General features: G+C 36.6%; 1 long non-coding RNA gene across 1 annotated transcript; it reads right to left on the bottom strand.

Annotated features, from left to right (window-relative positions):
• Positions 1–14,852: 14,852 nt before the first annotated feature.
• Positions 14,853–72,708, bottom strand: LOC123571752 (uncharacterized). The gene is made up of 3 exons (XR_006695958.3): positions 72,562–72,708; positions 19,543–19,745; positions 14,853–18,336 (listed from the first exon to the last, which is right to left on the bottom strand). It is a non-coding gene; the product is annotated as an uncharacterized lncRNA (long non-coding RNA).
• Between the last annotated feature and the right edge of the window lie 71,471 nt (positions 72,709–144,179).

Genomic DNA, 144,179 nt, shown 5'->3' on the forward strand with positions numbered 1-144,179 from the left:
TGTTCCATTGCTGGCGAGGAGCTGCGTTCCTTTGGAGGGGGAGAGGTTCTGTATTTTTTCAAAAGCTTTCCAAGAATTCTGTAAAGGCTTCAAACAATTGCTTTAGATGAGGGTTCAGCAAACTTGTTCTATAAAGGGTCAAACAGTAAATATTTTAGGCTTTATAGGTCATATGGCATCTCTCACAACAGCTGAACTCCACTGTTATAACCTGGGTATGTAGAGACAATAGATAAATGAATGGTAGTAGTTGTGTACCAATAAAACATTACTTGTAATAACATGCAGGGGACCAGATTGGACACACAGGTCATAGTTTGTCAACCTCTGAATTGGATAATTCTGTAACTTCTTCCAAACTAAATGACTTTATTTATGTTGTTTTATTTTCCATTTTCTTATGAAAGAACACTGTTTCACTAAAACAGTTAATTTGCCAAAAATAAGACTTACTAGAATTTGACAGAAAACTTTCAGAATGTGATTCAGAACTGTCATAGAGAATGTTCCATGCAGATAATTTATATAATTAAATATATATATAACTTATGTATAATTCATGTATGTTCTATTTGTGTGTACATATACATATAATTTATGAAAATATGTTAAGTTGCCATGAATTTTCATAATTTCTTTTTCTCAAAGCAACCAAACACTCTATTTAGTTACAACAAGTATTGATTGGGAAGTAATATTAAAAGGAATACCCATGTTCTCCCCTTTATTTATGTATTCCAAAGGACAACAGTAAAACATAGCTGTTGCTGGGGTGGAGATAGCAATGAAAGCTCAAGCAGAACTGAAACAGCCCATTACCTGTAGAATCATGTCCACAAAGCCGTCTCAGAAGACTGATTGCAGCAACACCAATGGACTGTAAACTACATTGTTGTATTACAGCCCAGGTTCATAAAGTTTTATAATGCAGATGAAGAAAAACATGAAATAATGCTGAAGATCAGATATACAGAAATTCTATTCCCCTAAAAGTTGTTACTGCCTATAGAAAAGAAATTTGAAATAAGTATCTAGGACTGAGATTTAAATGATTTAAACTGCTAAAGATTTGTACAGATATCAAAGAGGTTAATCCAAGTCAACCATGATGTGAAACCACTTTGTAAAATTATTTCGATAATAACCAGTTTTCAACTTTTGAAAAGTTTACAGTAACACACAATAAGGTCAGATTTTATCTCATTTCTTTCTGGAAGGATGAAAACAAAATTTACTCCACTATCATTAATCAGGCCTGAAACCAATTCGATATAAATATTTTGTGAAAGCAAGTGACCACTAACAGCTTTAAGAGAAGCAACCTTAAGACAATGTGTACCCAAAGTGTGGACTATGACAACTGGAGTACTTCTTAAGAATGCTTATTTCTGCATTTGACCCCACTTCTGAGAGATTATCTAGTGGTTTCTAATGAATATTATGCATCAGATTTGAGATTCACAGCTTTAGAGACAGCATACTATCGTGCAAAGAAAATCATAAGCCCAAAAACCTGAATTCTAAGTCGTTTTCTGCTATTAACTGCCTGAGGGAACTTGGACAAGTCACTTAAACTTCTAGGTCCCTTACAACTTTAAAGCTTGATTAATTCTATCCTGCAATCATACAAGAAATAAATAGACCTGGAATTATAGCACAGATAAATTGTTTTAACTAAGATCTATGAATGGCAAAAGGGAAAACGAAGAAAGAATGATAGTTAACTTATTTGTGGCTACCATTACTATTTTATTTTTCAATTAAAGAGGTAATAAAGCATTTTGCTTACACTTTTCTTTCTCTTAAAACACTGAATATATGCAAACTGGCAAGTGTAATCTTACAAAATACCTAGGCTGGTATTTGCAAAGGTGTACCACCTAAAGTTAAGCTCCTTTGTGACCCAATCACAGCATGAAGTTCTATTCAGAAAACATCAATAACAAAGCTATAATAATTCAAAACAATTTAAAAGCAATTAGAATATGTATTGGTCTCTAAAATTAATACATGTAATGTTTCATGATATCCTTATTCTTCTATCTATATCAAGTGATACTTAGCACCTGCCATGCCTATCCTCTCAACTGCAAGGTCTCTTCAATGTCTCTGTTTTGAATAACTTATTTATTCAAAACAGTTACAGCAGCAAATATAACAAGAAATGAATACTTCTTCCTTAAAAGGAGGGGAACATGAGAAGAAACATTAATAATTTGATAACTTTTTCAGCCATAATCGAGAATGTCATAATCGAGTTCTTACATTGGATGATTGCTAATTATTAAATCAGTTTTGAAGTAGATTACATTTGTAATTTTAGGACATAAGCAAACCATTATTTCTGTAATTACTAGACTAAAATATTGCTCATTTATTATTTGCTAGTTTCAAAAGTAGGTATACACCAGTTTCAAAAGTAATTATTAAACTTCTCATAACTTATTGATTTTTGTTGATTATTTCCACATGATCAATGTTTATAAACTTGCATTCAGTTCTTTAACCGTAATTTTCATTTTTACTTAGCCTAAGTTGTTCTATTTAAACAAGCTCAGTGCCGAGCATCAGTCCATCACCCCTGAACTCCTGACTATGATTCATCTCTGGATTTCATTGTCAAACATATCGGGTATATTCTTTTGATCAATATAGATCTTTCTTGAATTGTGCAGTCCTGGTGATATAAAACAATAGAAAAGAGAGAAACCTAAAGACACTTTATTGAACTATGAAAAGTGCCCCATAAATAGATATGATTTGTCACTTAAAAATAAAATATATTTATTAAACTTCCTGAAGAGAGCCAACGGCAGGTAATAAATTTGCATCTAACCAGAAAGTTCCCTGCTTTTCTACCCCTGCAACTGCTACCAATGTCGTGGAGGTGGGCAGGAGGTTGGAGAAGGCTCGTGAGTGAAGTAACTCAATGGGTTATAGGGAAGATTCCAAATTTCTAAGAGTGGAGGAAAAAAAAATGACATGATGAATTGAATAAAAGTAAGGATGACATTTGATTACTTAAGAGCAATATTGGAGGTTAAAAGAAAGTTAGGCCATGCATCCAAAATTGGGGGAAAAATGATTTTCAATTCAGAATATTCTCTCTAGCCAAACTACAAATCAAGAATTCCAGGAAAATAAAAACATTTTCACATGAACAAAGAGTTCTGATACTGGCCAAATGCTACAGTAACTTACAAGACAGCAAAGCATTAGTCAGACCCTTGAATGCTGACATGACCCCTCCTGCCAAGCTAATAGACTAAAAAGCAGCAAGCATGCAGTTGGCAGTACTTAGGATCTTGAGGTTTGTGTACTATGTGTAGGCTGCATTGATCACAAAACTTTGAGTAGAGTCTGGGCTGTATACACTTACACATTTATATTCCATATGTAAATCCCATATATTTTCTAACATTGTCTTCTAGTTTGGTATAAATCAAAGTAAAAGTAATTTGAGCCAAATCTGAGTGGTCTTTCTCTCCAACTTTGAACCTAGATGAGCCCTATAAACTGGCCTCGTTCAACGGGCCTCAAAATATTGAACTTTTTAAGAAAGCTAAAGAATGTGTGCCAGCAAAATGAAAATGCAAACCAAGAAAATGGAAGAAATGATTCACGAAAAAGGGTGTCTAACAGAGGAGAGAAACTAAGAATAAATGCCAGGATAACATTTATGCATTAGTACTAGAGATTAAATATTCCAGATTAGAGCAAATGGATAGAGATATGGGAGAGGAGATTTCTAATAAAATGAAATAAAACTGAAATATTATTTAATATTGGAGTGCTTGGAAATAGGATTATTGTATTTAGTAGACTGTGTTAGAAAAAGTTGGGGAAAAATGATTTCAGATAAGTGTAAAACAGCAAATTGAAAAATAAGGCAATTATTAATCAAAGGAAAAGCAAATAGGTGAACGGGATGAGCAGAAGGAATAAGCCTAATCACTGTAAAGGTGATAATCCATCAGCTATCTATAAAGTAGTAAAGAGATACTCCCTAAACTTGATATTTTTTGAAACTTCATACACATATAAAAAGGATACTTAAGTAAATGAAAGTTACTGTTCAAAAGTTGAAAAATAGCCCCTCTGGGTATTGAATTGGCAGAGCAGGGAGGCAGTAGGGCAGGAGATTGCTGTTTCTCTATGTAAGAACTTTAAACAATCTAATAGTTCAACTATGTTCATGATATCATTTTGATTTTTAAATATCTTAATTTTAAAATGATATATGTAAGATGATGTTTGTGGAAGTGTTTCTTAAACTTCAAAACACTTGTCTTGGCCAAATCCTCTGGAAAACAGGGCCTGAAGCCAAGGTAAAGGGGAAAATGCTTAAAGTGGGAGCATGGAAGCAAGAACAGGAGGTGAGGGAAAGAAGTTAAAGCAACAACATGTGTGACCAATGTGATGTAATACGATTCCGTACTAGCTACCATTCATCATGAGCTACAAGGAGACAGAAGGGCACCTGCCCTCAGAACATGGAATATCCAAAGGACCACAAGGAGGAAATTTGAAAGTATAAGCTTGTACTGGCTTTTCCTCTTTCCTTCCCTGTTTCACTCGCTGTATCTCTTGCTCCTGCTGCCAAACATCGTGCTTTCAATTAGACTACTTGGACTTAAGCTGCTGTTTCGCGCTTTGTTTTCTGGGGCTAATAATCTCACCAAAATATAGAAAGGAAAGAAATAAAAATGAAGAATACTTCATTAAATATATAAGCTACAGTTCAAACCAGAGGTTATAGAAGTGGTCCAGCAAAACAGGGGAATTATTGACGCCAAAGCTTTGTTGAGAGACAAGTTTCCATGAATAGCTTGAATCCCATCATATTCTAGGCCTTTTGAGCAATGGATATGTTTGAATACGGAAGCTAGTGATAGTGTATTCCTCCAGAAAGATTTAGAGACATTCCACAATAGTAAAGGTAACAGCTTTTCCTCCCTCACTGCCACCCAGAGACTTTTTCCTCACATTCCAGAGTAATAAATCTAGAAATGCCTTCCTCTACTATCCTAGAGATTTGCTTATATTCCAAGGTAATATGAGTAATCTGTCTCCAGACTACCCCGATAAAAGTCCACAGTCTCCTAAGTTTGGGGTTCTTCTCCTGTGAAGCAACACATGGCACAGGCAGATAAATATCTAGCATTTCTCATCTCACCCTGTGAGAACTGGAACCTGAGAGGCTGTGGCAAGTTATTGCTCTAACGACTGCTTTTTGCCATGAGCAAAAAATGATTTCTCTGACCCAGAAATATTATGTTCTTGAGTGGTGTGTGTGTGTGTGTGTGTGTGTGTCTGTGTTTGTGTGTGTATGTGAGAGAAACTGCAGACTCACATATTACTTTGCAAACAGAGTAAAATAACAGACCCTTTACACTTTTTTCTTACTTTTAAATGGGCCTTGCTTCTCCCATTTAACAGCAATGTTTTCAGTTCAGATAGCTTTTCCTCATGTAGAAAATCTACTTAACTGAAAGCTAACTGTAGGTCTAACTGTTGCTGACAGCTGATCGATATTTTCACAAGTAGACTTCTCTAAGACTGTGATAATTGAACAAACAATGGCGTCCCTGGAGAGATGTAATGGAAAGAACGTGGTCTTTTAAAGTCAGGTATTTATATATTTGAAACGTATTTCCAGCATGCAATAGCTGTTTAACCCTGAATGTTTGACTTAACATTTCTGAGCTTCAACGGCCTAATGAGTAAAAATGTATTATAGAGTTATGAAAAAGATTTAAAAATATAAATGTAGAGCAACTGGCAGAGTATCAGGCAATTAGTACTTTAAAAATATTAATTCCCTTTTCTTCAAAGATTATCATCAAGTTTTTAAAAAGCAAACCACATATTCCATAAATGCTTTTGTATTTTAAATTCACATACACATACGCATTAACATACAAAGCTTCAAGACAATTTATTTCGTAAATACATTTTTAGTCTTTCTTAAGACTGTCATTTATGATCATTTGAACACCATAGAGTTTATTTGGCAATTTTTGTGTTCGTGGTTTTTTGGTTTTTTTTTTTTTTTTTTTTTTTTGGAATTTTGGTTTTGGTTTTCTTTTACAAACAGGGTAACCAAGATTTAAAGGAAGCTTAATATTTGGCAAAGGAAAATATATATTAATGGGGATAGCTTTTCTGAAATTATTTATTTAAAATACAGACTTTTTTATGATAATATAATCAGAATTCTAGGTAGTGTTCATAGAAACAACTTTGTATGTACCATAAATTCAGCCCCCTTCTGCTTTCTGATTCTATCCCACCTGTTTCTTAGAGGAGGAAAAGTCATCAATTAAAAATATGCAAATTAAAAACAGAGAATGCTTCAAAAAACTGTGTGTATGTATGTTTTAATATGGCATAGCATCTATAGATTTTTCAATTTATAAATACTTTATTTTATATATACTATAAATGTAAAGTATATAATACCTATCAATTCATATTCCTTTTCACCTTAAGTACATATTATTTTAATTATTTTAAAAGTACATTATTTTCAAAGAATAGTATAAATGGAATTTTTTCATTGTACCCTAGGAAAGATAGATGAGCAAAACTTTTCAAAAACAATCAAGCAATCAGAATTGAGTAAAGAAATTCTCAAAAATATTTAATTTCTGAATTAAAGCTCCAGATAGGAGTTTCTTTAAACAAATTCTTCCTTGTTTTATTATTCTCTGAGTCTTTATTATTATTGTATAATAATTTAGGAGCATATTATTACTAACTGTGATTTTTGTTATTTTATTTGTTAAAGAAACAGTTACCCAATACAAACTCAGGAGAGTTCCCAGCATTGATTTGACGTCATTATAGATTGGGAAACAAATAAAAGAATTCTTGATTTATTCCCAGAAAACAGTAAACCTTTCTCATCAATTCAAACCTATCAATGATGTAATTCTGTGCAGAAATTTTTCACTAAAATTTATTATCTGGAGGGAAAGCAGTAATGTTTATGAACCATATTGGCTACGGAAACATATTTTTCATTAGAAATCAATTTTCTCTTCTTTTAGTATCTGTGGTTATACATCAGTAAAACAAGTGTTAGCAAATTGGAGGCCACTCTGCAAAGCATGTTCTGTACCTGAGCATTACACCTTTTTCCTCACTGTTCAAGGATCTGCTGTCATGGGGAAGCAAACTTCTAGGATAACTTCAAAAAATGTGTTTGACACTTTATAGATCTTTGGGGAAAATTATAAAGTACCTTTATGTGACTTTCTGGTAGAAATCTTTCATTATAACTAGAAATAATGACAGTCTTTCTTCAACCTAATGATGTTAACGTTTTATGAGATTTCAAGTCAATGGAATTATCTTTGATGCCAGATGTTACTTATGAAGCAATGAGTGATCTGTCTTAATCATAGATTAGTCACCTATGAAAGTATGATGTCTTTCCAATGATGTTCTCCATAATAAGAACTAAGACAGAGAAATAAATGTAGTCCATGACAAATAGCCACTCTGGATCAGAAACTCCTTTCATTAATACTTGAAAGAAAAGGGAGAAAGAACCACAGCAGGAATGCATGTGTTGTACTACATCTAACGCTTATCTGTAGCAGAAAGTAGGTATAGTACACCTTCCCCCACAGATGAATTCCTGAATGCTTCTGTGTAAATTAAGTAAAACCTTTAATTTTATAATTGTACACAAAATCAAGCAACTCATATTAAAAGCTTTTTTGTCCTCTTCAAAGTGCCAAATTCTCTCACATTTACTAAATTTACTTTAAATACTTTTCCACCCAAAATACTGAAGGGGCAAAAAAGTAGCAGAAAGATAAGCAGCCCCCTATTTAAGAGGAATTGGGATCTAAACCTATTTGTGTATCAATGATTTGGATTCATTAATATGTTTCTTCTACATACAAAAGGATCGCATTCCAAAGTGGCTCACAAAACCCTAATTGCCAAGTCAGATATTCCCTTTTGCTATTTTTTTGGGGGAGAGGGTGGTGAGAGGTGGGGGGAATTGTAAAGAGTAACCATTTTATCCTCTAAATTTCTAAAGCATTTTTGTTTTATGACTTTTAGAGTACTTTTCCCATGCTGGCTTATTGTTATCTGTCTACATGTCATCTCTCCTACAATAAAATATCTTAAAATATTTTAGGTCAGGTAGCAATTGAAAAATACTTTTTGATCCAGAAAAATTGCTAATTACTTACACAGAAGATGACCACAAAAAATCGCCTTAGAGAAGATCTTTTTGATTCTTAAACACATAATTAGCCTGTATATTAAGCAGTCAATTATTCAAGCTGCTGTTTCCCCAGAGGAAGTTAAAACAAGAGCTTGTGTGGCCTGGAAAAGTCTGCATCTTGCAAAATCTTGATTCAGATTAAGTTTGTGAGGGAAGAATGGGTAAATTTATATAGGTGTCAAGGAGACTTTAATGAAAAGAGGGATTACATCTCTAACCCTAACTTCCAATTTAATAGAGGTGCCAATGTATTGAGATGGTCTCAGGCAGAACTACTGCAGGAAAAAGAGACACTGAAAGAGACAAATGAAACACAACACAAGCAAAGGGTGAGTCAGGACCAGTGATCCAGGCTCAGCACCCGCTAAGATAGAGCAAAGTGATTCCATCCCCCTGATAAAGTGGTCAATTTTTAAAAACAATATCTTGGTAAAAGAGATTTGAACCAGCATGTTTTTCATCACAGAACGCACAAGGTTGTGTTTATCTATAATGCTTAAGTTTCAATTATGTTAAAAGCAAAGGATCACTTGGCATTTGAAAGCAGCATTGACCTCTTTTGACTAAGTATCATTTTTATTTAGAAAATTGAAAACAGGAAAGCTTCAAAAAGTATATATTAGATCCTGCTAATTGTGGCAAAAGTATGTAGCTAAATAATCAGGAGCAGGAAAGAATAGAAAGGTATAATAATATTTGGATCCCATACAGAAAACAGTATTATATTCAAACAATATTTCATTCAATAAATAGTTATTTTTATAATTGTATCATTAGTGCTTAATTTTGATATTTAAATAAACATCAAAATGTTTTATTTTAAAAATTGTGTTTCTGCGGTGTAAATTGGTAAGAGAGGATAAGCAAGGCATTTGTTTTGTGGAGATCCATATTGAGTACATTATGGAATTTTAAAGAGGCTTTATATGGTAGGAATAAAGATTCATTCTGATATTGAATTACATATCAAGACTTACAGCTTTCCTTTTTATTAGTGTATTTGTAAAACTAGCACCATACTTTCTCTTAATTTGAACTAGGGACATTATAACTCCCATATAAAATAGTAACTGGAGATGATTTTCCTGAAAAAGTAACCAAAATTTGGGAGCTAACATTAAGGACTAGAAAAAATAAAACAGGTGAAAATCTATGTGTGTGTATAAGAGAGAAATGTTTGAAGTAAAATGAACTCAGCTTTTGCAAGTGAAAGCTAGAGGACTTTGGCAGTGTGACAATGGATTCTCCTAGAATGAATGTACTAACTTCTCTGTACATAAGTATGATGACTGGTATTTTTATATGAACCATCCCCCTGTGAACATTCAGAGAAGCGAAATACAATGTTTTTAAATTTTTGTTTGAAGGTATTGAAGAGCTTCCATAGCTCTTCCATAGCATTTGCTGCTTTATGAGAAATTGTGTCTAGACCCAAGCTGCAGAGATACAGAAAGCAGTGTCTGAGAAGCCAAGCAGACTTGGAGTAATCTTATGGGAAGGCACATAACATTGAAGTTCAGGAACTATCAAAGAAGATCACTTGATAAACATGTCAAGCTTCCTGTTGGGATTCCTATATTACTATACTGCAGAAAGAAGAGCTAATCACATGTAGTCCTGTCTTTACAAAAACCGAATTAAGATTATCTGAATCTTCCCTAATAGTCTGCCAGAAGCAACAGGAAGGCCTCCCTGAGGAAGACAATTGCATTCAGAATGTCAAGTATCGTCCAAATTTATTTTACCAATGTTCAGCATTCAATCAAAAATTACCTATCATATCGGGCAATAAGAACAGAATACTAAAAAGTAAAGAAAATAGATAGTAGATAAATGCCCACAAATGAATCTTAATATTATCAAATATGGAATTTAAAATATGTATTATTAATATATCCAGGAAAATTAAATATAAGTTGAGTGAAGCAGCATAATTTTAGAATCTATATAAAAGAATAAAATGAAAATTATAAAACTAAAATTTCAATAACTGAAATTGGAGACGACAAATACATTTAATTCGTATTAGCCATAGCTGAAATGAAGATTAGCAAACTTAGAGATTAGTTGAAAATATCTCCATTAATGTATAAAGAGAAAAAGATAGAATATGCAAAAAGGACATAATAGAAATATGAGGTATGGCTTAAAAGCTCTGTGCAATTAGAACACAAAGAGCTATATTTGAAAAATTAAACTAAATATTTTCAAAAAATTACAAAAGATACTAAGCTTTATATTAAATAATATTAAATCAATTTTCTTGATACTTAAAATATTTTACATTCTCAAAAGTATTTTTAATAATTTTGTAATAACAGTAATAACATTAATCTCTCTTCTGTGTACATTGCATGTATTAATTCACTTAATGCTCACAATAACTCTACAAGAGAGATATTCTTAGTATTCTGATTTTAAGTTGGAAAACTTTTGCTCAGAGAATTTAATATTCTGCAGTCCCAAATCTAATATGTGGCAAAATCAGGATTCAAACACTGGTATCTAGTTCTAGAGTCCAGCTCCTAACCACTATGCCTACTATAATATGAATTATTAATGAAACCCTTATATTAAAATGTTAAGGTCTTTCCCAAAAAATTTAAAATCTGAATTATGTATTTTTTATTATACTTTAAGTTCTAGGGTACATGTGTACAACGTGCAGGTTTGTTACATAGATATATATGTGCCATGTTGGTTTGCTGCACCCATCAACTTGTCATTTATATTAGATATTTCTCCTAATGCTATCCTTCCCCCAACCCCTCTCCCCATGACAGGCCCCAGTGTGTGATGGTCCCCACCCTGTGTCCAAGTGTTCTCATTGATCAATTCCCACCGATGAGTGAGAACATGCGGTGTTTGGTTTTCTGTCCTTGCAATAGTTTGCTCAGAATGATGGTTTCCAGCTTCATCCATGTCCCTGCAAAGGACACGAACTCCTAATATTTTCAATTATAATTGGTTACAGTAAATCTATATAGTTATCTGTATCTTCAAATAATATAGTGAAATGCTTTAAAAGATGAAATACAGAAAAAGTTAATTGCTTGAAGAAACATTCCACACTGCAGGTGCCAAGAAGCACATACACATATAAACTGAGTGGTCAGCTTTGTCTTCAACACTGTTAGCTACCACAGATTCTTTTAAACAAAATCTTTCTTAAGCTAGTTTGATTTTATCTACTTTTCTCAAAAGTGGAAATACATAGACTTGAGAAAGAACTTTGTCTTTTTTTTTTTTAGGCTTTTATTTTAGCTTCAAGGGTACTGGTGCAGGTTTGTTACACAGGTAAATTGAGTGTCATACACACACAGGGGTTTGGTGTACAGATTATTTTGTTGCCCAGGTTCAATAAGCATAGTACCTGATAGGTAGCTTTTTGATCCTTATCCTCCTCCCACCCTCTGTCTTCAAGAAATTCCCAGAATCTGTTGTCCCCTTCTTTGTGTCCATGGGTACTCATTGTTTAGCTCCCACCTAAAAATGAGAATATGCAGTATTTGGTTTTCTATTCTTCAGGAAGTTTGCTTAAGATAATGGCCTCCGGATCTACCCATGTTGTTACAAGAAAACATGATCTCATTCTTTGTTATAGCTACATAGTATTCCATGTTGTAGATGTACCACATTTTCTTTATCCTGTCTACCATTGGTGAGAATTTAGGTTGATTCCATGTCTTTGCTATTGTGAATAATGCTGCAATGAACATATGAGTGCATGTATCTTTCTAGTAGAATGATTTGTATTCCTTTGCATATATACCCAAAAATAAGATTGCTGGGTCAAATGGCAGTTCTGTTTTAAGTTCTTTGAGAAATTACGTAACTGCTTTCCACAGCGGCTGAACTAATTTACATTCCCACCAGCAATGTATAAGTATTCCCTTTTCTCCATAGCCTTGCCAACATCTGTTGATTTTTTGCTTTCTAATAATGGAATTTCTGACTTACATAAGATGGTATCTCATTGTGGTTTTGATTTGCATTTCTCTAATAACTAGTGATGTTGAGCTTTTTTATTATTATGCTTGTTGACTGCATGTCTGTCTTCTTTTGAAAAGTGTTCGTTCACGTACTTTGCCCACTTTTTAATGAGGTTGTTTGTTTTTTGCTTACTGATTTGTTTAAGTTTCTTACAGATTCTTCATATTAGACCTTTGTTGAATACATAGCTTGCAAAATTGTTCTCCCATTCTCTAGGCTGTTGTTTATTTTGTTGATAGTTTCCTTTGCTGTGCAGAAACTCTAGTTTAATTAGGTCCCATTTGTCAATGTTTTGTTTGCATTGCAATCGCTTTTGACATCTTTGTCACAAAATCTTTGCCAGGGCTTATGTCCAGAATGGTATATCCTAGATTTCTTTGGGGGTTTTATAGTTTTAACTCTTATACTTAAGTTTTTCATTCACTTTGAATTGTTTTTTGTATATGATGTAAGAAAGGGGTCCAGTTTTAATCTTCTGCATATGGCTATCCAGTTAGCCCAGCACCATTTATTGAATAGGGAATCCTTCTCCATTGCTTATTTTTGTCAACTTTGTTGAAGATCAGATGATTGTAGGTGTGTGGCTTTATTTCTGGATCCTCTAACCTGTTCTATTAGTCCATCTGTTTGTTTTTGTACTAGTAGCATGCTGTCTGGGTTACTGTGAAGTAACACGATGCTTCCAGCTTTGTTGATTTTGCTTAGGGTTGCTTTGGCTATTTAGGCCTTTTTTAGGTTCCATATGAATTGTAGACTAATTTTTTTCTAACTCTGTGAAAACTGTCTTTGACAGTTTGATAGTGATGGATTGAATCTGTAAATTCCATTGGGAAATATTGCCATTTTGACAATATCAATTCTTTCTTTCCATGAGCATGAAATATTTTTCCATTTTTGTGTCATCTCCTACTTATTTCAATAGTATTTTGTAATTCTTGTTTTAGAGATTGCTCACCTCCCTGGTTAGCTGTATTTCTAGGCATTTTATTTTTTGTGGCTACTATGAATGGGATTGCATTCTTTTTTTTTTTTTTTTGAGACGGAGTCTCGCTCTGTGGCCCAGGCTGGAGTGCAGTGGCCGGATCTCAGCTCACTGCAAGCTCCGCCTCCCGGGTTTACGCCATTCTCCTGCCTCAGCCTCCCGAGTAGCTGGGACTACAGGCGCCCGCCACCTCGCCCGGCTAGTTTTTTGTATGTTTTAGTAGAGACGGGGTTTCACTGGGTTAGCCAGGATGGTCTCGATCTGCTGACCTCGTGATCCGCCCGTCTCGGCCTCCCAAAGTGCTGGGATTACAGGCTTGAGCCACCGCGCCCGGCCGGGATTGCGTTCTTAATATAGCTCTTAGCTTGGACATTCTTATTGTATAGAAATGCTACTGATTTTTGTACATTGATATTGTATTCTGAAACTTTTCTGAAGTTGTTAATTTGATATAGGGACTTCTGTGTAGACACTATGGGGTTTTCTATGTATAATATCATATTATCTACAAACAGAGATTGTAGGGTTTCCTCTTTTCTTATTTAGAAGCCTTTTATTTCTTTCTCTTGCCTGATTGCTCTGGCTAGGACTTCCAGTGCTATGTTGAATAGGAGTGGTGGAAGTGGGCATTCTTGTCTTGTCCAATTCTCAGTGGAAATATTTCCAGCTTTTGCCCCTCAGTATGACGTTGGGTATGGGTTTGCCACAGATGGTTCTTATATTTTGAGATATTTCCTTTATTACCTAATTTATTGAGAGCTTTTAACAAGAAGATATGTTGAATTGTATCAAAAGCCTTTTCTGCCTGTATTGAGATGATCATATGGCTTTTACTTTTAGTTCTGTTTATGTGATGAATCACACTTATTGATTTGTGTATATTGAACTAACTTTACATCTCAGGGATAAAGCCTCCTTGATCTTGAAGGATTAGTTTATTGACGTGCTGCTGGATTCAGTTAATTACTGTTTTGGTGAGGATTTTCATGTCTATGTTCATCAAGGACATTAACCTGAAACATTCTTTTTTTTTTTTTTTTTTTTTTTGTATCTGTGCTAGGTTTTGGTGTTAGGATGCTGGCCTCACAGAATGAGTTAGGGGGCAGTACCTCCTCCTCAGTGTTTTGGAATCATTTCAGTAGGAATGGTACCAACTCTTTTTTATACATCTGGTAAAATTCAGCTGTAAATTTCTGTAGTACTAGGCTTTTATTGGTTGGTAGGCCTTTTATTACTGATTCAATTTCAGAGCTTGTTATTGTTCTGTACGTGGTTTCAATTTCTTCCTAGTTCAATCTTGGGAGGTTGTACGTATCCAGGAATTTATCCATTTCTTTTAGGTTTTCCAGTTTGTGTGTGAAGAGGTGTTCATTCATAATAGTTTCTGAGGCTTTCTTGTATTTCTGTGGAATTAGGGCAATGTCTTCTTTGTCATTTCTAATTGTGTTTATTTAGACCTTGTCTCTTTTTTCTTTATTAGTCTAGCTAGCTATCAATCATATTTATTTATTCTAAAACCAAACCTCTTGTTTTGTGGATACTTTTATTGTTTTCCCCACCTCAATTTCCTTCAGTTCAAATCTGATTGTAGTTATTTCTTGTTTTCTGCTAGTTTTGGTGTTGGTTTGCTTTTGTTTTTCTAGTTCATCTAGGCGTGATGTTAGATTATTAGATTATTAATTTGACATCTTTCTAACTTTTCAGTGGTGTAAACTTTCATCTTAACATTGCTTTAGCTGTGTTCCAGAGATTCTGGCATATTTTATCTTTGTTTTCATTCATTTCAAAGAATTTCTTGATTCCTGCCTTAATTTCATTCTTTACCCAAAGGTCACAAAGAAGCACGTTGTTTAATTTTCACATAATTGTATGGCTTTGAGTCATCCTCTTGGTATTGATTTCTGTTTTTATTGTACTGTGATCCAAGAATGTGGCTAGTATAATTCTGGCTTTTTTGAATTTGCTTAGAATTCTATTCGGTTGATCATGTGGTCAATTTCAGATCATGTGCCATGTACAGATGAGAAGAATGTATATTCTGTTGTTGGAAGGAGAGTTTTGTAGATGTCTGCAAGGTCCATTTGATCAAGTGTTGAGTTCAGATGCTGAGAATGTCTCTCTTGGTTTTCTGCTTCATGATGTATCTAATACTGTCAGTGGAGTGTTGAAGTCTCCCACTATTATTGTGTAGTTATCTAAGTCTCACATAGATCTCTAAGAATTTGCTTTATGAATCTGGGTATCTCAGTACTGGGTTCATATATATTTAGAATAGTTAAGTTTCCTGGTTGAATTGAACCCTTTACCATTATGAAATGCCCTTTGTCTTTGTTCTATGTTTGTTGGTTTAAAGTCTGTTTTGTTTGAAATTAGAATAGCAACCCCTGTTTTTTGTTTGTTTGTTTGTTTGTTTGTTTTCCATTTTCTTGGTAGATTTTTCTCTATCCCCTTACTTTGAGCTTCTGAGTGTTTCATGTGAGGTGGGTTTCTTGAAGACAGCCTACAATTGAGTCTTGCTTCTTTATCCAATTTGCCTTTTAAGTGGGATGTTACCTCATTTACACTCAAGGTTAAATCGATATGTGAGGATTTGAACTTGTCATCATATTGTCTGTTGGCTGTTACGTAGACTTGATTGTATAGTTCCTTTATAGTGTCAGCGGGCCTCGAACCTAAGTGTGTTTTTGTGGTGGTAGGTAATAATCTTTCGTTTCCATGTTTAGCACACCCTTAAGAACCTACTGTAATACCAGTCTGATGGCAAGGAGTTCCATTAACATTTGATTTTGTGTAAAGAATCTTATTTCTCCTTTGCCTATGAAGTTTAGTTTGGCTGGATGTGAAATTCTTGGTTGAAAGTTATTTTCTTAAAAATGCTGAATATAGGTCCCCAGTCTCCTGGTTTGTAAGGTTTCTGCTGAAAGGTCTGCTATTAGCCTGATAGTTCCCTTTGCACGTGACCTGCTCCTAATTTCTAGCTGCTTTTTATGTTTTTTCTTTCACATTGAGCCTGGAGAATCTAATGACTATGTGTCTTAGAGATGGTCATCTTGTATAGCATCTCAATGGGGTTCTCTGCATTTCCTGAATTTGCATGTTGACCTCTCTTGGGAGGTTGGGGAAGTTTTCATGAACAATACCTTCCAATATGTTTTCCAAGTTGCTTTCTTTCTCTCTCTCTCTCTCTTTCAGAGATGCCAATGAGTCGTAGGTTTGGTCTCTATAATAATTTTATATTTATTGGAGGTTTTGTTCATTATTTGTCTTATTTTATCTTTATTTTTGTCTGATTCAGTTGATTCGAAGAACCTGTCTTCGACCTCTGGAATTCTTTCTTCAGGTTGGTCTATTTTGCTGTCAATACTAGCAACTGTATTATGAAATTCTTGTAGTAAGTTCTTCAGTTCTATCAGCTCAGTTTAGTTCTTCCTTAAAATGTGTATTCTGTTTTATATTTCTTATATTGTTTTACTAGATTCCTTAGACTCCTTGGATTGGGTTTCAATTTTCTCCTGACTCTCAATGATCTTCATTTCTATCCAGATTCTGAATTATATGTCTGTCATTTTAGCCATTTCAATGTTGTTAATAACCACTGCTGGTTAACTAGTGTGGTTGTTTGGAGGTAAGAAGATACTGTAGCTATTTGAGTTGCCAGAGTTCTTATACTGGTGCTGTTTTAGCTGTGTGGGCTGATTGTCCTTTAATATTTGAAGTTGCTGTCTTTTGGATGGGTTTTGGATTTGTGTTTTGCTTTTATCTTTGATGCCCTTGAGGGTCTAATTGTGATGTAAGGTGGATTCAATCAACTGGCTTCATCTTGGAAGATTTTGGCGGGTGGAGGTAAAAGGGCTCATCACTTCTAAACTGTGTGCTCTAGTCTTGAGGGGCTGGTACTGGGTTCCTGGCTTTATTCTTTGGCACCTTGAGGTTAGACACCTCCAGCGCTGGGTGGAGGCTAAAATGTTTCTGGTACCCTGGCAACAACCCTCTAATGTGGGGTCCCAGCCACAGTCCTTCTTCAGGATGATGGCAGCAGGACCCACACCTGCACACACATCAATAACAGTGATGGTGCAGTGGAGTGTCCACATGTTGGCAGGGCCAGGGCACCAGTGGGGGCAGTATGCTGGCCTTCATGCATTGTCAGAAAAGAGGCAGCAGTGTCAGTGTGTGCACACTTGTGCCAGCAGCAGTGGGGTAACACGGTGCATGTGCACATGACGGGAGATGAGGGGACGGGAGGTCTACTTATGCACATGTGCCAGCAAAGTGGTTCATAGGGAAGGGCTGGACTCATGGAAAAGTGCATGATGGCAAAGCGATGGGGTGAGGTTCAGTCAAGGGAGGCTGCAAGTGGGTGGCTGCACATCAGTGGAGGGCGGTCTGCTGGAACTCTACAATGGTTAGGCATGGTCTGCTAGGTGTGGTCTTCCAGTGAAGGAACTATAATGATGGATCCCAGGAAGCACCCTGCTTGGGCAACCAAGGCTGAGGGCTGAGATGCAAGTTGGGGTGAGAAGGCTGGGGCCCTAGGAGAGGCCAGCAGACAGGCGGATGCTCAGATAAGACTGCCCCCATCCCATAGGCAAGACTACCCTCCTCTGTCCAGGTCTGGCAGTTACCAAAGGCCAAAGGCACTTAAAAGAGCTTGGCAAGCTTTGGCAAATAGGCATTCCTGGCCATGCTCCACTGCAGCCCTTCCCATGCCAAACCTTCTGGGCTCCTCACAAGCTACAGTCCTGCCCCTGCTGCCTCTCCAAACTTCCCTCCCTGCCATCCCAAGTGTTGTGGAGCTTGTGGGGTCTCTTGCAGCTAGGATTCTGGAGGTCCCTGGTGAGAGCAGGCCACTCCTGGCCAGTTTAACTCATCAGTTCCCTGGGAGCCACCGGGGAGGGCGGGGGACAGGGACAAGTCCTGGTGCTCAGCAGCCCCATGCATGGTCCCAACTTCCAACCCCTTCATCCCAAGGTCTCTGTCCTTCCTCTGTCCACTCTCAATGCTGTCTTTCTGAAGATCTGCTTAGAGTGTGCCAGTGTTCTCCATGGCCTGGTCTCTTGGTGGGAGATTTTTCTTCGTGGCTACCGCTAGTCAGCCATCTTGGCTCCAAATCCTAGAAGAAGAATTTTAAAGAAATCACTTTAAATCTTTGGATCATTTTTTTCTTACTGTTAATTGAAGAATATGTAACAGCTAACAGAAAAAAAAAAAAATTAAATAATAATAGTCTTCAATTATCAAGGAGTTACAACATGTTACAACATGCCAATCAATTTACAACAATTATTTTGTTTAATGCATAAACATATTCAAACCAGAAATCAGCTAAGGGAACCATGATCACTGGCTAAAAAGAATGAGTTGTCTGGCTGGTGGTGTATCTACTAGACAGATCTAGAATCAGGCTAATGTATCCCAACATCAAGTGAGTTAAAGCAACAGGGTTTAATTAAATATAATCGCTATTCACACAGAAAATAATTTAATAATTTAGTTATATTCCAAAGCACCAAAATATAAAATTCAATAATAACAGTTAAACTCTACTGAGTAGTTAAGCATAACACTAGAAACTCTGTTACAGCACTTCACATATTTCCTATCATTTAATCCTTACAACAACTATGTAGGGTAGGTGTTCTCATCTGTGTTTTACAGATTCAAAAGCGGAAGTTCAGAAATATCAAGCAGTTTCTCTAATAACTATAGATATAGACACAACCAGATTTATTAACATAGATGTACTCTTTTTCTAATGTAGGAGATTACATTAGAGCTCAACGTAGCTCCTATAACACAGATAAATAAATAAAATTGATTAACAAGATCAAATTTTATTTCTCAGTTACATACAATTCAAGGCTAGAAGGAGGCCTCTACTCTCCTCAGCACACCGTTTTATCTCTAGGTCCATGAAATCTGTTCTTAGTCTCAACATTTCCCAGACAAAGAGAAGGGAATGCCTTCTTTCAAGGCACAACCCAGAATTTGCACACACATATCCATGACATATAATGTGGAAGAGCAATTACTAAAACATGACGAGCATATTTCATTTTTCCGTAGACAAGACCATGCATATGCAAGCATATGAATAAGCTTTTTGCTATGTGCAGTGGAAGGGAGAAGTGCATGATGTCTTTTTGTGCAGTTTATTATTGAAAAATGTGCTATGGGGGTAATATTTTTCTTTTGTAGTGTACGCTAGAAAACATGTCCTGAAATTAATCTTAACAGAACAGCACTTCTGTGTCTAACAAGGAAAAACACCACTCTACAATGAAAACAAGTAAATAAAACAAATAAAAACAGGTTTTACCTGCATGCCAATCCTGCACATTGTTGTCTGTAGAGTTTAGTTGGTAGTCAATAATATACATCTATATTATTGATTCGGAATTGAAGAACATGGTGAAATCTTTCATTGCAATCACATTTCATCTAGTGAATATATACATCTTTCAGCATGTTGGTGAAAAAACTGGCAATAAGTGGGTGACTAGTTTTCCACAGTGAAGTATGCTGTCAGTAAAAGGAGAAGGTGAAATTAAAATAGGGAGTGAGATGAAAAACATTCCTTTATGACACCAACGTTACCAGAAAAGACCATTTGAATGATTACATGCAGCTTGTTTTAGTGGAACATCTCAGGAATACATTTAGTATCTTGCAGAGCCTAAAGCCATCATTTCAGCATCAAAATATTCTAATTTTTATCATTGAAGACAAAAGTATATCAAAAGTATTACTATGAGATTACTGAGAGTTTTCCCTAGCATTTGAATGTTTTCTCATTTTTTGGAGGAAAAAATAGGTTTAAAAATATATATCATCAGACAGATTTACAAACAACATGAAAATGCTGCAATAAAGCAGAATTTCAGAGTTGAAAGTAAAAAGTGAATAGAAATTAATGAATCTGGAGTCTGGAACAAACTGCCTCATTGACTTAGAAGGAAGTTTGATTTAAATACCCAGAATGATACATAATTAAAGCCATTTACAAAGTATTATTGTGACAAGATTTTCTGCTTTAGTTAAAAACAGAATTAAAAACTTGGCTGTGGAAGACCAAGGCAAGACGATCACTTGAGGCCAGGGATTCCAGACCAGCCTGGCAAACATTGTGAGACCTCATCTCTACAAAAAAAAAAAAAAAAAATTTTTTTTTTTTTTGAGAGGGAATCTCACTCTGTCGCCCAGGCTGGAGTGCAGTGGCACGATCTCGGCTCACTGCAAGCTCCACCTCCTGGATTCACACCATTCTCCTGCTTCAGCCTCCCGAGTAGCTGAGACTACCGGTGTGTGCCACCACACCTGGCTAATTTTCTTTTCTTGTTGTATTTTTAGTAGAGACAGGGTTTCACCATGTTAGCCAGGATGGTCTCAATCTCCTGACCTCATAATTCACCGGCCTCAGCCTCATTAGCTGTGCATAGTGGCATGTGCCTATAGTCCTAGCTACTCGGCAGGCCGAGGCAGAAGGATACCTTAAGCCCAGGTGTTTGAGGTTGCAGTGAGCAGTTATTGTACCATTGCACATGCCTGTCTGGTCAAAATGGGACCAAGACCTTGTCTCAGAAAAAAAAAAAAAAAAAAGAAAGAAAGAAAGAAAGAAAGAAAGAAAGAAAGAAAGAAAGAAAGAAAGAAAGAAAGAAAAAGGAAAAGAAAAAATTTGGCTAGATGAGGATTGTAATTTATGACTCAAGGTAATGTTTATCAAGTTTAATATTGATACATTGGTTACAAATGACATTCTCCTCCTCACAAATAGGGAGCTGGTATAATTGCCAATTTAAAATATTATTACAAACACTTTAAAACATAAATAATTTAAAATTGATGGTTTACATGTATGCTGAATGTTGTTAAGAGTTTCACGGGTTCTAAAAGTTGACGAAAACTATTCTGTATTTTATAGCTATTATTCCCAGGACACTGTTTGGAGAAGATTTACAGGATGAAGGAAACTTCTCTTAATATTTAGCATTCACCTCGACATCTAAACAAGAAACTATGGAAGTGCAAAAAAGTGAAAAGTTATACAATGAATTTCAGAGCAGTGCAAATGTGAATGTATTCCTGAATTGTCAACTCAATTGACAGATCCATCCATTTTAATCAAAGTATATTTTAATAGTACATTACTACAATATCAGTTTCTGAATTCGAGATTCCTCATTATATGAACTACCTTGTTTTCTCTATTGACATTTACACTCTTTTTATTGATCCTTTTATTGATACTCTAACCTGTTGTATATCTTTTCAACAGTGAATTAAGAAAGAGAATGATCATTTAACTGTGTCCTTTTTAATACGTATGTTTTCCTTTATTATCATACCCAGAACCATGTCATAGAGATAATTAAGCTAGTTTAGCAGAATTTATTTTGTATAAAACTAGGATATAGTCAACTGTTTACTATAAATAGAAAAGTTTACTATTTTTTCATTTATGTGATAAAGCTGGTGATATGTTTTCATTTTCTTATTCATAGTATGTTTTAGGACTTTCTGGACCCACTTAACAATCAGAAATATAGCAAAAGAAGCAGCATCCTCTTTGACTTCCTCTACCGGATGTCCCCTATTTTAAAAACAGGCATGTAGCAGAGATTCAAGGCTGCAAAACAAGATGAATCGAGCAGAAGAAGATCATTAGAAAGAACAATGTGGCACTCATCATTTTGTGCTGTCACAACACCATCTGTGTTGCACCAGACCAGAGTAACTTTGACATGACAAATAAACCTCTTAGGGGAAATGGGGATTCTATTAATTGTTCCGCTGTCTGGCCAAACACTAGTGATATACTCTCCCCTAATGCAGCTCCATACACAATTACTATTATTGAATTAACAATAGCAATGAGTTATGATTTTTAAAACAACATTTATTTCCCCTGGATGAAAAATAAGACTTAAAGTATCATAGTCTCACCAGGGTGGTATAAATATATTTATGCAGTCTCGCAATTATATTTACACCTCACCTGGGGGACTGACTCCAAAAATAAATATTGTTTTCTTCCCCTTGCTAATAAATATTTTTCATTAAAACTACATCATGTGTCCTCATGGCAGTCATTTTCCTCAACTGCAAAAAATGGTGAGGGTATTGGTTCACATAACTTTTGATCTGCCAACACTGATCTTTTCCTGAGCATTACTATTATTAACAACAATAATGGCAGCTAACATTTATTGCAGGTTTATACATCCAGCTGCCATGTTAACTATCTATGTGTATTATCTCATTTAAGCCTCACAACAATCCTATGAGACTTTTATTTAGCCAAATTTCTAGATCAGGAGTTAGCAAACATTTTTGGGAAAGAGCCAAATAACAAATACTCTAGGCTTTGCTAGCTTAACAGTCAGCCAGCCACAGCTACTCAGCTGCTATTGTGGCTCAAAAGCTGCATATGCAATCCATAACCAAGTAAGTGTGATTGCATTACAATAAAAGTTTTTAAAAAGATAGTATACTAGATTTTGTCTGTGGACCATTGTTTGCTACTGCTGTTCTAGATGATGAAACTGGTGTTTAGTAAGTTTAAATGACATGTCCAAGTCACTAACTAGTGAGGCCAAAATTTGAAAACAGACTAACTACAGATATGAGCTGCTAACCACTATATTACACCTCCTTTAGTATTCTTTAATATTTTACAAAAGAAAGATTGAAAAAATGTAAAAATTTTAATGTCTTAAAAGCCAATGCTGGAATTTCTGTTAGAGAGGAAATGTATTTGTTGTAAAGACGTCTTGCTAATTCACCTGGGGAATGTTGAGAATGTAAAAGCAGTTGTCAGCAGGTCTCAGGATAAAAGAAAAGAAATGAATAGAAACTTTGAGGTGCAGAAAGACAGAGTAGAGAGAAGAGAAAATAGCTGAATGTGTGACGGGTGATAATAGCCTGAATTATAGAAAAAAGTCAACAGATACAAATGATTTTTTTTAATAAAAGGAGATGATTGGGAATTTCTAACATTGTGTTGCTTAGGCTACAAGTAATAAAAAGCTTACAAAATGTAGAAAGATGCTTTCTCACATAACCTAAATCAAAAAGTAGGATAAGCTCCAGGTGAGATAGTCACAGATCCAGCTCTGCCCCTCTGCTGTTGCCTCAGCTCTGCCCTTCTCTGTGTTGATTAGACTTTCTCCACAGCAGCAAGATGGCTGCCAGCAGCTACTGAAGCAACAGACTGCTGTTCATGTACAGTGAAGAAGAGAAGAAAAATATCCTGTCTCCTAACAATGGGGAATATTTCTGCTTATTAATAATTAGTTCCCCCAAATCCCAAGTGCTTGGAGTTTAATTATGAATTCCTAAAGCATTTTCTGGAAAGGAGGGTGGATTTCCCAATGCTGACCTCCTAAACTACACAGGCCCTGTAACTACAAAAGTGGCCATTTCATTTGAGTCATATGGGCTGTGGGAAGATGCATGGCTATCTGAACAAAAATGAGATGCTTTTGGGAATACAGAGAAAAGATAAATATAGATAAGCAAAATGTATATCTCTAATTCATATGATGAAATCTTTACGTAGCTCTGGAACAAGACTGACTTTTAAAAAATAAGAGAACAACAAACTGGGTTTGCCATTAACATGGAACTTACCTGTTTCAGAAACTGTCACATTAAAACATCACATAAAACATGAATGTTTTACTTTATGTCAGGCAATGTGACAGATCCAGGGTCAAAATAAAAATTTCTAGTCTTGCAGGAGATAGCACATAGATATTTTGAAACAATCTAGTAGTAGATTAATAGTAACGTACCTGAGATGCTACGGATGTACTCAAGACTGGAGGAATCAGAGAAGTCTTCTAGAAGAAATGTCTTTGCTTTCTTTTATCATTTTTATGAATAGAAATTAAGGCTATATGACATATAATCACAATATGTATACAAATATATTCAACAACAAAATATTTTCCTTACAAAAATATAGATATGACTAAGTACATCTCACAATATCACAATATTCCTTGAAAGGCATTATGCTAGGTACCAGCGAAATCTAGAAGCAATATGCTTGTAAATTCTATGTAAATATACAGATACATATATATCAACTTTAACATTTAGCACTCTAGAGAGCATGTCTATTCACATTTATTGACATTCCTTTACAAATTCAGCAATCAGGCTTAGATATTAGACGTGAAACTATATGGTGAACATAGAAATAGATTTTTGATTTGTGCCAAAAAAACATATTTTTTAAATTGCTGCAGTATCCCTTAAATGAGTAATTTACTTTGAAATGGGAACATATTTTATCTACAGGGTATTCATTTTCTTAATAACTGAATCTGGCATAACTTGCTAACAAGACAGCTTGCACTTGCAGTTAAGAGAAAGCACTCATGGTTATAGGTAGTTGAACATTTTAGAAGGAAAATCACTTAACCTACTCAAATTTAGAGCTTTAGAAGGAATACATTAATGTGTAAAGGAAAGAAGACACAAAGCATAAATGCTTTTAAATTATCTTTTCCCCAGATAAAAATTATAGTACCATGACTTTCAAGCAGCCATTAAAAATTCAACAATATGGTTTTGTTCTTGGAATTATTTTAAGATGAGGTTTGTCAAGTACAGCACTATTGATATTTCAGACTGGAAATAATTCTTTGTTTTAAGCTGTCCGATGCATTATAGAATATTTAACAGCATCCCTACCTTCTACCCACTAGATGCCAGTAGCACTTCCTAGTCATGACAATAAAAAAAAGTCTCCAAACATTGCCAAACATCCCCTGTGGGGCAAAATTTCTCCTGATTGAGAACTACTTTCTTAAAGAATAATTTTAGTATTAATCTACTGCATAGTAATTATTATATAACAATTAAATTTCTACCTATTATTAGTTTTCAATATATAAATAATCATTTGTGAAAATAATGAGCAAGCTGCTTCTGAAGTAAAATTATGAAATGGCTTCAAAGTCTGTAGAAATTACTGCAATAGCCGAAGGGTTATAAGAATCATAAAGTCAATAGAGATAAAAATCATTTCACAATGATTTCAAAATTGATCATAACATGTAAAGATATCACTCCTGGTTTTTGACTTACGATCCACACCAAAAAAAAAAAAAAAAGACAGGAAAAGGTTTGAATCATCCAAGAAATGTGGAAAATAAGTAGTGAAAGAAACACAGTTTAAACCAAGGAAAACAAAGCAAAGTTTAGGATTCAGGAACAATTCAAAAGTGGAAGTTACTGGAGGATTCAAAAGCAAAGGTTAAAGAAGAGTGATTCTTAGGAATTCAAAGACTAAGTGACTGCCAGAGCCATTCTCTTTCTACCCATTTTTTAATCATCTTGAGGACCCAGATAATATAGAAAAGACAGAAAGCATTCTGGCTTTAAGAATCCTAGGAGATTTTTTAAAACCATGTTATAAGGAAATATTATTAGATTGTGTCTTATCTCTTCTTCAACATTAATGTTGTATGTTCAAATATTTTTCACATACAAATTAATGCATACATACTTCTATACTTATTAACGTATCATCTCTTTCAATCTGGCTCCCCAATAAAATGTCTAAGATGCTGTCTGCCACCTATAGGCACAAATTGATTTTTTAAATAAATAATTGAATATTGGATAAATGGCTTCTGTTTCTTCTATCACTATAACAACCAACATTCCATAAGAACAGCTTTCATCAAGAAAGTCCTTCTTTTAGAGATCTCTATCTTTTTTGACATTCCATGACCTTTAATACTCCCCAAAATTGATCCAGATTCCAAAACCTTCAACTTTTCATGACTTAGTATCCTCAATCTTACTTTTACTGCCCTGACATTCACAAAAAAACATACAGTGTATGTTAGATAAGAAAAAATAGTCTTATCTGGAGAAGCCAAAATCCATATAGTAGAGAAAAAAATACAAGATATGACATATAGTATTGTAAAGCACTTACCTGGAAAATAAAAGAGTGGTTATACATTTATTCAAAATAATCCAGCTTTGAGGAACTAAGTCTCCATACAATCTTCTGGCTTGGTTACAGAGAAAGCCCAAAACAGGTTTTATATTTTAAGTACTAGACAACAATGAAATTCTTTAAAATCCTTTTCATATTTTAGAACTCAACATGCTTAAATGTTAAGATTCTCTGGCATTAGGTCTCTAAGCAAAATAATAATTAATATTTAGAACCTATGGCTCTCACAGATCCTGAGGTTAAGTTACAGCAGGAAGTCAAAACCAAATATGCCATCAAAGAGGCAGAAATATATATTCATTTTCATGTTCCTATATGACATAAAGAGAGATCAGTAGTTTTCAATCCTGCCTCCATATTGTAATCACCTGTAGAGCTTAATAAAGTACTACTGCCCAGATGCTATTCCTAGAAATATAGATTTAATTTTTCTGCATTGGGGTCAGAGCCTCATTAGTTTATAAAAGCCCACAAGTATTAGATTGCTAGTTTTTGGCAAAAACCACAATTATTTTTGCACCAACCTAATAATTCCAATATGTCAACACTGAGATACAGGCATAATTGAAAGTTAAGCTTTGAGGGTGGGCGCAATGGTTAGCACTTTGGGAGGCCGAGGCAGGTGAATTGTTTGAGCCCAGGAGTTCAAGACTAAACTGGACAATGTGGAAAAATCCCATCTCTAAAAAAAAAAAAAAAAAAAAATTAGCCAGGAGTGGTGCTGTGTGCCTGCAGTCTCAGCTAGTCAGGAGTCTAATGTGGGAGGATCACCTGAGTCCAGGGACGTTGAGGCTGCTGTGAACCATGAAAAAAAAAAAAAAAAACCACACACACACACCTAAGCAATGAGGGAGAAATAGAAACAGAGAAGTTAGATATTCATTAAAGCCATTACCTGGTATTTTTAGTATTTGTTAGTGTAGTTAATTAGGTATGTCTTATTCAGAAAATACAAGGCAACCTGTGCCAGTATACATCAGTGTTTGACAGTACAAACTCCTGGATTCAAATTTTCCTTGCTGCATTTCAACATGAATTAAAATATTTTCTCTTTCCTCTCACTAAAACCTTTGTTAGCGTTGTCAAAATTTTGACACATTCTCCAATATTAAAAGATATAACATCTTATTGTGTGAAGTAACATGGTCCTTTCAGTGATAAGATTCTCCACCTCCGAAGTTAGTGTCACTAGAAAAAAGTAGAGAAGAATCTAGCCAATCCCATTGTAAATCAGTAGTCTAGGTAGTCACATGACTACAAAGTGATGATGACATGAAATTATCAATAGATTTCTCATGACAACTGACAACTTACAAGGAAATAATTGTCTTCTGTCTGAATTCAGTCAAATCTGTACATCTGAAAAATACATAGTTTTTGATCCCAAGAACAACACTGATTAAGTGAATATCTAACAAAGTGGGATTTCATCAAAGCAACTGCATAAAATTGAGATGGGGCTACATCAATGGTAGGTATGTTGAATAGCAATAGTCAAATGAGGCTTCATATAAAGTACACCTACATGAAACATACAGATGACATATCAGTTTACACATGTACGAGAAATGCAATAAATCTCTAAATGTGCAATAAAATAAGAGGAAACTGCTTTTTTAAAAAGTTAAATTAAAAGCATTATGCTCGAGGACAAAGAAATTGAGGCACAACAGCAGTAGCATTTTGGGAATTGCAAAACAATTGGACAGACCCGAAAGCTAAATCTACAATGGGTAGTGGGGTCAAGTTTTAGGAATTGGAGGCACTGGTTATCTTTGATGGCAGAGCTGCTGGAAGAGATAAAAACAGGTTATTGCTCCTCCTCAATTCCAATAAAGGGCAGAAGTTTTACTCTGTAGAGAGATTGTTACAGAGAAACCCAAACATGGCCACTGATCGTGTACTATTTTCACATCCTAATGTGATTAATCCAGGAGAGCCTCCCTCCAAGATTTTCTTGATAGAACGACCAGAGAAAAACTACCCCTTCTTCAAGTTGAGAAATTCAAAGGATGTAACCTAGGAAATGTTAGGAATTGTGCATACTGCCACAAAAAGAAATCTAAGAAAATGAATCCACTAACCAATAAAGAGGCCATAGTAAGAATTGGAAACAGACAACCTCGTTAATACAGACTTTAAGTTTTAGGAAATGTGTAAGTGACTGTTTTTGCTCCATGTTGACCTCAGAGTTTGGCACATACTACAGCAGGTTCTAAATGGAAGTTTGTTAAATGAATACATCAAGTTTCTGATTTCAGTTGTTAAGATCCTAGAAGATTCTCTGCTTCCTATAGCTATCCCAGCAGTCATCCCTTAATATATATACACATATATATATGCTTTTTATATTTTCATATATATTTATACTTTTATATATATGATATATATATCTTTGTGTTGACATTAATTTAAATTTTGTCTTAATTTAAACTAATGTCAATTAGTTTTAATTGACATTTAGAAATCATTCAATAAATACAAAAACAATACCAAAAAAGGAAGGAAAAAAGTTATAAGCCCTAAAATGTAGAAGTAGCTTGTTCAAGTTGGGCTGGGGGACAGTGACGATCCTTCCATCCAATGCTGGAAAAATAATTGTTCTAAGTCAGGGAAGCAGTTTATTAAGCAAATGATAGTCTTTAATATGTGCCTGCCTAAATTCAATCTTCAATGGGAGAAAAATATTGGAGTATTGGAATGCTGCCTTTGTTTCCCAGGATTCAGTAAGTTCCCATAGGAGAGATACAACCTTTAATCTAAGTTTGTCCATCTGAAAAGAGAAAGGCCATTACAAGCCTAAATGCTTTTTAAAAGACACATGTTCTACTTGTGGCCATTAAGCTGTGACTTCTAAACTTTATAATTAATGCATACTAGAGAATTTCAAAAGTTCTCTACTTTACATCTAAATTTGTGTTTGCAAAGGTTAGGAAGGGAGAAAAACTGCACTAGCTAAGACTGGAACCCAAAAAGAACCAATATAATGGGGTAGTGTCTTCTATCAGGCTGCTTTTGAACTTTCCTTTTGTTGTTTTGAACTTCCTGTCTGGCAAAGGTGTTAACTTTTCTCTAAAAGCACCAGAAAAGAAAATGCAGACTCTAGGCTTTGAGCATTTAAGAAGCTCTGCCTTACCACTCTGGCCTACTGCTTTCTTCTGTTTGGGCAGTGGCTTAAACCAAAGGCACTTTGCTGAGACCTGGCACATTGAGAGGGTGTGGGACCTGTTACTAAGAAACAGAAAGTGCAAAGGAGAGATCCATATACAAAGATCTCAAATTCACAATTCTTAATTTTATTTATTGCTGAAGAATTCTCATCAAATGAAACTTACAGGCAAGTATACATAGAGCTTAAGAAAGTGAGAGGAAGAAAAAAAAGGAGAGATATACAAGGAAGAGGAGGAGAAGAGAAAATAGGAAGGAAGGAAGGAAGGAGTGAGGGAAGGAAGGAAGGAAGGAAGGAAGGAAGGAAGGGAGGGAGGGAGGGAGGGAGGGAGGGAGGGAGGGAGGAAGGAAGGAAGGAAGGAAGGAAGGAAGGAAGGAAGGAAGGAAGGAAGGAAGGAAGGAAGATTGATTCTGAGAATCCTTAAGAAGGAAGGAAGGAAGGAAGATGGAGGAAAGATGTATTGTAAAAGAAACCCCAGGCTTGGTAAACAATGGTGTCTTATTATTTAACTGCAGAGGCAATCTGCATGGTTGTCACAGAATTTTCCTCCAGAGATAGACCATCCCACAGCTGGTCAAGTCTCATAAATACCCCTGCAGATATGTCTATAAAGAACCTTGGGAAATTGAATTTTTTCAAAATTCCATTTGGGTATAACCAGGACACCAAAATTTCTGACCAGATAAATCATACCACTTTCAGGAAAGTGAGTAAATATGTGGATATTCATCAGTGTCCCAGCCTAGTTTGATAATAATGAAAGCTAACATTAATGGAATATGCACTCATTGTACGCAGGCATTGTACTAAGGGCTCATTGAATCCTCAAAACAACTCATGAGATAGTTCCTATCACTATGTTGGTTTTAAGAAAAGAAAACTTGCTTACAAAAGTTAAGTGCACTGCTCATAGTTAGAAAATTCATAAGGGTAAGAATCCAAACCCAAAGAGTTTGACTCCAGGGCCAGCCACTGTAACAGCTCCGCTCCACTCTAATAATTATGTAGTGGTTTTGGACTCTTCACAGCTCATAATTCTTCATATTTTCTCCTTATTTCAGTGGTTCTTGGTTGTGGGAGATTTTGCCCCTCAGAAGGTATTTGGCAATGTTTGGAGACATTGTTTATGTCACGAGGTTGGTGGAAGGGTGCTACCGACATTCAATGGATAGAGGCAAGTGATGGTACAAAACATCCTAAAATACATAGGAAAATCCCCAAGAAGAAATAATTAATCAACCCAAAACATCAATAGGGCCACTGTGAGAAGCCCCTGCCTTGCCTGGAAAAAAAAATTTTGGCTCTTCATTGTACATTGTGAGTATTGGGTGGTCAAAACTACCACTCTATACACGAATTAGCTAACCCCATCTAAACTTAGATGAGAAAATACCGCATTGCCCAGACATTCTAGATGTAAAGTTGGATTATATTTTTTGCTTGTCACCTATATGGGAAAGGGTAGGAGAGTTTGTGATTACACAGAAAGCAATTGAATATAACACAGAAGTCCTTTTGAAATTATACATGTGGAGAGTTGTGTCAGAAAAATGGTGGAATAGGAGTACTATGGCTTCACTGCCCTCAAACCAGCAACTACTTACAGACAAAGGATACCTTTGTGAATATCTCAGAATTAGGGAGGGAGGCTGAGACACACTGCCTTGAACTGCAGAGATTTGAAAAAAGCTATGTTCAAAGAGTAAAATAAATAGTTGTCTTTCACCATGCTATCCCTCCTTCAAGCCAGCACAGTGCCACACGAATAATTCCCCTGGACCTCCAGTTTTTACAGTGGGAGAAGTAAGTTGAAAGTAGACATTCAGCTTCCCTACAATTCTGGGGCCCCTTACAGGAAGAACTGATACACCACAGTAACAAAATAAAGGATCAAAATTATATCATCATCTCAGTAAATGCAGCAAAAGCATTTGACAGAATTCTACACCCTTTCATGATAAAAACTCTCAACAGATTAGGTATAGAAGGAATGTGCCTCAACACAATACAGGCCATCGTTACAAACTCATAACTAATTTCATTCTCAATAGTGAAAAGCTGAACATTTTTCCATCAGGGACAAAACAAGAATGCTTTCTCTCCACTTCTTTTCACCATACTACTAGAAGTCCTAGCAGGAGAAATTAGGCAAGAGAGAGAAATAAAATGCATCCTAATAAGAAAGTAAGAAGTAAAATTGTCTCTATTTGCTGATGACAAGATCTTATATGTAGAAAACCCTAAAGTCTTCACTAAAAATGAGGAAAAAATGCTTTTAGAATGGATAAATGGATTAAGTTGCAGGATATGAAAGTGACATGCAAAAATCAATAATGTTTCTATATACTAATAATGAACTACCCAAAAACAAAATTAATAAAACAATTTCATTTATAATGGCAACAAAAAAGCTAAATGCTTAGTTGTAAATTTAACTAAGAAGATAAAAGACCTGTATATTGAGAACTATAAAACACTGATGAAAGAAGTTAAACAAAACACAAAAACACAAATAAATGGAAAGATAGTCTATATTCATGGAGTGGGAGATTTAGTATCATGAAAATATTCATACTCCTCAAAATGATCTACAGATTCAATGACCTAATGTGATTTTTCAGAGAAATATAATAAAGTAATCAAATTGTATGGAACCACAAAAATTCTGAATAGTCATAAAAATATTTACTGAAAAGAACAAAGCTGAAGACAGCTCTCTTCTTGTTTCAAAACATATTATAAAAGAACATGGTACTGACATATAAACAGACCCACATGACCAATGGAACAGTATAAAAGACCCAGGAATAAATTCATGCATTAATGGACTACTGATTTCTGACAAAGATGCTAAGATCATGCAATGGGAAAAGAACAGTCTGTTCAACAAATGCCATTGGGAAAACTGGATATACACCCTCAAAAGGAAGAAATTGAATTCTTGTCTCACACCATATATAAAAATCACCTCCACATGGATTAAAATGTAAACATGGAACCTGAAAGTATAAAATAAGATATAAGAGAAAAACTCTAAAACATCGGTCTGGGCAATGACTTTTTGGAAAGGACTCCAAAAGTACAGGCAACAAAAGCAAAAAGAGACAAATGAGATGGCATTAAACTAAAAGGCTTCTGCTCAGCAAAGCAAACAACTAACAAAGTGAAGAAACAACCCAGAGAATGGGAAAAAGTAGTTGCAAGTCATACATCTGATAAGAGATTAATATGCAGAATACATAAGAAACTTAAACAACTCAATGACAAGGAAACAACACATTTTAAAAAATGGAAAAAGGAACTGAACAGACATTGCTCAAAAGAAGACATAGAAATGGCCAGTAGGTACATAAAAAAATGTCATTATAACTAATCAATAGGGAAACAAAACTTAAACTTACAATGAGATATTTCTTTACAGCTTTTAGAATGACTTTTATCAAAATAAAAATGAAAGATAAATGTTGTTGAGGGTAAAGCAGAAAGTAACTCTTGTGCGTTTGTTGGTCAGAATGTAAATTAGTAGCCATTATGAAAAAAGGTAAGGAGGGTCCTCAAAAAACTAAAAATAGCATAACCATATGATTTAGTAATTCTACTTCTGGATATATATCCATAAAGATTGAAATCAATGTGTTAAACTGATATCTGCACTTCCCTTTTTATTACAGCATTATTCATAATAATCAAGATATAGAATTGATCAAAATGTTCATTAGTAGAAGAATGGATAAAGAAGATGTAGTGCATATATACACAATGGAATACTCTTCAGCCTTAAAAAGGAGGGATATCTTATCATATGTGACAACATGAATGAACCTGGATGACATCATGCTAAGTGAAATACGCCAGGCACAGTAAGACAAATACAACATGACTTCACTCATATGTAAAATCTAAAAAAGTTGAACTCATATAAGTAGAGAATACAATAATGACTACCAGAGGCTGGGTAGGTAGAGAGGAAAAGAATGAGGAGTTGTTGATTAAAGTGTACAAAGTTTTAGGTAGACAAGAGGAATAGATTTTAAGATCTATTGTTCAGCAGGGTGACTACAGTTAATAATAATCTATTATATATTTCAAAATAACTAAAAGAGTGTATTTCAAATGTCTCATCTTAAAAATGATGGGTAAGCAAGCTGATGGATATGCTAGCTTGATTTAATCAATCCACATTGTATACATATATCAAAACATCAAGTTATACTCCATAAATATAAGCAATATGATTTGTCAATCAAAAATAATAAAAATTTAAAAAAAATTAATTAGAATTACTGTAGAATAACAACAAAAAATTATACACATGGAAAAACAGATGTAGGTACTTTACATTCACAGAGTGGACTCTCGTAGACATTTGACATTTTTGCTACCTATAACCACCTCCCTCCCCTTAGTGACTAGAACTTTGTCTTTCTCATTGGACTGCCAAATATCGTGGCCTACCTTTCTGACCACGGACACAAATACATAATCCACACATGACTGATCTTGGCACCTCATCCTTCTGGCCCAAAGATTATTCCTGATGATCACATGACTGTAACTAGTCCAGTAAGAGACTTTCCTCAGTATTTTTCTATGTGGAGATTTTGGTGAAAATTCCTTTTATCTCTTGCTCTTTGGAGAAATGTTTTCATGTCGAAGAATCTAAAAGACTGGAGCTTACACCCTTACACCCACAAAAAGGTACAACTAAGATTGCTTCTTAACCTTGCCAGTACTGAGTCTCCAGTTCCAGTGTCTGAGATCTGCAAAGCAGCCCTCCCTTCCTTTGTAAGTTATATAATTTTTCTTTCAATCAATTGTTTCTTTCCTGGACTTAGATTTCTGTCCATTATTATGCAAAATATCTTAATGACTGCAACATCTCATGGGTATGGCTTTCCATAGAACACTAGTTGAACAATTTTGATATAAATGCTTTCAAATTTTTTCCAGGTATAAAAGTCCTATAATTCTAGTGGATCTAAAATTCTATAATTATAGTGGTCTTAGCTTTGAGCATCATCAAGCAAAATTATCAGAGCACTTAAAGGAAACTGAGTAATATTTATATATTCTGGATGCTGTCGTGCAACATGCCCCACAAATTCAGCTTTCTAGAAACACTGAAGTTGTAATCACTGGGCTCCTATCATTATAATTGAACTCATAGAACAAAGTTCACAAGGCTGAACATAACATCATGGCTGTGACCAACTACTACTTCCCAGAATGGCCTATGCACAGTAAAAGTAAAATTAAATAAAGCAATAAAATAAAAATTTAAAAGTAAAATGCAGCATCTCCTCTAAAACCATATGCTCTTGTGTTGTCATTTAATCTCCTGGGAAACCACCAAACTACAATGAAAGGAAAAGCAGTAGAAACTCTCCTCTGATCTCAAACACATACATCCAAGTAGTGTATATCCCAGCATTTCTATTTCAAAAACTGTAATTCTGACAGCCTTGCAAAAACACCATAGCTCAGTGGTTAATCAAAAGGTAGGAATGGGGAGGAGGTTACACTAACTACAGATGAAAAGATTTATGCATGTCAGAGAACTATGAGAGTTCATGTTCAGCTAACATCATCCTCCTATTCATGAAGACAGAAGAAAATCAACTCACATGCTATTCAGTGTCAAATAGCAATCTTCTGCTATTATTTAAAATTTGCTTGAAAATGGCCTGAAAGTAAGTACCCAGCTATTTCTACATATTCCTTTGTATTTGTGTGCAAGAGAAGGAGACAAAAAAGAACACTTAAAAGCAAATGATTTGCAAATGATTCAGGGAAATACGTGCACTTTAGATGCTCGATGGAGAGATATGTGAGGAATGGGAAATAAGAAACCACTACTAGAAAGGTGAGTGGAAGAAAAAAAAGGAAAAGAGGAAGGAGAAAAAAGAAATACAAGAAATTAAATATATTACAATGTTGAAGAAAGATAAACTTCTTTTTAATCCTTTAGGTAATAATCCTATGCCCTGTTACTGTTGTCATGTGTGACAACAAAATACATATGCTTTTATAAAAATATATACCTCATGTAAAGCAAACAATATTAGATCAGAAATAATCTAGCTACCTGAATAGTCTAAGAACAACAATAAATTATCTGCAAGATTTATAGGTAAAATTATAATTCAACAAAGTACATTCAGAAGAAAATATGAAAACAAAGCCACATATGAATCGACATTGCTATTTCTTCTAAATTTATTCAACAAATTACTTCAAGCAATCACATGTTTTCAAATCATCCTGAAATGCTAATTGTAATATTTTTATATAACACTGGTAAGCATCTTTACCAGATAGGACTTTGGAGTTTAACATAATCTGAAGTGTTCAAGATGTATTATTTTACATCAATAATATATGTTTTGTGAATAATAACAGAACTAAGTGGCCCAGGGAATTTTTTAGAATACAAAGTTAAGCACATTGTAGCCATGATGTTCTTTTAATTTAAAAATAAAAGTGAAGATTACAGAAAAAAATGTAAATAATATGGCAAAGTCACTGTGTGATACCTTATAATTTTGCTGCATCATTCACATAAAATTGAATTTGTATTAAATTTTACAATCTTTTAATTGATCAATAAGTGTTGCTAAATAGCTGGGAATATAAAATTCACAGCTACTCAGTTCTCCTTTGAATCAACCATATTCAAGTAAAGTTCAGACAGACAATGAGATAGGTTTTATTTAATCAAACACTGAATTTAGGCAAGTGTGTTTTTGCCTTGTATGTTGTTGTTTTGGCGAAATATTGTGAAGGAATTTAACTAAAGCAAAATCTGTAGTCCACCCAAAAGAGAATTTTTATTTTTATTCTCAAATTTGAAAGCTTGAAACATATTATACACACATTGAACGACTTAAAATTCCTTGTATCTTCACGCTGCAGTTATTAGATTGGAGGTTCTAAAACTAGTTCTAAAACTAGTCTTCAAGGTGAAGGATATAAATATAATTAAAGTGGTTACTAGACAACAGCTGCCCAAAGGGTATACTTCACATTCCTTATAATCTCAGTGTTTTTCCATACTATGGACTGAATTGTGCACCACCAAAACACACAGGTTGAAGCCCTAACCCCCAATGTGAGTATTTGTAGACAGGGCCTTTAAGAAAGTGATTATGGGTAAATGATGTGGGGTGGAGCCCTATTCTGAGAGGACTGGTATCCTTATAAGAAGAGAAAGAGACCTAGTGATTGGTCTCCTTCCGTGTGCACACAGAGGGAAGGCCATATTAGGACGCAGCAAGAAGGCATCTGCCTTCAAGCCAGAAAGAGAGGCCTCACAGAAACCAGTGCTGACGGCACCTTGATCTTGGACTTTCAGGATCCAGAACTGTGAGAAAATAAATTTCTGTAATTTAAGCCACCCAGTCTGTGGCATTGTGTTATGGCAGCCTAATAATATACTCTTTGTCTTCTGTTTCTGGCTTACTTAGTCAACACTAAGCTTATTTTGACACTTATTATCCTTATGTAACTACCAGTTCATTTATTCGACAAATCATTATCTATTTCTACTGCATGCTAGGAATTGTTTTGATTCCAAAGTTGTTATCCAAAAGATTCTGAAATCAGGTGCTCTTTCTCCTAGATCAGAGATACTAGTCCTAGCCTGCCTTCTTTCCATTGCTTTCACTTCTGTATAACCACCAAATTTAAGAGGTGATCAGTGGCCACACTGCAGCCAAAGCAGGTATAAGTGTTACCTTTCCCTACTCCTGGCCCTCTGTTAAGAAGAGAGGAAAAGGAAATAACATTTTTGCAAGTACTATACTAGATGTTATACATATTTTATTTTATTTTATTTTATTTAGCAAATATAGAGAGGAGAAATCTTCAGGAATTATAGTAGCTGAAGATTATTCTATAGGATTCGAATTCAAATACCAGTAATAAAAACGTTTTAAATTTAGAACTTTGGCTTCAAAAGATAGATTACACCATCTCAGTAATAATGGTTTCTACCTCCGTAAGATCTCCACAAAGACCGTCATGTTTCTTTCTATTCCATCTTGTCTGAGCTGCGAATTGACTTTTCCAATATCGTATATAAAAATTGAGATATTAACAGAACCCAGTAGACCAACCTATATAAAATAAAGATGTATAACTAAATACAGTAGTGGCTCAAGTAACTACATATAGCATTTAAACACACTTATCCTCTACACAACGAACAAAGAACATTTTAGTACCCTTCCTGCGTTTTAACTTTCATGACCTGCCATTTTTTTCTTCACTCAGTAGATGTAATGTAGCATAGTGGTAACCTTGAAATCTATCACACAAGCAAATTTTGGTTTTCTATGTTTAATTTTATAAAAACTTGGGTATACTGACTCCCATGGGCATATGACCATGATTGTTTTAATATGTAGTAAATATAAACCTTTCATCTGCCTGACACAGTAACTTGAATAGGTTATATATGAGACAAATCTTTAGCTTGTAAGACAGTATTTATAGCAAGAAATAGAAATATCACCAAGTTAACACATTCTCAGTATATATCTATCAACAAGTTTAATTTGGACGCCTAAAGTACTCATACCAGGGTGTAAACGCCAAGCAATACTTTAGGTTTTGCCAAATTTCTAGAACTCTCTCAAAATTTCACAACAAGCTCTGAATTCACTGATATTTTTCTTCCTCTTAATTTGTTTGGTTTGCAAAGGAAATGACATTTTCCAACATGTTTCAACTTAAATTAGTGTTTTCTGCTATGAAAACATAATTTCACATCTTGGAGAAACTCAACATTACTGACTCTGAAAGGCTGTTGTGGAAGCAGTAGCTGAGTAGTGAGGCCTTTTGCAAGGATGTGCCTGGTCCATAGGGCAAAGCTAAAGGAAAGCTGAGTGAGCATAACAGAACTAACATGACATGATCAGTCCTCAAATAATTAACTCTCTTTAACCTTGTAATTTTTTTTCAGTTGTTCTACCAAGGAATTGGGTTAGTGGAAAGAGTATCATGCATTAATTTTTATAGTTTGCATGTGTTATTTTTTAATTTCCAAAGAATATTCGTATATTAAAGAGACAACAGTTTAATTTTTTAAAGACTTTAAGCAAATAGTTGTTTTCAAAAAATGTTTGTTTATTGATTTATCATGCCATGACTTTGTTTTAAATAGTGATTGTATCAGTTAGCTGTCTGACATAACAAAATGCCACAGACTGGGTGGTTGGCTGAAACCATAGATACTTATTTTTTGTAATTCTGGAAGCTGGAGTGCAAGATCAAAGTCTGGCAGGATTGGTTTCTTGTGGTGGTCTTCATATGGTGAAGACAGAAAGTGAAATCTCTGGTATCTCTTCTTTAAAAAAAAAATATATATGTATAAATATATGTATTTGTATAAATGTATGTGGTACAAACATAATTTTGTTACACGCACAATTGCATAGTGGGGAAGTCAGGGCTTTAAGAGTATCAACCACCCAGATAATGGACATTGTAACTGTTAAATAATTTCTAATCATCCATCCCTCTCCCACTCCCTCATCCTTCTGGGTCTTCATTGTCCATTATCCCACACTCAGCATCCATGTGTACACATTACTGAACTACCACACATAAGTGAGAACATGAAGTGTGTTTTTTTTTTTTTTTTTTATCTATGTCTGGGTTGTTTCACTTAAGATCATGGCCTCCAGTTCCATCCATATTGCTGCAAAAAACATAATTTTATTCCTTTTTATGACTAAATAGTATTCTCTTCTTATAAGGATGCTAATTCTGTTGGATCAGGGCCCACTCCTTATGAACTCATTTAACCTTGATTACCTTAATAATTGTCTTCAAATACAGTCATATTGAGAGTTGAGCTTTCAGTATATGAATTTGGGGGTATGCAAACATTCAGTCCATAACAACAATATATGCTTCCCAGCAGAGCCAAAGAGTCTCTGCATTAGTGGGTTTAATATGACTTAGTTGACAGCTGGGAAGTTATCTCATGGACAATGGTCTAACCAGAAAGCTCTTGTACCTTCCTGGTAAGTCAAAAGAAGCACACACTACTTGCTAATAGTTAAAATTATAGGAACTTTTCTGCTCTGCTTTTCAGTAATAGTAAAACCATGCAGCACAGCCTCAAGAAAAATCCTTGTGTAGAAAAACCTATAAACAAATGAGGCATGTTGAACATTTCAGTATGTTTTTTTTTCAGGCTATTCATGTTCCAGACTAGATTAGCTTAGATATAGGTTCACAAAAATTATCTACAAAAGAAGCAAATCAAATAACGAATATTTTCTGAGCCTCTATTATGTGAAACCATTACCAGCCATTTAAAGAGGGCTCTTCCACAAGATCTATATGGCCATTTGCAATAGTTTGTAGCATCAATAAACACCATACATCCAAAGCGTTGTGTAATGACCCTATTGTTGCACATGAGGCTTTCCCACAGAGCCCTTTATTGCTAACATAAAATGAAAGGGATGTTGCTGCAAGTAAAGAAATGGATCAAGCAGCAATATACACTACATACAAAAGAAATATAACTTCTCTTTCTAAAAATTCGCTTAAAACTTTAATAATTCATATTCTCTGCTTCTTTTTGCCAAAGTGAAAAGGAGCAAAAGCTAAGAAGCAATGTTTTTTGCTTCATGATATTACCCACAGCTAGCTCCATGAGGAAAAAACATGGTTGTACTTTATCTGGGCTCAGGAGAAGTTTCTCTGGAGTACAAAAAGAACACCTGTTTCTTCAGTCCCAGTTCTACTATTAGCTAACAATATGACCTTGGGTTGGTCATTTGGCAGTTCCCTCTCTGATGAACTTTGAGTAAGGAAAATGTCACCCACCTCTTTCAGATGTGGAATGCTACAATATGGCTTTCTAAATGTGTTTTTAGCCCACATAAGGTGCAATGACATTAGCTTACAGAATCTACTAAGCTGCAATATGGCCAAAAACATTGCAACAAGGAGTCAAAAATTTTAATATATGCTTGTAACTGTTGATTTGTTTCTCTTAAGAGAGAAAATAGAGTGTACAATAAGAGATGAAATTATTTTTCTCTCCGGCTTTATGTGAATAAGAATGAAGTTATTCAGTACGCCAGGTTCTCAATGTGCTGACTATCTCAAGGGATTGCCTGGACATTTTAATTGCCTTGGGTACACAAAGCCCGCTCAGCCTGTGTTGTCAGAAAGTGCTACCCAAACGTTTCGGAGGCCCCAGGGTTTTCCTATACAAGCACAGTAGAAATGCAAACTCTAAGACTGAGTTTATGTCAAAGATCCTATTTTCTCTGCTGTATATACCCAGCTCTAAGAATGAGCCTTTTGTTAATGTTTATTTGTCCCTTCTTGAAAAACCAAAAAACTGGAAAGTTGGAAATGTATTAAAATTGCATTCCATGAAACAAAACGTTTTTCCCCTAAGCCCCCAGATTTCTCACACAACACATTTTTCCAACTTATGATTCTCAATGTTTGCTTTTCACTTTCTGAATGTTTCCTCTGGTAAGATGTGGCATTTTGTCCTTGAGAAGTGAGTGCAAGTTACTATATTTTCCTTCTTGGCCATCTCATGAGACAGGCAGTGAAATGCCAAGAATAATGTAAACTGTACAGGAAAATACCATGACGTACTACACCTAGAAATATCTCAGCTTAATAGGTGTTGTGCCATTAACGGTGAATTTTATGGAGGTAAGGAGATGTAAATCTGTCATGTAGACAAAGATTTACAATAATACCCACTTCAGTAGATGATTTTCATCACAGTTAGGACCGTCGGGCAACTTGCATGTTTTCTTGAGTCTCGTAAGTTGTGAAGGCCTCCTCCTGTTAATCCAAGGTTGGGCACTTGACCTTCCTGGGGGTTGATGCTGATGATGTAGTTTACAACTCTTCCCTTCCATTACCACTGATGCGATCTCAGTCAGTGAGGTGGAGTTTTAGTTAAGTAGCATTTATTGAAAACAATAGTTGGAACAATTTAATTTAATAATAGTTTTCTACAAACAATGCATTTTTTATGGTTGTGGAGTGTTATGTATTTACAGGCAGTTCTAGACAGGGCCTTCATTTTCAAAAGATACACACAGTACATTACTGTGAGAAATAATTTAAATTGTATTTTTATACCTTTATTTCATAGTTGTGAGGGAAAACTGAATGACAATTTTGTTAGCTATTAATGTGAAGTCACTGGGAGACAAACCACCTTTACAAGGAGATACTCATGGACTTGGGGAATACCACTGTATTAGGAAAATAACAAATAAAAACAAGTATTCTCTTTTTATTTGTAATAAAGCAAAAAAAAATTAACAGAAAAGGTACATATAGCCTTTTGTTTTAGCTCTTTTGGTTATATATTGTTAAGTGAACACGCTAGATAAGAAAATAATTCTTAATATCATACTACACTCCTTTCTTTCTATGTATTTGGATACTAGAAAATGTAGGAGAAAAATAATTTGAGATATGATTATAACTTATATAATATGTATTAAATATGTATGCTAAAATAGTTTTAAGTGAGATTTCCAGCCCATTGTCTACATTGGAGTCCTAACTTTGTAACTTTACAAAGGCTCTTCATTAGACAATTTTATTTTAAAACTTAAGGTAAAACTACAGGATGTATTTGGCATGCATGTGTGTTTTCTGGATTATATATGAGGCAGGAATGAAGCAGCAAACTGACAGTTACAGTCAGAGCTGCCGGACCTGGGATTAGGTGCTGTCCGGAGGACATAAGCCTTACCAGTGTCAGAGTTCTGAAGATAACTAGTAAACTGGTATTCTTCCATGGGTAAAAACATTACAGACTTTCTTCCTAGCAAAAATCCATGGACAAAAATCATAGAGTAAACTGAAATTAAGCCAAAAAAGTGATTTTGCAGAGATAAATATCCCTGGATTATTTCCATTTTCTGTTCATTAAAGCTACAATACCTACCATGTTTGTAACTCATAGTTTTCTAGTAAATAAGAAAGGCAAGCAAACTGCAGTAATGTGCTAAATAACACCCATGAATCTCAAAAGAGTATAATTTATGAAGACCAAAGGAGGCTTGATGGAGCTTTGAGCAAGGAGACAGTTACAGAAGGCTGCAAACAGAAAGACAACCTTCCTCTTCAGCCCAGAAACAGAGATATGGGGGCCGAAAGTGTCAGCCCTCTATACCAGTCACTACTGAAGTGCTTTATTTTTGCTTTTAAATTTAATTTATTATTTACAAGATGTAATATTGCGGCCATAAAACATACTCACTGTGCAAGATTCTAGATAAATACTCTCACTAGTGGAAAGTTGGTTGAAATGTTCCAAACACTAATACACACAGTGCCATATACTAAACCAATTAAGATATTCAAAAGGCCACCACTGGGTGACTGCAAAAGTCAGCATAAAGGTCACGGTTTTTTCAAAGATTTTTGCAATGTATATTAAAATATTTAATATCATTTAATTTTAATTGTTGAGTTTTATTAAACCTTATTATAATTCTTTCACAAATAATAAACGACACATTATTACTGAAGAAGACATTGTACTAACAGGGATAATTAGCATCTCAAACTTCAGTTTTCACTACCCAATCCAACCCATGAAGGAAAACATGTTGTTCACATTTACCTGTAGGTTTTAATTCCAAATTTTGAAATTTGGCACTGAGCATTTTGGTCCCAGTATCTGTCACTTACAAATTTGTTTCAGGACTTTTATGATGAACAGCAAAGAGCAGGTACAGGATGACAATATTTCCTTATTACAGTAACCATTGTGATAATCTAGATTTATAATAAAAGTTAACTTATTCTGCTTTTACTCTGTGTATATAGTTTCTATTTTAACCATTAATTATTTAAATCACTATACATCCAATGATGAGAAAAAAATAAATGTTTATGGCCTGCATATGTATTAAATTTATTTCACACTTAAATAGAGATAAAAGTAGTACAAGGAGACACAGATATGTTCTAAACCTATGGTCCAACAAGAAGCACCAAGAGAAAAAGATGTGATGTTTACATTACTAGAAAATGCAGTTTGCTATACGGTCTTTTAGAAATATAATAATATATTTGCATTTTAGACATTCTGAAAAATTATGCTGTCAGGAAACCTATTTCACTCAGTCTAACCAAATAAATTGCCAATTCATTTAACCATAAAACTCCATCTCTTTTAAAAATCTATCATCAAGACATTTCGTGTTTTTTTTTTTTTTAACTTCCTCAGGTGTCTCCTCTCTGATCACCCTTCTAACAAAAGTGATCTGTGTTTCACAGCACTCTGTACTTGCCCTAATTATTAAACTCTATTCTTACTACTCATGTAATTACTTAGACCAGGGGTCAGCAAACTACAACCATCAGGCCAATCCAATCCACTGCCAGTTTGTGTAAATAAAGTTTTACTGGAACACAATCATGTTTATTTATTTACATATTGTCTATCACTGCTGCCACACTACAATGGCAGAGTTAAGTAGTTGCAACAGAGAACTCATGGCCAGCAAAGCCTAAAATATTTACTCTCTAGCTCTTTAAGAACAACTTTGCTGTCTCCTGACCATGGTTACAGAAAGTTTCTTGACCATCCATACCTACTAGTAAAATATATTTTGTTCTTCCAACTTTTATTTTAGGTTAAGAGGGTACTTGTGCAGATTTGTTATGTGATTAAATTATGTGTCACTCAGGTTTGGTATACAATTTCATCATCCAGGTAGTGAGCATAGACCCAATAGGTGGTTTTTCAATAATCACCTTCCTCCCACCCACCATCCTCAAGTAAGCCCTGGTGTCTACTCTTCCCCTCTTTGTGTTCATGTGAACTCAATATTTTGCTCCCATTTATAAGCAAGAACACACAGTATTTGGTTTTGTGTTCCTGGATTAACTCACTTAGGATAATGGCCTCCAGTTGCATCCATCTTGCTGTAAAGCACATGATTTCATTATTTTTTGTGGTTGCATAGTATTCTATGGTGTATATGTACCAAATATTCTTTATCTACTCCACCATCAGTTAGCATCTGGGTTGATTCCATGTCTTTGACATTGTAAAAAAACTACTGCAGTGAACATAAGTGCACATGTATCTTTCTAGTGGAATGATTCATATTTCTTTAGGTATGTACCCAAAAATGAGATTGCCAGGTTGAATGGTAGCTCTGTTTAAAGTTCTTTGAGTAATCTCCACACTGCTTTCTACACTGGCTGAACTGATTTACATTCCCACAAGCAGTGTATAAGTGTTCCCTTTTCTCCACAGCCTTGCCAGGCATCTGTTGTTTTCTCACTTTTTAATAATGGACATTCTGACTGATCTGAGATGGTATCTCCTGTGGTTTTGAGTTGCATTTCTCTAATGATTAGTAATGTTGGGCATTTTTAATATGCTTGTTGGCTGCATGTATGTCTTCTTTTGAGAAGTGTCTTTTCATATCCTTTGCCCATTTTTCAATGGGGTTATTTGGTTTTTGCTTGTTATTTGTTTAAGTTCTTTATAGATTCTGCATATTAGACCTCTAGTGGATGCATAGTTTTCAAATATTTTCTCCCAGTCTATAGGTTGTCTGTTTTCTCCACTGCTAGTTTCTTTTGCTGTTCAGAAGCTCTTTTGTCTAATCAGGTTCCACTTGTCAATTTTTTTTTTTCATTGCAATTGCTTTTGCAGTCTTCGTGAAATCTTTGCCAAAGCTTATGCCCAGAATGGGATTTCCTAGGTTTTCTTAGAGGATTTTTATAGTTTTAGGTTTTACATTTAAGTCTTTAATCTGTCTTAAGTTGATTTTTGTATACGATCAAAGGAGGGGGTCTAGTTTCAATCTTCCGCATATGGCTAGCCAGTTATCCCAGCACAATTTATCAAATAGAAAGCCTTGTTATTGTCGACTTTGTTGAAGAACAGATGGTTGTAGGTGTGCAGCTTAATTTCTGGGTTCTCTAACCCATTCTAATTGTCTATGTATCTATTTTTGTACCAGAACCAGGCTGTTTTTGTTACTGTAGCCTTTTAGTATAGTTTGAAGTCAGGTAATGTGATGGCTCTGGCTTTATTCTTTTTGCTAAGGATTGCTTCAGTTATTCGGGCTCTTTTTTGGTTCCGTATGAATTTTAGAATGCTTGTTTCTAATTCTGTGAAAAATGACATTAGTATTTTGATAGGAATAGCATTGATTCTGTAAATTTCTTTGGGCAGTATGACCATTTTAACAATCTTAATTCTTCCTATCCATGAGCATGAAATGTTTTTCCATTTGCTTTGTCTCTGATTTCTTTCAGCAGAGTTTTCTAATCCTTATTATAGAGATCTTTCACCTCCCTGGTTAGCTGTATTCTTAGGTATTAACTCTTTCTCTTTTTGTGGCTAATATGAATGGGGTTGCACTCTTGATTTGACTCTCAGCTTGAATCTTAATTTTTTTTTTTTTTTTGAGATGGAGTTTTGTTCTTTTGTCCAGCCTGGAGTGAAGTGGCATAGGCTCACTTCAACCTCTGCCCTCCAAGTTCAAGCAATTCTCCTGCCTCAGCCTTCCAAGTAGCTGGGATTATAGGTGCCCACCACCATGCCTGGCTAATTTTTGTATTGCTATTAGAGATGGAGTTTCACCATGTTGGCTATGCTGGTCTCGAACTCCTGACCTCAGGTGATCCACCTGCCCCAGTCTCACAAAGTGCTAGGATTACAGGCATGAGCCACCGTCCCCAGCCTGGATGTTCTTAGTGTATACAAATGCTACTAATTTTTGTACATTGATTTTGTATCCTGAAACTTTATGGAAGTCGTCTATCAGTTCTAGGAGCCTTTGGACAGAGATTATGGGGTTTTCTAGATAGGGAATTATACCATCTGTGAAGAGAGATAATTTGACTTTTTCTTTTCCTGTTTAAATGCCTTATATTTCTTTCTCTTGCCTGATTCCTCTGACTAGGACTTCCAGTACTATGTTGAACAGGAGTAGTGAAAGTGGGCATCCTTGTCTTGTTTTGGTTCTCAAGAAGAATGTTTCCAAAATTTGCTCATTGAGTGTGATGTTGGCTGTGGATTTGTTATAGATGACTTATTATTTTGAGGTTCTTTTGAGTCCTAGTTTTTTGAGGATTTTTAGCTGAAGGAATCTTGAATTTTATCAAAAGCCTTTACTGCATCGATTGAAATCATTGTGTGGCTTGTGTTTTTAGTTCCGAATCACACTTACTGATTTTGTATGTTAAACAAACCTTGCATCACAGGAATAAAGCCTGCTTGATCATGGTACATTAGCTTTTTGACGTGCTGCTGGATTTGATTTCCTAGTATTTTGTTGAGTATTGTTTTGTCTATATTTATCAGAGATATTGGTCTGATGTTTGTTGTTGTTGTTGTGTCGCTGCCAAGTTTTGGTGTTAGAATAATGCTGGTCTTACAGGATGATTTGGAGAGGAGTTTTCTTGAAATACGTTCCATAGGATTGGTAGCAACTCTTATTTATATGTCCCCTAGAATTTGGCTGTAAATCCGTGTGGTTCAAGGCTTTTACTAGTTGGTAGATATTTTTATTACTGCCTCAATTTCAGAACTCATTATTAGTATGTTTGGGAATTTAATTTCATTCTGGTTCAATGTTGGGAGGTTGTATGTTTCTAGGAATTTATCTGTCTTGTAGGTTTTCTAGCTTGTGTGCATAGAGGTGTTCGTAACAGTTTCAGTGAGTTTCTTGTATTTTTGTAGGGTTGGTGTAATATTTCTTTGTAATTTTTCATTGTGTTTATTTGAATATTTTCTCTTCTTTTTTCTTTTTCTTTTCTTTTCTTTTTTTGAGACAGAGTTTCACTCCCATCACCCATGTTGGAGTGCAATGGCATGATCTTGGCTCACTGCAACCTCCGCCTCCGGGGCTCAAGCAGCTCTTCTGCCTCAGCCTCCAAAGTAGCTGGGACACAAGGGCATACCACCACACCTAGCTAATTTTTGTACTTTTTGTAGAGACAGGGTTTCACCATATTACTCAGTCTGGTAGGTGCGATGTTAAATTGTTAATCTGAGATCTTGCTAACTTTTTGATGTGAGTTTTTAGCATTATAAACTTTCCTCTTGACACTGCTTTAGCTCTGTCCCAGAGACTCTGGCATGTTGTATCTCTGTTTTCATTCATTTCAAAGAATTTCTTGTTTTCTGCCTTAATTTTGTTATTTACCTAGAAGTCATTAAAGAGCAAGTTATTTAATTTCCATGCAATTGTATGGTTTTTAGAAATCTTCTTGGTATTGATTTCTATTTCCATTGCACTGTGGTCCAAGAGTGTGGTTGGTATGATTTGAGCTTTTTTTAAATTTGTTGTGAATCGCTTTATTGCTAAGCATGTGTTTGATCTTAGAGTATGTACATGTGCAGATGAGGAAAATATATATTTTGTTGTTGGGTGGAATGTTCTGCAGATGTCTGTTAGGTCCACTTGGTCAAGTGTTGTGTTTAGATTCTGAATATCTTTTGTGAGTTTTCTGCCTTAATGATCTCTCTAACACTCTACATGTGGTGTTGAAGTCTACTGTGTATGATTATCTATTATTAGTGGTAGTAATATTGTGTGGGTATCTATTATTAGTGGTAGTAATATTGTGTGGCTATCTAAGTTTCTTCATAGGTCTCTAAGAATTTGTTTTATGAATTTAGGTGCTTCAGTGTTGAGTGCATATGTATTTAACATAGTTAAGTCTTCTTGTTGAACTGAACCCTTTATTATTGTGTAAGGCCCTTCTTTATCCTTTTTAATTATTGTTGATTTAGTTTGTTTTGTCTGAAATTAGAATAGCAACCCTGGCTCTTTTTTCTCTGTTTGCTTAATAGACCTTTTTAATTCCTTAACTTTGAGTCTATGGGTCTCTTGAAGACAGACTACAGGTGGATCTTGCCACTCTGTGCCTTTTAATTGGGGCATTATCTGATTTACATGCAAGGTTAATATTGATATGTGAGGATTTTATCATGACATTGTGTTGTCGACTGGTTGTAATGAAAACTTGATTGTATAGTTTCTTTATTATGTCAGTGGGCTATGTACTTAAGTGTGTTTTTGTGGTGTCAGGTAATGGTTTTTTGTTTTCATGTTTAACACTCCCTTAAGGACCTCTTGTAAGGCAGGGCTGCTGGTAATAACTTGCATTACCATTTCTTATCTGAAAAAGATCTTTATTTCTCCTTTGCTTATGAAGCTTAATTTGGCTGAATATGGAATTCTTGGTTAGAATTTCTTTTCTCTAAGGATGCTGAACATAGGTCCCCAATGACTTCTGACCTGCAAGGTTTCTGCTGAAAAGTCCACTGTTAGTCTGATGGGGTTCCTTTTGTACATGACCTGCACCTTCTCTCAAGCTGTCTTTAATATTTTTCATTTCATGTTGACCTTGAAGAATCTGATGACTGGGTGTCTTGGATATGTTCATCTTTTATATTATCTTAATGGGGTTCTCTGAATTTCCTGAATTTTCATGTCAACCTCTCTAGCAAGTTTGGTGAAATTTTCATGGGCAATATACTCAAATATGTTTTTCAAGTTGCTTACTCTCTCTCTCTCTTTCTGGGACACAAATGCCTTATAGGTTTAGTCTCTTTACATAATACCATATTTCTTGGAGGTTTTCATCATTTTTTAATTCTTTTTTCTTTATTTTTGTCTGAGTTGATTCAATGAACCAGTCTTCAAGTCCTGAGATTCTTTCCTCAGCTTGACCTATTCTGCTGTTGATATTTCTGATTGTATTATGAAATTATTATTATTATTTTTAAGCAAGTTAGGATTTTCATTTCTTTTTATTATTATTATACTTTAAGTTATGGGGAACATGTGCAGAACAAGCAGGTTTGCTACATAGGTATACATGTGCCATGATGGTTTGCTACACCCATCAACCTATCATCTACATTAGGTATTTCTCCTAATGCTATCCCTCCCCTACTCCCCATCCCAGGGCAGGACCCAGTGTGTGATATTCCCCTCCCTGTGTCCATGTGTTCTCATTGATCAACATTGATCAACTCCAACTTATGAGTGAGAACATGTGGTGTTTGGTTTTCTGTTCTTGTGTTAGTTTGCTGAGAATGATGGTTTTCAGCTTCATACATGTCCCTGCAAAGGACATGAACTCATCAATTTTTATGGCTACATAGTATTCCATGGTATATATGTGCCACATTTTCTTTATCCAGTCTATCATTGATGGACATTTGGGTAGGTTCCAAGTCTTTACTACTGTGAACAGTGCCACAGTAAACATACCTGTGCATGTGTCTTTATAGTAGAATGATTTATAATTCTTTGGGTATATATCCAGTAATGGGATTGCTGGGTCAAATGGTATTTCTGGTTCTAGATCCTTGTGGAATTGCAACACTGTCTTCCACAATGGTTGAACTAATTTACACTCTCACCAACAGTGTAAAAGCATTCCTATGTCTCCAAATCCTCTCCAACATCTGTTGTTTCCTGACTTTTTAATGATCGACATTCTAACTGGTGTGAGGTGGTATCTCATTGTGGTTTGGATTTGCATTTCTCTAATGACCAGTGATAATAAACATTTTGTCATGTTTGTTGGCTGCATAAATGGCTTATTTTGAGAAGTGTCTGTTCATATCCTTTGCCCACTTTTTGATGGGGTTGTTTGCTTTTTCTTGTAAATTTGTTTAAATTCTTTGTATATTCTGGATATTAGCCCTTTGTCAGATGGATAGATTGCAAAATTTTTCTCCCATTCTTTAGGTTGCCTGTCCACTCTAATGGTAGTTTCTTTTGCTGTGCAGAAGGTGTTTAGTTTAACCAGACCCCATTTGTCAATTTTGGCTTTTGTTGCCATTGCTTTTGGTGTTTTAGTTATGAAGTCTTTGCCCATGCCTAAGTCCTGAGTGGTATTGCCTAGGTTTTCATCTAGAATTTTTATGATTTTAGGTCTTATGTTTAAGCCTTTATTCCATCTTCAGTTAATTTTTGGATAAGGTGTAAGGAAGGGATCCAGTTTCAGCTTTCTGCATACGGCTAGCCAGTTTTCCCAACACCATTTATTAAATAGGGAATCCTTTCCCCATTGCTTGTTTTTGTCAGATTTGTCAAAGATCAGATGGTTGTAGATGTGTGGTGTTATTTCTCAGAGCTCTGTTCTGTTCCATTGGTCTACTTATCTGTTTTGGTAACAGTACCTTGCTGTTTCAGTTACTGTAGCCTTGTAGTATAGATTGAATTCAAGTAGCGTGATGTCTCCAGCTTTGTTATTTTTGCTTAGGATAGTCTTGGCTATGTGGACTCTTTTTTGGTTCCATATGAAATTTAAAGTGTTTTTTTTTTCAGTTCTGTGAAGAAAGTCAATGATTGCTTGATGGGGATAGCATTGCCATTTTCTTGATACTGATTCTTCCTATTCATGAGCATGGAATGTTTTTCCGTTTGTTTGTGTTCTCTCTTATTTCCTTGAGCAGTGGTTTGTAGTTCTTCTGGAAGAGGTCCTTCACATCCCTTGTAAGTTGTATTCCTAGATATTCTATTCTCTTGTTAGCAGTTGTGAATGGTAGTTCATTCATGATTTGGCTCTCTGTTTGTCTGTTATTGGTATATAGGAATGCTTGTGATTTTGGCACATTGATTTTGTATCCTGAGACTTAGCTGAAGTTGCCTATCAGCTTAAGGAGATTTTGAGCTGAGATGATTGGGCTTTCTAAATGTACAATCATGTCATCTGCAAACAGAGACAATATGAGTTCCTCTTTTCCTAATTGAACACCCTTTATTTCTTTCTCTTGCCTGATTGCCCTGGCTAGAACTTCCAACACTATGTTGAATAGGAGTGGTGAGAGAGGGCATCCTTGTCTTGTGCCAGTTTTCAAAGGGAATGCTTCCAGATTTTGCCCTTTCAGTATGATACTGGCTATGGGTTTGTCATAAATAGCTCTCATTATATTTAGATACGTTCCATCCGTGCCTAGCTTATTGGGAGTGTTTAGCATGAAAGGCTGTTGAATTTTGTTGAAGGCCTTTTCTGCATCTATTGAGATAATCATGTGGTTTTTTCCATTGGTTCTGTTTATGTGATGGATAACATTTATTGATTTGCATATGTTGAACCAACGTTGCATCCCAGGGTTGAAGCTGACTTGATCATGGTGGATTATGAAATTCTTGCAGTGAGTTTTTCAGCTTTAGAAGATCAGTTTGGCTCTTTCTTAAAATGACTATTTTTGTCTTTCGGTTCTTGTATAATTTTACTGGATTTCTTAGATTCCCTGGATTGGTTGCAACTTTCTCCTGAATCTTCATGATCTTTGTTGCCATCCAGATTCTGAATTCTATTTCTGTCATTTCAGCCATTTCAGTCTGGTTAAGAACTGTTCTTGGGGAGCTATTGCAGTCATTTGCAGGTAAGAAGACACTAGCTTTTAGAGTTGAAGAGTTATTGTGAGGGTTCTTCCTTGTCTGTGTGAACTGATGTTCCTTTGATGTTTCAAATTGCTGTCCTTTGGATAGGGTTTTTTAATTTTATATTCTTTGGTGCCCTTGATGATTTTACTATGTTATAAGGTTGAGTTTAGTTGATTGGCTTTATTTCTGGATGATTTCAGATCTCAACTCTAAAGGCTCAGCTCAACACTCCTGTGACGATCAACTGAGTACTCTAACTCTGGGGACTAGGACTAGGCTCACAGTATTTTTGTTTGTTTTTTGTTTTTTGTTTTTGTTTTGCCCCATGAGGTTAAGCATCGGCCATGCTGGAGGGGACAAAGTGTTCCCAATCTGCTGGCCACAACACTCTGATGGGGGTGCTGCTGGCAAACGCACTTCAGCGGGTGGCAGTGGAGCAGTTGGGGTTCCCAGGCACATATGTGCAGCAGCAGTGGAACAGTGGTGGAGTTAGTGTGTGCATGTGTTAGCAAAGCAGCAGGAGGAGGCTGTGGGCAAGCATGCATCAATAGAGCAGTGGGGGGAGGCCGTGAGTGAGCATGTGCCACAAAGCAGTGGGGGAAGGGCTGTGGGCAGGTGCACGAGGGAGGGAGCCTGCAAAAGCTCTCTAATAGGCAGGGTCTGCCCGCAAAAAGGCTATGGCAGTGGCTGCTGGCAAGTGACTCAGCTTAGCAGCCAACACCATGCTGCAAATTCTTGTGGCCCGGCAGAGACTCTGGGAAAAGATAGCAGACAGGGGGGCTACTCAGATCAGATTGACCCTGTCCCACGTGAAAAATACCCCTACTTTGTCCAGTTCTGGCAACCAAAAAAAGGCTAAAGCCAACAAGAGAAGTATAGTGAGTCTTGGGGCTTGAGCACTTATGACTGTGATCTACTGCAGCCATTCCCTGTTCCAAACCCTCTGGGCTCCATGCAGGCTGGAGTTCTGTCTCTACCAACTCTCTATGCATTTCTCCCTGTCAACTCAAATGTCTGTGGGGGTTACGCAGTCTCCTGCAGCTAGGATTCCGGAGGTCCATGACGAGAGTGGGCTACTCCACACCTCTTTCACGCATTCCTTCCCCAGAAACCGCTAGGGGGCAGGAGTGAGCCTGATGCTCAGCAACCTTCTGCAGGGTTTCTAGCTTCCTCTCCTTTCAACGTGGGGTCTGTGTCCCCTCTCTACTCACTCTCAATGCCTTGTTTCCAAAGATCTGTTTGGAGTGTGCCAGTCTTCTTGACGGTCTGGCCTCTCCATGGGAGAAACTCTTCCTTTCCATGTCTAGTCAGTCATCTTGCCTCCAAATCTGTATCGTCAAGACATTTTGAAATGTTCATCCAATTAATGGCACTTAAAATATTTACATTGACAGGGACCTCAAGAAAACGTTTAATAGAGAAAATGCTTGTAGATTATTCAAACATATAATACACAGTCCTAAATATTTTATTGGACTTATTTTGATTGCATTGAAATATTTCTCTTTTGATTTAAGATGCTTATACAAAACCATACTTCACCTCTACATAATCCCAACTAGGTAATGTTAAAAAGAAACAGTTCACAAAGACATCAATACAGGAAAAAATGGATAAAGGAACCACATTGTATAAACTTTTCCTTGATCACTATTCTTTCAAACCATCAATTTACCTAGACCAGGAAATACCACATAATTAGCAAGGCAACCAAAGCATATTTTGCTTATTGCCAGTAATGCCACTTCCAGTTATAAGTGGAAAACCTCTAATCACTATTCATATTCCTCTCATACCAGCATACCCACAAAATCCCATTTATACCTCAAGGAGATACTATAGTCTTCTATGCCACAATACTCATAAATTACAATTCTTATATTGAATTTTAATTTTGAAATTTATTTTAACCAACATAGCTCACTTGAACTTCAAATTATCTAATAATTAAGTTCTCAAAACATGACTCTAAAGAGTTCAGATATTATCTTCAGAAAACCTATATACCATCTGTGATTTTATGCAATTGTGTATATACGACATATGAATATTTTTTGTGAGAGGGTTTATCATTTTAATAGTATCAGAGTTTAAGAAGACCTAATAAATTACACTAGTATTCCATGTGTGCGTATGTTCAGCAGCAACAGAGAGATACGCAAAAGAGTCAGGTAAATTGACACTCCCAAATTATTACTGATAAAGTTGTCTGGAGAATGAGAAGGTTAGCAGTCACATGAGAATCAGAGGTCTAGGCTTTGAGACTGTGCAAAATGATGCTCTGGAACTTGATTTCACTTATCGAAGGAGTGGATGGAAAAATTTCATCTAACAGTAAAGAGAAAAGGTAAGTAACGCACTTTCCAGGGCTCTAGATGGAAAAGACTTGTCATGATGATGATAACAGTAAAAAGAGTAATGATAAAATCTCCTCTGGGTGTTTGCCATCCTAAACCTACTCTCCCTAGGGTTTACCAACACCACAGCTGGTAAAAACTCAAACTAACAAAAATAAAATGGTCTCAGATTCTTTACACGCCCTGGTGCCCCGCAGAAGAAAATGCAAATTGTCATTGAAAATATATTAATATAATGTAATTAATATAATACCTTCAATCTAGACCCCCAAATGACTACATATTAAGTAGAGCTCACAATCAAAACTTACCAAGTACATAAGAGGCTACCATGTGTAAAAGTCTGAAGAAACCATGAAAAACGGTTTTAGATTTCTCCAGTGACGTCAGAAATTTTAAATATAAGATACAGAATGTAAAATAACCTCCTGAGGAATCTTTGAAGAATATTAATCTCCTCCTTTTACCTAATAAAATACATCACAGTATCTATAATGAGGTTCAGAGATTGGCAAACTACATCTGACTGTGCCCATTTATCTACATATTGTCTATGACTTCATTAAAATGACATATATATATATATATACACACATACACTTTTAAAAAATTTTGTAGTTGTTTTTTAGCAGAGTCTCACTCTGTCACTCAGGCTGAAATGCAATGATGTGGCCTTGGCTCACTGCAACCTCCACCTCCCGGGCTCAAGCAATTCTCATGCCTCAGCTTCTCAAGTAGCTGGGATTACAGGCATGCACCACCATGCCTAGCCAATTTTTGTATTTTTAGTAGAGATGGGTTTTCACCTTTTTGCTCAGGCTGGTCTCAAACACTTGGCCTCAAGTGATCGCCTGCCTCGGCCTCCTAAAGTGCTGGGATTACAGGCGTGGGCCACTGTGCCCAGCCTGAAATGACAGATTTCAGTAGATGTGACAAAGAATGCATTCTCCTCTAATCCTAAAATACTATTATCTGGCCCATTACAGGAAAAAGCAAAAGCAAACTCTGGATTAAACAAATACTTAAAGAGAAGTAATAAAAATACCAAGAACAGAGAGATCCCCATATTTGATTATAAACCCCTCTATCTTACCATACACCTCCAGAGAAATTATAATTCAAATTGTAAAGTATCAAAGAAATTAAAACCTCCTAAAACCTTCTAGAATGTGTTTTGTTGGATATGGGTATAGCAAGTTTTTACATTGACTCTGCAGCTGCCTTCAACTATTGTTAATTCCATTATTTTATTAAAAGCAGATTATCTTTTCAAGAATTGTTTTACAGTGAAAAAATATGTTTCATATATTTACCTACATATTTACAATTACTGGCACTCTTCATTCCTTTGGATAAATCTGAGTTATCCATCTGGCATCATTTTGCTTTTCCCTGAGGAATCTCCTTTAACATTTCTTGTTGTGCACGTCTTCTGGTAACAAAGTAGCTAACCTTTTGCTTGACTTAAAACATTTCCATTTTGCTTTCATTTATTACGGATATTTTCACTGGATATAGATTTCTAAACTGGCAGTGTTTTGTTGGGCCCCTACCTGCGCCACCCAGTACTTTTTAAATGTTATTCTATTGTTTTCTGACTTGCATTGTTTCTGATGAAAAGTTGATAATTCTTATCTTTATTCTTGGTTTCAAAGTCTTTTTTTTTTTTTTTTTTAATGAAGTCTCACTCTGTTGCCCAGGCTGGAGCGTACTGGCATGATCTCAGCTCACTGCAACCTCCACCTGCCAGGTTCAAGTGATACTCCTTCCTGCCTCAGCCTCCCGAGTAGCTGAGACTACAGGCACCCGCCACCACTCCCAGCCAATGTTTGTATCTTTAGTAGAGACAGGGTTTCACCATATTGACCAGGCTGGTCTCAAACTCCTGATCTTGTGATCCACCCACCTCAGCCTCCCGAAGTGCTGGTATTATAGGTGTGAGCCACGACGCCCAACCTCGATGTCTTCCTTCTAAGTGTTGAACTTTGTAGGTAGGCAGTCAAATAACTTGTGGTTCAGCTTTATCCTTCTGAGACTTGTTTTTAATCTTTATTGGGACAAGTGTAGTATATCCTTTTACTCCAAATTTTATCACTATGAGTGAGCTTGACTCTTCAAGGATCTTTATTGAACAACCCATATGTTCATTTAGGTGTTTCCAATCTGGCTGGTCAGAACCGGAACATCTCTCAGTCCTATGTAAATCTGGGGAACATTCAAGTGGCAACTCCCCAGTGGTTTTTGCTTGGCCTCATACCATTTTACTTAGGCACTTCCAGATTAGTACAGATTAGCATTTTGCAATAGCATCAAGGAGAATCTTCTCGTCGACTCAGTCATCCAAACTCCATTTGTATCTTCTCAACTCAGTAAGTGCACTATATTCTACTTTGGTCTCACAACCCCCACCCCCAACCACCCACCCACCCACCCACACACCCACACACCCACCCACACCCACACACAGACAGCACTTTCCAGAAAGTGCCTTCAGACGGAAAGATGGGGAAATCACCGAGTTTGTCTTATTTTTCTTTTTTGGGGTAACAGTAGTGTGCTGCCGTCTGTCCAATGTCTGAAACACCTGTTTTACATATTTTGTCTGGTTTTCTAATTGTTTATGGTGGAAAGCCAGTATAGTACAATTTTTCAAACTCAGCCAGAAATAGAAGTTAGCAGGTTGTTTTAATTATAGAGATGGGCTTCCATATTCCATCCTTTCCTAGTTATGGAATGCTACGAAAATCCTGCAGACCTCCTGGCACATGGAGGCCAGTGCTGATTCAGCTATCACACATGTTGTTGATATTAGGTATTTTAACTTTCAAATGTTTGGGGGTTTCTTGCATATTTTAATTTTCAAATATTTGGAGGATTCTTGGGTAATTTCCACATATTTGGAGGGTTCCTAGTTATTTTATTTTTAATTATTTCCAATTTAATTCCATTGTAATCAAAGAAATTAATCTGTATTATTTTCTTCATTTAAAATACATTTAGACTTGGATAGTTTCTTACTTTACAATTCATTGTAGTATTACTACAATGAATTAAAGTTAATTACCCATTAATTTTAAGTATATTTCTAGAAGTACTTTGGGAGTGGATTAGAACTTTATGCTATAGAAGCAATAGGGTTCACATTGCCATAGGGTTACATGTGAATGTAACCAAGGTAAACTGTAAAGATAATCTGTGACCCTTTACCTTAAAAATTCTATAATCTCTTCCTGGAAATGGAGTGAAGGAATAACATTGGCAAATCTGCTGTTACTGTTTGCTTTATGGGTTGGCACAACATGCAAGCTGAAGAATTATTGGAGGGCAAGAGATGACTGAAAACAGCTACTAAAGGTAGGTACTACAAGCAGACCTAGAACATCTATTATTTGAACAAATCTTATTCATCTTCACCCTCTTTAGTATAATGGTGGTTAACTGCATGGACTGGAAGTCAGACCCCTCAGACTTCAGCTCCACAATTTACTATCTGCATTGCCTTGAACAAATTACTTAACTTCCCTGTGCCTCGACTTATGCAGCTATAAAATACAAGCAGTATAGCATATCTGTCATGTAGGATTATTGTAAAGATTAAATGACTCAATATATATAGAACGCTTAGAACAAGTCCTGGCACATAGTAGGCACTTGATAAGGATTGGCTATATTTATTGTAATCCTAGGCAGGAGGTGTTCTATCAGAATAACATCTTGCCCAGTCCTAGACTCTATCTAATATGGTCCCACCGTGCCCATTCCATATATCTCATCTTCACTGTACCTTCCCTTAGAACGTTTGTTCTCGAAGTGTGTTATCTGAACCAGCAGCATCAGCTTCACCTGAAACTTATTACAAATTTAAATCTTGGGACTCATCCCAGACCTACTGATTACAGACTCTGGGGCTGGAACCAACCAAACTGTTTTAACCAGCCCTCCACATAATTCTGATGCATAGTCAAGTTTTAAAACCACTGCCTTAGATTCCTAATTCAATAAATCTCCGGACTATGTGAGCAAGCAGTAGCCCTGACTAAAGTAATTTTATCACCTTGAAAAATATGCATTTTTAGTCTTACGTTTATTTTCCCGGTCTTTCACTTTCAAATCTGTTCACATTCTCTGAAACCACTTGGTTGATTGTCACACCCTTCTATGAGGCAGTTTCCCAATTACTCATTCTGACACTTGAATTCCACTTTTGAAATTATGATTTAATTGGTCTAGGTGTGCCTTGGCCATGCGAATTTTTAAAATGCAATCAAAGTTGGGAGAACTGATGTATATATCTTTGTTCAGGCACAAGTGTTTCTAAATTTCCTTTTTCTAGATCTTAACACGAGAACAGTATTTTCTAGCCTCCCTTGATGATTTAAATTATTTAGGTCCTTGAAAAAAAATACAAATTCCAAGACCTCATTTGAATCCCAGTAAATTAGAATCTTCAGAGAAAGCCACAGGAAGTTGTATTTTTAACAAGTACCTACGGTGACTCTTCATTCTGGGAATTTAGAGAAGAGTAACACATAAAAAATAAATGCGTGTGATTCTTGCCACATTTTAGTAAGGGACAGGAATACTGTCTAGATTAGTGCACTGAACCCAGAATTACACCTCTTAGTTTTCCATTATTTTTATCTTTTTCCCAGTAATTGTAATGTCCTAAACCAAAAAATTATTAGAGTCAGAGTTTCAAGGAACCAAAGTATGTGACGTGGACTTATGTTTTCAAATGACAATACAACTTCAGGGCAATTTTCAGAAAGAACAAAACCTAAATTCCTTGCTGATCTTGAAAGATGATTACTTGCTTGCTCAGAGAGTAAACCAAGTTTACTATCTCATATGAAAAACTATCACTGATACTAATCTGAAAGAAAAATTTACATTAAAATGAGCATTTATTTTAAATGAAATGAAACTTTATATACAGATTATAATCTTATTGGTTATATGATAATTAAATACCAATTAATTATTACAAAGCTAGCATTTGTGAAGTTAAATAATTATTTGGCAAGAAAGATTATGAAATCCAAATTAAAAACACTAAGAAATTTAACTTGTCAAAATTACCATAAAACTTGCACGACGTCTCTCTGGAATGAATGACACAGAACTCTGTGTGGTAGTCACATTACAGGGTAACTTTATGTATTTCTAATGTAATAAATGTGCTTTTATCAATTAAATACACAGCTTTTAGTATTTAGCTGGTAACAGTTATCTTGCTAAGTGACAAGAAATATATTCATTAGGTTATGCGATTTATTATCATAAAATTTATTCTGCATGGTAGATGTTCAAAATAGCTGAATTCATTTCACCACATTTAGTACTCATTCAGAGAATACAGCTCCTATGTTTCGCTTGAAACTTTAATCTTAATTGAGATCATTTGATTCAGGAAAAAATACATCTGTAGCCAGGCTTAAAGATCGTGGCTACCTGAGGAATATCAGATATTTTCCCCTTGAATTATTCAATAACTATGACTGTGTCAATCTGTACACATTTTCAAAACAGGGAGGGTTTAAAACTGTCTATCTGTTCTCTAGCAGTCAAATAGTAAAGCACAATGAATAGACTATAATAGTAATTTATCAAAACTGCTTCATGCAGAATCCAAAGCATAAATGAATTACATATATATAATATTGTTATGTGCTTTAAGTTTATTGATATATAATAGCTTCAATATTTGGGAGAAACATGAAATATTTAATAAATATCTGCATACAACATGTAATGGCCAAATCAGGGTAATTAAGATATCTATCACCTCAAGCATTTATCATTTTTATGTTGGAAATATTCCAATTATCCTTTTCTAGTTATCTTGAAATATGCAATAAATTATTATTAACTATATTCTCTCTACTGTACTATCATATACTAAGACTTTAAATAGAATATTTGGGGGATTTTGTTGTTGTTGTTGTTGTTGTTGTTGTTGTTGTTTGAGATGGGGTTTCTCTTCTGTTGCCCAAGGTTGTGCAATGGCGCAATCTCAGCTCACTGCAATCTCCACCTTGCAGGCTCAAGTGATTCTCCTGCCTCAGCCTCCTGAGTAGCTGGGACCACAGGTACATGGCACTATGTCCAGCTAATTTTTTTGGATTTTTCATAGAAACAGGGATTTGTTATGTTACCCAGGCTGGTCTTGAACTCCTGAGCTCAAGTGATCCACCTGCCTTGGCCTCCCAAAGTGCTGGAATTATAGGTGTGAGCCACACCTGGCCTAAATAAAATATTTTTAAACTAAAGACAAGAAATACAGGATAGCACTTTTTAACACGGGGCTGCAGGGTCCCTGGAATCATTGTGAAATCTGCCTGGCAAGGCTTAATTGCCAGTTCTGTTCCCATAATGTTTCCACCAAACTGCCTCAAGCTTTCCACCATCTTCCAAACTAATGCTCACCTTTCCATCCAAACCCACTCTTCTACCTCCTACTCTGCCTTCTTTAGTCAATGTAACAGCTAATCTAATTACACAGCAGGAACTGAATCCTATGTGTTCACTGAAGTGGTGCTTCTCACATTCTAATGTGTACAGGAATCACTTGCAGATCTTGTCAAAATGCAAATTCTGATTCTGCAGATGGGGTGAATCTGTGATTTTGCAGTTCTATCATGCTCCCGGGAGACTACAATTCTGCTTGTCCACAGTTTACATTGGGAGTAGAAAGAGGTTGCTATAGTTTGGTTTGCTTGACCCCTTAAATCTCATGTTGAAAATTTTTTTTTTTTTTTGAGACGGAGTCTCGCTCTGTCGCCCAGGCTGGAGTGCAGTGGCCAGATCTCAGCTCACTGCAAGCTCCGCCTCCCGGGTTTATGCCACTCTCCTGCCTCAGCCTCCCGAGTAGCTGGGACTACAGGCGCCCGCCACCACGCCCAGCTAGTTTTTTGTATTTTTTAGTAGAGATGGGGTTTCACTGAATTAGCCAGGATGGTCTCGATCTTCTGACCTTGTGATCCGCCCGTCTTGGCCTCCCAAAGTGCTGGGATTACAGGCTTGAGGCACCGCGCCCGGCCTCTTGTTGAAATTTGATTCCCAATGTTGGAGGTGGTGCAATGGGGAGGTGTTTGGGTCATGAAGGTGGATCCCTCATGAATGGCTTGGTGCTGTTCTCATGGTATTTAGGAAGTGGATTCTCACTGTAGCTCTATTAGTTCCTCAGTCCCTGTGAGATCTGGCGGTTAAAAAGAGCCTAACATTTCTCCAACCCCAGTTCTCTTTTGCTTCCTCTCTTGCCGTGTGATCTCTGCACACACCAACTCCCCTTAACCTTTTGCTGTGAGTAGAAACAGACTAAAGCCCAGAATAGAAGCAGATGCTGGTGTCATGCTTCTTATACAACCTACAGAACCCTGAGACAAATAAACCTCTTTTCTTATAAGTTACTCTGTCTCAAGTATTCCTTTATGACAACACCAATGGACTAAGGCAGAGGCTAAAAGATAGTTTTTTTCGAGTTAGAGTGATATCTTTCCCATCTGATCCAAGGTCTCAGTGCTTCAGAAAAATGAAGATTGCTCAGTTTAATTCCAAACCTACTGAATTTGAGTCTCTGAAGGCTGGGTCCAGGAATTTTGTAGTTTTAATAGTCTCTACAGGTTATTCCTATATACCCCAAAAGCTAAATTACACTTTCATCTTCAACCCCTTCCCTAGGTCTTTCATCTTATAGCTATGTGTTTTGAGAGTTACCTCCTATAGATAATATTCTCCTCCAAAGGAGCAAGCCAAATAGTGGAGGTAGTAAAATAAAATGACAAGTTAGGTAAGAAATAGTGTGGGAAGGGTAGGGCATTCAATCAATGATGTTATGTCTTTGTTCCGAACAATAATAACAACAAAGCAGCCCTTTTATTTTATCTGATGTAGGGCACTTTAAATACTACATAAGCATTCCTTGTAAATAAAGTTCTCTTGTGCTACTAGCAATGGTGAGAGTGTTTGCCGGAGTATGTGAGTCTCTGAGTCATCTCACTATTTCCAACTTGCCAATCTTCTCTTTCTGACATTGCTTCCATTTACCATTACTTGGCACCACATGGCAGATGCTAAGTCATTGCTGGTAATTACATGCTTCAGTAGAAACTTAGATCCAGCATGCTCAGGAGAGTGTAAAAGCTGTCATGAACATTTAAAAATAGAATCCCAAGCATGTGGCCTCTCAAAAGATCTACATGCGGCTTTCGACATCAACATTTCAAAAGAAGTGATCATACTCCAAACTGAGCAGGTTTCTTCTGAAAATGTAAAGATTAAATGTATCCAAGTTATTTTGCACAAAATCACCAAAAAAGCCACAAACGAAACGACTTTTGAAAGAACAGCTGCTGAAAATACCCCCAAACATATACAGACTTCATAGAGCCTCTACTCTGCATTTGCACGGCCGCCCTTCTTCCCACAGGGAAGTCACCGACTAATGTAAGTTTTATTCACTTCCACAGCTTCGAAGTCTGCTGTTTTATAGATAGGTATGTTGAGTATCCTGAGATATTTCTGAGGAAGCGATATTCTGAAGAGTGTTTTTTGACATTGCTTTGTGTTCTCCAGATGAACTCAATTTTAAGCATGGTATGTTTTGTTGCTTAAAGCAGAATCCAAGAGTAAGTCAAGATTTCATAAATTCTATACAGAGTTATGCAATTTAAAACTTTGACATTTGTAGAACTGGGTAAGGATTCATGTCAAATTTGGTTTATTCTAGATCACTCTGCCTAACCCTAGGGAAAAATCAAATAGAGAAAAAGTTCTTTGATATCAGCAAAGAGAAATAGTCACACTGTGTCTATGTGCACACATACATAGCAAAAATGAAAGAACATAAGGGAGAAAAGGGTTAAAAGAGAAAAATAATCTAACTAAAATAGAACTCTGGTGTATTAAAAACTAGAACAGCAAATTTTCCCAATATATTTGATCACAACTAAATACTTCTTCACTTCTACTTATTTCAACTATATGCTTCCTTTTATAAATGAAATGCTTTTTTATTATATGTCAAAAAATAAAAATTCAATTTAGTTCTCATATACATATGAAAAACTGGTAAATAGCATTGTAAGATGCAAAATTAGGCAATGTGGAGAATGAAATTATAAATAAGAAATTTTATTCTTAAGATGATAGTCACAGTGTCACAGTGTCAGGAGAGTACAAGGTTGTTAATAAGATAACCCTACAAATATGTATATTAATAATCAGGATATAAGTGATATAGGGGGACAGAGAACGCTAACAGGGCCCAGAGGAGTGACTTCATCAGGTAGGGGAGATCAAGGATTGTCTCCTGAAGTAAATGCTTTGTGAACGGGACCCTGATCCTTGATGAATGGGACTCTGATGCTTGATGAATAGGATCCTAACATTAGTGTAAGATTTTGAAAGTATGAATTTGAAAATGAAGATCTAGCAGAAGCTACAACAAAAAGACAAAGGTCAAAAAAGAAAGGATGTGTTTGGCTGTATTGTGGATTTGAGTTCCTTTGGGGTTCATGGAAAGAAGAAGTTGAGATGTTGCCAATCACATGGTAGGAAGTCACATTGCAGAAGCACTTTAGTAAGCAGAGGACCCTTTCATGAATCAACAATGAAAAATATTTTAATGCTTTGAAGTAAAATGCACAATTAATCTTTATATGTGGGGTATTTAATTGAAGAGAAGACTTGTTAAGATATTGCTGTGAAGGGCTGTCTTGGAGAAAAAAACAAAGACAAAGAAAAGAAAGAATTAGATGTATAGATATTGAGGACATAGAAATTATAGAGCTTGGTAATGGGTTACATGGAAAGTTTAGTAGAGATAAGCATGGGCTATTGTAGAGGCAGCTCAAAACTGACTCTAGGGGTTATAGTTTAAATGACTAAAAAATATAATATTTTTCCAAAAATGACACAAAATTGAAAAGTAATATATATACATATGGTTTTTCATTTCAATTCAAATATAAAACATTTTGCCTCAGATGATCACTTTCTCTGCTTTGCTCGTCTAAATAATTGTTTTCATTATCTACTTTCTTTAGCTAACATAAATGTAGACTTAAGTTAATATGGATGAATCAATTGTGAAGCACATATATAAACTGAACATAAAGACAGCTCCGGTGCTGGCAGATCATGCCTGACTGGTGGAGAACTCCAGTGAGGTAGCCCCTATGGGTGAGCACCAGACCACCCACTCCCTCCCAGCACACATCACTTTGCTGGTGGTTATCTGCACAGGCAGGTTTTGCTTACCTAGTCCAACAGTGCACACAAGTGAAGTCCAGCCACACCTCCACTTCTGTGACCACCATTGCAGACTGAGCCTTGCTGGGCACAGAGCCAGCAAATTCTGACTTTCCTAGTGACCTGCCCTTGCACTAACACTATATAGAGAATAGGAGATCCTCCCCCTCTTTGAGCAATCACTCCTGCTTGCAGGGAGCAGAGAAGGCATCCAGACCAGAGCCAGCCAGCACCCAGCCCCTGAGCCAATACCATCTCTAGCATGACCACGTACAGTCTCCAGAAGGGGTCCCCTGCTCACCCCTCCACTGCTTCCTTCCTCTGCCACTGTGGTTCCTCTGCTCACAGGAAGGGAGCCCCTCTGGCACGCACTAGCACTCTGCCACAGCTGCAGTATCTTGGACACCCAGCACAGGGGATTCCAAACCTCAAGGAACCAGAGAACAAAGTTGAGGCCCAATACAAGTCTCCCAGAGCTAGACTTTTTAGCTGAAAGTTGGCCACTAAAATCTCCCAGAAATAAAGCCAGTCAGCTAAACCCACCCAATAGCACAATCAAACCCTCAAGGTCATCAAACAGGATACAAGAAAAAAAAAAACTTCCAAAGGTCAACAACCTCAAAGACTGAAAGTACATAAGCCCACAAAGATGAGAAAGAATCAGTGCAAGAACAGTAAAAACTCAAAAAGCAGAGTGGCATCTTTCCTTCAAATGACCGCATCACCTCTCCAGCAAAGGTTATGAACCAAACTGAGATGGCTGAAATGACAGAAATAGAATTCATAATATGCATAGGAACACAAATTATTGAGCTACAGGAGTACGTTGAAGCCCAATGCAAGGAAGCCAAAAATCATGATAAAACAATTCATGAGCTGACAGACAAAATAGTCAGTATAGAAAAGAATGTAACCAACCTGACAGAGCTGAAAACCATACTACAAGAATTTCACGATGCAATCACAAGTAATAAAAGCAGAAGAGACTAAGAGAGGAAAAATCTCAGAGCTTAAAGATTGGCTTTCTGAAATAAGACAGGCAGTCAAGAATAGAGAAAAAAGAAAAGGAATGAAAAAAATCTCCAGGAAACATGGGATTATGTAAAGAGACCAAATCTATGACTCATTGATGTCCCTGAAAGAGATGGGAAGAATGGAACCAACTTGAAAAACATATTTCAGAATATCATCCCTGAGAACTTCCCCAAACTAGTTAGAGAGGCCAATATTCAAATTCAGAAAATGAAGTGAACCCCAGTAAGATACTTCACAAGAAGATTATCCCCAAGACACATAACCATTAGATTCTCCAATGTTAAAATGAAAGAAAAAAATATTAAAGACAGTTAGATAAAAAGGTCAGGTAACCTACAAAGGGAAGCCCATCAGACTAATAGCTGAAACCTTACAAACCAGAAGAAATTTGGGGCCAAGATTCAACATTCTTGAAGAAAATAAATTCCAACCCAGAGTTTCATATCCTTCCAAACTAAGCTCCATAAGCAAAGAAGAAATAAGATCCTTTTCAGACAAGCAAATGCTGAAGGAATTCATTATGACCAGATCTGCCTTACAAGGTCTGAAAGAAGCACTAAATACGGAAAGAATGACCATTACCAGTCATTACAAAAACACACTGAAGTGCAAAGACCAGTGACACTAGAAAGCAACCACATAAACAAGTCTGCAAAATAACCAGCTATCATCATGATGACAGGATCAAATCCACACATATTAATACTAACCTTAAATGTAAATGAGCTAAATTCTCCAATTAAAAAATATAAAATGGCAAACTGGATAAAGAACAAAGTCCCAATTGCTATGCTGTTTTCAATAGACCCATCTCACATACAATGACACACATAGACTCAAAATAAAGGGACAGAGGAAAATCAACTAAGCATATGGAAAACAGAAAAAAAAAATTAAGGCTTACATTCCTAGTTTCCGACAAAACAGACCTTAAACCAACAAAGTTAAAAAAAGACAAAGAAGGGCATTACAGAATGGTAAATGGTTTAATTTAACAAGGAGATCTAACTATCCTAAATATGTATGCGCCCAACACAGAAGCACCCAGATTTATAAAACAAGTCCTTAGAGACCTTCAAAGAGACAATAATAGTGGGAGACTTTAACACTCACTGACAATATTGAACAGATCACTGAGACAGAAAATTAATGAAGATATTCAGAATCTTCCCTCAGAAGTGGACCAAATGGACCTCATAGTTATCTACAGAACTTTCCACCCAATAACAACAGAATACACATTCTTCTCATCACCACATGGCATATACTCTAAAATTGATCACATAATAGAAAGTAAAACATTCCTCAGAAAATGCAAAGTAACTAAAATCATAACAAATAATCTCTTGGAGCACAGCACAGTCAAATTAGAAATTAAGACCAAGAAATTCACTCAAAACCCTACAATCACATGAAAATTGAATAATCTGCTCCTGAATGACTTTTGGGTAAATAATGAAATTCAGGCAGAAATCAGGAAGTTCTTTGAAACGAATAAGGACAATGATACAACATACAAGAATCTCTGGGACACATCTAAGGCAGTAATAAGAACAAAATTTATAGCACGAAATGCCCACATCAAAAAGTTAGAAAGACCTCAAGTTAACAACCTAACCACGCAACTAAAAAAAACTAGAGAAATGGAAGTAAACAGAACTACAGACAAAAACCACTGATTCCTCGACAGATACAGATAAAGGCTTTCAATAAGAAACAAATCCCCACCCTAGCAGAAGACAAGAAATAACCAAACTCAAAGCTAAACTGAAGGAAATCAAGACACAAAAAAGCTATTCAAAAGATCAATGTATTCATGAACTGGTTTTTTTGAAAATAATTAATAAAATAGACTACTAGCTAGACTAATAAAAAGGAAGAGAGAGAAGATGCAAATAAACAGAATCAGAAATAACAAGGAGAATGTTACCAGTGACCCCATGTGAATACAAACAACCATCAGAGACTATTATGAACACTTCTATGCACATAAACTAGAAAATCTAGAAAAAAATGGATAAATTTCTGAACATATGCACCCTCCCAAGACTAAACCAGGAAGAAACTGAATTCCTGAACAGACCAATAACAAGCTCTGAAATTGAGTTAGTAATAAATAGCCTCCCATCCAAAACAACCCCAGGGCCAGACGGGTTCACAGCTGAATTCTGCCAGATGTACAGATAAGAATTGGTACTATTCCTGCTTAAAGTATTTCAAAAAATTGAGGAGGAGGTGCTCTAACTCATTCTATAAGTCCAGCATCATCCTAATGCCAAAACCTGGCAGAGATACAACAAAACAAGAACATTTTAGGCCAATATCCTTTATATACCTCAATGCAAAAATCCCTAACAAAATACCAGCACACTGAATTCAGGAGCACATCAAAAAGCTTATCTACCTCAATCACGTAGACTTTATTTCTGAGATTTAAGGTTGGTCCAACATATGCAAATCAATAAATGTGATTCAGTGCATAAACAGAACTAAAGACAAAATCACCTGATTACTCAATAGATGCAGATCAAAGCTTTCAATAATATTTAACATCCTTTCATATTAAAAACTCTCAATAAACTAGTTATTGAAGAAATATGTCTCAAAATAATGAGAGCCATCTTTGATAAACCCACAGCCAACATCATACTAAATGAACAAAAGCTGGACATTCCCCTTGAAAACTGGTGCAGGAGAAGGATACACTATTTTAACCTTCCTATTTAACATAGCATCAAAAGTCCTGGCCTGTGCAATCAGGCAAGAAAAAAAAAGGGGGGGCATCCAAATAGAAAGATAGGAAGTCAGACTCCCCCTATTTGCAGATGACATGAATTTATATCTAGAAAACCCCATAGCCCAAAAGCTTCTTAAGCTGGTAAGCAACTTCAGCAAAGCCTCAGGATAGAAAATCAATGCAAAAGTCACAAGCATTCCTATACATCAATAATAGACAAACAGAGAGTCAAATAATGAATAAACTCTCATTCAAAATTACTACAAAGAGAATAAAATACCTAGGAATATGGCAAACAAGGGAAGTGAAGAACCTCTTCAAGGAGAACTACGAACCATTGCTCAAGGAAATCAGAGAGGACACAAACAAATAGAAAAACATTTCATGCTCATGGATATCAATATCGTGAAAATGGCCATATTGCCCAAAGTTATTTATAGATTCATTGCTATTCCCATTAAACTACCATTGAATTTCCTCACAGAATTAGAAAAAACTTACTTTAAAATTTATATGGAACCAAAAAACAAGCCCTAATAGCCAGGGCAATCCTAAGCAAAAAGAGCAAAACTAAAGGCATCACACTACCAGACATGAAATCATACACAAGGCTACAGTAACCAAAACCACATGGTCTGGTACAAAACAGACACATAGACCAATGGAACAGAGTAAATAACCCAGAAATAAGGCTACACACCTTCAAATCTTCAACAATCTTGATAAAAACAAGCAATGGGGAAAATATTCCCTATTTAAGAAATGGTGCTGGAAAAACTGGCTAGTCACATGCAGAAAATTGAAACTCGATGTCTTTCTTACACCTTATACAAAAATTAACTCAAGATGGATTAAAGACAAATGTAAAACACCAAACTATAAAAACTCTAGAAGAAAATACAGGAAATACCTTTCAGGACATAGGCACGGGCAGACATTTCATGATGCAATTGCCAAAAGCAATTGCAACAAAAGCAAAAACTGACAAATGGAATCTAATTGAAATAAAGAGCTTCTGCACAGCAAAAGAAACTATCATCAGAGTGAAAAGACAACCTACAGAATGAGAGATAATTTTTTCAATCTATCCATCTAACACAGGTGTAATATCCAGAATCTATAAGAAATTTAAATAAATTTACAGGAATAAAACAAACAACTCCATTAAAAAGTAGGCAAATGATACTAACAGATACTTTTCAAAAAAAAGAGATTTATGTAGCCAACAACATATGTTTTAAAAAGTTCAACATCACTGATCATTAGAGAAATGCAAATCAAAACTACGATAGGATACCATCTCATGCCAGTCAGAATGATGATTATTAAAAAGTCAAGAAACAATAGATGTTGGCATGACTATGGAGAAATAGGAACACTTTTACACTGTTGGTGGGAATGTAAATTAGATCAACCATTGTGGAAGACAGTGTGGCGATTCCTGAGAGACTGAGAACCAGTAACACCATTTGAACCAGCAATCTCATCACTGGGTATATACCCACAGAAATATGAATAATTCTATTATAAAGATACATGCACACGTGTTTATTTGCAGCACAATTCACAATGGCAAAGACATGGGATCAACCCAAATGTCCATCAACAATAGACTAAATAAAGAAAATGTGGTACATATATACCATGGAATACTATGCAGCCATAAAAAGGAATGAGATCAGGTCCTTTGCTGGGACATGGGTGGAGCTGGAAGTCATTATCCTCTGCAAACTAATGCAGAAACAGAAAACCAAACACCACATGTTCTCACTTATAAGTGGGACCTGAAAAATGAGAACACATGGACACAGGGAGGGAAAAATCACATGCTGCGGCCTTTCAGCATTGGGGTTTGGGGGAGGGAGAGCATCAGGATAAATAGCTAATGCATTCAGGGCTTAATACCTAGGTGAGGGGTTGATAGGTGCAGCAAATCACCATGGCACATGTTTACTTATGTACCAAGCTTCCATGTCCTGCACATGTATCCCAGAACTTCAAAATAAAATAAAATACGTATATTTGGAAAATAAAAAACCCTTTGTACATGGCTATCTTTTCTTCCTGTGTTCTTAAAGGGCATATGTAATAAAGATTCTGATTCCATTGAAAATAAATAAATAAATAGTAAAATTAAATTTTAAAGACACCCCTAAGTGAAATAATTGGCTTTAAGAAATACAAGTAATGTTTTCCTTTATGGGAGGAAAAAAAAATAAGGAATTCATTTTTTTTTCTTAGCCAAGAGTATTAGTTTTCCATTGCTGTGTAACAAATCATTACAAACATAGAGGTTCAGAATCATGCAAATGTATTATCTCACAGATTTGATGAATCTGGACACTGGTTAATTGCATCATCATCTCAGGGTCTAACCGAGTGAAATCAAAGTGTTGGCTGGGACTATGTTCTTATCTGAGACTCAGGGTCCTCTTTCAAGCTCACTGGTTATTGTCAAAATTCATTTCCTTGCAGCTGTAAAACTGAGATTGCTGCTTTATTGCCGGCTGTCAGCCACGTATTATTCTAGCTTCTAGAAGCCACCTACTCTTCCTTCCATGGTGCCCTCTCCACGCAATGACGATTTGCTTCTTTAAGGCCAAGAAGAAAACATCACTGTTGCTTCAAATCTCTCCAACATCAGGAAGACCTCAGGGTCTTCTAATGGCTTGACTGATTAGATCAAGCCTACCTAGGATAATTTTCATGTGATTATCTCAAAATCACCTTATTTGCAGGCTTAATTCTACCAGCAAAATTTCCTCACCTTTCTCATCTAATGGAACCTAATCACAGGAGTGAGGTTCATTCTATTATCACTCAAGAGGAGTGAATAATACAGGACATGTACTCTAGGGTATGAGGGAATTTTGAGAGTCATTTCAGAATTCTGCCTACCATATCAATAGAGAGATTGTCCTGAATTTAAATGTTTTTCTTTTCATTCCTAAAGGGAGATTTGTTTACTATTCACTCAATATGTGGGTTCCATCTCTCAAATAAAGAATAACAGTAAAAAAGACAATTATTAAAACTCTCTCAGTCCATTTTGTATTTCTATAACAGAATACCAGACACTGGGTAATTTATAAAGAAAAGAAACTTAGTTGACTCATGGTCCTGGAGGCAAGGAGGTCCAAGATCATGTCCCAGGCCATGTCTGATGAGGATCTTCTTGCTGCATCATCCCATGACACAAGGTAACAGTGCAAGTGAGAGGAAGTGAGCAAGAGATGACACTCACAGCCTCAAACCCTCTTATAATTAGCATTAATCCATTCATGAGAGTGGAGACCTCATGGCCTAAACACCTCCCAACGCTGTTGCATTGAGGATTAAATTTCCAACACATGCTTTTGGAGGGACACATTTAAACCATAGCACTGTCTATGACAACTCTCCCCACCTTCCTTGAAGAAATAGTCTTTGGGAACTTTTGCTTCAGATTGACACCAACTGCTGTCCCACTTTTGGGCAGCGCAGGCCTAGTGCTTGAGGCAGTACTTTCACCATTCCCTAATGGTATGGTTTCCATACGCTCACTTGCTTCTGGACATTCTCAGAGCATTCAGCACCATCACAGACAAGAAACAAAGAAGTGCTAGGGACTCTTTGCCCCTTAAAATTCTGGATTCTTCCTGAAACTAGCAGAGATTAATCAGGTGAGAGTTAACCTAGCCAGGCTAGAGTTATGAATCTATTTATAATAGAATCCGATTCTACTCAGTATCAGCTCTCAAAACAAAACTCATTTTACTTTTGGTAGCAGACACCTGTAATCCCAGCTACCAGGAAGGCTGAGGCAGGAGGATCATTTGAGGTCAGGAGTTCAAGACTAACCTGGGGAAATATATATATATATATATATTTTTTTTTTTCAATATTATGGCACAAATTAATTTCTACTTCTTTCATTTTTCCAGTATTGTACAAAATTAAACTATAGTATGATTCAAATGCCAAAATGGAAAAATCATACAATGAATGTGTCTTTTCTTGTATGCAATGTATACTGGAAATTATAATACATACAAAAAAATAAAATACATAATGTAGTATCTTCCTCAGCAAATTTATAAGATAATTAGATTTAAAGAATATCTAAACATGGTAGAATACAGCACCATAATCAATTAACTGTGTCTTCCATGGACATAGAAAAAAAATGGCCATGGAGGTACAAACAAAATTAAGAAATATTTGCCATACATTTCCAGGAAAAAAAAAATGTAGGAAAATTGGGTTAGAGAGAAGAGTAGTAACTATCAGTTATTTAATTCCCACTTCATTATAGCCATTACAGTGGATATTCCATATACATTATCAAAGATCTTCACACCTACCTTGCAAGGTATCTATATCACTTTTTAGAAATCTTACAATAAAGAGAGACAGAAAGGTTAGTAAACTTACCCAGGGACAAAGAAGGGAGTGAATGAGCTGCAATGTGTCCCCAGATTTAGCTGAGCTCAAAGCCAGGTCATTTTCTCATATATCATATTGTCTCTGGTAGAAGGCAGTGTCAGTGAGAAGTCTGATGTCATATGTCTCCACAGCACTGCAGTAGCACTTGCTCAAGCAATGTTAGACTCTTCTGGTTGCTTAGTGACAGGTTTTTTTTTAAAAAAAGAATCACAAAAACATAAATGATAATGGCCACTACCCTGCATGTAATGAGATTCTGTCCCTTAAATTGGTTTATTTTCATAACAAATTTTAGTAACAGACTTTTTAAATCTTATCCATGAAAAAGTTTTCAGCCAAAATCTCATGACTGATTAAATTCTTGGATTTGGTCATTTCTTTTCTTCTAGTTAAAAACAAACAAAAAACCCAGCTAATAATGCTCTACATACAGAATGTTCAGCTCCTTAGTTTCTCAGGCTGCTTCCTGTGCTTCAGCTTGTACAGATCAGACCCAGTCTTCTTGAAAAAACAAATCATTGTTTGAGTGGGAAAGAGTCATACTACTTCGGTAATGTACATAGGAAGATGGGGAACAATTCTATAGCTTTGTATTATTATATATTGATCTAATTGCTGTTTCCTCTAGTGTTTCTCTCCTTCCCCATTGAGAAGCCAAAGTGAGAGACTTGTGCTTGCATGTCCAGAGCCAGAAACATATTACCATAGCAGCCCTGCAAGGCAGCGCTGGGAACCAAACTGTGAAATTGTGTTTCCCCCAGCGGAGTGTGAACAGCACTATGTTCTTCTAGTTTCTAATGGATTAAACCACACAATTACAGCAAATACTTAGAAAATCCTGAACGTTGATTCTGTGTGTGTGCGTTTATTTTAGCAGTGCTCAAGAGAAAACTAATCAGAGAGGAAAATTTATTAAAATAAACGTTGCCTTGGCTAAGCAATGTTTGAGCTGACATTTGTTTTTCATTGGTGTTTGACGTGTATTTTGACTGGTCCTTTAATTTTTTATTTCCTGAAGAATGCATTTTGACAGAGAATATGAGGGAAGAAAGATCAGTGGAATGATAATAATAATGATTTTATGATAACTAGAAAACAAATTTAGACACATATCTGCAGCAAAATTTACATTCCAAAGACCATATCTATATTGTATAGAAAGCTTGTGCAAATTGGTATTTAAAATACTAACATTTGAAGAAAGTATATGAGTAATTGGAATTAAAGTTAGTAAGATAATATTTAATATATATGTATAAATGTCATCTTATTAAAATATCGAAATAAGAGTAATGTGGCTTTTTAAATCCATAAAATAAGACTATTTGGTAATCAAGCAGACAGTGTCATATCTAATTAATAAAAGTGATGAAAAATAAACAATCACTAATAAAACAAAGTGACAAAATTGGAAGATTCTTTTTGGAGAAATATTTTTTTCTTGTGTTTCAAGACATGTAAAACGATTATAACCTTTGATCCAATTACCCTACTTTTGGTAGGCACATAGATTAGGAAAATTATCCTAAACAAGGAAAAGTTAATATACATGAAAATGTTTATTGCAGCATCTCTAAAGCCCTTAAAATTATGAGGATTATATAACAACCTAGAATACTACTTATAACAAACTGAAAAAGAAACAATTATATCTGACTGCTAATTGTAACAATGTAAAAATCATGCCTAGATAAGAATTTTATGATGGAAAACTATGAAAGCAGTTTAATTTGTTACATGTTAGACTGTGGATCATTTTAATATGTTTTATTTTAATTTCAGTAAATGTTACAATTTTACTTGTCTAGCAAAAATAATTTCTTTAAAACAAAAGTTTTTAGCAAGGAAACTAACAACAGCACTAGAAGTCCCCCAGTAACCATTCCCTCATTCTTCCATTTCAGCTGGGCATATGGTCACCAGAGTAAAGATGACAATATTTAATCTCCTGTGTAGCCAGGAGTGGGCATGTGACTAAACTGTGGCCAATGCGCTATGAGTCAGAGTGCCATGTGGCAGATTTCTAGATACCTCCATTAAGAGGCAGCTGTCACATGACCATCTCTCTACTTCTATGTTCCTTCCTCCCGCTACGCAGGCTGTAGAAGCCAACTTGGACAAGGGCCACTTCCTAGAGTTGGCGAAGCAGTGTAACTGAAAGTAGTCTGGGATTACTTTCAGTTACACTGCTTCAAGACAGCACTGAACAGAGTCCTACACCCAGAGTGAGCAACAAACGCTTGTGTAAACCACTGTTGTTACTTTTCTCTTACTTGCAGATGTATCTCAGCCTACTAAATGCAGAGGGATAACCCCAAATGCCAGTTAGTTGCAATCTTTAAGCCATAATCAGATTTTTTTTAAAAATAGCTAAAATCAAGGAAAGGAAAACAATGTGAGGCCACTCCAGCACAAAAAGGTTGCCAAAATTGACCCTAGGGGAATGAAATTAGTTGACAAGATCTAGGCATGCTAGTACTACGATGCCAGGCATTCTCAGTGGGAGTCTTATCGCCACAAATAGATAAAAATTGGTTGTTAGAGGATGAAAAAAACTGTAGGTATTACAGAGGTTTGTAGCTCTTCAACAGACCACCATACAAAAAGGAACATTCAATATGTCTGTGGTATTGACATTGTATTGGGAGCAAGTACTACTGTTTAGAACAAGGCTCTGAAAAGGTTCCTTAGGGGGTTAATCATGAAGAGAAAGCAAGCAAGCAAGCAAGAAAGAAGGGAGGGAGGGAGGGAGGGAGGGAGGGAGGGAGGGAGGGAGGGAGGAAGGAAGGAAGGAAGGAAGAAGGGAGGGAGGGAGAGAGGGAGGGAGGAAGGAAGGAAGGAAGGAAGGAAGGAAGGAAGGAAGGAAGGGAGGAAGGAAGGAAGAAGGGAGGGAGGGAGGGAGGGAGGGAGGAAGGAAGGAAGGAAGGAAGGAAGGAAGGAAGGAAGGAAGGAAGGAAGGAAGGAAGGAAGGAAGAAGGGAGGGAGGGAGGGAGGGAGGGAGGAAGGAAGGAAGGAAGGAAGGAAGGAAGGAAGGAAGGAAGGAAGGAAGGAAGGAAGGAAGGAAAAGACTACTTCTCTCAGAAACACTGCTCAGTTTGAAATGTCCTCTCCTACCTGTTCTACCAAACATATCCTTTGTATTCTTTTAGACTCTGTAGTTTCCCTAATTAACCACTACTTGTCACATTACTTTATTAGTGACTGTTTATTTTTATATCTCTCCCCCTAGATTTTTTAGCTGATTACAGGAAAAAGATGATGCCTTTCAGTTCTGAATCCAAAACACATTGCTTGGCATGTATTAACAGCACAAGAAATGTGAATAGCTGAATGAGAACCCCAGGGGCATTTTTTCTTTTAAGTTTTCATCTCTGGCAATTCCCACTTCTTAACAATGGACACAATTCTCCTTCTGCTTGAATGGTGACACGCTGAGACAACATGTGGTGATCTCACTTCATTGAGAACACATGGCCCTTCTCAAACAATCTGTGGAATAAATTGGTAAAGCAACCCAGTTCACTGCAGTAACATCCTCCTCCTACTTATTTTTACCAATTTAGGTTTTCCTGTTAAAAAATACTAATAATAAAAAATAAAAATATTTAACCTTCTTTATATTCATTAATACTTAGCATTTTCCTCTTTAGTTTCAAACACTAAGTTGACTTGACATCTGAAATAGTTTTCACAATAGAGCAGAGTTTTATATTTGGAATTTACGCAAACAATTCTGAAAAGGCCACTGCTAAAGAGAATCTCAGCTTTTCCAGTTTACAGGAAATATCACAAACATTAATTATGATCTGAAATCTGTTTACTAGTGGTTTGTTTTATCAGTGTGGCTCAACCATGTAGAATAATTTAAACAATAGTTATTAAGCACCCACCTACTGCATGCGAAGTGTTGTACGAGATCTATGGGAGACACAGAGTGAAAGGAAGTATAGTTCTTGTCTTCAAAATTGTTGCATTCTATTTGCGAAACTATCATGCCAGGTAATACAGTTAAGTGTCACAAAGAATATACCTATAGATGTTTGGGAATTTGGAAAATATAAAATTCAAGCAAATGAGATTTGCTGGATAGGTTGACTGTGAGATGTGTTTTGGTTTATAATAAAGGGATATGTGACAGCAAGGTATTGCAGACAGTGTACAGGAAAGAACCAAAAAAGCACATAAAACTTTCCAAGGACAGTGAATGACCTACACTTGATTTGTATGCACCTTAAATCTGAGAAGCACTTATGTAGAGTATTTGTTGAAAAGTGAAAGAAAAAACAATGGCAATGTAGTATGAAGTCATTTCCCGAAAAACTACTACGTTTTGATGAAGACCTTTATAAGTCAGTAGGGACCATTGGAAGCCTTTGAGCATGTGATCTGAGACTATGTTTTAAGCAGATTAACATCACATATGTTTATAAGGTGATTTGCTAAGACTTTCAAAAGCAGAGAAACCAACAGGTAACTCTTTTGGAAGTCTGTAAAGAGTTAATGAAGACATAAATGAAGATTTAAGACAGCAATAGAAGACTCAGGATAAACGACAGAACATTTCAGTAGTAAAATCTCCCAAGATGAAAACTGTCTTAGTCCGTGCATTCTGTTACAATAACCTGCCTTTGAGTAAGTAATTTGAAAACAACAGAAATCTATAGCTCACAGTTCTGGAGGCTGGGAAGTCCAGGATCGAGGTGTTGGTAGGTTTCATATCTGGTGAGGGCCTGTTTCTCATAGGTAGCACCCTCTATGTATCCTCACATGGTGGAAATCAGCTCCTCCATCTTTTTTTTTTTCATAAGGGCACTACTCCCATTCGTAAGGAATTCACCTTCATGAAATAATCATCTCCCAAAGCACCACCTCTTAATACCATCACCTTGGAGATTAGGTTTCAATATAGGAATTTTGCAGGACATACACATTCAGACCATTAAAAACAATTCTTTGAAGGTCAGGGATAAGGAATTGATATAGGGAAAAATTATTCCTGGTGTTGAGACTGAGCAACTAAAGAGAAGCAGCTGAGAGAAATGTGGCATTACACAGAAAGAGGAGAATAAGGAGGGCAAGTAAATTGTAGAATGCTGAGCAGATAATGAGTCCCCATATGGCCATATTGAACCTGCTATACCAGCAAACATCAAAATGAAGATGTTTAACAGGCAGTATCAGTTGTTGGAAAAATGTAGAAGCTGAAAGTATAGTACTTGAAATCATGTAAACAGAGATGACTGTTGTGAAAATATTGGACAAAACAGAGTATGGGGATAGAAATTAAAAGAAACCAGGAAAAATACTTGGAGTCTGCTAAATTTAAGAGATAAAAGCAAAATAGGAGGGAACAAAGGGGACAGAACAAAAGTCCCACAGGATATTTGGGGAAAACCATAGCAGCATATGCTGTCAAGACAAGAAAAGTTGGCCGGGCACAGTGACTCATGGCTGGAATCCCAGCACTTTGAGAAGCCGAGGCAGGAAGATCACTTGAGGTCAGGAGTTCGAGACCAGCCTGACCAACATGGAGCAACCCCGTCTCTACTAAAAATACAAAATTAGCTGGGTGTGGTGGTACATGCCTGTAATCCCAGTTACTCGGGAGGCTGAAGCAGGAGAATAGCTTGAACCCGGGAGGCAGAGGTTGTGGTGAGCTGAGATTGCGCCATTGTACTCCAGACCAGGCCACAAGGGCGAAACTCCGTCTCAAAAAAAAAAAAAAAACAAAACAAGAAAAGTCCACCTTTCCAAGAAAGAAACTGTGAGCACAGCAAGGGTGCCAAGAGATCAGGAAGAAGGATATTTTCTTATGATTAAAATCAATTTTGGTAATCAAGTGCTCATTACTATTTTAATTAAAGTTCTCTCTAAACTCTGTTTTTCAAGGATTTCTAAGTACATGCAATATGAATAGTGCAAAGCAAACATGAGTGTATTATAGAATAAGTATCAATGCAACAATATTGAAATATGTTTCAATTTATTTAGCATTATATCCATGCTTCTAGAAAACCAATTATGCAAACAGCAATATGTATTTTCTGCATACAACATTAGAGGATTTGTATTGCTAACTTAGTCTTTTTGAAGCCATTAATAAACCAGGGAATTATTTTCATTGTTGTCACAAGAATTACAATGTAAACTAATCCACAACCTGAGTAGAGTTACAAAAAATATCAGCTGTCAACTTGCTTTGTGAACCTTGAAAAGTCCTAACTTCACTGATCTCCATTCTCTCTTCTTTCATATAAACTGTAGGTGCTGAATAAATCTCCAATGCACCTTCCTCACTTTCCACATTTTCTAATAATATTCCTGAAATGCCTTTTAACTGATTAGGTTGTTTAATATATAATGCTGGATCTGATGAAAGGAATGAAGACAGGAAGATAAAAGAGAAGAATATGAAGAACGACAGGCCTCCCATACACAAAAAGAAAGTTGTATTAGGTTCAAAATACTATATTGAAGAGGAGCTTCAGTTATATAAGAGACAGGAAATGTAACCTCGGATGCTCAGCCATGCTCTTTTGCTCCAGGGAATGACAGATTAAAATAGCAAGGGCTGTTGTTTTAAGAAAAATATTAGGCAAAAACAGAGCTCTTTTACCAGGGAATACCCTGCAAAGGTTAAAAAGAGACTATCGGATCTCAGCCTCTGTTAAAAATTGGTATTTAATCCTTTCTAAAAAAATAAATACACACAGCTAGGTCCTTCAAGATCCCCTTGCTCCTGGCAGGCTGGGGTAAATTCAACACTCAGGTACTTAGGAGTCACTTAAATGAATCTCTGCCAGGAAGATGAATTGTTGTCCAATCCCAGCGCCACCACAGCCATAATAAGAGACCTTGATATCAGGGGCTGCATTTTAGAAATCTCCCATCCCACAGCACATTACAAAATCCACTTTAAGTATATATCAAGGGGGCAATCTGCTATTTATTCTCAAATGTGCTCAGTCATTTTCAGAAAAATATTAAACCTAAGCTGGATATTTTTTTTCTTAACTTCTACCTCTTAATAGCACAAGCAGATAAAGAGGCTAACTGGACCAGTTCATCAGAATAAATGTAGAGCTGGTTAATCTTATAGATTTTTTTTAAATGCAGTATCTGTCCCAGTCATAGGAAAGTTTGAAATAGCTGATTTTCCTTAGTGATTGATAAATTATTTTTAGCAAATAAATGAGGCTAGATAAGAGTATGTATTTTAATTCCAGATTCATTTGTTAAGTTTTTGTTTTACCAGCTTTTGCAGTATTTAAAATAGTGGAAACTTTCATTAAGATTTCATTAAAGGCATACAAACAAACACTAAAGACTTACAGAGAAATAATAAAAGCGTGATATTCTGATGTAATAAGAAACATATATATTGATCTCTTCCCCCACAGGTCCTCAGATAAGAGCTCCTAAATCCTCATAGATAAGGGCACTAGGAGGATCTTTTGTTCTAATATTTAATCTTTAACTCAGTTCTTGAATGTGTGTGTGTGCACGCGCACACGTGTGTGTGCGTGAAATATTTTCAATATGTGGTTAGTTGAACCCACTTCGGAACCCACAAATACACAGGGCCAGCTGTACTTAAAGAAACAGCTGGCATATGGAGGACTGAACTATACTGATAGACATGGAAGCTAATAAACTTTTCTGAAGGACAATTTGACCATTTGTGTCCAAATTGTTAAAAATATGCTTAACTAATAATTACACTTTGCTAAAAAAAAAAATATATATATATATATATATATGGCTACAAAAAAAATTTACTACAAAAGGAGCTGTGAAAGCCATATACATAATAGAAAATAAATACATAAGACAACAAAGGAAATTTTGAATAAAAATAGCACGTTATTTAAATTATGAACCTGATGTTATATACTCATACACTAGATTATACAGTCATTTTAACTGTTGTAATGTCTGCTAAATGGATACTGAAAGAGGGAAAATGTTCATGATACACTAATTTTTTTTTAAAGATGAGAAGACAGTATGAGAGTCTGATTCCAGCATGTATATATCTCATACATGCAGACAGAGAGAGGAGAGAGTCCTGTTTGGTAAGGTGTGAGAGAAGCTACCAGTTCACTTCACATTCTGGGTAAAAATCATTCATGCTGGAGCATATTTTATGATATAAAATGCTGATATCCTAATATTATATTTTTTAATTAGCTGAAATAACATTATACACAGATATTTCTCTTATCCACCATTTGGTCACCCAAGGGTACAGTTTATACAAGAAGGCAACATAAATGCCTGTTCTTTCCCTTGCATACTATTTTTCAAAATATGTATTAATCCCCTTACATTTTCAAAAGGTGACTAATTTTTGCATCATTTTAAACTCATGAATTTAAACATACTGTATGGGTTTCAAAACATTGTATCTCTTATTCTATTGACTTTCAAATTGTCCTACATTTGGCCAGCTGGAGATACTTCAAGATAGCACATAATTCTTTTTGACATCATCCTATGGAGTCTCTGTTAGCTGTCTTGTTACCCAGTGTGACAAGATTTTGCAAACTTATCCTGTACATTTCTACCCTTCTATGTAGAATCAGCCATTTCTCCATGAAGCCCTTGGTTTTTCAAGGCAATTTGGTCACCAGAAACATGCGCTGTTACTGGGTTAGTCATCGTTTCCAGCCACTTTCAATGGATATACTCAGTATATACATATAAATAATTAGCTTTAATTATATATATATAAATATATAATGTGTAAATATATGCATATATTTATAACCACATTGATATTATGTAACCTCTTCTATATTATATTTGTATCTTCTCTCTTCCATGCTATGAATCTTGGTTTTCAAATATAGAGAAGATACCCTTGCTTAATCTCACATTATACACAGAATGATCCTAGAATAGTGATACTAACGTAGCTACCACCAGCAATAATTATTAGAAACAATTTTTTAAATTTTTACATAGGCTAATCCCTTCTTCCTTCTTCATTTCTAAGCTTGTACTCCAAGTATATTTTCTCCGTTTTAACTCTTCTTTATTTCTAGTTTTATAAGTATATATTCTTATCACCATTCCACATGTAATGTCGTGGTAGTCATCTGAAGTTTGCTGTCAAGCAGGTCGCTCTGAGAAGTGCTTGCAAGAGCAGTTTTCTCTGAGTTCCTGTATAGTTAAGAGTTTGTAACTGTTTTACTGATAATTTTGCTACATGTAAGTTTCTCATTTTATGATTTCTCTCCTTGATGTATCAAACGTATCTCTTCATTCTTTTTCTGGCATGAAGCATTACTGCTGAAAACTACGAAGATAATACAGTTTATCCCTATAAGCGATAACTTTTCTCCCCCAGACACTCAAAGTTTATGTTTTGTCTCTCAAGCTCAGGAGTTTCTCTAATGTATCTTAACATTAGTCTTCCTGGATTGACATTCTTGAGCATATGAGTATATGCTGTGTTCTTTCAATAAGTTTCAAGTTTTTTTTAACCCCATAAGCTTTCTTGAATTATGGTTTTGAGCATTTGTTCTTCTTTCTGGCTTTAGTTTTCTTCTTCAGAGAATTCTATTATCTGTGTTGCATATCTTTTTTGTTTATCTTCAGTGTTCCTTTTTTTTCCCTTTGGCTTTAATTTTTAACCTTTCCTTTTTCTTAAGACATTATTAACTATGTTTATTTTCTCTCTTTTTAATATGATTGTTCCTTATATCCAATTCGTTCTTGAGTTCTGTCATTTAATTTCTGATTTTTCCTAATTCTGATGTGTGTTATTCATTTATACTTTGTATCATGTTTGAATGATGTTAAAGTTGCTTTGAAATAGCAGGTTATAATTTTGATCTGTCTTCAGGCATATCGTTATGGCATACTTTCATTGTCAGTACAGATGTTATTCTGCTCCTTATTCTCTTTGTATATTGGTAAGTTTTAATGGGATTTAACCTCAACACTTTTTGTTGTTTATTTTTATGTGAAATTGTATTCTTGAATTTTTAGAAGGGATCTTGGTTCAAATGACATTTTTTTAACTGCACAGAGCTCCTTCTTCTAGTATTTCTATGTAGCATTAAAGTATATAATGCTTCTTACTGAGCTTTTCTGGTTGTTTCTTTCTCATTTTTACTGGGACACCATGTTTCATTCCTTGCTATTGTCCCCAACCTGATCAATTATGATTTTATTCTTGGCAGTTTGGTGCTCTATCTTGGAAGGTTGATCAGTTTCAAGAGTTTATAAAGTCTAGACAGCTCCAGCTCCTTACACCTGAATGGAAGCCTCACATTCACTCATCATGTAAATAGGTAAGAACTCTCCTCCTTTGTAGCTGTTGTTCTCTGATGGTTTCATGTTGGCTAATTTGGAAGTCTGTATTCTCAAGTCCTTTAGTCATTCATTGCGTCCTTCTTGTTTTTTCTAATGAAGATACTGGTATAATGCAAAGTTTATGGCTATTGGTGACATATTTCTATCTGCTTATATTTTGACGCTTGAAGAAATACTTTGTGACCTAGTTTCATTATAAATATTAACTTCATGGATGTTTTTATTTTTGTTTTCTGGCTGTCACTATATTCCTAGAATTTCCTAGGACATACTACTTTTCAATACAGATATAAGTACAGCTATAGCTATAGATGTAGCTACAGATGCAAAATAGAATTTCAGGTGTAGGTAAAAATGTGGATACATCTACAGATACAGAAACAGAAATGAACATGCATGGATAAAATGACTAGTAGAATAAGCACTGAAATATATATTATTGGGTAGAATTTTGAGTGATTTTTTTTGTTTTGATAATAGTGGCTTTTTTTAAGGCCACTATTATAATAAAAACAAAAACCAAAGCTAGTACCTACAGGTCTATGAGAATAACTTTCAATTACTTAGCGACATGTGACAATGGTCACTTTCAGGGTTCCATCAGCATCTAAATCCCAGTCACATCAAATTCAATTATCTCCCTCAGTTCAACTAGCTGTACTATTATTTTCCTCAGGGTAAAGAAAATAGTTCACTGTTTATTTCCTCCCAACTCTTTGGTTCTTGGTATAAATTCTATTTTGAGTGAGAATATTCAAGACCAACTTCTGCCACTCCATTACAAGCCTCTTACGTCTCAATAGTGTCTAGCTTTTACTATTTAAACGTTTTTCAGCTTTCAAACTAATATCTCAAATAGAATATTATAAAAGCCTACGTAGAAGCTATAAAGTCAAGAATTTGATTCTTTGGAGTTCTTTTTTGTTTTCATTTTTGTTTTGTTCTCCCCTCCCCATCCCAGGGCAATAGATTTCACATTCATTTTCCAGTTTAATCATGAAGGCTGCAGAGTTAAATGACAATTATCAAGAAGGAAAACCAAAGTACATAGTATTTCAAAATGTTATCCATTTTTATTTCTATATACAAGTCATTTTCTCTGGATGATAGCATTATCCTTGTTTACAATGCTAATGGTTAAAAATTAAACATTTGGTTATTATCAGACCTCTTCATAGTAATTTAGAATCCTCATTACGGTATCTTTATACTTGTTGTCAATTAAATTTGGCTGTTTTTGCTCTGAAAGAGCAACTAAGAGAAGTAACAGTTACTGCTAAAATAAAGTTTGCATTTTCAGGTTCTCTCTTTTCTACTGATGTTTTGAAAGGAATTATAGAGCATAAAATCCCCTGGGGAAAAAAAAGTCCCTTTTTCCTCTTTGAGTTCCCCCAATACCATCACCCTTACCCCAGTTTTCCTATAGGTTTAACCATGTAAGATTACTGATATGCAAGATTAAATGGGTAATGGTAAGTGGATGTTCTGTAATTCTCAGCTGAAGAGACAGCAAGTGTAATGACACTTTTTTCTCGGTGGTACTTCCCATCATGCCTCAAGGGCTACGTTATCCCAAGTCTTTCAGAAACTGAAATAGTTGAGAAAAACTCCATCCTAATCTTGCTCTGAAATTAGGTTTCAATAAATGAGTTCTCTTCTTCATGGCCCTTTAGCAAGTTTAGTTTTTGTTTGATTTAGCTAATGACTGATAATAAGAACCACAGTACATCAAATGCTACTCCTACCCAGTGGAGTGGTCTTTGAAGAAAGCTATCATGATAAAGTTGCTTTTTAAATGATCCAGAGTTTATAGGCAAAATGTGTTTCTATATCATGGAAGAGAATAACAAGGTTAATAAAAAGATAGTAGGCTCAAAATGGAGTCACTCATGCTAAAGTTCCATATTACCTATCCAAGAACTAAATTGTTTATTTGTATGAATCTGACCTTCTGAGAAATTAGGAGAAAGATGAGAACCAAATCCCCAAACAGGGTTGTTTTCAAAGAAAAAATAATAGGAGATTTACAGCAACCAAACAAAATGGGATCAGTAAATCTGAGCAGGCAAAATAGGGAAGTCCTCTCAGCTTTAACTCATACAAGGAAAGTACCTGAGGACAACCAATCCACTTTCCACCCTATTCTGTTTTTCGTTTGTTTGTTTGTTTGTTTGTTTTCTGCTAAATCTGCCTTACAAAAGTCAATCCTTCTGCCACTCCTGGCAGAGCTGCTTCTACTTTGCAGACTGAAAAATACTACCTGGTTCATGAATTGCTAATAAAAACCAATTGGAGCTTTAAAACTCAATTTATTGAAATTTTGTTCCGTGACAATAATAATGCTTGTATTTGTGTAGTAATCCACAATACTTTTACATACTTATTTCATTTGATTTTTAATTCTATATTTTACTAAATAAGTATTTACTGAGTATCTATCACACGTCTGGCACTAAGTTGGTCATAATGGGTACAATGAAGTATAAGAAAAAATCCCCAGCAGCCCGGTGGAGATGGAGGCATTATGATTGCTGCTTAAAGAAGGGAGAAACAGTCTCAGAAAGATTAAGCAATTTTCCAAGGTCACTGATAGGTAAATTGATAGCTCAATCTAGTATTCTCTCAGTGAGAATATGATTTTGTACCACCCACTAATAACTTCCATTGGATCATTTACACTAATAACATGTATACATATATTAATATTTTCCTTAGTCACCATAAAATAAAAAGTAACACTTCTGGCTACAGAAAAAAAAATAATAATAATCAGCTTTATTTGAAACGAAATTTTCATGCAGATTTGTGTCTCTAGCATAAAACATTTTACACCACTATCAAAGGAACACAAAATCCAAATTCTAAACTGTCAAGCTTTCTTCTGCGTAGAGTTCAGATATTCTGGGATACAAGATAGTAGAGGGAAGAGAGAATTTTATACCTGAACCAGATTTGTTAAGCCAAAACACTTCTAGTGCTTATTACCTATTCAGCGACTCACTAGCCTATCAGTCTACTGTAGAAATAAAAGCTGCATTTACTTTTCTTTCTTTAATCTCAACGTTCTTAATTGCCATATTGACAAAAAAGAAACTTGTTTACCTTCCAAATTCTCTGGAGCACCAGCCAGATTAATCCTTTTAAGCAGTGTTTCTTCAGCTCCAGAAACAAGTAGAATGCAAAGTAGCAAGAGGCTCCCTTAACAGGCAACAAACACAAGATGCCTAGACATTAACCTTCACTGGGAGACCCCTGAGGGCATTTACTTCTAACTTTGGAAACAGCCCTGAGGTTGGGGAGAGGGTGTATGCACAACTAGAGCTGGATGAAGGAGTAGGCCAGCTAGGCAACTCCCTATGGTGTCAATCTGCAAGGGAAAGCCTGGTAAATACTGTTGATTGCCTCCCCTTAGGCCGTTTTCCCTTCTTTCTTGATAACAGGATCCCAGCTATGTTCTCAACCACAATTTGTTTGGTCTGAGTGATGAATCATTATCTGTTTGAACTGATGTTTATATCTCATTTCCTTTGAAACATGCTTTTATTCCTAACCTCCCTTGCCTCTATGGGTGGCTATTTGCCCCCAGTTCTTAAAAACACTGTGAAAGAAATAATATGTTAGAACAGTGTTGGCTGACACTGCCCCTTCTTCCTTCTTGTTTGGGACACTGCTGTGATGCTGTGCCCACAACCCAGGGGTGGGAAGAAAGGCATTCCAGAGGAAGTGAGACCTAAATATAGAGTACAAATGATCAGACTAAAGAGGTTGGTAATTAGGGCTCCAAGAAGGAAAAGTACTCTACATAAAAATCCAGGCAAGAAACAGCATGGAAACTTACAAAACATTTAATAGGACCATTATAAAGTATGAGACTTAGAGTGGTAAGAAACAAATTAGAGAGATAGACAATGATTGTGTGTCTGGAATTTATTCCTTCCAGTGGGTTCTTGGTCTCTCTGACTTGAAGAATGAAGCCGTGGACCCTAGAGGTGAGTGGTACAACTCTTAAAGATGGTGTGTCCAGAGTTCGTTCCTTCAGATGCTCAGATGTGTCCAGAGCTCTCTTCCTTCCAGTGGGTTGGTGGTGTCGCTGACTTCAGAAGTGAAGCTGCAGACCTTGGCAGTCAGTGTTACAGCTCTTAAAGGTGGAGTGTCTGGAGTTGTTTGTTCCTCCTGGTGGGTTCTGGTCTCACTGACTTGAGGAATGAAGCCGCAGACCCTCGCGGTGAGTGTTGCAGCTCATAAAGGTAGTGCGGACCCAAAGAGTGGGAAGCAGCAAGATTTATTATGAAGAGCAAAAGAACAAAGCTTCCACAGCATGGAAGGGAACCCCAGCAGGTTGCAGCAGCTGGCTTGGGTGGCCAGCTTTTAGTCCCTTACTCGGCCTGCCCACGTCCTGTGGATTGGTTCATCTTACAGAGCACTGATTGGTCAATTTTACAGAATGCTGATTGGTCCATTTTACAGAGTGCTCATTGGTGCATTTATAATCCTTTAGCTAGGCACAGAGTGCTGATTGGTGCGTTTTTACAGAGTGGTGATTGGCGCGTTTACAATCCCTTAGCTAGACACAAAAGTTCTCCAAGTCCCCACCCTACCCAGAAGCTCAGCTGGCTTCACCTCTCAGTTTGATTATGCAGGACACTCTAAGCCACAGTAAGGGATTTATATTTTAAACTAAAAGCAAACGAGAGCTATGGAAAGCTTGTAATTAAGGTGACAATTAAATTAGCACCTTAGAAGAAGAATGCATGGTATAACCAAAAGGCAGGTTCAGTCACTCACCACTTGCAGAGTCCCGTTAACAAGAGTGAGGTCTGGTATAAATGACTTTATTCCAAAGCTTAGCTTAGGGAAAGTAGTACAGGTTCTTACCTTTAAGGGTACCACTTCATTTTGGGGGCAGAATGCAGCAGCTTTTAAGGCGGAATTTGGCATGAATGGCATGCAGGGGAGGAAGCAAGCAGATGCAGGGCCTGTGTGACTCACTTCAGTGCCTTATGTACCAGGTGGTTCAGCTGGCATCATAACAGGTAGTGCTAGGTTTTAAGGTGTCCATAATCTGAGATGGTGGGACCGAGTTCTATCATTGTCATCCTTGAGGATGTAAATTGACAGGTGTCAACTGAGGCAATCTCCTGGGGAGAGAGAGTTTCAGCTCTGGAGCTTCTAAGTAAGCCCATAGTTTGGTAAGCTTGCCATGTAGCCAGTGTCTGGTGAAGGGAAAGTAAAGATTATAATTGCATTTCTAAAGAGCTAAGTGGGAAGTGGAAAACAGGGGAGAACAAGGAGAGAGAGAAGAAGAAATTAAAAAATAACTCACTCTCTTCCTCTTAGAAAAATGGGGGTACTCAGTTACAATGGGACTTTAATAGAAACGGGGAAACATGAAAATTACAGTTGTGATAATTTCAATGAGAGATGATGTGGGCCACACTAAGGCTAGTGTCAGTGGTACTATTGGGAATTGAGTGAAACATGGATATTCAGAAGGCAGAATAACCAGGAGCTCATGAGTGAATGAATACAGTGGGAAAGAACAGAAATCAGGGTTACCTCCCAGTTTCTGGTTCTGGCAGCTGTCAGGTGCGATGCCAATCACAGAAAGAAGAAAGTCAGGAGGAAGAGTAGGCTCAAGGGGCTTTGAGGTATTTGTGAGTCCTCCAAGGCGAGATAAAAGTCTGAGAGTCAGGAGTGAGATTGGAACTGACTCAAAACATAGAGGCCAGAAGAAGTTCAATGCCCTTTTCAACAGCAGGGATAAATTTGGTGTGTCTGAAACAGATGTGTGCAGGAATCCTGAAGTAGCTCATCATCTCAGTAACAAATCTCAAACTTTACTGTGCATAAGACTCACTCAGAGAAAATTTGCTATAAGCTGTATTCTTGGGTTCCTCACTAAGAGACTTCACTTTCAGAGGACTGCCCTCAGTCTGATAGAAAAATTTGTATTTCTTTAAATAGGAATCCCATTATGATTGTTATGCATGCAGAAGGGAAAGACAAAGACAGAAGAGCTCAAAGAGACGGGAAGAGAATCGAGAACACTGAACTCCAAGGAAGGAGTGGGAATTACTTTTTTTACTCTACTTACTTTTCAGAAAGTAGAAAAGATCAATTGTGCCAAAATTAGGAGGAGCTATGCTAAATTTTACTTTAATTCTTTAAGCAAGACTGGGAATACCATCAATTCAGAGGAGAAGTCACCAAATAGAAGAGATACATGTTTTCTCGTTTGTTTTTCTGACATTTAGTTTCAATTCACTAGTTACTATTAAATATTTAAGCCCACTTTCTCAAACGTCCTATATATAGGATTTTTTTCTTATAAATTGTTTTTAAGTTTTGTTGATAATACTTCAAAGTTATTTTCCTTTTAATTATAAAAAATAACAATTATAAATATCAAAACTAAAAGAAAAGTTGTGATTAATATTACAGATAAGTAGCAACATTACATAATCCATTGTTGAGAAAAAGATATATAATTGACCAAAGGACATGGAAAGTGGTTACTAAATAAGTTTTTTGTTTGTTTGTTTTTAGAATCCCTTAATTGGGAATGTTAGGACAAATGGATTATACGTTTTTATTTTAATAGGTATTGTCAGATTACTTTCCAAAAAGGTTGTGGCAAGCTTTTCTGTTCTCACTGACAGGACATGAACTTCCCCATATACTTGACACTCCTCAATCTTATCAATTTTCTAATTTTTGCCAATATGATAGCTGAAAAAATATTTCTTAATTGGTGCTTTAATTTTCATTTCCCTAATGATCAGAAAAATGTCTATATTTTTATTGGCAATATGTATTTTTTTTCCAATAGATTTCCTCCTCATAATCACAGTTTTTTAAAATTTAATTTAATTTTATTTTAGATTCTGGAGTACATGTGCAGAATGTGCAGGTTTGTTACATAGGTGAATGCGTGCCATGGTGGTTTGCTGCACCTATCAAGCCATCACCTAGGTATTAAGCCCCGCATGCATTCATTAGCTATTTGTCCTGATGCTCTTCCTCCTCCCACCTCCCCGACAGGCCCCAATGTGTGTTGTTCCCCTTCCTGTGCCTGTGTCCATGTGTTTTTATTGTTCAGCTCCCACTTATGAGTGAGAACATGCAGTGTTTGGTTTTATATTCCTGCATTAGTTTGTTGAGGATGCAGGCTTCCAATTTCATCTATGTCCCTGCACTAGCTGGATTTCCTAGGCCAACTAAAAATTCCTAAGCCTAGCTGGAGAAGGTGACCACACCCACCTTAAACACAGGGCTTGTAACTCAGCTCACACCCGACCAATCAGATAGTAAAGAGGGCTCACTAAAATACCAATTAGGCTAACGGCAGGAGGTAAAGAAATAGTCAATCATATATCAACTGAGAGCACAGGGCGAGGGACAGTGTTTGGGATATAAACCCCAAGCATTCAAGCCGGGAGTGGGCAACCCCATTTGGGTCTCCTCCCATTGTTCGGGAGCTCTGTTTTCACTATTAAATCTTGCAACTGCACACTCTTCCGGTCCGTGTTTTTCCTGCTCAAGCTGAGCTTTCACTGACTGTCCATCACTGCTGTTCACTGCCATCGCAGACTCGCTGCTGACTTCCACCCCTCCGGATCCGGCAGGGTGTCTACTGTGCTTCTGATCCAGTGAAGCACCCATTGGATTCCTGATGGGGCTAAAAGCTCGCCATTGTTCCTGCACGGCTAAGTGCCCGGGTTCATCCTAATCGAGCTGAACACTAGTCGCTGAGTTCCACAGGTCTCTTCCATAACCCAAGGCTTCCAATAGAGCTGTAACACTCACCGCATGGCCCAACGTTCCATTTCTTGGAATCCTTGAGGCCAAGAACTCCAGGTCAGAGAACAAAAAGCTTGCTGCCATCTTGGGAGTGGCCACCACCATCTTGGGAGCTCTAAGAACAAAGACCTACCCATAACAAAAAGACATGATCTCATTCCTTTTTATGGCTTCATAGTATTCCGTGGTGTATATGTACCCATTTTCTTTATTCAGTCTATCCTTGATGGGCATTTGGGTTGGTTCTATGTCTTTGCTATTGTGAACCAGTACTACAGTAAACATCGGTGTATGTATCTTTATAATAGGATGTTTTATAATTCTTTGGTTATATTCCCAGTAATGGGAAAGCTGGGTCAAATGGTGTTTCTGGTTCTAGATCCTTGAGGAATTGCTACACTGTCTCCCACAGTGGTTGAACTAATGTACGTTCCCACCAACAGTGTAAAAGCGTTTCCACTTCTCCACAGTCTCACCAGCATACGTTGTTTTTTGGCTTTTTAATAATCACTATTCTGACTGCTATGAGATGTTATCTCATTGCGGTTTTGATTTGCATTTTTCTTTTTTTTTTTTTTGAGACAGAGTCTTGCTCTGTCGCCCAGGCTGGAGTGCAGTGGCCGGATCTCAGCTCACTGCAAGCTCCGCCTCCCGGGTTCACACCATTCTCCTGCCTCAGCCTCCCGAGTAGCTGGGACTACAGGCGCCCGCCACCTCGCCCGGCTAGTTTTTTGTATTTTTTAGTAGAGACGGGGTTTCACTGGGTTAGCCAGGATGGTCTCGATCTGCTGACCTCGTGATCCGCCCGTCTTGGCCTCCCAAAGTGCTGGGATTACAGGCTTGAGCTACCGCGCCCGGCCTTGATTTGCATTTTTCTAATGATCAGGGATGTGGAGCTTTTCTGTCATGTTTGTCGGCCACGTAAATATATCCTTTTGAGAAGTGTCTATTCATGTCCCTTGCCCACTGTTTTATGAGATTTTTTTTTATTCTTGTAAATTTAAGTTCCTTGTAAATTCTGGATATTAGCTCTTTGTCAGATGGGTAGTTTCCAAAAATTTCCTCCCATTCTGTAGGTTGCCTGTTCACTCTGATGATAGTTTCTTTTGCTGTGGAGAAACTCTTTAGTTCGATTAGATCCTGTTTGTCAATTTTAGCTCTTCTTGCAATTGCTTTTAGTGATTTCATCATAAAGTCTTTGCCCATGCCTATTTCCCAAATGGTATTGCCTAGATTTTCTCCTAGGGGCTTTTATGGTTTTGAGTTTTACATTTAAGTTGAGTTAATTTTTATATAAGGTATAAGTAAGGAGTCCAGTTTCAGTTTTCTGAATATGGCTAGCCAGTTTTCCCAGCACCATTTAGGTTATTTAATGAGTTTTGATAGAGAAAAAGATATATTTTAAATGTGTCTTTTGGTTATAAAACAAAAACATTATTCTTGTTATAAAGGAAAAATATCCAAGGCCATATAAGGATCACAAAATCAAAATCTAGTCTCAATATACTCCCTATTCATGAGGTGAAATCCATGAACTAGAGCATTAAGATTATACCATATGTTAAGTGGGGAAAAAAGAAGAGTTGTGAGGAAGATTATGAGACTTTCTACTTCAAAATAATTGAGAAAATGCATAGAACGTCATTGAGCAAATTTTTAAGACACAAAACTTTCTGGTCTCTCTTGTGGCTTATGGAATGAAAAAATATGGGCAACAATGCATGAAAAAAAGTGACAGAAAGGAGTTGTGGAATACACTCTATTTCTTTTGAAGATTAAATACAGCAAGTATATATAAGTCGTAAATATAAATGACCGAAACCTGAAAGATAAAAGTAAAATCATAGAGCCCTCTTTGTGCAATTAAGCCAAATAATACTAGTCTCTATGTTATTCATGCTGTAGCAAAGGAAGGAAAGGTGGGAGGGAGGGAGGCAGAAAGAGGGAAGGAAGGAGGGAGAGAGTGAGGGCATATTATTCTGCTAGACTGTCATATAGTCTAGAAGCTGTGCAATTGCTTTTTTTCCACTACAGAAAATCTAACTTATGAACCCAATTGTCTTTGAAAAAGACATTTTGCCAATTTATCTTTCTATTTCACAGTGTAGCCAAGCCAATTTGTTGGCCACAACTGTTCTGATTATTTTACCATACTATATAACTCTAGTAAGAAACAAATCTTAGTGTCATTCAGTTTGGTAATCAAATTGAGTACATTGCTCTTACATTCTACTTCCAGTTAGTGTTGCCATAATTTCTGAACCTCTCTAATAACAAATACCCTTTGGGCAACTTTATTTTTAATGCCACCCCACAAGAAACTTCCATTATTTGGCTGAGAAACAGTAGTAGGTTATCATGACTTGACATCCACTGTATCATGACTCCAACACAACAGGGTCATTCAGATCAGAATGACATTACAACAGCAATTGTACGGGTCTCTCCCTTGTTACAGTCATTATCTTTGGTCATTCAATTTAAATGCATCATTTAGTTTGACAGCAAATTGTATGACAGAATAAAAGAGACCTTAGGGGTGAAAAAACATCCCTAAGTAAAACTGATTTAACATCAAATAACTTCAAGGTTAACTCTGCACAATCAGTTGCTACCTTGCCATATCTCCTTTACCAAGAAGAATGCTGTCATAGCGAAACTGGGCCATTTAACCTTGAGGGTTAGAGAAACAAAGGAATAGGCTACAAATGTCTTTAAAGACACATGTATAGGAAACTCAGCAATTATAAAACAAAACCTAAATGGTTTGCAAAAAAAATGTATTTCAAACACAGAAAGTAGGGTCAAGTAGTGGTTAGGATTTTAAACTTATTCTTAAGAGCACAGGCTTTGAAGTGATACAAGCTTGTGCTTCAATCCTGGTTTTGTTGTTTACAAGTGATATAATTTTGAGGTGGGCAAATGATTAAACTCACTAGTACAACTACCCTCACCTGTAATATTGAGATTGTAATATCTATTCACGGAGTTATTTGGGGAAATAGAGTAAAATAAAAAGCTATACTTAACACTGAAAATAACAAATGAGGGAGGGTAGTTTTTATGTATGGTACGGTTGTTATTTAACTAATAAGAGAAATTAAAACCTCTAAATAATTTTAAAGTTTAAGTTGAAGATTAAGTTTAAAGAATAGGTGATTACTTCCATATTCCTTCCCAGCTGTCTTATAAATCCAGATGTGTCTTCAATTAGCATAAAAAATATGTTTTTCATGTTATAGCTTAAGGTTAAATGGCCCAGTTTAGCAATGACATAAAAACATAAAAACACATTTCTATGTATTTCTACTTCCTCTCCTTTAAAATTGAACTATGGAATGCAAATTTCAAAAAATAAAGCAAAATAGCAGTTATATACATGTGCTTCCTTACAAATTGACCTATTGTGTTAGCATGAATCTACAGCTTTAATTCTAAAAGCATACAACTAAATATTATAGCTCCAGTTCTTCCATTAGGAATGTATCTCTTGCATTAATAAATCATTGTTTTCAAAATATGAGACACAACACATCCATAACTATCAAATCCTCATATTTCAATGTAAACAAATGAGGCGTTTCCACTGTCTTGTGGAGAACAAGGGAGTACAGCCCAGAGTGACACAAGACATCGATAAAACAGCCTGAGTGAGGTTGGTACTTTAGCAAGCATGGAAATAGGGTTGCCAACAGACATGTAAGTAGAAAAAAAGAATATATATATTCTTTATATATTATATAATCTATATATATAAATATATATATATTACACTTTTGCCTAGAGGTTTCATAAGTTTGGACTGTAGTAAAATCTTTATGTGCCGAAACTTGCTGTAAAATATTTTATTCACATAAGGTGTGAGTAAATCTTTGTGCATCTATTGAGGGCCAAGAGACGCCCACCATCTCAGATACCACATAACTGAGGATGTTCCATTGAGCCACTTAGGAACATATGGCAGAATTGGCATCATCTGCAATTTCTTGCTAATCCTAATTTTTGTCTAATCTATTAAATTCAGTGGATTCAATAATTCAAGGGTCTCTTTGTGGTTAACTCACTCATTTTCAGGTTATAGCTCCGTTCTTCAAATTCCTCTGTTTCTCCCTAGGCTACTTTCTAACATGTTGTCTTACAAGAGTGGGCAAACTTTTTCTATAAATACTCAGATACTATATTTCAGTCTTAATTGGCCATATGGTCTCTGCTGCAACTATTCAATTCTGCCGTTGAAGCAGGAAAACCCTCATAGGTAAGCCGTAAATGAATGGCTCTGGCTATGATTTAATAAAACTTTATTTATGGTACCTCATATATAGTTTGATTTTCACACAACATTCAAGTGTTACAAAATATTTTGATTTTCAGTCATTTAAAAAAGTAAAAAAAATAAAAATAAAACCACACATTTTAGCTTCTAAGACACACAAAAAGAGGCAGCAGGCACCACCCAGCTTGTGGACTACAATTTGCTGACCCCTGGGTGTATCGTGTTCTTGGTGTGGATATTTGAATGATCTTGGGACCTGTGAGAGGGAGACTCTGTAGCTTCAAGCTACTCTTTGGGTGTGTTAGCTGGTGATCATTCAGCCATTGTTAGCCTATTTGTTGTGTAGTTGTACCCTGTGATCCAAAATTTCTCGGCTTGGTCCATCCCCTTACCCCTCCAAGCCAATGCAGCTTCCTGTCTGCTGCCTGCTTCTGCAGACCCCTGAGTCTCTGCCACACCTTCCATCTCATCTTCATACTCAGGCTGTTCCCACCATTAGTTTAAGTGTCCTTAAACTAATGTCCATGTACTCTGGAATTGAAGGAAACATGCCGATGTAAATGAGATCCACTCTCCATCAGACCAAACCAGTCGGTCTCTTAATTGTGCTGGTCAGCTGCTGCATGTTGGCCAGACAAGCTCTGAATATCACTTTCCTACTGGAGAACCAAATGCTGAGCAAGGCTGCAGGCCCTCTGCCTTAGTTTTCTATCTACATGTGCAATGAACTTCCTCCTCACTCTGGGGCTTTGAAACGTTAGAAGGTAGATTACACATTCTATTACAGTATCCCCCAACATCACATTCTCCTTTCTTCGGGGAGAGCATTGTCATTTTCCCTTTCTTGATGACAAAATTATGGAAAGTTTGCAGAGAAAAATCAGTTAACTGATAAGCAAATACTTTAGTAAGTATTAAAATTACTACACCCTTAATATATAAGGGGTAGTAATTTTCAGAGCTATAACCTGAAAATGAGTGAGCTAATATATAGGGCTTTCATGGGCAGAAATGAGGAGGTTAAAAATTCTAGTGAAGAAGAACATTATAACCAAAGAAGAAAGCAAACATAAGATTGTCTACAGACACATTGCTTTCACTCAAAAGCATAATGCTTATTCTGTAATTTGGTTCAGAAACCATTTACAGTGAGGCAAAATAAGCTTTATGCTAATTACTAACAGGACTTTTTACAGATAGCATTGTGTTTAGAAAGTGTATTTACTAGGAGAATAGTACTTTATCTTGTACTCTGGGTTGAAAAATATTTTATACTTTTATTGTATGCAAACTTGTATTACAGAAGCAATTTAATAATGGATTTTTTTCCATCTGCAGGATGATGGATGAGAAATACTAGATTTGGTACTGAGAAAGAATAGAATACATTCTAAAAATTTTGTTAATGAAATAGTTTTATTTCATATGAACATAAATTATTAAATAAAACTAGAAAAGAATCTGCTGATAGTTTAGTAAATACTCATTTACTTACTCAATGACCATTCAACAAATATTTGTCGAGGACTTACCATATGTCAACCGCTATTGTGAGACCAGATATAGTATGGTGAACAAGACACTGTCAAGCACTATGCAGTCAATAAGCAAAATAAATAAGAAAAATATATAACATGCAAATAAGTGATATGTGCTTAAAAAAGAACAAATTATTAAACAGGAAAGAGTTCTGTGAAATGTGAACTTAGGTATTGAAATGTTAGATAGAATGGACGGAAAAGTCCTTACAAAAATATAACTTTGGGTTGGGTGTGGTGGCTCGCACCTGTAATCCTACCACTTTGAAGCTGAGGTGGGAGGATCCCTTGAGCCAAGGAGTTTGAGATCAGCCTCGGCAACATAGTGACTCTGTCTCTACAGATAATAAAAAATTAGTTGGGCACATCTATAGCCCCAGCTACTCAGAAACTGAGGTTGGAGAACCACTTGAGTTCAAGATATCAAGGCTGCAGTGAACTGTGATCAAGCCACTGCACTTCAGCCTGGGTGACAGAGTGAGACCCTGTCTCAAACAAACAAAACAAATAAACAAAAAACCCTACAAAACTTTGGAATAAAAATCTGAAGAAAGTGAGGGAAGTAACTATTAATAACCATGACAATTTAATGGAGAAGAACATTCTATTGGCTGTTCTTTGAGAGCAGCAAGTACAGAGACCTTGTCTTGAGAGTATGTGGGATAGGTGGGGGAAACAGTAAGAAGACAGAGTTGCTGAGGTCCTCAGAGGAAGAAATGAGGGTTGAGAGGTAACAGCAGGCCAGATCACATGCAGAGAGGTTATAGTGTGGATCTTGACTTTTACTCTCAGTTTTAAAGCTATGGAAATAGTTGTCCAGAAGACAGACCTAATCTGATTATAATTTAAAAGGCTCACTCTGGCCACTGTATTAATACGGCCTTGTCTTAATCTCTCAGGCTGCTATAACAAAAAAATATTTTTTACTATTCTAGTGGCTGGGAAGTTCAAGATCAAGTACATACCAGAAGATTCAGCTTCTAGTGAGGGCCTACTTTCTGGTTCATAGATGGTACCTTCTTCTTGTTTCCTCACATGGTGAAAGCGGCAAACAAGCTTTCTTGGATCTCTTTTATAAAGGCATCAATAAAAAGCAGATTCACTCTTGTGAACTAATTATCTACCAGAGGCCTCATTTACTAATACTATCCCCTATGGGTAAGAATTTCAACATGTGAATGTTGGGAGAATATAAACATTGAGTCCATTGCAAGGCTATAGAAGGGCAATGATAAAAACAGAGGTCAGATAGGAGGCAAGAGATGATGGTGGCTTAGACCTAGGTGACAGCAGTAGATGTAATAAGAATGATCAGATCTCGGATATAGTTAAAGGTTCAGCTGCTAGGTCTCCCTGAGGACTTGCATGTGAGGTCCAAGAAAAAATTAGTAGTCCAGGATGACAACAGGGATTTTGGCCTAAGATACTGGAAATAGACAATTGTCATTTACTAGTATGGGAAAAAACTGATAAAGGCATTGGCTTTGGGGAGAATATGGAGCTCAAGTTTGAACATGTTAAGTTTTAAAAGCCTATTAGACACCTAGATACAGAGGTCAAGTAGGCAGCTGGAGCTAAAGAGAGAAGTGTGGAGTAGATAGATGTGTATATAAATGTGTGAGTCATTAGTGTACAGAAGAATTTTATAGCCTAACAATTGAATAAGATCAAGGAAGGAGATGTCAGCAAAGAGACTGAGTAGGACTAGACAAATAGGAGGAAAACTAGATGAATAGAGTGTTTTAGAAACCAATGAAGATAGTACTTCAAGAAGTAGTGATAACAGTTGTTGAGACTGGTTCTCCATGTGCTCAAGTCATGATGGCCTTATGGTTTGCTTCTCTATTATGTCTTCTTTGTATTAGCTGATGTTCATTGTAGTTGGTTATATCAGATGACTTAGTGAATGAGTAAAAGTACTTGAGCACCAGGGCTAATCATGAATATATGAATATACGAATAAGTTGGTTACCAAGACAATTTACTAGTGGGAATGTTTTGGATTAAGCTATTCAATAAAATTGAACAAATATATATTAAGTTCCTACTATTTTTAAGATGCCTGGAAATCAGAAAAAGAGAGGCAACCACTGTCCTATAGAAATTCACCATCTAATAGGATTTATTAAAGCTGGCACACCAATAACTTAAATACAAATTGATATGACTTAAATGTCTCCTCCAAAACCAATGCTGAAATTTAATTGCCATTATGATGGTATTAATAGGTGGAACTTTTAGAGAGGGATTAGATCATGAAACCTCTGCCCTCATAAATGGATTAATGCCATTATTTCAGAAGTTTGCCCCCATTTTCCTCTAACTGTCTCAAGTACTTTTGCCTCTCTAGCCCTTTCTCACCATGTGATGTCTTTCATCGTATTATGAAACAGCAAGAAGGCCCTCACAAGATGCAGCCCCTTGATCTTGGACTTCCCAGTCCCAAAAACCATAAGCCAAATAAGTCTCCTTTATTTATAAATTACTGAGTATGTGGTATTCTGTTATAGCAGCAGAAAATGGACCAAGATATAAACTGTAATGGGTATGAATGTCATTCCACAAAACTCAAGTGGGCAAAAAATGTTAATTTGTTTGTTTTCCTATATCTCAAGTTAATTTTGTATTTTTGGTTCCCATTTGATAAAAATGAAATCTTAAGATAATCACCTTTGTTCCAGGGGTTTTGTCATAAATGTAGGGTTCTTAGATGATGCCTTAGTATAAGGGAATGGGGAGATGGTATTGTTCTTTATTCAAGAGCTCCTCCTGCTGCATCCTCTGAGATAAACATGTTAGGACCTAATAGTTACTGACCAATGTAGGTTTCCTTCAAGTTTTCCCTTGCTTCCTCCTGTAGGAACTCTCCAGGTGTCGTGCACTCTATGTCTCTGTTTCTCTCTCTCTCTGTCTCTGATGTTTTCAACATCTCAGAGGAACAGAAAACAACCAGCTGCTTTCCCTTGCCACTGTAAGTTGTGAGAAATTCTGTGAGGCTGCTCTAGGCTCTCTCATTTCGGACATGACACTGAAGCCTTCCTTTTGCTCTTACATGATACTGGGCACCGGGGGGAGGTCTGATCTTGGGATTTTCTTGGTTATTCACTGGGAAGGAGAGAATGGATCTTGCTTTCAAATCTGTGATTTGTCTGTGCCTCTCCAGTTTCCTCTCCAGTTTTCAAGCAAATATGGAGGGGCAGAACACAGCAGCTCTACCATACATAAACGTTCTTGCTTATATTCTGATTACTTCTTTCTTCTCAGTACAAGCAAATTTTACAGAGTCACTAGGGATGGGAAATACTAATTCTCTCTGATCATGTGTTTTTCCAACTTGATTGTTTGTTTATTTTAACTTTAAGCTTTAGAAATTCCAAAGTTCTTCACCCAACTAGGAGTTTTAAAAGTCTTTTCAAATGGCCTTTCAAAAGTTGTTTTTTTGTTTGTCTGTTTTGTTTTTTTCCTGTCTCTCTCTCTGCTTCTGATTCTGGTCATATTTTTTCCATTAAACATAAATGTGGAATATTTTAGCTACCTTCTCTAAAAGAAAGATTATAAAGAACTACAATCCATATCTCAAAGTATTATCCTACTACATTTCTCCCACTGGCAAATACTTGCATTCTTCAACAAAAACTCTTATTCCAAAGCTCCCTTCATGCTAAAAAGGTGAAGATTTAGTTGAATTTGTTTCTACAGAATCTTAACTCCTGCATTCAAACAGCCATGGGTACTGTCTTAGCCTGTCATGTGCTGTTATAAGAAAATATCACAGACTGGTTAATTTATAATAAACAGAAATTTATTACAGTTCTGGAGCCTGAGAAGTCTAAGATCAAAGTACCAGCATCTGGTGAGGGACTTCTTGCTGTGTCATACCATAAGAGAAGGACAAAAAGAGGGTGAGAGATAGAAAAGGGGGACAAAACTGTAGTTTTATAAATAATCTACTTGTATAATAATGAACCTGCTTCCATGATAACAGCATGAATCCATTCTTTATGGTAGAGCCTTCATAGCCTAATCACCTTTTAAAAGTCCCATCATTTAATACTGTTACAATGGCAATTAAATTTCAACATGAGTTTGGAAGGGGACATTCAAATCATAGCATCTGTGGTTTTCACCACCCCCTGCAAGGTTGTGTTGTAAGCTTGGAAGTTAGGAGAAGTTTTCACCTCACTGTACTGTGTCTTCACTTACTGTCTCAGGTGTCTCTTCATTCTCAGAAACAACTTTATTTCCTTCCATCTACAGGAGCTGAGCCATGGGTATAGGTAGAGCTTCTCTATCCTTCTATCACCATAGTTACCTGAATCTAGCCCCTGAGAAGCCTCACATTCTGGTACAATGATGGTTCTCAATTGTTTTTGTCTAAAGTCGTCAGTGATATAAACTGACCCCCTACGCAATCTCTACTCATGCCTTCTTTCTACCAGAGTTGCGTCCAGCAACTGAACATCAGTTCTCTGGCTCAAGAAAGAAAATAAATTCTGTCTAGTTTCTTACAGAACCATAGTGTTTCAGTAACTTTTCGACTCTGGCTTCCTCCTGCAACTCCTCAAGACCACCTTAGTTTCCACCTAACCAGTGGTGAACAGGTTACAGGTACAGTCCACCTGCAGATTGGTTTTCCTATAGGAAAGGCAAAAAGAAGAAAAGCGATGTGTGTGAAGTTTTTAAATACTCTCTTTAAAATGTCTCCCCTGAGTTCTACTCTTCCACAATTATTGAAGATTAAAGGGTTTCTCTAATTCACTAGCATAAATTATTTGACATGTTGAAATTATTCAGTTAAAACTATTTCTATAGTTGGTATGCTACGTTTTCAATTCCTTAGCTATTTTCTCTTTTACTAAAAAAAAAAAGAGCATGGTAGCTGAAAGTTAAACTGGAGTAAAATAGCTAAAATAATGTACTTTAAAATCTATTTTGTTTATGCTAAAAATGTCTTCTGAAAGGCCATATTAATATTTATTTTATATGTCTAAAATATTTTAATTCTGGGGTTATGGAATTTGAAAATTCTTTGATTCTAATTAATCAGAATTTTCTTTCATTTAGTTCTGGAAACCCATAAAAAGTTATTAGCTGTCAGCAGCTTTAATGCCAGTTTATTAGAGGCCCTGACTCAGTGCCTGCTGATAGTTATTGTGAAGGCTGAAAGGTTAACAAGAATGGGCTGCTACCAACCGCCTTGCCAGGTGTTTTTCCCTGCAGTTAATGGACTTGAGCCAATTGAAATTATTACTCTAGAACAAGTTGCAGACTCTCTTAATCTTCCCATAGAAACACTGCTAGAGGGGGAAAAGAAAGCTGGGATTTGTATTGTTGCTTTTCACCACTGTCAAATTTGGAACAATTAAAATAAACTATAGTTAATCTTCTATTTGTAAATGAAGGCTTGACAACTCTAAAAAGAAAGAAAGAAATCTTTAAAAATAATGTGTGTGCATAGCATGTTTCATTAAAGTAATAACAGTCCCTTCGATGAAACAATGTCTTGTAAAACCTTTCCCAATTTTTCTTTTGAGGCATTGTGGTTAAGGACTACATAAGTATTAACATGTCTAAGTTCTTTTAATTGCGGGGTTTATAATCTGAACAGCTGTAATGAAATAATCAGAAACAACCAGATGGAATTGGAGCCAGTCACCATGGGTATTTGAGAAGTGCATGCTGTTTGGGGAGACTGAATATGTACTGATCCAATCTAAAATGGAGCAGATGGCACAGCAAACAGGTAAGCATTTGCTTTATCTTCCAGATATTGTGATTCACTGATTACCTCTATTTATTTTGGGAACTTTAGAACATCTGTAAAAATCAGATGAAAGACAAACAGAGGTGAATGTGAAAGACTTGAATAACGTGTGAATTTTAGAGTTTTCTCATTGTCAGATGAAGATGGACGGATTCTCACCACTTGCCAATCTTTAGGAATCACATAGAATTTTAGGTAGACACATATGAAGTTAACTGCTTAGCTACAGAAAATACAAAGGAGGGAAATGCTTTAATTGAATGAAATCCAAAATTAGATAAGTGGGAACAATTAGAATAAGAGGAAGAGGCATGGAAATGGACCAGATATAGTAGAAGTGGAAATTGGTCATGCCCACCCTAACATTGGTGTGCTCATCTGGTGCCAACATCTAAATACCATCCTCCCATAAGGGAACTTGAGTCCCTTGGAGAAATGGCTGAGGGCAAGAAAAAACACTGGCGAATTTAAATATTCTTATAATGTCAAAAAACAAGAAGGTCCTCAATAATTAATGGGGACATAGCAAAAAGGCCTAAGGACAAGCTTGAAAGATCCAGCTGACCAAATTTGAGCCAATTTGAGCATTAAAAAAAAGTAAAGAAAAAATCATAATATATTGCATTTTAAGTCAACAAACTGTAGAGGGGTAAGCAGGAAAAAAGAAAGAAACCCTTAAAAAAAAGTATGCCAACTACTGTAAGTAGAAGAAATGATACCATTAGAAAATAACTATTTTGCAAACAATTTCAGAATTGATTAAGCAACAATCACTAAATATTACTTAAAAATGTGGAGTAAAATGACCTCCACATTTTCAGCATTTCACCTAACAGATTATTATGGATTATGAAGGAAAAAAAGGGAAAGTTTGCAATAGTAAGAACATCTTATCCCAGGGATCAAAGTAAGCATCACCAATAATGGGACAAATTACCATTATGTGTCTCCCGTTATGATACAGTGGGAAACCACAATACCACCTTACTGTCATATTCCTGAACAAAATATTTAACCTGATGTATTCCAAATTGTGGAAGATTTTCCAGAACAGTTTACCTGAATTTGTCAAACCTGTCAAGATATGATAAAGACCAAACAAATTAACAAACAAAACCCAAGAGATGATTATAGATTAAAGCAAACGAAGAACACATGATAACCAAATGCAAATTGTGATCCCTGGTTAGATTCTAAAAAGTAAAAATATTAAAAACCACATTCACACAACTTATAGGGGAAACACATGAAACAATTGGAGAACTTTGAATTGAACTGTATATTGAATATTGTTAATATTCAGTTTCTTAGATATGAAAACTAATGTTCCCGTGGAAGGATAAGGCTATTCTTATAAGGTATGTGCTGAAGCATTTAGGGTAAAAAAGCATGATGTCTGCAAATTACTTTCAAACGTGTTAGGAAAAAAAAACAGGCAGTGGGGAGTGGTGGGGGGAACATAACAGTAAGTCTGAAGGCCACGTGGAGGTAGTTTGCATGGAATGTAGCAGGACCTGCAAAATGATATGACTGGCTGAAGTGGAATGAGGAAGAGATTTATGGAACCAGGGTCAGCTTTTGGCCTATGTGGTGCCTTTGTTATACATTTTAAAGATTTGCCACAAGTGAACATGGAATTGTGCAAAGAAAAAGGTATCTCTTCTCCAAGAGGCATCTGTACATTTGCCCAGTTACCCTCAGTTCGGTACCTTCCACAGACACAAACTGCACATTCATATGCAATGATCCCGGTAGAATGTCAAGGAAAAAAAGAGGAAGAAAAAGTCAATTCAAACATATAACGGAGACGAGTCTCATCTGAGTGTTCGTTGTCCAGTGCTCTAGCAGGGAGAATAGCATAAAGGTATGCACAGTAAACTGATCATTTGCATTTAGTCTCTACTCAAACATTTTTCCCCGTTGAGCATTATCTACCACAGCTCTTTAGTTCAACATTTTTGCCTACCAGTTTCTCAATGAGTATTAGCCTAGAATGCAAATGTAATACTAAGCACTTTAAAAAGATATTAAATTTCTAGTAAAATATTTAAAATATTATGAAATTAGGGCCGGGCGCGGTGGCTCAAGCCTGTAATCTCAGCACTTTGGGAGGCCGAGACGGGCGGATCACGAGGTCAGGAGATCGAGACCATCCTGGCTGACACGGTGAAACCCCGTCTCTACTTTAAAAATACAAAAAACTAGCCGGGCGAGGTGGCGGGCGCCTGTAGTCCCAGCTACTTGGGAGGCTGAGGCAGGAGAATGGCGTGAACCCGGGAGGCGGAGCTTGCAGTGAGCTGAGATCCGGCCACTGCACTCCAGCCTGGGCGGCAGAGCAAGACTCCGTCTCAAAAAAAAAAAAAAAAAAAAAAAAAAAAAAAAAAAAAAAAAAAAATTTAAAATATTATGAAATTAATGAGAATGACATTGGAGATTACTTGAATAACAAGAACAATCACTAATAAATTAGGAAATGGCCAAGTCTAGACATTCAATAGTTGAAGATGAGATGTCATCAAGAGTAATAATACTATTTGCAATTTAAAAGGAATAATCTGAATATCGAGGGATTTAGAGAATGTTTAGGAAAATTGATGAATAGTTTTGCAAAGTTAAGAGGAAAATTATTTGAATAATTTTTTCTTCCTTCTAATAATGAGCATAGTCAAATGTAAATTATATTAAATGTAAGAAAAAGTAAACTTACTTTCACATCCAAAGATAACCAAATTTTTAATAACATTTACTTATGAAAGTTTAGTCTTCCTTTAAATTGAATTAACTTTAATTAGCCTTTCTAAAATACCAATTATTCTCCTACTGAACCCTCTGTTCTCTTATTCTTGTTCATCAGACCTAATTCCACAATTCCAAAACAGATCAATTTAATACTCCCCAGCGTAGTCTCCTTCCAGAAGGATATGCTATTTCTCTTGCCCTAAAGGAACTTACAAATGGCAAATATATAAATATTTACAGTAAAAATAGATGTTGGTTTATCTTGAACTTAGTATTATAAGAGAAGCACAAAGTAGTAAGGGATTCAGAAGAAGAACAGATCATCTTCATTTGGAGTCATCAATCAGTACTTCATAAAGGAGGTTGCATCTTAGAAGAATAAGTAGGATTTCTACAAGCAGAATTGAAGAACTGAAAATACAGCAAATATCCAGGAATCAATGTACAATCCATTTTGGTCTTACATAGCATACATATAGAAGAAGGTGGACTTAAGGCTCAGAATAATATTGAGGCTAGAGCTTGGAAGCCTTGAATACCAAGCCAAAGTGTTTGGAATTTAGACAATGAGAAACAAGTATGGTAATCAGTCTTGTATTCATTTTCTTCAAAGAATATGATACTATATACTAAAGTTTTGTAAATTCACTTTCTCCAAATCTCAAAGAGAAAGCAATTTAATTTTTTACAGCCATTATTTTCATTGATTACCTTAAAGGAAAAATATATATTATCATTATTTGTAAAACCTGGGAGCACTGGTCCCAAATCCTTGTAAAAGACACACTGTTGAATTGGGATCACGACCTGATTTCCTAAGGAAAAAAAAATGCCATGACAGCAGGTTCTAAAGTTGCTCTTCCAGACAGTAAGCAGAGAAGATGACTGCCTCTTGAAGGAGTTATCCTGCCCCCAGGTAAATGTTTGTTTCTGCTCAGTCAGCTCAGGTCTTTGATCCCATGCCCCTTAACTAGTTTATCTGTCAAGAGGACGTGGATGAAACCAACGGTGGCACACACACGTTTTTAATAGAAAAAAATGACATGGAACATGGAAGATCCATATACTAATAGGCAACAAAGCAAATCATTAAAATCAGACTCCATAGTATAAGCAAATATCCACATGGCAATGCTTTAACATAATTGAAGACAATAAGGAAATACAATTATTCTAAATGACTCAAGCACGAGCACTTCCTCTGTATTTTATCATCGGCTCATTTCTTCATTCATCAAACATTTATTGGAGCACCAGCTAAGTAAAAGGCATTGCAATGAATTGAGAAGCAGTGGCCATAATGACTCCCACTTTCTCATCAGAAAATTATTATAATTAAATGTCATTTGATAATTTTAAAATTAAGGTTCTCAATTCTAGGTCAGCCACACAATCTCTAGCATTGTTATTACTTATTGAGCCTCTGGAGTCAGGTGAGTTTTCCACTGATATGCTGTGCAATCCTCGACAAGTTATTTATCTCTCTGGGAGTCATTTGTTCATCTATGAAATAAAAATAACAAAAGCGCATATTCTGTAAGGTTGCTGAGAAGATTAAGTAAAGTTAGGCTAATACCTTTTTTTTTTTTTTTTTTGAGATGGAGTCTTCCTCTGTTGCCCAGGCTGGATTGTAGTGGCACAATCTCGGCTCACTGCAACCTCTGCTCCCCAGGTTCAAGCGATTCTCCTGCCTCAGCCTCCCAAGTAGCTGGGATTACAGGTGCCTGCCACTGCACCCGGCTAATTTTTGTAATTTTTTTTTTAGTAGAGACAGGGTTCCACCATCTTGGCCAGGCTGGTCTTGAACTCCTGACCTCATGATCCACCTGCCTTGGCCTCCCAAGACTAATAAAATATTTAGAGTCCAGTACTTAACAATAACTCAATAAATGTTAGTTATGACTACTATTTGTAATTATTATCATTAGACTAAAGAGGCCACACCATTATTGAAAGTATTATTGTTAGAATCTCAGAGTGAAGTTCCATATATTTGAATTATTCTGAAAACCACAAAGATTCAACATCTATGTGTTTGCCTGGTAGCGACAAGGGAAAAACAACTGTTACATTGCAATGTAATGTTATGCATTTATAGCTTCAAGCTACAGAAGGGAATGGTTGTTAAATGAAGGGAACCAGAGGGACTCAAAATACCTAATCACCTCCTCTTTGGGATTAGTGTTGCATCAAGTCACTGTTCCTGATCATTAGAGGGGACAGTTCACCCATAAGGACGGACCAAATCAGTAACAATCAGATCAATGGACAGACACCTTGAGATATGAGGTTATTCAGATGTTTAGGTTAGATATCTATGGCAGAGAATATATTTTGTAAACTCACCATAGTTGTGCTGGCAATAAAATCTCATTCTTGTTTTTTGTTTTATTTTTTGTTTTTCCTTTGGAAGTTGTGGTCAGCTATTGTAGGTGCTCTTTTTTCCCGTGTATTTGATGCCCTCAGGGCAAATGTTTTTATTCTGCGCAGTGGACTATGTTGAAACATTTATTTTGGAAGCCCTTTATGACTGCCTCTAAAGGAGTTTAGAACTTCAAAGATATTTAGATAAAATCAATGTACAGGCTGGACATAGTGGCTCATGCCTGTAATCCCAGCACTTTGGAGGCCAAGGCAGGAGCATCCCTGAGTTCAGGAGTACACGACCAGCCTGGGCAACACAGGGAGACCCCATTGCTCCAAAAAAAATAAAAAAATCATCCGGGTATGGTGGCATGTGCCTGTGGCCCCAGCTACTCAGGAGGCTGAGGTGGGAGGATGGCTTGAACCTGGGAGATTGAGACTGCCGTGAGTTGTGTCTGTGTCACTGATATCCCTCCTAGGTGGCAGAGTGAGACCTTATCTCAAAATAAATAAATAAATAAAGTTAATTTATATGGGGGAAAAAACACCATTTTTATCCTTTCACCTCCACAGAGTGACCATTGTAAACATCCTGATAAGTATATACAACTATTATCTCGTCATCAGCAAAGGCAATGTCTCATACTTGCCTTTTCTCATTTCTATATAGCTGCTAGTACTGGAATATTCTAACACACCAAAGAGAATGTAAGTTTGACCTTTTGAGAAACATTGATGTTAAGGTGCTAGGGGGGGTTTTGTGTGTGTGTGTTTTTTTTTTTTTCCTACTCTTATTTGTATTTAAAAAGCTCTAAATGAAAACTGTCATCACAGTGAACAGGCAACCTACAGAATGGGAGAAAATTTTTGCAATCTACTCATCTGACAAAGAGCTAATATTTAGAATCTACAAAGAACTTAAACAAATTTACAAGAAAAAAACAACCTCATCAAAAAGTGAGCAAAGGATATGAAGAGACACTTCTCAAAAGAAGATTTTTATGCAGCCAACAAACATGAAAAAATGCTCATCATCACTGGTCATTAGAGAAATACAAATCAAAACCACAGTGAGATACCATCTTACGCCAGTTAGAATCATGATCATTAAAAAGTCAGGAAACAACAGATGCTGTAGCGGATGTGGAGAAACAGGAACGCTTTTGCACTGTTAGTGGGAGTGTAATTTAGTTCAACCATTGTGGAAGACAGTGTGGTGATTCCTCAAGGGTCTAGAACCAGAAATACCATTTGACGCAGCAATCCCATTACTGGGTATATACCCAAAGGATTATAATCATTCTACTATAAAGACACATGCACATGTATGTTTATTGCAGCACTATTCACAGTAGCAAAGACTTGGAACCAACCCAAATGCCCATCAATGATAGACTGGATAAAGAAAATGTGGCACATATACACCATGGAATACTATGCAGCAATAAAAACAGATGGGTTCATGTCCTTTGGAGGGACATGGATGGAGCTGGAAACCATCATTCTCAGCAAACTAACACAGGAACAGACAACCAAACACCGCATGTTCTCACTCATAAGTGGGAGTTGAACAATGAGAACACATGGACACAGGGAGGGGAACATCACACACTCGGGCCTGTCAGTGGGGGGAGGGCTAGGAGAGGGACAGCATTAGGAGAAATACCTAATGTAGATGACAGATTGATGGGTGCCGCAAACCACCGTGGCACGTGTATACCTGTGTAACAAACCTGCATGTTCTGCACATGTATCCCAGAACTTAAAGTATAATTTAAAAAAAGCTTTATATGAAGTATATATGATGCTCTATATAGGAGTAGAACAAGTTTTTTCATCACAGCTTCCTCTGTTTAACTGTCTTTTCTAACCTCAAGGCTATTCCAGATCATCAGTAAGATAGAGTACCTATGCCAGACTTCCCTGGAATTACGTACATCCATTTTGCGTCTCCTGAGACCATTTGCCTGGGACTTTATCCTGACATATGTAGCAGTTAAGTGGGGAAACATCCAAGTGGACATTTCCAACACCTACGTGGTTATATTTTGTATACTTTTAGAATCATCATATTAAGATGGCAGGTTAGACAACACTCTCCTAGGTATAGATGAAAAGTGGAAAATTGTTTTCATCATTGGGAAGAAATTGCTTCGATTTAGACAAAACCTGGATACTAACTCCAGCCTTAAAGCTTTAGCTGAGTTATCTTGGACAAGTTAGCCAACTTCTTTAGACTCCATGTATCCGTCTGTAAAATGGGGATAAAAATACCTCACAGGATTGTTGTAAGGATAAATGTGGCAATTTGATTCTAAATGTGTTAGTTTTGTGATGCCTGACATTTAGTAAGCATTCGCTAACTGGTGGCTATTATTCTACAGCTTTCTTCATTGTTTTAGGTTTCAATTTAAACACAGACTTTCAAGTTGGTCAGACCTCGGTTCAAATAATATTATGTATAAAATCTTTTTAAGAGGCTTCATCTTCCTGAATCTCAGTTTGTTTTCTCAAAGGGTATTTTGGGGGATAAACAAAATAATGACTGGAAAATGCCTAACATACAGTGTTAAAGTTAATAGTTCCTCTGCAAGTGGCAGTTTCTTTACCCATTTCCAGTAATATATACCCTAGCTTCTGTATAAATGTGGCCTAAATATAATAAGCATCAAACAAAATAATACTGTCGACTAGCCGAAATCCATTTACAACTCTGCTCTCCATTGCCTGTCTACCCTAGAAAGCCCCTTGGACAACATGGTGACCCTGGATCTGGCAAATGAGATATTCGCACATGTCTGCTGAGGTTTTCTAGAAATGCTTTTGCTTTTCCTGATAAAAGGGACAGAAGAGGTTAACACCATTCCCTTCCTGCTTCTTCCTGCCTTGACTGAGGTCATAATTTCTGGACCTCCAGTAACCATCTTGAAACCATGAGAGACAGGGCAATAAAATTTCAGAGACAGCGACCTTGGCATGATTAAATAGATAAACCAATGCCAAACAACTGCTTATTAAGTATTTCTTCTCAACCAAGGTAATAACTGTTTAGTTTGGACAGTCAAATGTTGGTAGGGTTTTCTGTTACTTTTTAAGTGGTGTACTCTGATAGATAATAAACCTCGTGTCTACAAATTAGTCCCAAGAAACCGAAAGAAAATATAACCCATACTCCTGCTGATAATTTGAATCTGATTTTTGATTTTGCTATGTATGCTCCTGGCCAGATGCTTCCTTATTCTCTATTCTAATATCCCTAAGAATTAGAAAATAAAGTGACATGTGTAAGTAATCTTTTATTTAGTCATTCCTCCTAACTCTTATACTTAATGAATTCTTTTGTTTCTATATACAAAGATTAGAAAGGGTGAAGCTAGATACATGTATTATAGATGACATTGAATCCTGGAATGACTCTGTGAAGTAGATTCTATTACCATCCCCATTTTACAGATGAGAAAACAGAAGAATCAAGAGGCCCAAATTTTCACAGTTTGTAAGAGGTGAACCCAGGCAATCTGGGTTCCATATCATATTCTTTGGGCCTCATGTTCTTTATCAGTAAAAGGAGATGGTTTAACTAGATGGCTTCTAAATTTTCTTTTACCTCAAATTTTATACTTCTTCCAGAGTATTAACCCCCAAATTTCTCCTAGTTTTGCTGTCCCCACCCAGTACCACAATTATAATTCCCTTAAAGCACCAAAAGTGGGAAACAGTTTAACACAGACTGGATTTGGAGAACATTGCCTTTGTTTCAATCCTGTCTTAGTCACTTTTACTACCTGTGTGACCATGGGAAGATTACTTAACTTCTGTAAGCCAAGTTCCCTCATTTGTGAGGTTGTATCATACCACATAGATAGTAATTTGATCTAAGGATTTCAAAAGATTATCCATATAAAGTACTTAATGCACAGGACTTAGTGTATAATTCTCAGCAAATGTTAGTCATCTTTTTGTTGTTATTGCTGTTATGTTTACCTCTGAACACTCGATTTCCAGCAAGGTGGTGAAGATTTTCCTGTGATCTTAAATCTATTGTCCTGAGAAAACCATCACTCCCAAGTTTGGCAAATTTTATTAATCTACATTTATGATATCATAGTATTAAGTGCTTTTCTTAATATGCATGTTCTTTCTTCCCAGAAAAAAAATTATAAATTTAAAATCCACTTTTACTAGGCTTTTAGCAAAAGAAAAAATAGGATACTTTAAAAAGCAACTTTCTTTTATCAACACCTACCAATTATCAGATCCTGATAACACGTATCTCAAGGTAGTTAAGGAATTGACTAAAGCAATTAATGAGCCACTAAATATTATTTATGGTGCCTCTGATAGTAATAACTCATCACCTTTCTTTCTGAATGATTAAGGGCAATTCTAAAAGTAATAAGCCAATCATTTTGACCAATCATGTGCCTTAATTTTTTCCTCATGCTTATTCACATTCCTCTTTTAACTTTCATTAAATTATATATACATATACACACACACACTCTCACACGTCGACTATCCCTAATCCAAAAATTAGATATCTGAAATGCTCCAAAATCCTGTACTTTTTGAGTGCTGACATGGTATCACAAGTGGAAAATTCCATGTCTGACCTCATGTGAAGAGTCGCAGTCAAAATGAAGACACACAACAAAGTTTGTTCAGCATCTCTAAGGGAAAAAAAGACCATTCCAGCCCTCTTCAGCTGTGATATATCTTTTTTGTGCATGCAAAGATTCCCCTTCACAAGCACACCCACAAAGGGTAATAAAATGGCACATGTGCAGGTGGGATGTGCCAAAAGCAGCTTCCCCAAGGTACCCTACATGAGGCCAACACCTACAGCAATACTCACCGTGTTTCTTTGCTTGTTCTCTGTTCTGTGGTGTAAAAGTATTATTGAAAACTTCAAAAAGACCTGTAGATACCCCTGTGGGTAACAGTGATAAGAAAAAGAGGAAGCACGGGAAGTCAAGCTGTTGGAGAAACTAGACACTGGTGTAAGTGTGAAACATATTACAGAAGATCGTAATGTCAGAATGAGCAGCCTAAATCCCCTGAAGAAACAGAAGGATAAATTGCTGAATTCTATGTTGAAGGTGATGAACAGAAGTTAATAAAAAGTAGAAAAACACCACATGAAGCTAAAAATTGAGATCTTGATTGTGTATCGACAGAGTTGATCTATCAGTTTTGCAATGAACACATGCCACTTAATGGTATGCTGACTATGAAACAGCAACGATCATGATGAACTGAAAATGGAAAGAAACTGTGACTATTCAACAGTGTGGTTTGGAAATTTTAAAAAGGACACAAGATTAAATTTTTAAAGATTTGTGGTAATAATGCATCTGCTGATCATAGAGAAATTCAATTAAGAAATTCATTAATGGCCGGGCGCGGTGGCTCAAGCCTGTAATCCCAGTACTTTGGGAGGCCAAGGCAGGCGGATCACGAGGTCAGGAGATCCAGACCATCCTGGCTAACACAGTGAAACCCTGTCTCTACTAAAAAGCACAAAAAAATTAGCCGGGCGTGGTGGCGGGCGCCTGTAGTCCCAGCTACTCAGGAGGCTGCGGCAAGAGAACGGCGCGATCCGAGGAAGCGGAGCTTGCAGTGAGCGGAGATCATGCCACTGTGCTCCAGCCTGGGCGACAGAGCAAGAGCGAGAGAGAGAGAGAGAGAGAGAGAGAGACTATAATTCTGATTTAAAAAATCAATGTTTGGGCATTATTGCAAAAGAAAGACACTGATTAAAGCTAATGAGGTATCCCTACAGGAATTAAGGATCCCAAGGATAGAATAACTGTACTGACATATGCTAATGCAGCAAGCATACATGAGTGTAAACTTTTGATAAGCAAAAGCTGTGTGCTCACTGTTTTCAAGGAGTGAATTTCTCACAAGTCCATTACTATGCTAACGAAAAAGCAAGGATCACCAGAGATCTCTCTTCTGATTGTTTTACAAATATTTTGTACCAGTGACTCCTGCTTACTGCAGGAGAGCTGGACTGGGTGATCACTGTAAGATTTTGTTATTTCTTAACTCATCCCCCTTCTGAAATGCTCACCAAAAATAATGTTTATTCCAGATACCTTCCCCCCAAAGTAACTTCATTAATTCAGCTATATGACCAATGAAGAGTATATACAAAAACATTTTTTTGAATAGCATGCTAGCAGCAGTGAACAGAGGCAAAGGTATGGGAGGTTTTCAAAAGGAGCTTTGCATGAAGAATGCAATATATGCTTAAGCCAACACTTGGAATAAAATCCCTAAAGACACAGTTGTATGTGCCCAGCACCACCTCTGGCCTGCAACTATATTCAGTGATGATGATGAACAAGACGGTGACTTTGAAGGATTCTATACGTTAAATTAAAAAATCATAATGTGTGACCTCCTTACATACAAAGAAAAATATACTTTCAGAGTCCATCATTAAGCTGGAAGAAGTTAATCTTGAGGAAATTTTTAACATAGATATTGAGGATCCCATTGTTCGTTCATTGACTGATGGTGAAATAGCCAGCAAATCAAAGTGACCATAATAATAGTGATGATGAAGATAACATTGTTAACACTGCAAAAAATGTGACTATAGACAACATGTGGAAACATATGATGGGCTTATTGACGGACTGGAGCGATGTATATTCATCATACAACAAGAAATTATGTCCATTTATAAAATCAAAGAGAGACGTCTAAGAAAAAAATATTGTTACTGAGGTGAATGACTCTGGAGGAAACACTTAAAAGGCCATCCAGCAGAATGCCTCCTCATCCCTAGAAGACCCACTTCCTGGTCTCTTAACTTTTCTGATGTTTCTTCTCACGTAAAAAAAACAGAATATAGTGTCCAGTAACCCTTTAATCAAAATGCAGCGTCATATATGGAGACTGAAAGCCTGCTGTTGTTCCTTGTTGCTGTAGTTTCACAGCTGATACAGGTATTCGGGAGATGCTACTGTGTTGCTTAGTTGCCTTGAACATATTATTTTTTCATTGTGTTAATGGTATGTCATATTTTTACCCTTATGTACTTATGTGTAAGTGTAAGAAAAGGATTGCTTATCAGTTCCATATAAATTCAGAGTCAGGAATGAGGGTGATACCAAACAACCAGATTGTTCACATGAGTGCCGTAGATAGTGACACCTTTGTTTTCTGATGGTTAGATGCAGGCAAACTTTGTTTTATGCCCAAAAATATTTAAAATATTTTATATAATTACCTTCAGGCTATTTGTATAAGGATTATATAAAACATAAATAAATTTTGTGTTTAGACCTGGGTGCCATCCACAAGATATCTCATTATGTACATACAAATATTCCAAAATCTGAAAAAAACTCAAAATCTGAAACACTTCTGGTCCCAAGCATTTCACATAAGGAATACTCAATCTTTGTGTGTCTGTGTGTGTGTGTGTGTGTGTGTGTGTGTATGATGAGTATCCCTTTGTATATATGAATGTTTCAAAGTGTATACACACAGACACTCACATATATATACACACTTTATATACATATGTATACTTTGCAATTTACATATATACACTAAGAATATTCACTCGTGTGTGTGTGTGTGTACACTTTGTTTTTAAGAAAGGTTTTAAAAGCTCAAAAGCAAAAAGCAAACAAACAAAATTTTGAATTATTATGACTGAAAAGACAAAAGAAGAAAATCACCAAATTGTTTAAAATCAATAATTTTTTTTTTTTATTTTCAAGGCTTTTGACTCACAACCTTCTGTCAAATGAGAGTGAGTATTACAAGGATGTTGCATATTGGAAGGGGATTTTAATCTCTGCTCTTTAAATGTCCCATTCAGAGTATTAATGGTTAACTAATATTGAAATCCACAAAGTACAAAGTTGGGATTTATCTAGTTAATGAGAATGAGCTAATGGGCATTCGCACCATGATCTCCAGCCTACAGAGGGTACCTACCACAGAGCTGTTCAAGGACTCTCATGACCCTTCACTAAGGTATTTTTAAACGCCTAGTTAAGAGAGTTTCTCTCTCCCTCTGGACAGGTATGGTTAGGAGAAGTATCTGAACAGTTTGAAATATTAAATGAATTCAACACGGTTATCTCCCCGGACCTTTTAACTCCTTCTACACTATGCCATGGAAGTTGCAGTATTTCTACCTTATTGATGGTAGGCCACCAATGACTCACCTATAATTAGACAACCTAATTGATTAAATCGTTTGTAGGTGCGTAAGCCAGCACATTAAATTCTGTGATCTTTTTGGGCATATCAATCATTTTATCCAACATTGTCCAATCAAACAATGTTTTTCATCCTCCTTGGTCTAACACCCATAGAATCTAATCTTATACATGTTCCTGATTCCTGCTAAGACAAACTGGGGCAGTCCTACAAGCTTTTGCACGTACAACCTGTATTTTTCCAGAGTAGACCTTGAATGTCTCCATCTGTGCCATGTTGAGATCCAACTCCCATTATGGGCATGAGAGCCATGAAGGGTAGTGAAGGTGGGTGACAAAGAGAATTGGCATTTTTTTTGTGAGACAGTTCACACCAATAGCTGTCATTAAAAGTTTCATTCAAGGGAATTCTTATTCACTCGGCTGAGGTTAGGAGGTAAGATTCTTCTATGCCCAGGAGATTAGGCTTTGAATTGCTACTGTAACTATGCAACCCTTACAATCAGATCCTAGATGTGCTTTTCAGCCATATCTGTCCTGTGACTACAGGAAATGAGAGGCGTACTCAAAGAAGCCCTTGAACATTTCTGATTTCCTCTTTGTGTTCTGGATTGCATTTTTATTACCTAAAACTTGTCCCTTTTACCATGTATGATCTCTGGAGCCTATGGAAATAGCTAGGTGAGCCACAGTCATAATCAATATTTTTACTATAGAACCAAATGCCACAGCACTGGATTTTCCAGTCCCTTGCCTTCTAACTGCTCTTTACCCTGTGCCTCACAAGTGAAAATTTGAGGAATTATAAAAACTCTATAAGTTCTGGGTTACTAGTGTCCTATCCCTACTTCTGAGAAGACTATCTATGTGTTCCTCAAATGTGTAGAGCTATTCAATTCAAGAAACCATTTCTTAGGTCACTCCTACCACCAGATACTTTATTAGTCAATTTCCTTGCAGAAAAGAGATTACACATGCAATCTGGCTAATTTGTGAAAAGTTTAATAAAAGACTACTTAAGAAGAAGCAGGCATGAAGTGCAAGGAAAAAATAAATGAAGATTTAGTAACTCCAGAGCTACCAACAGCTGGAAACTATTATTGTTCCTGGGACTAAAGGAGAGTGAGCAGTATGATAATGTGAAGTTACTAGTTGTCCACCCAAAAGAAGCTAGGGCAACCAACTGTCGAAAGAGAATTGAGTGGGTAATGCCCTGAAATCGCTCTACTCCTAGATTTCTGGAGCAGCAGATACAAATCAAAATTGTTCATCATACATAGTCTCAGTAGGGAAAACATTTCCACTGAGGCCTTGTAGCCAAAAATTACAAGGTTAGACGTCATTCTAAACATCATGAAAAACACTTGAAGTTTTTAAGCTGTGAAATAACATTGGATTCAATTGATAATTTAAACATAATTCTGTGGCTGTTCTGTAGAAAACAGATTTGAAAGAGTCAAGAGAGAAAATGAGAAGATGAATTTGGAGGTTATTACAATGGTTCAGATAAAAGATGATTTTGGTTTGCATTAGAAAGGTGGCAGCAAAGATGGATATAAAAGGTATGGATTGAGGTACATTTTGGAAGTAAATTAGGAGGACTTAGTGGCAAATACAATATGGAAAATGTGGTGAAAAATATATGTCAACTATGAATCCCAGTTTTCTGAACTCACTAACCAGCTACCACGTGGTATAATTTACTGAGATTTGTTCAGTATTAGGTAGCTGAGAATTAAGTTTGAGAAAAATCCCTGAAGGGAGAAGGAAAAAGAAAACGTGTGTGTGTGTGTGTGTGTGTGTGTGTGTGTGTGTGTGTGTGTGTGTAGTGCGTAAAGAATCACAAAAGCTGCATAGATTTTTAGGAACAAAACACATTTTCTTATAGTCTATTTCAGCATTTTGGACTCTAACCACAAATAGAAAAGTCAGCTTTATGGCTGTCTTCTGTCACTGGTAAATGGGAGCTTTCAGCGACGTCTGTTCACCTCTTTGAGATAAATGGGATTAGTAACTGAAGGCAGTAAAGTTATTTGTGACAAGTGAATTGAACATTGATTTTATTCTATTTTCTTCTTGTAACTTTTTAAGAAATATTCATAAGAAGTGAGGTTTCAAGCCTGATCAATTAAAAATAACAACAGAATCAATTTATTGTTAAGTAACCCATTCCCAGTATTTCCAGCTTCTGCATTGATTTGGCTTTAGTTTATATATCCTCCATTACTCAAAATTTTATTAACTCTTTCCAGAATTGTGCACTCCACAGACACTCTAACAGATGAAATACGATTTAGTTTCAATGTCTGCCTTATCCTCATCCCAAAATATCTGAATAACTTATTAGCTTTCCTAATAGGGAGCTAGTCATACCTGCAATGAGAGAATCTTGAAAGAATTCTTGGGGGAGCTTTTTTCCTTTTTCATGCTAATAAAAGTAACTCATACCGTCGGACTGGGCAGCATGGCAAAACCCTGTCTCTACAAAAAATAAGAAAATAAGCCAAGCATAGTGGAGTATTCCTATAGTCCCAGCTACTCAGGAGGCTCAGATGGGAGGATTGCTTGAACCCAGGAGGTCAAGGCTGCAGTGAGCTGTGACTGCACCACTGCACTCCATCCTAGGTGACAGAGGAAAAACCCTGTCTCAAAAAAAGAAAAACAATTACACTGGGATATCAGAGGAGATTGGTGACCCTCAAGCTTCACAATCCAGCTACTTCCTATAGGAATTCCTTTTTGGTATCCACAAGTAGGTAATTTTGTAAGGACTTTTGCAGGGCCTTTAGCAGAGAATCTGGGTGAATGTAGTGCCACCTGGGACTGGTCTTAGTTCAGGTTTACAATGATTTCTCTCAGTGATACCCAGAAACAATGTGTAGAGTCTATTGTAGGCAGCTACGATAAGCCACTCCAGTAAAGAAGACTACTACCTAGAACTTCTTGGCAAAAAATGTCCATAAATTAGTATGTCCAGAAAATACACAACATAATAACTTTTTTGCTTCCTTAGAGGTTAGAAGGATATAGTACAGTTTAAGTCCCGCTATTTAAAAGTTTCAGTACTAAATACTCCATGATGTTTGACAGCTAAGCCCACCAAAGCCACCATCCGAGAACGGAGCTAAGGGCTGGTCCTTTGGAAGTGATGGTCATGATTTTCTCATGTAATCTGAAATACTGGCAACCACTGAATAGACTAGAAGTGGTTGCCGGTCCTTAGAGGCTGACCAACAAAGACACTCTTTGTGGGGTTTTTTACTACTACGTCAAATCAGAGCCTCCTTTAGAGTTTGTATGTGAGACACAAACGGGAATTCAGACAATAAAGTACACAAGTCACTGAGTCAGCTGTTGTTGGTAACAGCATAGAGGTAGCCAGAATCACAGTAGATATGAAAGAAAGCGATGAGTCCAAAGCAGGACAGTCTTCTAGAGCTGCCTTAGGGCCATTATAACTATTATTGTGGACTGAAAAAGAATCTATTTATCCAGAATACTAGTTCTAAAACTGTAGAGCCTGGTTCCTATTCTTTCTTATTTTCCAGTACATCTTTCCTATGACTTATTACCCAAAATTTTCCAAGCATATCTGGATTCCTGACACCTAACTCCTTAACACAAATCCTCATTTTGATAATTATTTTTGAAAACTTATCAACAAACCGTCACTTTTAATGTAGTAAATGGGCACATTACCTTTGAAATAGAATGTCTTGAATCCAAATCACAGCTTTTCTATTTATGCTTGTGATTTTTTCTAAGTTACTTAACCTCTCTGGTCTTCAGGTTTCTTATCTGTAAACTGGAGATGAGGCAAGTGTATAGTTGTAAAGTTTGAACAAAATTTTGCATTTATAGTATTTAACAAAAGATAATTAGCTGTCTGTTGTAGAATATAATATTGTAGAAGATTATATTTTCTAAAGATGGATAGGCTATATATATCTTCTAAAAGTGACTAGAATATGTATATTATATATATAAAGTTTCATACCACAATGTCTTCTTATAGTTCTTATAGTTGATATTCCTCTATCAAAGGTTTGATTCGACTTCCCCTTGAAACTGAGGAAATTTTTGTAACTGCCTTAACCCAATGAATGTAATAGTGACACTACTTGACTTCTGTCAAGATCATAAAGACTAAAATGGAAGGGGCTTAATATAAAATAAAATAATAAAAATCATAAAACACAATATGGCTTCTGACAGCTTTTTACTCACTTAAAACTCTCAGCCTTTGAACCCAGCCACCATGTTGTGGGAAAGCTTAGGACACTTGGAGAGCCAACGTATAGGTGTTGACTGTGATCTAAATGTTTATGTTCCTCAAAAATATTTGTGATGAAATCTACTCTTCAATGTATTGGTATTAAGAGGTGGGGCATTTGCGACATGCCTAGGTTATGAGGGCAGAACCCATAAAACAAAATGGGATTTGTTCCCTTATAAAAGATGCCTAAAGGAGCTTTTTTACCCCTTCTGCCATGTCAGGACACAGCAACAGGTGCTGTCTATAAGGTGCTGCTTTTGACTAATCACTTTCTGTCATATCTGTTGTGATTCTGTCTACCTCTATGTTGTTACCAACTCACATCAGACTTTCCAGCCTCAAAAACTGTGAGCAATACATTTCCTTTTTTTTTTTTTTTTTTTCTGAGACGGAGTCTTGCTCTGTTGCCCAGACTGGAGTGCAATGGCACAATCTCAGCTCTCCGCAACCTCACTGAACTCGCCTCCCAGGTTCCAGTGAGTCTCCTGCCTCAGCCTCCCAAGTAGCTGGGATTACAGGCGTGCACCACCACACCTGGCTAATTTTTGTATTTTTAATAGAGTTGGATTTTTGCCATGTTGGCCAGGCTGAACTCAAACTCCTGACCTCAGATGATGTCTAAATGGTCTAATATAGTGTTCCAGCGTAAAGTGCTAAGGCCTTAGTTACAGCCATCATTAACCACCAGATATGTGAGTGAACAAGTCTTCAGATCATACCACCTCTCAGCCTTGGAGTCTTCCAGTTGAGACCCCAGACATTACAAAACAGAGAAAAGTCATCTCTACTGTGCCCTTTTGAAATTCCTGATCCAGAGCATCCATAAACATAATAAATGGTTGTTTTACACCATTAAATACTGAAGTTATATATTGCACAGCACTGTAACCAGAATTTTTGATAAATGATAGGTCTTGTAATGTCGGAACTCCTCAAATATAATGGAATAATATTATAATTGCCAAAAACTTTATTATTAACATTATCATCATACTCATCACCATTATTAAAACAACAGTATTTCATAGGTGTCCTAAATATTTTCTCTTGGAAAATGCAAAGTCAAGGGAAAAGCATTACTCAATTTATTCAAAGATTCTCTGAACTTAACTTTCCTGTAGCACACATTTCTTGAAATGAAGAGTGCCTATAGTGTTTATAATGTGTTCCTGCCACTGAAGACCTGAGTCAGGAGAAACTTCCAGAAGTGTTTGACAAGCTGTATGTGTTTGTGTTTACTTTAATTATGCTGAACAATGAAGAGAATTGAAATAGAGTGTTGTGAAGACAAGCATTTTTTTGCAAGTTCCCAAACACAATGGGTGTTTAATGTGCCCAGCTTCTTATACTAGCTATAGGGAAAAAAATGACCTAAACAAGCCCTTTCAATAGGAAGTTGATGCTTTTTTTATGGTAATAGGCAGCAAGATAATTTGCTCTTGTTTATTTCTAGTGAATTTATAGAATTGTTTTTAAAAAGTAAACCTTTCACTCTTAGTAGAACCTGTACACAATACTATTGTCATATGGGTACCAGGCAGTGACAGATGCTGGTAATGTGGTTGGCTGCCTGGCTGGTTCTCAGCAATTCCTTGGGTTAATGAGCTTTTTATGGTTATATTTTATTCTTCCATCTTCTACCCTCACTTATCTCTAATTTCCACCTTCTTGCTGAAACTTATAAAGGCAAAATACCTTTTGAAATATGTGAAATAACCCTATGTCTTTAATGAAAAAGTGCCAGTGTCAAAAAGGAAGGATAAAAAACAGCAGTAAAACTAGAAACTATGCGAGTTTCTTTATACCTTGAATTATGCAATATATGCAGTTCTTAGAAGTTAAGTATAACTTGGACTTTGGTAAATTATACTTTAGATATACTATTAGAGTTTTAAACTGAAAAAAATCTTGTTAAATCTCTATTTATTTTGCAAACGCAAATGTTCAAAAATTATTTAAGATAAATAGTGCCTAGTCTTGAAAATTCATATACAAATTGAATTAGAGATGAATAAAAAGTCTTAATGCAAAAGATAAAATAAAAACCACAAAAATATTATGTCTCAATATAAAAATATCAATCTGATTTTGATTTTTTAATCTAAAAAAATCAGAATTTTTTTAACTCTGCATCTGTGAAGAGATCTTTAAAAATGAATTTATAAATTTAGTTTCATAAGCATTTGAAATTTAGATCTCTAAAATATAATTCAAATTAATTTAAAAGGCAAATGAAAAAGTATAAAAATAACTGTAATACGCACTATTAATAATTTCATATATGCATACATGTAAATATACATATATTTGCAGAGAGAGACACAGAGCTCCTACAAGTCAAACACAGTAATGAAAAAATATGTCAAATTGTAAAGAGGCAATTCAATTAAATAAACCAATAGCCTAATTAAATTATGTCTAAATATATACATCACAAAACACACAAATATCAAATCAAAACAATGAGTTTTTAAAAATCTAACCAATTGTCAGTCACTGAAATGGGGAAAACAAAATACTCATACTCACTATCATACATTGTTTTTAAAAGTATAAAACAAAACCATTTTGAAGGGCAATTTTGCATTATCTACCAAAAAATGTATGATGGTTCATATCATTTGACTCATCAGCTTCGCTTAGGGAATTCTATAAAACTGAGATATTCCCACAAGTGAGTGAAGGTGTATGCATATGATATTCACTAGAAAAACGTAATAGAGAAAAATTAAGGAAATACCAACAACAGAAGATCAGTTAAACAGAGGTATATACATATATATATATATAGTCATTAGAAAATTAAAGTTCTTCTGTACAAACAACTATGCTTAAATAGGATATAAGTAAAAATGCAAGTTACAAATTAATATTTATACCATGATTTAATTTTTTATAAAATAATATTAAAAAATTATAGAAAAACTGAAAACTGTGCACTGTTTAAAAATGGTTATTTCTAGGGATGAGATTATAGGACCTTTCTTTAATACATATTTATATAGTGATGAAACTTTTATATAATAAACATATACTATTTCCTAACTAAAAATTTGAAAATGTAGTCCGGGCACGGTGGCTCACACCTGTAATCCCAGCACTTTGGGAGGTTAAGGTGGGTGGATGACTTGAGGTCAGGAGTTCAAGACCAGTCTGGCCAACATGGCAAAACCCTGTCTCTACTAAAAACACAAAAAGTAGCTGGGCATGGTGGTTGGCGCCTGTAATCTCAGCTACCTGGGAGGCTGAGGCAGGAGAATCACTTGAACCCAGGAGGCAGAGGTTGCAGTGAGCCGAGATTACATCACTGTATTCCAGTCTGGGTGACAGAGCAAGACTCCATCTCAAAATAAAATAAAATAAAATAAAAAAGAAAAGAAAAAATTGAAAATGCAATGAATTTCAATAAGAAAGAAGTAAAACTTAACAGAAGACTCAATTTTATGTGTTTTTGTCCAACCTACAGAACAAATCCATTTAAAACTCCAAAGGCTCAACTAGCACTAAAACTCACATGTAATAACCTTGTCACTGATAAGAACTTGTTATATTAGGATTTAATGCATGTGTGATGTAAATATATGATCTTCAGCAGAACTCTGTCATGTACTTCATAACTATGAATATATAAGTGAAAGAAAAATCTAAACTAAAGATACATTTTGAAAGTGTGTTAAAACAGCCTTTAATACAGATTCCATAGGCTCAGATTCTTGGCACTTAGAACAAATCTTTTCCTTGACAGCTCTAAAAATAAAAGGATTGACTAATCAAATTCACAACATTTAAAAATTTAAATTACTTCAGAGGGAAGCTTTCTGAGCATATTTAAATAATTCATTTACAGATAAAGTAAATTTTAATGAAACAAGAACTTCAAAATTTTGTAAATGTACTCTGCATATATTCAGTACTTAGAACTTGCCGCTAGTTTGTCTGGCCTCCTCATCCAAAGTCAACTCTTGTTTGCTCGTGTTTTTTAAGAACATTGGTCATTCAAACACTGAATCTAAAGGCAGATCCCGGTTTTATATGGTTTATACAATTTAAAGAGCCCTCTCTTAAGAATAAGAATAAAAAGGTACGTGTCTATGAAAATGCATTGCTAGTGTCCCTCCCCAGAGCATCATTATCTTCATGGGACGCCTGCTTCTCTCTGCCCCTCACTTTATAATCAAGGAAAAGTAGTTTCCCTCTGCCTTGATTGTAGTTGTACCCTCTTTGAAGAATTAGGAATGCTTTGCTCTTCCAACAGAACTTAATTTACTTTGCAGACTTTTCTCTTTCCCCAACAGAGGTTTCTTGGCCCGCTTTCAGCAGCCTACTGAACCCCTTTCCACTTTGTGCTTTCAAGAGCAAAGACAACAATTCACTTTTCCTCATAAAGATTTGTTCTTATGACTGCAGAGATTCCCTCCTTATCACATCATCATTTTCTCCCAATTTTATAAAATAAAGATCATAAGAGAAGAATAAATCAAATGTTTCTATTCATTCCTTCCCAAGGAGATACAAGTTCAGCTTTTTCTGAGATGATTGCAAGGCGAGCAAATAGCCTTTCACTGTGTTAACATGTCAGGATCAAGAACTTTACTACCTTGTTAAAATACTCTTAGTAATCAGGATACAAAAATGGAACAGATTTATATTTCTTCTTGAATAGCTATAAATGGCAGTAGGCTATGCACAATAATTACTCAAATAATCTGAAATACAAAGGAGGGTATAAAATCAAGAAAATATAAAAGCAAGTGCAACCAGATTACTGCTTGCAACTTGCCTTCAGACTCTAGTTGCAATATCATTAACAAAGGCAGATATAAACCACAAAGAATGGAAAGAAGTAAGAAAGGATTAGAAAAATACTGGCAAATATTGCTGATGATTCCTTTCATTTAAATACAAATTATTATTACATTTAAGTAAGAGAACCACATACAATAAATTTTGAATACTCAAATCCATTAAAAATCAATATAAACTCTTTTTCTTTACCCAGCATTTTTTTTGTAAGACAGCTTTCATGGGAAGTCTGGCTACATATTTCCAATTACTTAGCATCTCACCTAGCCATAAGGAGATATACTCATTAGTTTTAAATCGTTTATTCCAGACTAACAATGAGCTGACATACTGTTTGTGCTGGAAAGGTTGACATGGAAAGAGCTTTATTCAATATTTGTTTTTATTATTATCTTCAGACCGTCTTACTAAATAGATTACTTATGAATATGGTAATGAATAATTTGGACTCATAGTTTGCTTTGTTAAACAAAGCATCAGCATCTGCCTCAGGGGAATCTCTTACTTGAGTCTTAGCTTAAAACATTCCTGCCACTTCGCGTTAGACTCCAAGTTACCTCCAAGCCCCTGAAATGAAACCTCATCCAAAGCTTTGTCATTTTCTTGAGAGACAAAGAGGCCACCTTCTGAGAAATCAACTGTAAGCAGTTGATCAAATTATTGCTACCTTGTAATACGACATCATGATTCATCATCTTAGGGCTTATGTTCTGAAGATAACATCTGAACTGATGTATCAGCCCAAATTCATAAAATCCAGAGGAAAAAAAAAAAACTTAATGTGTACCATCTACTTCCCAGGAAAAAATAAATAACTAAAAATAGAAATAAATATAGCCTCCGTCACTCTAAAAATGCACATGAATGCCCAAATGCAGATCCCCAGCATATGCATGGGGGCCATTTGGGACCATCGGATGCAAAGAGACCTGGAGTAACCCAATGGGAATAATAAACTAATTCCTTATTTCAAACCAGAGGCCACTGAACATCCCTTCTTTCTTTTCCTCTCATTCCTTCTCCCCCAAGGAACCAGCGTACAGCTTTTAAATCAATATCTGGATTCCACCAAGAATTCTATAAATTCTAGTCTTTTCAGTGTAGTGTCAATTTATATTTTGATTCCTCCTAGTCAATCTTTGTAAAATCAAGTCTGTTTTTCTCTATGTCTTAGGCAGTTTGGACTGCTATAACAAAATACCATGAACTGGGTAACTTATAAACAGCAGAAATTTATTTCTCACAATTCTGGAGCCTGAGAAGTCCAAGATCAATAAACCAGCAGATTTGGCATCTGGTGGGTCTGGTGTGGGCTTGCTTTCTTATAGACAGCACCTTCTCATTAGGTCCTCACATGGTGGGAAAGAAAAGGCAACTCTCTGGGGTCTCTTTTATAAGAGCACTAAACCCATTCATGAAGGCTTTGCCCCCAGGACCTAATAGCCTCCCAAATTTCCCACCTCTTAATACCATCACCTTGGGGGTTAGAATTTCAACATATGAATTTTAGAGGGACACAAACATTCAGGCCATAAACTAGAATAATTATGAAAAGGATATTCAGGGTTAAGAGGATCTACTTCCTTGGACTCTTCCTTCCTCAAGAAGTATTTGTGACTTCTTGTGCTATATGATATGATATGAGAAACTCTGTCCACCATGGTTCACACTGTATTGTTTAAGGAGGCAGCAACATGTGGTGGTTGAGAGTGTGGGCTCTTCACACTAACCTCAGCTGTGGTGCATGCTAACTGTGTTATATTCAAAAAGCTATACTACTTCCCATACCTCAGTCTTCTCTTCTATGAAATGGGAATAATAATAGAACAAAACCCAGGCTGTGATGCGCAGGAGGATTAAATGAGTTAATTCAGGTAAAATATTTAGGATAGTGACTTCTGCAATGTAAATGCTCAATAAATGCTAGCTGTTGTTGTTAGAGAGAGATTTTTCTAGGAAAAGTGTATGGCCTACGAAGTTTCTCTGCATATTCAAAAAACCCCACTATGTGTCCGTCCCTCTCACTGCAATATTCAAATTCTTGCCCAGTTTTCAAATGATCAAATTCGCCATGTGTTCTTCTCTGATTTCCCAAAACCCCTTGATATACAAAGACATCCAGTAGCTAAACAAAAGCTTTAGCCTAGGTGATTTTAAATTCTTTTATTTATTTGTTCCTAGAGGAACCAATTTTTAACACAGACTTTGTCCATACAATGTGCTAACCATTAGAATAGTGTAACAAAAGAATTGAAAGACATTGTCCCAAGTCTCCTAATTGGATGGGAGGGGCAGTAAAGAGGAAAGAAACAGGTAAATAAGTAAATTAATAACTACCAGTTTTCTGCATCACTTTTCCTTTAATGTACAAATTATAATAGTCCGAGTCATTATCCAATCCATGTGTATTCAATTTTGTTGTTTATGATGTTGAGGAATCTGATGAACTTTATAGTTTATTTCTGACTGCCACTGTTTGTCTTTTAGAGTGACAGCCTGCCCTGGCTTCTATCCCACGAAGGTCTCATGGGATTCTCTCTGAAACACTTAACTTTCTATGACCTGTTCTCTAATTTTCTTCACCCCTAAGCATGGATAGAGGTAAAACTAAAGGGTCTAAGAAGGCATGGATCATATCTGGGGGACTGAACCTTATTATAACCTCAGAACCTAACATAGTGCCTGGCATACAGGAGAGGCACTATAAATACCTATCGAATGGATGAATGAATATTTGAAAGAATTCATAAACAAACACATAAAATAATAAGACTTTTTTTCTTCTCTTCTCCCCCAAGTCCTAGGCCCCTTCCTCCATATATGGACAACCAATATGACTTTTTAAAATTTCTACAATTATACCTTCAATGATAGAATGAAAAAAAAACTTCATATTTTGTTTCAGAAAACTCTCAAAGCATTTTTTCTCTGTGTTCACACCACGACAACTACAATCAACACAGAAGAAGACTTCTGCGACTAAATGTGTGGGAGGTTTTCCCCACACAGTATGCAATGGACACCAGCTGGGTGGCCTCCAATTTAAGTCCATCACTATCTGCCAGGTGATAGGCCAGACACCACAGGTTGAGGACTTAGTCCTCATGGCTGCCTCCTACACACACACACCATTCACAAATCCAGGCCTCCGGAACTCCTGACTAACCGGTTTCAAGTTGGGATTCGCATAACCCCATCTTTGGGGTTTGATTTGCAGGAATGGCTCACAGAACCCAGGGAAACACTTATGTCTATCGGTTTATTACAAAGGATATTGCAAAGGCTACAGATGAAGAGATGTGTAGGGCAAGGTATGGAGGGAGGGGAGCAGAACTTCCATACTCTCCGTGGCCACACCACCTTCCAGGAACCTCCAATGTGGTCAGCTATCTGGAAGCTTCCTGAACCCAATCGTCACTGGTTTTTATGGAAGCTTCATGACATCAGCATTGCTTCCACCAGGGTAAAGGGCAAGGCCCTCTCTTGGTCTTAAAACCTTCAATCAGAAAGGTGGAGAAGGTTTGATTCCTTGAGGCAGGTGAAAGGAGGATAGGAGAAGGTCAGAGAAATTCTATTTCCTGAGGCCTTCTCCTGAAACCTACCACACCCAACTTTATAACAAGGGTTATGAGAGTTATGAACCAGGAGCTATGCATGAAAATCAATATATATATAACACCACATTTTCTTACATTATTATAATATTAAACATCTCAGTGGCCTCATATCTGTATAATTCAATAGGCTCTCCAGAGCCGTCCTTTTCAAAATTAAGAGAGCACTCTCCTCCCCTCCTAGTTTTGCCCAGGTAAGATATGAAAATTCCGTAACTTTTACTTTTATATGTAATACTTTTCCTCGTTTCCCTCTCTTTTGCTCATTGTTTATACTCTTATTTATTTTGGAACTTATCTGTATAATCTCCACACTCTATAACACAGCAAATTGGAAGATGAAGTCTAGGCAAAATTATCCTCTGGACTTTTGGAGAGAAGAAGTGCACCAGGTCTACACTTATAAAATAAAACAACAACAAAATTTGAGAATCGTTTGTTGTAACAACAACAACAACAAAATCCACAGAAATATTATATGGATCTGTATTTAGATATATCTTGGGGTAAAATGCAAAAATGACATAATCTTTCACTCCACTCCGAATCCACATGCTTTGTGATTGAATTTGCACTTTCTTCCATCAAGAATGGGACCAGCCGGACGTGGTGGCTCACACCTGTAATCCCAGCACTTTGGGAGGCCGAGGTGGGTGGATCTCTTGAGGTCAGTAGTTTGACACCAGCCCGGCCAACATGGTGAAACCTGGTTTCTACTAAAAATACAAAACAATTAGCCTGTAATCCCAGCCACTTGGGAGGCTGAGGCAGGAGAGTCACTTGAACCCAGGAGATGGAGGTTGCGGTGAGCTGAGATCACACCACTGCACTCCAGCCTGGGCAAAAGAGCAAGACTGCACCAAATAATAATAATAATAAAATAAAAAGAATGGAACCAGTTTCTCCTCCTCTTGTGTTTGTACCAGACTATGGATCTGCTTTGGCCGATAGCATGCAGCAGAAGTAATGATGTGTCAATTCCAGGCCTAGGCCTCAGGAAGTCTTGCATGCTTCCTCAATTTCTCTTAGAATCCTAACCAGACACCATGGGAGAAAAAAACAAAACTAACAAACAAAAAAAACACTGGTAAGCTCATTGGGGAATGAGAGACCACCTGGAGCAGAAATGAGCCATAGCAGCAGAAGTTATCCTAGATGAGTCAGGCCCCAGATAACCCAGCAGCAGATCACACACACCTGCGTGCACCCAGCTAAGATTAGAAGAACCTCCCTGCTGAGCCAACCCAAGTTGTTGACCTGCAAAAAAACCTTAAGTAAATACTTTTTTATTTAAGACATTAATTTCAGGCTGGCTTGCTATGCAGCAAAAGCTAACAGACTCATGGAAGCTACCGATTGTCTATGTTCTTTAAACAGTCTTGTATCTATTTCCTGTGAACTAAGGAAATGTATATTTGTCACCAGTGGTCTCTTCTCTCAAGTCTGAATTGTCAGGAGGACAAAAACTACAAGGCAGTGGCTAATAGACCTAGGTTGAGAGGACAAGATTTACAGTTCTCTTCTGCCATCCTGAAACCTCAAATGTTACAAAGACAACTATTAATAATGTCTTTGTAACATTGACAAGTCATAATAATGAGTTCTGCCTGTACTAGAAGATTCTGGTTCTCCTTTCATTTGGGTTTTCATTGCCTGGAATTTCATATTTTTTTCTGTCAAGTCTCAACTGCTGTGGCCCAAAGACCCATTGGGCAAAGCCAAGAGGGGTCTTGGAAGAATCAGGAGCCTCCGTCCCAAGGGAAATGATGACAAATCTGGTTTCAACAGGGGCTTTGTGAAACATGGGCCAAACTGCCCACTGTGTCCCCAGCACAAAAGAATGGTTCAAAATAAGGAGAAAAAGACATTCTCCTGACTTTGGATAGGACAGACCCATGAGTAAGTCAATGCCAATGCCTGGAAGCACTGACAGAACACGAGGCTGACACTGATGTCCCACTAAGGAGGCGAAGGCTCTGCAGAAAAGGTGGGTGCCGTGGTGTTCAGCTCTGACGGAATCTGTTAATGAGCACATGTGAGGTACTTCCTGAGAACACCAAGAAATAACCAAAGGCAACAGCTGCAGAAGTTTAAGGACCTGGGGGTTTTGAGCAGTAAACCCTGAATAGAACAACTAAAATGCATAGGCTGGAGGTAAGTTGTGAAATTTGTATGACTTTACATATCATGACATGTTTCATTTCGTGCATTTCTCTCAAAATCATTTTAAATATTAACAAAGTCTGGAAAATAGGCTGTGAGGAGGTTGCTCATTTTCAAGATCAACAACTTGCCAGCAACAGTGAGAAAACAAGAGGAAACAAGAACTCTGCCTCCCTTTCCTCTCAGCCACTGCAGCCCCTCCCGGCTGCCCCTGTCAGTCTCGCTAATAACACCACAGTCAGTAAAGTAAGCTGGTGTCCCGCACAGTGAATGCTTCCTTCAGTTTTTAATTGAGCCACTGGCTAGCTCGTCAGTGCTCCTTTCACGGGAAAGAATGGCTGAGCAGTCGAAGACTCCCTCTTCTCATATTGCGTGACTTGACACCCAACAGCAAGAAAGCAACCCTCACAGATGCCTAACAAATGCTCTCAACCTGAAAGACACACGAGTGTTTTCGCTGGCCTCTGCAATCCGCTTGTCAAGTTAGAGGAGGAGAAGCGGGAGAAAAGGAGAAAGCCTGCCAGAGCACAGTCCTCCCTACCCTCTTGTCAAAAGCATTATAACCACTCTGTTTGTTTACTAACAAAGATGTCAAAGTCCTTTTCAAGCCCGGGGTTTTACATACTGATCATAGCAAAGAAAAAAGCAACAGAAAAAAGACTGGGACGCTTTTTCCCCCTGCTTCTTTGTCAAACAGAATGTCATCAAAGAACTCCCGGGCTCTGGAAGATGAAGGCATTGCCACCATGGCCTGAGGAGATTTAACTCTTTGTCCATAATCACACCTAAGACATGTCCAGGGTCTGCTTGGATGTGACATATGCCACTTTCAAAACATGGGTAGCAATGTTCTTTTAAAAATACACAAATGTTGGCAGCTGAAAAGATTGGGGGTTTCTGTGCTTTCGCAACACATAATAATATTTTTCAACATTCTTCAACACTGGACTCTAGAGTGATTGAAAACACACTATGTTCACAGATTCCTTTGGCCAGTACTGAAATACACAAATAGGACAGACATGCATGTAGAGAAAGATTTTGACAGTTTCCAATCAAGAAATAGGATAGGTAAATTTAAATGTTGTCACAGTCAATGTGGTTGCAGATGCACAGAGGGTTCCTGGATTGGTTTAAGATTCAGTTGACCTACACCTTTCAAAATTACCGAGTTCAGGGAGGGACAGGATAAAATGCAGATTCTCAGGCCCAGTGTAAATCAGCATTCCCATGGATGGGTTGTAGTTATCACTATTTTAAGCAAGTCCCCCAGAAGTGTCTTCCTTAATAAGCCAGATGCAGTCTGCTGTATCTGCAACTGGGAGTAGTGCCTAAGGATTCTTCAGATGCAAGATGGTATAATTAGGAGTTTCTTTCCGTTTGTTTGTTTGTTTGTTTTGCATTTTTAAAAATAAATTGCCTACACTTGCAAGACCTACGTGAGCAAACAGCATCCTCGCCTTCTAGAAGCTTTATAGTAGATGCCTCTAATGTTCATGAACACAAAGTGAGCTGCATTTGCCCACATGCAATAGTGAAACTCACAGACACTGTAACTGAAAAGAATTGGCAGTTGGTAGTGGAAAAAAACGAACTGTGATTTTACTTTCCCTAATGAGGGACTCATTCCCCCAAGAGTACTTAAGTGTCCTTTCCAAAGTCATGTGGAAGTGTGCTTGACAGGCTTAGCCATTAAAAGGCCTCCAAGATTTGATGGACAGGACAGAAGGCTCACAGAAAGAGTCTCAAAAGGTGGACAAAGGGAGATAATCTCCAGAGAACACAGCAGTTCTTCCCTGGATGGGACAGGAAGCGGTGCAGGGAAACATCCCACAGTTGGGCGGGATCTCAGGAAGGGTCAGAAGATTGAGATCCTTCTATTCCCAGCACAGCCTGAGGGAGTATTAGTGCCTCTACCCAATTTCTACCACCCTGTTAAACTGCCCAAAGTGTTTTTAGTAATAACAACATCCTTTAATGTGAACAATTAGCATTTCTCCATCTTTCAGAGTAATAAATTATCTTTAGAAAACTTTGCTATTTATATGGGTCTGCAACATAAAGATAATTTTGAAAACATTTTTGCTAGGCACACAAACCAAGCTTCTTCATTCACCTTCCCACTGGCTAACTCCTCCCTAAATAGGAATAATGGAGCAACTACTGCTTTTGTTCGGGTCCTGGCTTGGAAAAATTACTCATTCTCTTTGGAACTTTTTCTGCAACATTCAGGATTGGCCTATGTGATTTCTATGTTCATGTAGCTAAAACACTCTATTTGTTATTATTCTCCAGGTATAAAATATTAGAAATATTAGAACACTGTTTTCATCAAACCAGAACCCAAAATCTTCTTGTGCTTTTCCTTAATTTGGCATGAGGCTCTGCTTGTTCTGATTTGATCTCTTGAAACTCGCTAATCTTCTGATGGAGGAAAAAAATTAGTTCCGTAAATGGCCCTCTGGTGATCGGGGGATCTTAGAAGCTAAGCTTTATTTGTAGCAACTCCATTCTTAGCATGAGTCCCTTTCTCCCTTTGCACATACCACAAATTCCATCTCTGCGTCTGTGCCAGCTCCTGGCAAGCACTCACACCGCCCTAGCTCACTATGATCAAGTTAGAGTGTGTATCGAAATAAACCCTAAACATCGCAAAGCCTAATAGAAAATTTAATCCATCTCTATTTTTATGAATTCTGCTAATACTATAAATTTTGTTTTTAACTGGTGGATGCCATCCTGTGGGGAAATTGGGTAATACTGAGCCATTGCTAACTTGCCTCTGGTCAGCTCTGATGTAATTAGCAGCAGGTAAATGTGCATTTTACACTTCAGAAGCCCTGAGATTGAGCTAAAATAAGCCCAGGATGGTCCCTACCAAAACCTCCAGCTCCCGTTAGTGATAGCTGCCTAAATCATTTATTGAAAGGCTGCTAGCAAACTCAATAAGGGGGCCAGTTTTGTTCCACGGATGATTATGTTTCCTGCTACACATATAAAACCTCGTTGTGTCTTCACAAGGTCCTTCTGAAAAGTCTGCATGACTATTTCTTTCCTTCAAAGAGCAGAAAGAAAAAAAAATGTGTGGTGTTATATCTCAGAGAGGTAAGAACTCAATTCCGCTTTATCACTGAGCTTACTGCCTACCTCACCAAATGAATCAACCTGATTAGCTGTCGAGCACAAACTGCCGAGAGCCCACCACAGAGCGGTCACCTTTACACTTAACGGCACAGGAAAATTACAATTTAAAAAAAAAAAAAAAAACATTTAGTCACTTACTTTAAAATAGCAAATCCAGTCATTGTCATGAATGTTGCTTAACACAATTTCATGCCCTCTCAGCCTTGCTGAGCTGCGTTTTTCTCCTCGCTGTCTTTGCACAGGGGAAGCTGAATGATTAAAGCTGGCAGCCTCACCACAGGCAGTTGCCTGTTAGCTTCTAAAAGCACTGAAGAAGTCTGTGGTCCTAGAGATGCCACCAGAGGAAAATGGCAAGCTGGGAGTGGCCCTTGAGAGTAGTTATGTTTGTCCAGCAGTGTTCATTCGCCCCAGGAGTAGGTGACATTAGGGCAAGAGAATTCTCTGCTCTATGGGGGTTCAGTATTTGAGAAATAAACAGACAACAGACAGATTAACAGGAGAAAAGGCATATAAATACATAACATGCATGGGAGCAACTCAGGAGAGTGAGGACCCAATAACCCAATGAGATTTCGAAGCTTATAGGCCTTCTTCATAGGGAAAAGGAAATGGGACATGAAGGCAATTGTAGAGGAAGAATAAATACTTTTTAGGGGAGATGAATGGGCCCAAAGAACCAACCACAGCATGGGACAAAGTCTATCTGGGCTCTGGTGTGGCGTCAACTCTGCTCTTTCTTCCTGTCACATGTGTCATCCTCCCTCCTAGTTGATGAGCTCTCTGGGAAAGGGATTTACAACAGTTGAGCTTCTGGAGGGCCCAGCCTTTAAGGCAGGTAGAGCAACTTCAGAGAAAGCCCTTTCCTACATGCGATGCTGCCCAGACGCTCTCAGTTTGAAGGACAAAGCAGCATATTTGGGGGTATTATCTTTCTGGGCCCCAGCAGTAACTTATTATACATGAGAGGTGCTCCCTTGTACTAAAGTAATTTGAATGTTTTTCCCAATTCCACTACTAGATTGTGAGCTCCTGTAAAGCAGCAAAAATCTTACACAGTGTTGAATCTTTAAAAAATAATAATAATAATAAATAACTGAGCAGCACCTTGTAAACATTAATGGCAGTACTTAGAAACTTACTTTAAAAGGAGTCGGGAAACAGCTAAGTAAAACCTGCTCCCACTTGCTTAGGTAATAGTCCTTTTAAATTACCTAACTGCACCAGAGAAAAATTATCATGCCAATTTTGAAACTTATCTGTTTCTCCGAATAACAAAGAAAAATGAAAACCTTAACTAGGAAGTAGTAGAAATAATTGTAAACATCCAGCTTACCCAGCACACATGAGAGAAAATAGAAGACTGAGAGGGAGTGTAACACATGATTGCAGCTAGACCACCGGTGTTTTACTACCTTATTTAAGGTTGGTATTAACAACATTTAGGGCTAGAAAATTTATTGTTATGGGTTGTCCTGTGTATTATATTATGTTGGTGCAACAGTAATTGTGATTTTGCCATTGAATGTAATGGTAAAAACCGCAATAACTTTTGCACCAACCTAATAGGTTATTTAGTAGCATCTCAGCCTCTACCCACTAAATAACAGTAACATCTCCCCCTAGTTGTGACAACCAAAAAACAGCTTCCTCCAGACACTGCCAAGTGTCCCCCCAGGGCACAGTTGGCCATGTGTGAATCACTGATCTTCTGAAGTTAACTTGAGTACTTAGGATGAACTTCCCAAAAGAAACAAAATGGACAATAGATTTTACCCAGCATATTTTATGTCCGGGTCATATATTGTTCAGCCAATCACTTAGAAATAATAGTTAGAAACCTATCCTAAATGATTGGCTCTACAGTTGACTCTACAGCTAAAGCCACTGGGACTTAATGTGTTTCCCTAGAACAGTCATTCCCTAGAACAGTCGTTCCTAGATCTTTTTGAGTTTCACCCTGATTTTTGTGATGAAATTAAGAATGAAAAGCAGAGGACTGGTCTTATCGAAGATATTGGATCCTCAGTATCACAGCCTCTTAAGCCCATTAAACCGTTCCTAAGAACTGGGGACCACTCTACTGAGCTCAGACCTCTGACTCACCAGGAAACGTGGACTGGATTAAGCTGCAGTGGGTGGCAATCATTAGATTGAATCAGGGCACTCAAAGACTGAGAGAGGCCTCTGCCCTTCAAGATTCTGAGAACCTCTGGATATTAAGAAGGTAAAACAAATTACATATCAGGATAATAGAAAAAACATTAAGCCTGCTTATGTGATAAATAATCAAAAATTTAATTCAAACCTGATTTCAAAAGAGGGGAGAATTTTTTATCATAAACATGAAAGTTCCTCAGCTACGTCAGACGTCAGAATTGGCAGATCTATAATGATATTGTTGGAGTCAACATAAAAATGTAGAGATGACTCTCTAAATTTAACATTTTATTTGGGAAGAAATAGTTGCAGTTTGGACATACAGGCAGACCAGGTGGTCTTCAGTATGTCTGAAGTACAAAGAGAAGGTTGGGGATTTTATACCAAAGAAAAATATGATGTGTGCGGCTGAGAGAAAGTTATTTTGTATTATTAAAGTTTTGGGGAGCTGGCAAGATCTGCTGGGTGGGCGATGGCAGTGGACAAAACTAGTTCTAGAGTTGCAGCAAGTTATCTCAGCAGCTGTAGATCAAACTGGTCTCAGGTTACAACAGGCAGTTTCAGCAGCCAGACTTGCATAGCACTTGTGGAGAATTATATTTCTAGAGCAATGTTATGTACCTGAGTGCTATTTCTCCTGGTCCTTCCGATTGGGGTCAGACTTTCATATTTCTCTTCCTTTTTTTTTTTTTTTCAGACAGTGTCTGGCTCTTTCACCCAGGCTGAAGTGCAGTGACGCCATCACGGCTCACTGCAGCCTTTACCTCCTGAGCTCAAGTGATCCTCCTAACTCAGCCTCCTGAATACCTAGGACTACAGGTACATGCATCCATGCCAGACTAATTTTTTATTTTTATTTTTTGTGGAGACAGGGTCTTACTATGTTCCCAGGCTGATCTCAGACTCCTAGCCTCAAGAGATCTTCCTGCCTCAGCCTCCCAAAATTCTGGGATTACATGTATGAACCACTGTGTTTGGCCCATTTCTCCCTTTTGCTCAAGTTCTTTCTTTGCAGCTATCACTAATCAACTATTTTGCAATTAAGCTTAACTGTCCCTCTGTGCCAAGATGGACCTGTCCCAATTTTCTCTGTCCCATATCAGTGAAAAAGGACAGGGATCTATGTCAGAGAATGAAATATGTCCTCAGGAAAGGTCTTTTTGGAGTACAGTATCAAGCTCTATCTTATCAGTCCCATAGGCATCAACAACCATCTTCAGGTAGTGAGGTAGCATTATCCTGTTGGAAGAGTTGGCTTTACAAAGATTAAACAGGCAATAAGGACAAAGCTTTAAAAATCATAATACAAAAAAAAAAATCAGCAACAGTATAAAAAATCCAGTTTGAATAATAGTTCTAAACCATGACCTAATTTTCAAAGTAACCAACTAAACAGATCAAAAAGTCCAGAAGTATCTGGTGAGAATTGTTGAAGCCATTTTTTTTATCTTGTGTAATTGTGTTTCTACTTAATTAAGTTAGCTATTGCACAAACACTAGCGTAGCTAGTAAGTAATCTAAAGCAATTCTGTTAACTAACACTACTTTAGCAAGAAAATCTAGGGAAATTTGTTGGGTCACAATGACCTTAGCTCTAGAGTCAGCTCCAATTGTTAAGCATAGGTTTCCAACCATTGTTTCTAAGCAACTGATACAAAGCAGAAAAACTCTGGCAACTGAGACCCATCAGACTGGATGTATGCCTTCTAGGAGGGTATCTCTGTTAATATTAAAGCATAAGGTAATAGGTGTCAACAATGTTCAAAATTTGTTAACTTAATTTGAATCCAGAAATACCCTAAGTCACATTGGCCTTCTCCTTTCCATTTATTGAGGTGTGATGTTGCCTGTGCATACGATTGATTACCAAATCCCCCATAAATAAAAATGTATCCTATTGAGGCACAGCAGGCAATCCCATGTAGAGTATTCATAGAGAATTATCAGCAATAGTTATTCAAGGTCTTACTATCATGTTACTACATTGTTGGAAACTATGAACAATAAAGGAATTTGGATCATAAATATTTTTACGAGTTTTTAAGTTTTAATTTTTATAATTTTTAAATCTATTTTCAAAGTATTTTCTACAGACAGCTCTGTTAGGGTGAAATAGGGAATCTGAACATGTGAGTCTGAAAGTTTGACTTAATAAAAAGGACCAGATGCACAACTTGAACAAACAGTTACATTAGTAACATGACTGAAATCTGTTATGTGGTAAACTAAAAGTTCACTTGCCTCATGAACAGATCAGAGTTTTGAGTGACAGATCCAACAGTTACATTTCCACCTTTGGCATTAGACTAGAAAATGTGCACTAGGGCATTATCTTTCCAGGAAAATGTAGGCATGTGAGAAGAGATCAAACATTTTTTTTAAGTGGTATACTGACTTAGTCCACAGTCCACTACAGATAGAATCTGCTTTATCTCATTGATGAATTTAAAACTAAATTCCCTGTTTGGGTGCTGGTTCGGTGAGAAGTAGAAATCTTTTAAAATGAGAGATGTGGATCCAGGAGTCAATGCCCTTTAGTTTGGCAGCGCAGAGATTGGTGAGAAGGACTGGTTATGGGCCTTCCGGTGAGGCTGAAGAGAATTCTTATGTAGGTGTCTTTTCCAGGAGACCAAGTTGCCAGGCTGCAGATCTTGGTATTTAGGTCTTTGTTTCCTGGGACTGTGCTGTGGAAAGAGGTTCTACCAAAGTATGATTGCCATTCATTGCTTTAACAATGCCTTTACAATATTGAAGTATGTCTCCTTTCATTGACTGTCAAAAGCAGAAGGAACTAAGTGCATAGGATGGTCTGTGACAGTTTAAAAAGGTGAAAGTTTATGAGCCCCCCCAAAAAGTGGCCTTTAGATTTAATAATACCAAAGAAAGAACTTTAGGCCAAGGAAGGTGTAGAGTTTCCATAAATCTTTCCAACTGGGTTTGTAGAGTTCCATTTGTTCATCCTACTGGGCCAGAAGATTGGGGATAGGCACAATGGAAATGCTATGAAGTTGTCCAAATTGAACACACTTGTTTTATTACATGGCCAGGAAAACAGGATCTCCAATCACTTTGTAGTTCAAGAGGAGTTCCCTGGGTGGAATAATTTGTTCCAGAGGAATTTTGGCCATAACTGAAGCACTGGCTTATCTACAGGAAAAAGCCTCTACACAATGGGAGAACATGCAAACCATTACTGGTGTATATAAATATATGCCCGAGGGAAGAGGTAGTTGGGTGAAATCCATTTGCCAAACCTTGAAAGGCCCATTAGGTCAACTAAAATGTCCAGGATTGGTACATATGGGTTTTCCTAGATTAAACTTAGTGCAGGTGGTGCAAGGCAAACAGGCATGTTTCGCAGCTTTTTAAATGTCACCCCACCAATACTGTTTTTTTAAAAGAAATTAATTTGTTAATTGCCTAGTGAGTCAAATTATGTTCTTTGGTTAACAGTGAGTATATTACTAAATTTGGGAAAACTAATTTACTATCAGGTTCAAACCATAGTTCTTTTTTGTCATCAAACCAGCAGCAATGATCTTTTCCTTTTCATCTTCTGGTGCCCATTTTGTGAGTCTTTCGTAATTATTTTCCAGTCATCTTTTGAGGGTTCTTTTAGTGGGGCCACAATAGAGATTTGATTAAACGAAAGTTTAATAGCATCATTCTTTTTTTTTTTTTTTTTAATTTTTTTTTTTTTTTTTTTGAGACGGAGTCTTGCTCTGTCGCCCAGGCTGGAGTGCAGTGGCCGGATCTCAGCTCACTGCAAGCTCCGCCTCCCGGGTTCACGCCATTCTCCTGCCTCAGCCTCCCGAGTAGCTGGGACTACAGGCGCCCGCCACCTCGCCCGGCTAGTTTTTTGTATTTTTTAGTAGAGACGGAGTTTCACCGGGTTAGCCAGGATGGTCTCGATCTCCTGACCTCATGATCCGCCCGTCTCGGCCTCCCAAAGTGCTGGGATTACAGGCTTGAGCCACCGCGCCCGGCCAAATAGCATCATTCTTTACAGCATTATTAACAAGGTTGTTTCTTCTAGCTTCCATAGAGTCTAACCTGGAATGTCTGGAGTTCTGGTAATAGCCCAGGCATCTGGGACCTGGATGGTATTCAGGAAGTCCTGTACATAGAATCCATCTTTAATTTGATCCCTAGTAGAAGTGAGGAAACTCCTTTGTTTCCAGAGCATTCCACAATCCTGAGCAACCCCAAAAGCCTATCTACTGCCTGTGTGTGTATATATATATATTATATGTGTGCATATATATTATATATAACATAAATTTTATATATTTATTTTATATATACATATATTTATATATATATGTACATTTTCTTTTAGCAAGGAGGCAAAGCTGAGCAACAGCAAAAAGTTCTGTCTGTTGGGCAGAAGTAGCCATAGGTAAGGGAGCATCTTCAATGACTTCAGAGAAATGCTGGGTGTGATGTGAATTTAGAATAGATTCCATAGTGTGGGGAACAAAAATGCTTAAGGGAGATTCCATGATAATTTATTTAGTGGAAGTTAATTAATAGGGTGCTAGCTGGAATTGCTTGCAAACAAGAGAGTAATTCTCAAGCTACTACTGGCTGTAGTTGCCGGCTGTAATCTCCAAGGGGGTGGTGCTGAAATTCATGTTTCTGGGTTAGGATGTCCAAGGCATTTCTTTTCTATTCATAAACAAAAAGGAAAATAAAGTTGATAATTAGGGTGTCTAGGGCAGGGGTATTTAAAAGCCCTTCATTTAAGTTTAAAAAACCAGTATCTTCAGAATTTTTCCATATAATGGTATCAGGTCGAGAGGTTTTAAGTAGGACATGCAGGGATCAGACAGTCAAAGAGAAGTTTGGTATCCAGTTAATGGCAGTATCCCATCCAGTGAATCCAAAAAGCCCTCAAAGTTGTTATTTTAGTTTGGGCTTACAGAATTGTAGAACACCTTGTAGTTGTTCAGGATCCAAATGCAGCTCTGTTTCTGAAATCAGATGACCCAGATATTTAACTTGGGACTTAACTAGTTGTAGTTTTTCTTTAGAAACCATGTGACCCTTGGAGGTGATTGTCTTCCTTGCAGTCTTGCCTATGAGGAAGAACAAAGAAATAACTCATCTACATAATGTAATGAAGACAAGTTTTAGGAAAAAAGCCACATCTCCTACATCAGCATTCAGAACTTGGGAGATGTAAAAAGGATTTTCAGTATATCCCTAAGGCATGACCACCCAGGTATATTACAATTTCACCCAGGTGAAGGCAAATTTGTATTGATGGCCTTAATCAACAAGAAGCTAAAGAAGGAACTGCAGAGGTTAATTACAGTGAAAAAATTTACTATCAGTTGGTATTCATGTCAGCAAAGTGTGCAAATTTGGAACTATGGGATGATGGGATATGATGGTATTATTTATCTTGAACACATCTTCATCCTTGGCTCTTAGGTTTTCTTATTGGGAGAATGGGAGTTTTACAGAGACTAGTACAAGGAATTATTAAACTTTGAGTCTTGTATTTTTCAGTTATGGGTTTTATGCATTGTCAGGCAAATTGACTAAAGAGATACTGTTTGGTATTAGGCAAGGGGGTCAATTTGGATTTTTATTAGGAGTGTACTCTGTTGATGATATGGCCCATAAATACACAGGTATCTGTTCCAATAAGGAATTTTGGAAGGCAGCAGAGATGTCTTTTGCACATGAGACAGCGTAACAAATAACTGAAACATCATTAGTAGAGTCCTGTTGACTGGAGGCTAAAATAAGAGGCTATAAACTTAAACTATGAACTTAATTTTATTTTGAGCCAAATTTGAGGATTGCAATCCAGAAATGCAGAATTAGCACAAACCAAGAATGTGTCCCAGACTGGGCTACATCAGCTCAAAATTTATACATTTTGTTATCTAGAAAATGAAAGAAGGGGGACAGTAAAGCAAAGGTGACATTCTTACAATTCTGATTAATGCTCAGTGACCTTATATATAAGACAAAGCAAATAGGTGGTTAACTTATACAGAGTAAAATGTTAACTAGTATATAGAAGTCTTAAGGTCTGGAGAGAGATAACTGCCTTTATCCTGTCTTTGTGCTTTATCTGATAGGAAAGGAGGTAATCAGTACATGTCAGTAAATATTTGACAGACCTCATCATTGTGAGTGAGAGATTAACTTTAGTTTATAGGCCTAGTTTTTATTACCCATATGTCCAAACTGAAGCAATCTTGGGTCGCTTAAAAAACATATTTTTTTTAGGTTTTCATTTTTTTGACAGTCCAGTGAACTATTGGGATCATGAAATTCTAGAATCATTTCCCTCTTTTGGGAGAAGCAGATGCCATCATGGTTTTTCTCTTTAAAAAATCTTATCCCAGTAAATAAGCTGGAGCAGACTCCACCAGTAAGAAAAGATGAGTAGCCTGTAAAAATCTCAAGCAGAAAGTAATAGACTGGGACAGAAAGGCTATCGGTAGCTTATTAGAGACTCCCACCCTTTGAATGTTTTATCACTCTGAGGCAGGGGCTGATTGAGGCTGATGGGGTTCAACTGATAGGGTTGCTCCTGTATCTCTGAGAACTGTTAGAATCTTATTGCCAATTTGAAGAGTAATCTCCTCACAGTGATTAAGAGGGAGGATTGAAGAAAACAAAACACTGAGTCCTCACATCCCCTACATTGTGGGGGAGATAATGGAAGTTCATTTGAAGAAGGATGTCTAATTCATTTAAGCTTAGGATAGTTCTTATTCCAATGGTTTGGCTATTTACAATAGTGACAATTACCAGGAAATAGCCCTTGTGGATTCAAGTTGTACCATTTAGGGTCTCAATGATGGGGTTTTTTGTTTGTCTGTTTGTTGTTTCTTTGTTTGTTTTGTTTTTGAAACAGAGTCTCACTCTGTTACCCAGGCTGGAGTGCAATGGTGCCATCATGGCTCACTGCAGCCTTGACCTCCCAGGCTCAGGTGATCCTCCCACCTCAGCCTCCCAGGTAGCTGGGCTACAGGCATGCACCATCACATCCTGTTGATTTTTGTATTTTTTTGGGTAGAGATGGGATTTTGCCATGTTCCCCAGGCTGGTCTCAACCTGTTGGGCTCAAGTGATCCAACTGCCTTGGTCTCCCACATTGCTGGGATTACAGACATGAGTCACGGCACCCAAGCCCCAATTGTTTGTTCTGGAAGCATTCATCTGTGTAGTTGGACATTTAAAACTTTAGTGGCCTTCTTTTTATTGGTATTATCTAAGGTTCCAGGCCATTAATTTGACAACTTAACAAGATTAGTAGTTTATATGGTCTCCTATTTTTATTAGTTGAGGAAGTTCTTAGTAAAAACCATTAGCAAACATAGAATTAAAGGTGACTCTAGTGGAGTCAAAATCCATAGGAAAACTAGAATTTTCTTTAAGTATAGCTTGGAACCTGATATCATAGTTGTGAACTGATTCATTTGGCTGTTGGGTACAAGCCTGAATTTTATTCCAGTCTGTGGCTTTGAGAAATGCTTTGATAATGGCCCCATGTACATTTCTTGCAAGTTGCTGAGCCTGTTCCCAATATTGCAGACCATACGCTGAGGAAGTAGGGACAGGTCTCACTAAATCCTTTTGGAGATGTGTCCAATCCGCTTTTGCATTTGGTGATGGGCCTGGCTTTCTACAAGCACACAAACAAGTCAGTAAAGGCCAGAGAAGCCAAGCTGTTTTAAGCCTGAACTGTAATGTAAAATTCATGGAAAAAATAATGGGAGTCTTCAGTAACTAGGAAAATCCTTGGCTATAGCATGAAGTTCAAATTTAGTCCAAGAGTCATAAGAAATCTAGGGAAACTTAGGATTGTTAGAGAGCCTGATCTTAAAGGAACAGGAACAAGTTTTCATAGGTTGAGACTGAAAAGCAGGAGGTAGGGCACTAGCACAGGAAGATGTATTAAAAAGGAAGAAAGTTTGGAAAGTGAAAGATTGAGAGGAGAGGTAGTAGATGGCACCTGAGAGACAGAAGGATTTTGGACTTTTAAAGCCTTTTTTTCTTCTTTTAATTTTTTATTTTTCTTTGATAATATTTTGGAGCAAGAAAAATGCTGATTCCCAATTGCATTTAGATGCCTCAATGTACCAATTAAGGTACACATTTCATTAAGATTGCTTAATTTTAGAGCCTTACTTTCTAGTTTATTCCTGAGACAAACTAGTTTAGAGAAGTCAAAAGAACCTCAGGTAGGCCATTGTAATTCCAGGTCATCTTTAGTATACTTGGCCCATCAAGACAAGAAAACGTGTGAAGATGGACCATAATGCTTAAATGTATATCCAGCTTCTATTGAGTGCCCAGTGGGGAGTTGTTTTGGTATGTCTTAAGAATTTTAAATTTTAAGAACCCATTGTGATCTAGTTTAATGCCAAATACACAAAAGCCAATGCAATGCAAGCTCCAGTTCCCAAAAGCCAAATTAAAATGCAAGCACC

The sequence above is a fragment of the Macaca fascicularis genome, chromosome 2 (assembly GCF_037993035.2).
Source record: "Macaca fascicularis isolate 582-1 chromosome 2, T2T-MFA8v1.1".
Taxonomy (NCBI): Eukaryota; Metazoa; Chordata; class Mammalia; order Primates; family Cercopithecidae; genus Macaca; species Macaca fascicularis.